At 39.7% G+C, this 136,204-nt stretch overlaps 2 protein-coding genes and 1 long non-coding RNA gene across 6 annotated transcripts; 1 reads left to right on the top strand and 2 right to left on the bottom strand.

Moving 5' to 3' along the window:
* Positions 1-19,838: 19,838 nt before the first annotated feature.
* Positions 19,839-94,893, bottom strand: crebrf (creb3 regulatory factor). 3 transcript variants are annotated; one of them, XM_043703847.2, is made up of 9 exons: positions 94,748-94,892; positions 74,366-74,543; positions 71,155-71,280; positions 65,627-66,695; positions 60,672-60,869; positions 41,009-41,198; positions 32,387-32,460; positions 27,626-27,748; positions 19,839-24,777 (listed from the first exon to the last, which is right to left on the bottom strand). In XM_043703847.2, exons 2-9 carry the CDS (start codon positions 74,372-74,374, stop codon positions 24,662-24,664), a joined length of 1,905 nt encoding a protein of 634 aa, XP_043559782.2. In that variant the 5' UTR covers positions 74,375-74,543; positions 94,748-94,892; the 3' UTR covers positions 19,839-24,661. The 3 variants fall into 3 exon arrangements, 2 of the variants coding, with proteins under 2 accessions (XP_043559782.2, XP_087851568.1); XM_087995442.1 differs by lacking the exon at positions 94,748-94,892 and adding an exon at positions 94,235-94,405; XR_015759798.1 differs by lacking the exon at positions 19,839-24,777 and adding an exon at positions 37,167-37,236 and having other exon boundaries at positions 27,686-27,748; positions 94,748-94,893.
* LOC148147555 (uncharacterized) lies at positions 76,619-90,820 on the top strand. Of its 2 annotated transcripts, none has more exons than XR_015759799.1 (3): positions 76,619-76,705; positions 76,929-77,053; positions 90,447-90,820. It is a non-coding gene; the product is annotated as an uncharacterized LOC148147555 (long non-coding RNA). The 2 variants fall into 2 exon arrangements; XR_015759800.1 differs by having other exon boundaries at positions 76,637-76,759.
* Positions 94,894-107,867: 12,974 nt separating the features above from the next.
* atp6v0e1 (ATPase H+ transporting V0 subunit e1) lies at positions 107,868-126,745 on the bottom strand. Its single transcript, XM_087995443.1, has 4 exons — positions 126,617-126,745; positions 125,444-125,491; positions 110,732-110,851; positions 107,868-108,370 (listed from the first exon to the last, which is right to left on the bottom strand). Exons 1-3 carry the CDS (start codon positions 126,718-126,720, stop codon positions 110,758-110,760), a joined length of 246 nt encoding a protein of 81 aa, XP_087851569.1. The 5' UTR covers positions 126,721-126,745; the 3' UTR covers positions 107,868-108,370; positions 110,732-110,757.
* Between the last annotated feature and the right edge of the window lie 9,459 nt (positions 126,746-136,204).

The raw sequence follows: 136,204 nt of genomic DNA, 5'->3' as shown, positions 1-136,204 counted from the left end.
ACTGTAGGGATTCTATGATTTTACAGTTATTTACAAAAAATCTTCAAAACTTACGGTCAAATACGCAATGCAAAGCTGAAAACGTGGTTCGAGTTATTTGTTCCAACTTTGAGTTTGTTTATGGTGCAGAACTGATCTTTGATTTTGCTGAAAGATCATTTACATGGAGTTGCAGCACTCCTTCCTGAAGGTTGAGCTATTTCTGCCAGAGCTCCTTGAGATTCTTTAAAGCTATCCTTTAAAGCTGCTGGTGGGTGAGAAAGGACTGTACCCAAATACAGTACATGCCAAATACAGTACATCCACTAATTTATTATATGTTGCCAGTTACTTCTTCAAAGACCTTCAATAAATTACACAAACACAATTTCCCTTTCACAAAGTTATAGTGACGCTGTCTGATTTATTTCTAATTGCCCTGTTATAACCTCCTGATTAATAACTTTCAGCATTTTCCCACTGACAGATGTTAGACTAACTGGTCTCTCTCCCTTCTTGAATAAAGGAGTCACATTATTTTTCAATTTGATGGGATCTTTCCAGAGTCTTGAATAGGGAATTATGGAAAACTAAAACCAGTGCATCTACTCAGCAGCCATTTCTTTTAAGACCCTAGGGTGATGCCCACCAGGTTTTATTTTTGATAGTTTTCTTAGTATTTTTTCTCTGAGGATGTTTCAAATTACTTGTGCCTTTCACATCCTGATCCTGAATTGTTTCTGGGATGTTATTTATATCCTCGACAGTGAAGATAGACACAAAATGTTCAACTCATCTGCTATTTCTTTACTTTCTATTGTTATTTTCTCAGGCTGTCTCTCTCTAGAGGACCAACACTCACTTAATCTTTTTCTAAATACTTTTTGAAACTCTTAAGATCTGTTTTCTTTATATTTCTAGCTAGTTTGCTCTCATATTCTAATTACTCCCTCCTTATTAATTGTTTAGTCATTCTTTGCTGATCTTTATATTTAGTACAACCTTTTGATCTGCCAATCATCACTCTAGAATTGTATGTTTTTTCTTTCTGTTTAATCTATCTTTAACTTCCTTAGTTAGCTGCTAAGATTATTGTTTCCCCCTTGTGTCTTTCTCACTATAATGTCTATTTTCTGAAATATTTTGTTAAATGTTTGCCATTCTATTCACATCAATCTGTCCCTTAACCTAGTTTCCCAGTTCACTCTAGCTAGCTCTGTCTTCATGCCCTCATAATTAACCTTATTTAAGTTTAAAACACTAGCATTTAATCAACCTTTCTCTCCCTCAAACTGCAAAATTCAATCATGGTCCCTGTGACCTGGGGGCTCCCTTCCCTATGAGATCATTAATCCTGTCTCATTACATATTATTAGATCTAGAACAGACTCCTCTAAGTAACTGTCCTGAAAACCTATGAGCTCATCGTCTAGGCTACTTTCGCTAATCTGATTCATCCAATCTATATGTGGATTAAAATCATCTCTAAGATTATTTTTATATACATATATATATATATATATATATATATATATATATATATATATCTTATTGTAGAATTTGGATCATGAATGAGCATAAAACTATTAAGAAATAAGTTTCTTTGGTATAAGTTTAACTTGAAAGTTCCAGACCAGAAATGTTCAGTTAGCACCCCAAACGAGTTATTTGAAGCTGAGAAAATTTAAAACCAGTTGAGTGAATATCCAAGGAAGAGGTTATCAAGCTCTCAAAACCAGAAATCGAAAGGAACAGTCAAGTTAAAACTAGATATGGTAGAGAAGGATTTTCTCTGGTGTTTAATACTGTAAAGGGGTGCTGTTAGGATAAATGGGATTGTTTTTACTCGTGCTTTGAAATCTTTAAAATTGTGTCATATGCAAATAGCTTCATTTCTTTTCAATTATAAACTGCTTTTATTGATCAAACCAAACCTACAGCATTGTGATTTCAGTGAAACCTCATTAATATTTTTAACAATATGACGTATTAAGCCAGATTTCAGTCTTGAATTTGACTTGTCCAGTAATAATATCAGCTGAGACCATTGTCAAATGAAAGAAATAATACAGAAAAAATAGCAAATGACAGGACAGCTTAATGTTAATTATCCCGAGCGATTTTTGAGAAGATCTGTAGCTCAGGTTGATAATACGTATGTAAGTTAGCTCACTGAGGTTACCTAGTCATGGTGACAAAATGTCTGAAAACAAACCTTCCAGCTCAGCGAGCTAACTTTCTTAGGTGTTAATTATCCAGATTGTGAGTGTAGTTAATTTTTGCCTGATATTAAGTCACTATTCCTACTTCTGAAATATCTGCATTTGATGCAAACTCTTAAATTTTTTTTACGAGATCCACCACTTTAAACAAATAGCAGAGGCATCCAGGGGTTAAATATCACACATCTTTTGGATTCTCTTCAACTTTCTGAATCAAGAGAAATTCATAAAAGAAAAACCCACTCAATTAGTTATCGTTGGTCAGCTCAAAACTTCCTTTCACGAAATAACTTGTCAAAAGTCCGTGTATTTGAGAGATACTCACCAAGAAATTATTTGAGGAGTTTAATAATCAAAAATATTTTATTTAGGACTGCAAGGCCCAGTCCAGATTTCACAAAATAGCATAAAATTGTCTTCAACAAGGTACAAATCAGAAGAGTTATCCAGACAATTGTCTGAATAAGTGTAGCTCCAACAAGACAAGAAGCTCAATGCCATCCATGACAAAATAGACCTCAATTGTCACCCCATTCACCATCTTCAATATACACACCTTCCATGACCGATACAGTATTTACAGTGTGTTCTAAGAAGATGCACTGCAGCAATTCATTATGCCTCCTCTGACATAACACTCCAGAAGTATGATCACTATCACCTCAAAAGACAAGTGCTGCAGATGCATGGGAACTATTATCTTCAAGAATGCCTCCTGGACACATACCATCATGACTTTGAATTATAATCAGGGTTCCTTCACTGCTGCTGAGTCAAAAACTCGAATTCCCTACTTAATAGTAGTGTCAGTATACCTACACCACATAGTCTACATAGTCTCAAAGACAGTTAGGAATGGGCAATGAATGTTGGTCCATCAACCAAACTCATGTGTGGAATAATAGAAAATAAATAGTTGCTCTGTACCTACTCTACTAAAATCCTTGGTCATTCTAACCAGAAATGAACTTACCTCTCTATCATTCCAGCTCAAGTGAATGCATTGCTAATTTGTCTTTGTGACTTAAGTCTTTAATCCCTGGATCACTCTGGTTAATCTATGCTGCATCCACTTCAAGGCCTATGTATTTTTACTGAAGGATGGTACCCAAACATCAGCTGAATTCAAACCAAAGTTTCAAAACAGGGTTATCATTTGTTTAGTCTTGAATTTCAGATTCTTCAGGATATGGGCAATAAGGGCTTGCTAACTTACCTTTTGTAACCAAATGCCAACTTCTAAAGATATGCACTTGGACAGCAGCTGTTCTTGTGACACATTGGTAACGTGCTTACCTCAGGACCAGAAGGTCCAGGTTAGAGTCCCAAACCAAGATCTGTTTTATTGTTGACCATAGATGATGCATTGGGGAGATGGATAAGTTATTAGTTGGTAAATCCTTCCAATACGTTTGATGACTGCTGTACAAGTAGGAGAGTTTTGTGTTCAGCTGTCCCGTAGAAGGTAATAAAGATGGACAGGTAAGGTCAGGTTAAAGGGTCAGGGTGGAGTGGGAAGGCTGAGTCTGAGATGAGGTGGGGGATGGGGAGATTTGGAAGCTGGTGAATTTCATTTTAATGTTGTATGGTTGTAAGCCATACCTATCATCCTGCACCACTTCTGCCACCGCAGTCTGACCCCACCACCAAAATGATACTTTCTGCCCCACTCCATCTGCTTTTCGCAGGGACTGTTCTCATCACGACTCTCTCATTAGGTCCACACTTCCCACCAACCCCTCCTCCGCACCCAGAATGTTCTCCTGCAGCCACAGGAGGTCCAAAACCTGCGACCACATCTGCCCCCTCACCTCCATCCAAGGCCCCAAAGAATCATTCCAAGTCCAGTACAAGATCATGTGCATTTCTTCTAACATGATTTATTGCATCTGTTGCTCCTGATGTGGTCTCCTCGTGGGGCAGCATTGTGGCTTAGTGATTAGTACTGCTGCCTCACAGCACCAGGGACCTGGGTTCAATTCCTGCCTTGGGTGACTGTCTGTGTGGAGTTTGCATGTTCTCCCTGTGTCTGCGTGGGTTTTTTCTGGGTGCTAAGGTTTCCTCCCACAGTCCAAAGATGTGCAGGTCAGTTGAGTTGGCCATGCTAAATGGCGCATAGTGTCATGTGTAAATATAGGGGTAAATATAGGGTAGGGGAATGGGTCTGGGTGGGTTACTCTTCGGAGGGTTCGTGTGGACTTGTTGGGCCTAAGGGCCTGTTTCCATACTGTAGGGATTCTAATCTCCTTTACATCAGAGACTGAGCGCAAACTTGCGGAGCAGTTCAAGGATCGCTTATAGACAATAGGTGCAGGAGTAGGCCATTCAGCCCTTCGAGCCTGCACCATAATCATGGCTGATCATTCCTAATCAGTATCCTGTTCCTGCCTTATCTCCATAACCCTTAATTCCACTATCTTTGAGAGCTCTATCCAACTCTTTCTTAAATGAATCCAGAGAGTGGGCCTCCACTGCCCTCTGGGGCAGAGCATTCCACACAGCCACCACTCTCTGGGTGAAGAAGTTTCTCCTGAGCTCTGTCCTAAATGGTCTACCCCGTATTTTTAAGCTGTGTCCTCTGGTTCGGCATTCACCCATCAGTGGAAATATGTTTCCTACTGCCAGAGTGTCCAATCCTTTCATAATCTTATACGTCTCAATCAGATCCCCTCTCAATCTTCGAAACTCAAGGGTATACAAGCCCAGTCGCTTCAGTCTTTCAGTGTAAGGTAATCCTGCCATTCCAGGAATTGACCTCGTGAACCTACGCTGCACTCCCTCAATAGCCAGAATGTCTTTTCTCAAATTTGGAGACCAGAACTGCACACAGTACTCCAGGTGTGGTCTCACCAGGGCCCAGTACAGCTGCAGAAGCACCTCTTTGCTTCTATACTCAATTCCTCTTGTTATGAAGGCCAGCATGCTATTAGCCTTCTTCACTACCTGCTGTACCTGCATGCTTGTGTATGGTCCATACGCTCCAATCAATGCCACCTTCCGGTCACCATCCATTTCAATTTCCTGACAACATGTCAATCCTGGTCCTCCTTCACAGTCAACACAAGGCCACATGCAAATGTGAGGAGTACCTCACCTTCTGCCTCGGGAGCCTATGTGGACCTTAACATGGAATTCACCAGCTTCCAAATCTTACCACCTCCCACATCATTCCAGATCCAGCCCTCTGTCTCCAATCCACCTCCTTTAACCTGACCCCATCTGTCCATCTTCCTTCCCACCCATCTATTCCATCCTGCCCAGTGACCAAACACGGCCACCTCCTACTGCATCCACCTATTGCCATCCCACCCACCTTCCCCCAGCCCTTCCCTTCTCTATTTATTTTGCAGCCCCTTTTCCTCCCCTAGTCCTGATGAAAGGTTCTGACCCGAAACGTCGACTCCCCTCCTCATCTGATGCTGTTTGACCAACCAAGCTTTTTCCAGCTCCACTCTTTATCCACTCTGATCTCCAGCATCTGCAGTTCTCACTATCTCTGTACAAGGTTATAGCAAACCTTTGCACTACTTTGACCATAAGCATAGCCTAAATGAGTGAGGACAGAGGACTGACAGACATTAATAGCCAAATCCATTTGCTTCTCCACAGTTTGTAATCTCTTGTCATTAAAACAAAATTGGATGTATCTTCCGCTGATCTCCATTTTCCAGTTTTGCCCAATCTTTCCAGGTAGTTTTATAAAATTCTGCTTCTACGCACACAACTTTGGTATACATCACATTTCATCTTTCGGATTCCTAAAAAATTCCTAAATTATCCAATGAAACAATATGATCACATCTTGTGTCACATCTTGCCAAAACAAAAATGAACAATTTAACCTTACTTCCAAACTCCCAGCCAATTATAGTGCTATCACAGAACATTACCACCATTACCATTACTATTCACTCTCATTTTTGCAATGAATCTCTTGTACAGAATGTCAAGCAAGTCCACTTGGACAATATGCATTTAAAAACAACTATCAAGCTAGAATAATAACACTTTAATAACTAGTCTAGTCAAAATTGACCAAGTTCTCAAATCCATCCTATATGGTCAACTGCTGTCTAACAGTGCTGCTCCTCTGTAAATTGTACAAAAACACATCTAACCATCTGTTTTCACCAATAGTGGAATGCAGTAATTTCATGGATTATAATCATTGTTAGGGGTGGAAACAAATAGGCTTTGTCCATTACAGACTAAGCACCTTTTAATGCTGTAACCTTAACTCCCAGCAACTAAACTGGTGTGAAAATTATATTTTACAAGTCTCATTCCTTCAGATTTCAACTGTTAGAGATTTAAAAATCAATATTTGTTCACATTGTTTTTAACATCTCTTCATCCAATGCTTATTCTCCTATTTTCTCATTTTAATCTGATTTGACATTGAATTCACTATTCTCCCACTCCACAGTTGTAGATCTTTCAAGACTCAGTAAGAATTAGAGTCAGAGAGTCATAGAGCTGTACAGCATAGTAACAGACCCTCTGATCCAAATCGTCCATAGCAATCAAATATCCAAAACTAACCTCGTCCCATTTCCCTCACTTGGCCCATATCCCTCTAATTCCTATTCATGTACCCATCAAGATGTTGTTTAAATGTTGTAATTTTACCAGCCTCTACCACTTCCTCTGGCAGCTCATTCTATACATGCACCACCCTCTGCATGAAAAAGTTGCCCTTTAGGTCCCTTTTAAATTTTTCCCTTCTCACCCTAAACCTATGCCCTCTAGTTCTGGACTCCCCCAATCCAGGGAAAGACCTTATCTATTTAACCTATCCATGACCCTCATGATTTCACAAACCTCTGTAAGGACACCCCTCAGCCTCTGACACTCTAGGGAAAACAGCCCCAGCCTATTCAGCCTCTCCCTATAGCTGAAACACTCCAACCATGGTAATATCCTTGTAAATGTTTTCTGAACCCTTTCAAGTTTCACAACATCCTTCCAATAGGATGGAGACCAGAACTGTACACAAGGCCTAACTAATGTCCTGTAAAGCTGCAACATTGCCTCACAACTCCTATACTTGATGGTGTTATGGACTTGGCCAGACCCCCTCAAACATTCTAAGAAGATAGCCCAGACCCTAACTTTTCAAGTTGTTTTAAGATGGTGTACAGTGGATATTCCAGAAGTGATGCAGCTGGCCTAACCACTCCATTTTAAACAAAACAGAAATTATTTACATGTAAAGAAAAGAAAACTGAATTTAGAATAACATAACTATTTGAAAACCCAACAGACACGAAAACACAACTTAATGATGCTGTTCCAAATACTTGCAACATTCCCCATAAACACCCCCTTGCCAAAAAGGTAAATTCAACTACAAGTTCTTACAGGAGAGAGATTGCAGAGAGAGAGGATCAGCATGTCACTTTGAGTCCAGCACCTTCTCTCGGTTCTCAGCTGAAAACAAAACCAAACCAAACCCTGAACTTGGAGAACTGGCCACTCCCCTTTCACTGTACAAGTATTTTTAATAAAACCTTAGAGCCTTTTCAAGTAGATATTTCCAGACTTATCGGAACCTCTGCTGTTTACAACCCATTTTGAAAAAAACCAAAGGCAACATAACCTTGTTAAAGGAGCAGCATCGTCACAATGCTCTGACCAATAAAGGAATGCATACTAAACGCCTTCTTCATTATCCTATCCACCTGTGACTCTACTTTCAAGGAGCTATGAACCTACATTCCAAGGTCTCTTTGCTTAGCAACACTCCTCAGGACCTTACCATTAAGTTCATAAGTCCTGCCCTGATTTGTCTTTCCAAAATGCAGCAACTCACATTGATCTAAACTAAACTAACTATACCTCCCATGCGCACATCAAAATAATTTATATAAATGACAAAAAGTAGTGGACCCAGCACCGATTCTTGTGGCACACTGCTGGTCACAGGTCTCCAGTCTAAAAGGCAACTTTCCTCTGCCTTCTACCTTCGAGACAGTCCTGCATCCAAATGGCTAGCCCAAACCCCATCAAAATATATTAAGAAGATTGCCTAGACCTTAAAGTTTTCTTATTTTTAAATGCAAGTGTAAGAGTGTGTTCCGGATGCAATTCGATTGGTGAAACTACCAGGCTTGAAGCAAAACACACTTTGTTTTGTACACTATAGTATTTAACTACTAAATAACAATTGTTCCAATATGGTAAAATCCGATAAACACACCCTCGGCAAAGGCAAATTTAGTAAAATACCAAATTACCAAATGACATGAATTTAAACACAATCCATTCAGTGTCATAAAAGCTGAAATTCCAGTTTATCTTTCAGACAAAAGTACTGCCAGTATCATCTGAGTAAGTCCAACCTAGAAATAGCAGTTGCTTCTCCGGCTTTCTCAATACAGTCTTTCAAACTTGGAATAGGATATGAGTCAGATTTTGTAACTAAATTAACTTTGCAATAGTCCACACATAATCATTGGGTACCTTCAGTAAATAAATCATCTCACTTGCAATTCTAGCAGCAGGAAGAGAATCCAAGCTTTCAGCTGTAATAGAGAGAGGACTAATAGCTTCCACATCCAGTTTCAAGAATCCAGCAACTACTGAAAACTGAAATTAAAATCTTGGTTCTGTGGGAGCTTGACCCCACCGCGTCATGGTGGTTTTATTAAAATGAAATCAAAACAAGCTGTGCTCAGAGCAGACAGTCAGCTCTAAGTTTACAACACTTGTTTTCAAAATAAACATGGTTAGAGAAAAAAACCCTGCAGATGCTGGAATCCAAGTAGACAAGCAGGAGGCTGGAAGACCACAGCAAGCCTGGCAGCATCAGGAAGTGGAGAAGTCAAAGTTTTGCGTGTAACCCTTTTTCAGGTCCTGTTGTGGGGGGGAGCGACCTACCAGGAGAAAGCCATAGTGGCCAGGTCTCTGGCACTGAACCTGGCTCGATGGCTTAGAAGGGGAGGGGCGAGAATAGAAAAGTGCTAGTGATAGGAGACTCAATACTATTGTAGAAAGTGAGGACTTCAGATACTGGAGATAAGAGTTGAGAGGGTGGTGCTGGAAAAGCACAGCAGGTCAGGTAGCAAGTGAGAAGCAGGAGAATCACGTTTCGGGCATAAGCCCTTACCAGGAATTGATGTCAATCCTCCTGCTTCTCGGATGCTGCCTGACCTGCTGTGCTCAATAGTTATAGGGACAGGTAAGAGATTCTGTGTTCACAAACAGGATTCCCGGAAGGTATGTTGCTTCCCAGGTGCCAAGGTCTGGGATGTCTCTGAATCTACAAGATTCTGAAGTGGGAGGTTGAGCAGCCAGAAGTCATGGTACACATCAGCACCAATGACAATGCAAGGAAAAGGGATGAGGATCTAAAAAGTGATTTCAGGGAGTTAGGTTGGAAGCTAAAAAGCAGGACGAGCAGAGTAGTAATCTCAGGATTACTACCGGTGCTACATGAGGTGAGGAACAGGGAGCAAGTGCAGCTAAACACATGGTTAGTGGGCTGGTGTAGCAGGGAGGGCTTCAGATATGTAGATCATTGGGGTACCTTCTGGGGAAGGTGGGACCTGTACATGAAGGACGGGTGGCACTTAAAGTGGAGGGGCACCAATATCCTGGATGGAAGACTTGCCAGAGCACTTCAGGAGGGTTTAAACTAGTTTGGTACAGGGAGGGGAACCAGAGCTACAGTTCAGAGGAGAGGATAGTTGTTGAAAGAGCAGAAATAGAATGCAAAGGGTCTGTCAGGAAGGATATGCAACTGAAAGGGCAAAGGGATGGGTTAAAGTGTGTCTCTATCAATGCAAGGAGTGTCGGGAATAAGAGTGATGAACTTAGAGCATGGATCAGGACTTAGAACTATTTTGTTGTGGCTATAACAGAGACATGGATTTCACAGGGGAAGGAATAGTTCCAGGATTTAGTTCTTTTAAAAAAGAAATGGGGGGGGTATAAAAGAGGAAGGGGAGTAGCATTGTTAATTAAAGACTGCATCACAGCTGCAGAAAAGGATGTTGTTAAGGAGCATTTGTCCACTGAGTAAGGATGGATGGAAGTCAGTAACAGGAAAGGAGCAGTCACTTTGTTGGGTGTTTCTATAGACCATCTATATCAGCAGGAAGATGGAAGAACAGATCGGATAGTAGATTTTGGAAAGGTATAGATGTAACAGAGTTGTTGTTATGGGTGACTTCAATTTCCCCAATACTGATTGGAACCTCCTTAGTGCAGATGGTCTGGATGGATCCGATTTTGTCAGGTGTGTACAGGAAAGATTCCTGACTCAATATGTCAATAGGTCGACTAGGGGGGAGGCCATATTGGATTTGGTAGAGGCAACAAGCCAGATCAGATGTCAGATCTCTTGGTGGGAGAGCATTTCAGTGACATTGACCACAACTGCCTCACCTTTACCATAGCCATAGAGATGGATAAGAACAGACTGTATGGGAAGGTATTTAATTGGGGTTGAGGAAATTACACTGCTATTAGACAGGAGCTGTGGAGCATAAATTGGGAAAAATTGTTCTAAGGGAAATGGACAACAGAAATGTGGAGGCTGTTTAAGGAGCATTTGTTGCGAGTGTCGGTTAACTTTGTCCCACTAAGAAGGGCAAGGAATGATAAGGTGAAGGAGCATTGGATGACAAGAGGAGCTTCTCGTCAAGAGGAAGAAAGAAGCTTACTTAAGGTTGAGGAAACAAGGATCTAACACAGCTTTAGAGGATTACAGGGTAGTTAGGAAAGAACTCAAAAATGGACTGAGGACAGCTGGGGAGACACAAAATAGACTTAGCTGGAAGGATTATGGAAAACCCAAAGGAGTTCTACATTTACGTGAGGAATAAGAGAATGATCAGAAAGGGTAGGTCCGGGATAGTGGAGTGAACTTGTGCCTGGAGTCTGAAGAGGTAGGGGAGGCACTAAATGAGTTATTGGCTTCAGTATTGACTCAAGAAAGGGACTTTGTTGATAGTGAGAACACCATGGAGCAGGTTAATTGGCTTGAACAGATTGATATTAAGAAGGTAGATGAGCTGGAAATTCTGGAAAGCATCAAGATAGATAAGTCCCCAGGGCCGGACCAGATATATCCAAGGTTATTATGGGAAGCAAGAAATGAGGTTTCTGTGCCTCTGGCAATGATCTTTGTATCCTCACTATCCACAGGAGTAGTACTGGCTGATTTGTCGGAGGTGAATGTTGTTTCTCTGTTCAAGAAAATAAATATGGAAATCCCTGGGAATTACAGACCAGTCAGTCTTACATCTGTGGAATGCAACATACTGGAAAGGATTCTGAGAGATAGGATTTATGATTATTTGGAAAAACATAGTTTGATTAAAGTTAGTCAGCATGTCTTTGTGAGGGGCAGGTCATGTCTCACAAGCCTTATTGAGTTCTTTGAGGATGTGATGAGACAAGTTGACGAAGGTCGAGCAGTGGATGAGGTGTATCTGGATTTCAGTAAAGCATTTGATAAGGTTCTCCACAGTAGGGTCATTCAGAAAGTTAGGAGGTATGAGATACAGGGAAATTTGGCTGTCTGGATACAGAATTGGCTGGCGGAAAGAAGACAGCGAGTGGTAGTGGATGGAAAATATTCTGTCTGGAGGTTGGTGACCAGTGGCGTCCTGCAGGGATCTGTTCTTGGGCCTCTGCTCTTTGTAGTTCTTATAAATGACTTGGATGAAGAAGTGGAAGGGTGGATTTGCTGATGACATAAAAGGTCAATGGTGTTGTAGAAAGTGTCGAGGGCTGTTGCAAGCTACAGCAAGACATTGACAGGATGCAGAGCTGGGCTGAAAAGTGGCAGATGGAGTTCAACCTGGATAAATTCAAAATAATTCATTTTGGGAAGTCATATTTGAATGTTGAATACAGCGTTAAAGACAGGATTCTTGGCAGTGTAGAGGAACAGTGGGATCTTGGGGTCCACATACATAGATCCCTCAAAGTTGATAGGGTTGTTAAGAAGGCAAATGATGTTTTCACTTTCAATAACAGGGAATTGAGTTTAAGAGCTGCAAGGTTTTGCTGCAGCTGAATAAAACCCTGGTTAGACTACATTTGGAATATTGTGTCCAGTTCTGGTTGCCTCATTATAGGAAGGATGTAAATGCTTTAGAGAGGGTGCAGAGGAGATTTACCAGGATGCTGCTTGGATTGGTGGGCTTGTCTTATGAAGAAAGGTTGAGTGAGCTAGGGATTTTCACACTGGAGAGAAGAAAGAAGAGAGGTGACTTAATAGAGTTGTACGAGGTAATGAGAGGCATAGATAGATAGCCAAAGACCTATTCCCAGGGCAGAAATGGCTGTCAAGAGGGGTCATAATTTTAAGATAATTGTAGAAGGAATAGGGGAGATGTCAGAGGTATGTTCTTTATGCAGAGAGTGGCGGGTGCATGAAAGGTAACACCAGCGTTAGTAGTAGAGTTAGAGACATTAGGGACATTTAAGTGACTGCCGGACAAGCACATGGATGGTAGTAAATTGAGGGGTGTGTAGGTAAGGGTTTTTGCCTGAATCATCGATTCTCCTGCTCCTCGGATGCTTCCTGACCTGCCATGCTTTTCCAGCACCATACCCTTGACTCTAATCTCCAGCATCTGCAGTCCTCACTTTCACCTGGGTGTGTAGGTTAGGTTGATCTTCGATTAAGATAAATGCTTGACCCAGCATTGTGGGCTGGTGGGCCTGTACTGTTCTATGTTCTATAGACTCAAGGTTTTCTTCTCAATTGTGGAATATTTATTTTGTTGAATATTCAGCTTTTTGGAAAATACCCAATAGGTCTTTCTTTCTTCTTGTCATCATGTTGAAGAGCACGGAACCACACCCACATCACTCGCATTGATGGCAACCTTGAACAGCTTTGCATACTTAGGTGTGGTTAAAACCATTGGTGGTGGGTTAACATAGTTTCTAGGTTGTCAAGTGCCTTCTGGCATTCTTCCATCTGATGAAATTTTCTGGACTTCTTCAAGTCATTCGGTAGAGCAATGACACAGCTAAAATTTGTTTCAAATTTTTTTGTATAATCATATATCAAGTAAAGTTAAAGCATCAAGTCTTCATTTCTCAGATAGCAACCTTCTGGGATACACTCAGGTTCTGCTTCTGTGTATGTTGTTGATACAATTGCTTTAGTTTTTCATCTCTCTGCTGTAATTCAGCTATCTTCTCCAAACTAAAATTATCCACTTTGTCCTTCACCTGTTCTTATTTTTCTCCCACCATTTGGTCAAATGTTGTTTTTGATAATTGAACTTTAAATTCCCTTTCTTTATTCTTTAAATTCTCCTTTTTCAACTTGTGGCTTTGTGAACCTGTCACTACACAGTCACACAAAATGTCAGGATTTACTTCCTGTAACACCTTAGTTTCTGACTTTCTACTGGCTTTTCAATCACAGTAGCTATCACTCCCACCTGATCCAGCTATATCATTATCAAGGTCAATGTGTATTTCCAGAACTGAGAATTTCTGTATTACTCCTACCGCCACTTTAACACTTTTCACTAGACTCTCCAAACTCACATTCTATAATGGAACACTGCTCTTCTCATCATGAATTCCACATATTACCATATTCTCTGGCAATACTCCTTCCAAATTATATATATTTCTTCCTCTCTCAGCATCAAAGATTGACTTATTCTCATATATCTTAAATATTTAATTTCTTTACCTGTGTGGCTAAGGTTTATACATATATCAGGAGGACTAGGTAAATTCTTCAAATAGATCTGGTTCTGTCTTATTAAACAACCCTTGATCGGGTTATACATTCTTTTGCAACTTTTTAGTTGCCACTGCAGTTAACAAGTTGAACACTTGTACAGTGTTTAGTAAAGTGGACAGTAAAGTTGTCTTTGTCTTTATTTCTTCATTTTCTCCCCTTATATTCTATGTTTTGGTTTATTTGTCTGTTTTAAGATGGTGCCAGGGTAACAAAATATATTTGACAATAAATAAATCAACTCCTTTACCACTTCAACAAAACTCACTGGCTTATCCTGTTTTCCCACATCAGTCTTCCCAGTGCTTTTTCTAAACATCAACACTGACTTCATGCGGCCTACTTTATTAGAGTGAAAAGAAATGAGCTTTTTCATTTCTCTTTCACCTCACAGGTTTTCTTTTTACCCTATGGTAAATTATCTTTACTATCTTCAATGAGATTTTCTTTTCCCCTACTACCTGAGGATTTCTCTTTTCCCCAATTCTATTCCTCATCGATTGAAATTGACTTATGAACCAACCCAATGCTGTCATCTCTGCTGCTAATCTTAAGTCATAATTCTCTGCTCTTCCACATCAGTCCTCACTGCTTCAGTTATCTATCCACTTCAATATACTACCCAAAATCCCATGTACTTCTATTATAAACGCCAATCCCTTTTGTGGGGCTTTGTCAAAAGACTTCTGAAAGTCTAGATTTCATTATAGCCTTGGTTAAAATATAGACAAAAGAGCTGAACCTCAAAAGCGAGTTGAAAGTGACTGCACTTAACATCAAAGGGAGCTAACGGATGTGGTTTATTTAGGCTTTCTAGTTGACAGACAGGCAATAGAGAGTAGGGATAGACAGATCTGTTTCTCTAAATCATGTTTTAACCAAGGCTGTTATGAAATCAGGAGCCAAGTGACATGGCAGAATCCAAACTAATCATTGGTGAACAGGTTATTCTTTTGCAAGTGCCTTTTATTGACGATATCTTGAATCACTTTGCTCGAGACAGAGACTAGAATGCTCACTGAGGGTTAGTTTTGTCCTGTTTTTTGGTACACAGATCCAACTCGGACAATTTTCTATATTGTTAAGGAAGGCAGGCAATGAGGTGCCTGAAATTAAATTCACAGGGAACATCTAAAACAAATACCTAACTACATTAAGGTATTGGATTAGATGACCAAAAGCTTGATCAAAGAGACAGCTTTTAACGAGTCACTTAAGGATGAAAGTGAGGTAGAAAAGCTGAAACCTCAAGGGATGGTATATCATACGGTTTGCAGTCTAGGTAAATAAAGGCATGGCCACCACTGGTGGAGCAATTATAATTCAGAATGAACAAATTTGCAGAATTAGAGAAGCACAGAGATCTTGAACAAATATGCCTTTCAGGTGAAAAATAACAAAATATGTAAGTAAACTTATTTTTATTATTATAGAATGTATAATGTAGTTTAATCAACTTTTTGAAGTGACAGCATTGTCAAGGTACTATAAGTTATTTTGTCCTTTTTGAAGAGAGATTAGAAAAGGCAGAAGCGCCAAACTGGCTACTGAAGATAGCTTAGGTAAACAGCTTAGGAGGCCTTGGGCTTTTTTAAAAACAACCTGAATGGGGTTGGCCAGCTCTCACAGACCAGGCTTTCTAATATTTATTAGCTTTAGCAGCAGAAACTGTTTGGGAACTCAGAAGATTTGGAAACTTCAGTGAATAATTCCTGGCTGCTACTTGCTCTGGAATTTCTCAATGTTTTTTCCTCCTGAATTAGAGAACTGCATGTAAGAATATGTGTCTGAATTTGGCTTTTTGCTAAGGAGTGTGTTTATGGGATGTTACTATTTTGGAATAGTTAATTAGTAATATGTATGGTATCTATTATTAAGTTTTTCAATAGCTGTTATTTTAAATTCCTCTTTTGTTTGTATTTTAACTACAGTATTTAAATGAATTGTTTTGCTTAACTTTGAGTAGTTTGATCAGTCACATCACATTTGGAACACCCACTTCATATCTACTTTTAAAACAAGAAAAAGTTAGGGTCTGGGCTATCTTCTTAAAATATTTTGAGGTGGTCTGGTCTGGTTCATATCAGTACATGACAATATTCTTCTGGTGGATATGTTTTCCCTGCTTCTCCGGAATCTGGCTGACATGGTTTCACAAATGGAAATCATCAAATTTAGGATTCAAAGCCTTCTGCAGATTTGGTATCCAATGGAGTTCTGTAAAATGACTATGTATACACACATTAACTACAAAACAGCTGTAATCTCATAAGAACATATATTTGCAATAAAATTATAAATGGGGCTGGAAGTAAATCCTGCTCTCTGTAAATTAGATTATGGCACAAGGCTATGTGTTGTTAAGATGGTGAAATCTGTAATGTGATCTAAAGGGATTCCCTCCATTGGAATTTATTATTCACATTTTGTCAAGATAAACAAATTTAATTTTTTTGGTAACTTACAGATAATTTTAGTTATTCAGTTTAAATTCACTTGAGTTGGCCTTATGGAGGTTTGTAAAATCATCAGGGCATTATCATAGGCAAACCCTTGCAGATAAGGATGACTGTATTCCACTCTCCAGGTGAGTCTGTAGGTGATAGTATAAGCTTATGCAGCCACCACAGACTCGGTTACATTTGGGGCAGATGGTTGCAGTAAGACATTGGGATGGCAGTATGCTCCTTTTGATCTTTTCACCTGGCTTACGCTTTTCTCCTCCCCCCACCTTGTCTCAGCCGGATCCTTCCAGCCCGGCACCGCCTTCCTGACCTGCAGTCTTCTTCTTGACCTCTCCGCCTCCACCCTACTCCGACCTATCACCCTCACCTTGACCTCTTTCCACCTATCACATTTCCAACTCCCCTCCTCCAAGTCCCTCCTCCCTACCTTTTATCTTCTCCTGCTGAACACTCTCTGCTCATTCCTGAAGAAGGGCCTGTGCCCGAAACGTCGAATCTCCTGTTCCCTGGATGCTGCCTGACCTGCTGTGCTGTTCCAGCAATAAAGTTTCAACTTTGATCTCCAGCATCTGCAGACCTCACTTTCCCCCATTAGTAAGTCTTAAGGTGCTAGACACCTTCCTGAATGCTCCTCCTCCACTTTGGATGGTTGAGCTATGGTTCATTGGTATCTGTGGGAATGCTGCACTTTACTAGTAAGGCATTGGAAGTATCATTGAAATATTTCTTCTGTCCACCTGCAGCTGGCCTGTCATTTCAGAGCTGGGTAGAGCACCTGTTTAGGGAATTTTTTGTTCAACGTGTGGACTACATGCCTAGCCTATTGCAGTTGATCAAAGGTGGTCAGTTACCTCAAATGCTGCCAATGTTGGCCTGGTAGAAGATGCTGGTATGCCTTTCTTCCCAGCAGATTCACAAGATCTTATGCAGACAGCACTGGTGGTACTGCTCCAACATCTTAAGATATCTGCTATAGACAGTGAGTTAGTGGTGTGAATAGCCAAGATCTTTTTCCCATGGTAGGTGAATCCAAAACTAAAGGGGTTCAGGTTTAGGTGAGGGGGGGGGGGGGGGGAGATTTAAAAAAATGCTTCTGAAGCAACTTTTTAAAATGCTGAGGGTGGTGCGTGTATGGCACCAGCTGCCAGAGGAAATGATGGAGATGGTTAGAGCATTTAAAAGGCATCTCAAATGGGTATACAAATAAGAAAGTTTTAGAGGGATATGGGCCAAATGTTGGCAGTCGGACTAGAGCTGTTTAGGAATCTGGTTCACGTGGATGAGCTGAACCAAAATATCTGTTTGCGTGCTGTATAATTCAACTTTGTAATACTCACATGGTCACTGGCCATTTCATATAGCCACCTTCTGAAATGCAATGTAAAAAGTTTCTATATCCTTCTTGTCAAACCTCGTCAACAGACATATTTAAACAGATCCCCATCAGGCTACAATGAGACTGCTTGACATCATATCTTCATCACTACTCCTACCTTTTTCCTCTGCCTGTGCAATTTTTATTAGGATTTGAGCTTTCAGTTCTAACTCTGGACTTCAAAATCTCTTTTTTTGTCTGTTTTAACAGAAAATCAAACTGTTTCATTTCCTTTTTTTTGTTCTGCCATGGCTTTTTTAAAAAAAATTTCCCTCTGATTCAGACCTCTCCATTTGCAATTGAGATTTAGCCATTTCCAAAGATTCTGATGGCATTGCCGACAATTGTAAATGTTGATCTTCTCCTGCAATTAATTTCCTTTTCACACAGACAACCCCAACTCCATCATGCCTGCCAAAAGCATTGCCTTTCTTGCTTTCTGTAGAACTTCTGAAGTGACTTTTCCACCTCCAGGAAACTCTGAGTAACTGGAAGACCCATTACTACACAGAGCACACCCTATTTAAACTAAGTGAATATTAACAAAAAAAAACGAACACTCATCACTCTCAGTCTTTGAGTTCAATAAAACTAAATCCAAACTGGAATTAGAGATTTGGATCCCGACAAAAGCCCCCAATTTCTTTTACTAGGTCAAACTGCCTCAAAATATATGAAGATAGCTCAGACCTCAATGTTTTCATATTTTTAAAGGCAAGTGTAAAGAATTGTATTCCAGATGTTCTTCAATTGGTCAAATTTCCAGGCTTGAAACAAAACACACTTTACTTATACATTATAGTTAAAAAGCAAACAAAAAAATGAAAATAACTCTATTGAGAAACTTAAAATAATACATGATTTACCTTCTAAACAGCAACTGTTCCAAAATAGTAACATTCCACAAAAACAACACTGACAAAGGCAAATTCAGTAAAATAGATTGTCTCACATGCAATTCTAACAGCAGGAATAGAACTCAAATCTTTTAGCTGTAAGAGAGAGAGGAATAACAGCTTCCACATCCAGCTTTAAGATCCCAACAACTTCTTAAAGCTAAAATTAAAATTCTGGCTCTGTGGGAGCTTGACCCCACTGCATCATGCTGCTTCTACTGTTCCAACTTAAAAAAAAACTAAAGTTAGTTGGGCTGAGAACAGATAGCTCATCTCCAAGTTTACAACACTTGCTTTCAAAAGAAACATGATAGAACAAATCCTTCTTCAAGACACATCTTGCAACACTAGTTCAACATAATCAAATAGAATTAAGTTCAGGACACCCATTCTGGGGTTTAGTTGCTTTATTATAATCTCTGCAAAACAATATGAAATTCAGACTGCGATTACAAGAAGCTGCAGTACCAACACCTGGCTGATACAACGCAATAGGAAAACTGTTAAGGGGCACAATCACAAAAACAACACAACCTTGTTCATTAAACTCTGTTCCATCGTTTTCTGTACAGTCAGCAAATGCATATGAATTAAAACCTTTTCATTAGTGTAAACCTACATAGAGGTTAAATAAAATGTCTCCAGGTTGTCACTGGCAAACATATAGCATCATTGGTAACTAGTTGCTAACTTTAAAAAAAAACTAAGCTTCCCATGTCCTAATCAAAAATATGAGCAGGAAGCCCATTTTTAGGAGTCCGTTTATGTCACCCTTGAGCTAAGTATTCAAAACTCAGGATGATTTGTTTTCCAATTTCCCATTTCTTGTTGACAAGTCCAAACTCTGACTGATTTAAATCCATGTTCCACTACTTAATGGCACAGCACATTTGTATAAACATACTGTCGCTAACAATGTTTTTTAATGAATACAAAATCAATTGTAATACAAGGCTCTGCCATGTATATGCATCAATCCCATTCACACAATGCAAGCTGTAAAACAACAGAATATATTTGTTAGAGAATTTTCCTTGGATACACCAATGCTTCCATGTGACGTTTAACTACAGCCATGAATAATCATTTGAAAGTGATAATCACCAGCAGTAACCAAAAATGATTCACAATAGTTACTGATGATTTGGAGTGATGGTTCAATGATAAGCACAAATTATCTACATTTACCATGATATTTTATTAATATTCAAACAATAAACAGTGAACTCTTAATAGCTCAGCAGAAACTAGCATATACACTGTAAGAGTTGATGTTCATGTGCTAGAAAATATTTTGTGCTACTGTTGACAGTCTAAATAGATACTAGTTAATGCTGAATGAAAAATATGTTGTTTAGAATGACTGTTTCCCTTTAAGAATGAGGAAATCTAAAACACTTACCAATGCTACATTTGTCAAAAAATGATTAACAGGCACACATATTAATTGGGAGATTAGCTAAAAGTAACGTCATATCTATGACTAATGTATTTTTGGTAGGAGAATGACATTGGTACTCCATTAAAGCACATAACATGCACCTTTAATTAAAATATTTTGTATTAGTTTTAGTAATGTATAGTATTCACAGCAACAATTCAAATCAGTCCAGATAAAATGTACTCCCTTCTAAAGTATCAGGAATAAGATAAAAATCACACAACACCAGGTTATAGTCCAACAGGTTTAACTGGAAGCACCAGGTTATAGTCAACAGGTTTAATTGGAAGACCTGATGAAGGAGCGGCGCTCCAAAAACTAGTGCTTCCAATTAAACCTGTTGGACTATAACCTGGTGTTGTGTACTTTTTAACTTTGTACACCACTTTGATCTCCAGCATCTGCAGACCTCACTTACACCCCAATCCAACACTGGCATCTCCAAATCAGGAATAAGATAAATATGCTTGTATTTCAACTTGATGTAAAGTTGCTGGGTAAGATGACTACCTTCATAACTTCCTTGAGCATACTGTTGGTGCCAAACACACTTAAAGCACAAGTAGAAAATGATCTCCAAAATGGAAAAATACTTATCTACATTTTATAGTTTATGACATTATTGAAGTTGATGCAAATTCTAAATAGCAATACAGACACACAAAAGAGTATTACTAGGGGATACAACTGGAGTAAACAGCCAAACATGTCCAAATATCCAATTAAAATTACTTTCTTTAAAAGGTAATAACCACTTTACAAATAATTTTTCACTGAGTCTTGCTTTCTTCATTACACAAAAAGAAGTGATGAAGATTTACCTAATAGATACATTTTTAAGCTAATTGGGTCCCATAAATGACTGCACAAAATGAATAAAGATCCAGGATCATTCAATACATGTAAAATAAATTATACATTCGATAAACTTTCATGAAATGATTCTCTGGGTATTAACAACTATGCTATCTACAACCACCTTTATCCAATCTCTTGGAAAGGTATCAGATAGTTGTGGTGTAGAGATGGAATGACTAAAAGTAGGAATAAAATTAAATGACATTGTTCTAGTGAAATAGCCAACAGTTCATAAGATTTAATCTTAAGTCAGGATTGATTGTAGTACAAATTAAAAAAAGCAGACAGAAGTTCAAAATTTCTTGTAAAGTGAAGACTTATTTCACATAATTACATGAAGGAAGACAACTGCATAGATGGTCAGGATTTCAAATGAATAGCAATACCACTGTTAGTGCCACCATTAAATATATATTGTGTCTCAAACACAATTTTATAAAAAGAGTACAAGTAGATTTATATTGGAAACAACAGACCTGTCAACTTTAAATGTGAGCTTAAGTGTTGAGTTCATGGTAAAGTTTTAATTTACAACTACGTGGAAAACAATGTTTAACCTTTTAATAGCACAATGTGTATTCATAAAAATTAACATATGTACATAACTGGCAAAAATGCAATGAGAATTTAAGTCAGATTTCCCTAAAATGTCAAAAAAGGTGATTTGTGGACAATAAGGACAGCAATACATTTTTCTGAGAGATCTGTTAACAAAGTTTCTTTCAGAATTAAAACTAGAATTTGAACTGAGCTAGTGCGAAGTGGTACAATTAATTACTCAGACACTTGTGAAAATGAAACATTTGCCATTTATTACACTTTTATTTTCATATAAATCAGGCACTCATTCTAAATATTTGCCATTTCCTATGGATGTTTATAGGCTTGTTAAATTTACATTACACAGGAAAGGTGCTAAAATCTGAGTAAGTTGGTTAATAACTGGAATGTTATTCTTCACAACAAAATCTATCATTCAATTATGAAATACTGGAAAGCATCACACACAAATCATCTTGGTTGTAGTCACAATAAATATTATATGTAGAATATACCTCCATTTGGATTATCTGCATCTAACTAAAAAATGCACCAGTCATAAAGCGGAGTGATACTGATAATTATTGTAAAGTTTTAACTTGTCCTGTTTTAATCTGCTGTAGCACCTCACCTATCCATCAGTAGTTCCCAACAATATTGAATTTTCAACAGGTTTGTCTAAAATGGTATGTGGCATCAGTTTATATTTGAAAATCCATCTTATTAAGGCATAAACATTGAGTCACTTCTTGAACTTGCATGCATTTTGTTGCTGGGTTTGTACTTTCTGAATGGATCAATTATACTCAGAATACACAGCATTTTACCATACATTTTAAAATCTGATTTTGAGAGCTATATTTCTTTCAGTATCCAAAACTAAATCTTGATTTTAAAAAGTCATCCCTTTGAATATCCAAACTGGTGGTGGGAAAAATGGCAGGATCCACGTGAGACCTGCATTGTAAAAATTATTGCAATTATGCCAGAAAAAAAACATTATGAATCTGAAAATAGAACTAGACATATTCAAATTTATAAATATAGCTTTTCAGTGCTATATTTCTAACTGGAGAGTTTTACAGATCTGTTGTTTCAGAATGTATGACAAGAATAAATCAATCATTCCAAGAATACTTAACATGCTCAGTCTGTCAAAATTCCAAACAGAACATTATACATCTCTCTTTTTAAAGGTTATTTTATATATTAGCATAGATTAAAATATTTATGAAAAAGGAAGCAAGATATTACTGGCATCAAAGTACGACCATCTCTAGACTATTTAATGCCACAGAGTCCCCTGGTAAAATGTAAAGCTGCACAGCTTGCTTTCATTTTGTTACCCAAGAGTAACTATACATTTTACTAGCAGGTATAAATCAAGTATCACTGTAGCATTCTTACAGGTCAGGAGTAGCAGCAAATGGCAGGAGTACAAATGCAATGGTGACAAAGTGCAATTCTAATATTCATAAAATAAAGTGTTATCAATTAACAAGCATTTTTTTATTTACAAAGAAACACAAAAATAAGATTAACTGCACTTCTACAGCTGCCAGTAGGATGGATGTTAACATTAAGCTCTGACGTCCAACAATACCACTCAGATATCAGCACTTCACGATGACTGAACTCATTAATATGTGAAGTAACTTTTAGATCCATAACCTAACCAAAGTGACACAACTTTTCAATCCAGTTACTACTAATGAATATGAAAATAAAAGCTAAAAACTCATGTTGGTCTATTTATACTGTCCTAATTGAAAAGCTACACCAATTGAACAAATAGGATCAACAGAATTCAGATATTTAGCTTTTACAATAACTATTTTGGTTACTTAATTGAGAATACAAAAATATATAGCTTTAGAAGTACTTTTTACATCCTATCGAGAAACATTTAGAAATTTGACATGCACATTACTGCATTAAATGGAAAAAGTGGCAACTTAGGAATTTCAGAATTGGGAGGCAATATACATTTATACAATTGTACAAATTGTTAAAATCAAATTTTAGTTATTTGCCTTCAAGAGTGTACCACATACATGCATTTATCTTTTTTAATGTAACAATTACAAGCCACTATATTACACTGAAATGTTAACACACAACTACAAATAAATTACATTCTTTTGCTATGCATCTATATCTGCAGAAGACAAGAGTCCATAAACTCTTACTATTTGATTTCCTAGAAGCTTAACAATAGCTTATAGGATAAAAATCAGATAAAGTGTATTTGCATCCTCTTTCTGTGGCTATTTGGACCCACACAACCTATTTCACAGTTCTAGTAAAACCCTAACCCCAACCCTGATTACATTCAATTCTGTATCAGTGTTAGCTGTGCAAAACCTTACTTCACTGGCATTATGCCATATAGTTGCATTTGTCTTTGGTACAAAATAGTGTGCAAATATTTCTGAAAAGTACCGAAACTCATGTTTCAATAACCATCTTTATACAATACAGACTCTGTGGCATATATCTACATTGCTGAAATATTCCTATTTACATTCAAAATGGTTTAAACAGCCAAAGAGTGAAAATAAACAAATACTTTTTTAAATCCATAAAATTTACCCACTGTACATCCATTTCACCTTACATCTTTACTTTCATTTAAATACAAGGCACAGAGAATATTACTCCTTTCTCAAACTTAAATACTCACACAATGTCTGGAAAAGGCCATGTAATTTACTATATGAACTATTTAACTCATACTTAATAATACAAGAATATATAGTATATACAAAAGAAATATATAATGTTACTAATGGAAGAAAATCAGCAACAGCGGTTAACTTTAAAAATAATTACAAACTAATTTTCTTGATTTCTTGATTCAACTACTACATCCACATTTCTATGGAAACTTAACATAAGTTCCTACCAACATTTTAGAACACATCAATCCTTAGTCATTTTATAGGTAAGTGAAATTTACCTCATAGTACCTGAGCCCACATAACCATACTTATCTCATTGTGCATTTCTTTTCTAGAACTCTAACATGAGTTTTCCTTCTCCTTTTCAAGCAAGTTTAACACAACTAACAAAATGTCACTTGCTATAATGAATCAAACATTTATCACAAAAATGGCAAACATGTAACTATAGGTTGAAGTTGTTTCTGACAGAAGATATCGTGTTACACTTTTGATGTGGGTACGCGAAGACCTTCAAGACCACCTGTTGGGTCTCCTTCTCCTGTTTTTTCTAACACTTGATTGACAAAGTCAGATGTTTGTCCAGCTACTGTTGTCCCTATCAGAAAAGGAATAAAAACATAAGACTGGTAATCACTTTTAAAACAAAAATTAGATATTTTATAATCTTAACTATTACCTCTATTACATTTACATTTCAATGAGCCACTCTCGCAATGCTCAGCGCTCTGCTGCCGCCATCTTATGTGTTTTCCGGAGCCTGAGAGCGGGGCCGGGGCAGGAGCTGCCGGCCGGAGAATGCCTGGCGGATAAATGTGGCCCAAACCTGACATCCCTTTGCTGTTGATGTTAATCGTGACTGTGGCGGAGTCGGAACGGCCAGTCCCTCCTCCCTGCCTTTTATCTTAGCCTGCTGGACACACTTTCCTCATTACTGAAGAAGGGCTTATGCCCGAAACGTCGATTCTCCTGTTCCTTGGATGCTGCCTGACCTGCTGCGCTTTTCCATCAACACATTTTCAGCTACATTTCAATGAGGCAGGCTGTGTTGAATTCTCATCAACCTTCTCTGAAATTCTCATTTCAGAGTTCCAAACTGACTTGAGAACCATTTCCATGTGCTGACCCCATATGGTTGATTAAAGACATGCCAACCACTATTTTAAAATGGAGATACAATTCAAAAGTGCAGGCAGACTATCCAAGCCAAGGATCCCAATGGGATGCTCTCCAATGCTACTGGAAAGGCAGCTCTATCAGTTAAGGGGCAAGTCACCAAACTAATGACCATCAGAGAGCATTGGGCAATCTGATAGAGAGCGAGACAGAATGTCAATTATGTTTTCTAAGTTTTCAAATGACCACAGATGCAGGGGCATGCAACTGGAGGTGCAACTCCTTGCATGATGGCCAGTGACTGCAGCTCAGTGGCCATTACAAATGTTGGTGGGTGGGAAGACAGATGCAGAACTCCTTGCAGCAACAACTGCTCCCCATGCACTCCTACCACTTGGCCCATAGACTACCCTGTCTTTACACAGCATCTGAGGCGCAGGAGTATCCTGATGAATGCCTTATGCCTGAAATGTCATCTCTCCTGCTCCTCGGATACTGCTTGACTGGCAGTACTTTTCCAGCACTACATTCTTCGATTCTGATCGTCAGCACCTGAAGTCCTCATTTTATTCTCTGCTTATGTTACCAAAACAATCTGATCAGTTAATAATTTCATATCCGTAAATAAGGAATGAGAAATTCCAGTTAAACCTAACTCTGATTAAATTGGCAATGAGATGTTGCAAGAAAAATATTGACACATGCAGCTATTCTCAATACTTTCTGCCAGCTGACCCATGAGATCAGTGGCTTGGTATCCGGTGATTAAAACCTTGCAGCCAGTATGTGGTCTGGGTAGCACAAGTGAGGCAGAAGATGAGAAAAGAAAATGTAAAAACAAAAAGCAGCCACTTTCTTGCTAAATCGCTGTAATCTATTGAACTTTCTTTTCCTAATAGGTGACCCAGAAAAGTTTATTTTGTCTCAATGTACCAAAATTAGGAGAGCTATGGTCTGAGAAATCTATTATTGTTAGCTGTAGGGACAAAAGTTCACTCAGAAATCTACTGGTTTAAGAATCTTAAATATATTTTACACAAAATAATGAATAACTCAGTCCTCCATTGCCTGATAATACAAGATTAACAAAATAAAATATACTGGGATTACTCCTCATATGTCAACGTTTGCAACATTCCTGTGAAAAGTATAGCAGAAGCTAAAAATCAGGTAGTATATCATAAGAACGAAGAAGAGTGTATAAAAATAAAAAAAAAGTGGCATTCAAAAGATTAGTTTTGATTTCCTCTTTCCAAGTGATGTGATGAATTGGACTGAAGGGTTTGTTTTCATGCTGTACATCTCCATGACTCTAATGATTACGTAGTTTAAAACTTCAGAACAATACTAAAATTTGTTAGTGCGTTTAAGACATAGGGAGTAGAAGTAGGCCAGTCGTCCCATCTAAACTGCTCTGCCATTCAATGAGATCATGACTAATTTGATAATCCTGAACTAAACTTTACGCACAACCACTAATTTGGATTAAAACCATTACAATTAAAAATTCTATCTCAGCCTTGAATACACTTAATAACTAGAATCAACAACTCTCGATGGTAAAACGACCATAAATTCACTACTCTTAAAAAAGAAATTCCTCATCTCTGTTTTAAACGGGTAACTGTTTACTCTGAGATTTTGTCCACTGGTCCTAGACTCTTCCACAAAGGAAACAAGCTCTCCACATCTACCCTGTCATACCCCCTAAGAATTTTATATGTTTCAAAAGGACTCCTCTCATTCTTGTAAATTCTAAAGAGTACAAGGGTTAGCACTGCTGCCTCACAGCGCCAGTGAACCGGGTTCGATTCCTGCCTCAGGCAACAGAATGGAAACTGGGTGCTCCGGTTTCCTCCCACAATCCAAAGATGTGCAGGTCAGGTGAACTGGCTATGCTAAATTGCTCACTGTGTTAGGTGCATTAGTTAGGGGGAAGTATAGAGTAGGGAATGGGTCTGGGTGGGTTACTCTTCGGAGGGTTAGTGTGAACATGTTGGGCGTAATGGCCTGTTTCCACACTGTTGGGAATCTAACCTACTCAACCCTGTCTCCTAAGAAACACCTTCCATACCCAGGATCAACTGAAATGATTCTTCCTTCGATTGCCTTCAATACCACAATATCTTAGGTAAGTTAATTTCCTGTTGATTCCATTTAAGGTTAATATCTAAGAAACACATAGGACATTAAAAACAAATCTGGTGAATTGTTTTAGTTGAAGTAACTTACCAAGATTAATGATTGTTATAGTCTTGAAGTAAATTACTGAGAGAAACGTGGGGATGAGCAAGCAAACAGTAGGAAGTAAAAAGAAAATAATTTCTTACCGAGTGTTTCATTTAAGAGATTTTCAAGTTTTTCTAGGATGCTGCCACTTCCTTTCTCCCCCTGCCTCTGTACTCTATTTACTATTTCTTGTTTTATTGAGTTAATCACATAAAGCAGATGATCTGCAAAGAACAACATGTTATGAAAATTAGAAAATTCCAATGTAGATAAAAGCAAATGTCAGCATGACACAAACATCTGCAGCTCTGGGTAATCTTGTAATAAAATATTTGGAAAAATAGATCTTAGGGTAAAAGAGAAATACTAAATCATATTATACCAGGTAAACAACAAACACGAGGAATGCAGAAATGCAAACAAAGTATTTTTGTACATTTGACAAACTTTAGCAATGTTTGCTCCATGCTGTACACTACTTCCAGTACGTTGAAAATGTTGACAAAAATCTTGTCACTGATTTCAATTACAAATGAAAAATGCATTCAATCTTGTTTGAATTTTGTCATTCAGTTAACTCTTCAATTAGCAATTGGTTATAGCTGAAACAATGCTATAGATACAGTGAAGGTTAACCAAATTTTAAACAACTTATTGCTTTTCAAGGAGACACTTTAGAACAGATATTTATGGAGAGCTGTCACTAAAGCCACTGTAAGGGCAAGCAATCAAAACTTTCTATTCGACAACAAATGTTTTATCTTAGCATTTGCAGATTAGTACAGAGGTATGGGGGGCTGTTTAGGCGGGTAGGGGTTGGAAAGAGTTATAATGGGAGTTGCAAAGGGAATCATTATAATTAACTTGCACTGAATCCTTGGTCTGCAGAAGAATGGATACAATCACATTCATGGATCTTCTGGAACAGTCAGAATAAAACATGATCATTTTATAGGTAGCTGGAATACCTATTTTAACATTTGATTTCATAAGATATATTAGAGAGAGATTTGGTTAAAGGTGTAGCTGTTTCTGAAAACATACATACTTTGAAATGTCTGCTTTGGGAGAGCAGAGGTTATTAAAATAAAGTACACTAAGATAAAAGTCTACTAATTAGTTCAACAAAATTTAAAATTGATTCCAAATTAGGCATTCTCTGCATTTTACAGTAGCTTTCTTTATTAGCCTTTTCTCTCCAGAGGCCTATTTGTCCATTTTGAAGTGGAACTGGTCTATACTCTGCATAATTATTGATAGATACACAAAACGTCAGTCATTAATCATTTTTTTTTAAGAGTTTGAGCAGAGGGTAAAATCTGAAGGAAATGAATATAATAATTTCTTCCATCAAATGCCTCCATACAGATCAATTACTCATATGACAAAGAACAACCCCAAAATCTACAAAACTGCAAACTTTTTAGATCTCTAAAGGAGCAGAAATTGTTAGCTGCTCTATCAATGGACAATTGATTTGGTATGTTGCATCTTAATGCAACTCTGATCTGGAAATGTTATTGCTGTCTTACTGCTGAACCCTCAATGACCTGGTTCACTGTAAGAAACTACAGAGCAGGAATAGGCCATTTAGTAACTTGAATCTGTTCCACCATCTAGTCATGGCTCATTATCTAGTTCAACATATATTATCCCATATTATCGCCATATTGCTTGATGCCTAGAAACCCACCAATCCCCTTCTTGAATGTAATCAGTGAGCTTCCACAGGGTAGAGTATTCCAAAGATTCATCATTGTGTGAGTAAAGAGGTTCTTCCTCATCCCAGTTCCATTTTGATAGTCTTTATTCTGAAATTAAGTCCCCTTGTTCCAGCTCCCAGTTTTCAGGGTAAATATCTTTTTTGTACCACTTTGTACATCTCTTTATAAATTTTGAAAGCTTTACAAGGTAATCTCTCATTCTTCTAAACTCACAAGAATGATGCTTCAGTATCCTTTATCTATTTTCATAGAAGAGACCCACCAACCCAGGAAAGAGTCTGGTGAATCGCTGATCCACTCCCCCTATTGCGACTATATATCCTTGCTTAGACAAGGGGACCAGAACTGCACAAGATACTCAGTCATAGAGTCATACAGAATAGAAACAGTCTAACTTGTCTGTACCGACTAGACATCCCAATCTGACCTATTCCCATTTGCCATCACTTGGCCCATATCCCTCTAAATCCTTCCTATTCATATACACATCCAATTGCCTTTTAAATGTTGTAATTAAACCAGCCTTCACCATTCTTCTGGTACCCTGCTCCATACACATTACTTTTTAAATCTTTCCCCTAATATCTTGAACCTGTCCTCTAGTTTTGGACTCTCCCATTCAAGGAAAAACACCTTGGCTATTCATCCTATCCATGCCCCTCATGATTTTGTAAACCTCTAAGGTCACCCCTCAATCTCCAATGTTCCAGGGAAAATAGCCCCAGCCTATTCACCCTCTCCCTATAACTCAGAGTCTCAGTGGGCAGCACACTGGCTCAGTGATTAGCATTGCTGCTTCACAACACCAGGGACCCAGTTCAATTCCAGCCTCGGGCGACTGTCTGTGTGGAGTTTGCACATTCTCCCTGTGATTGCGTGGGTTTCCTCCAGGTGTCCAGTTTCCTCCCACAAACCAGAAAATGTGCAGGTTAGGTGAATTGGACGTGCTAAACTGCCCATCATGTTCAGGGATGTGTAGCTTAGGTGCATTAGTTAGGGGTAAATGTAGAGTAATAGGGTAGAGGAATGAGTCTGGGTGGGTTACTCTTCGAATAGTCAGTGTGAACTTGTTGGGCCATTCTGGTTTCTCTCCATAGCCCTTGACCTCTTTAGCAGCAAGGACCATGTCCAGCTCACTCTAATGAACTGTCCCCAAAAGCTTCCTGTGGGACAGAATTCCACAGGTTCGTAACTCTTAGTGAAGAAATTCTTTCTCATCTCAGTCCTGAATGGCTTACCTTTTATTCTTAGACTGTGATCCCTGGCTCTGGACTTTCCCAACATCAGGAACATTCTTCCCGCATCTATCCTGTCCAATCCTATCAGGATTTTATATGTTTCTCGGTGATCCCTCCCTCATTCTTCTAAATTCCAGTGAGTAGAAGCCCAGTTGATCCAGTCTTTCCTCATATCAGTCTTGCCATCCTGGGAATCAGTCTGGTGAACCTTCACTGGACTTCCTCAATAGCAAGAATGTCCTTCCTCAGACTAGGAGACCAAAAATGCACACAATACTCAAGGTGTGGCCTCACCAAGACCCTGTATAACTGCAGCTAGTCATCAATACTCTGATACTCAAATCTTCCAATTATGAAAGCCAGCATGTCATTAGCTTTCCTCACATCGGCTGCACTTGCATGCCAATCTTCAGTGACTGCTCCACCATGACATCCAGGTCTCGTAGCACCTCACCTTTTCCTAAATTGCTACCATAGAGATAAAAACCTGGCCTTCCAGTTTTTGCGAATGAAATGGATAACCTCACATTTATCCACATTATATTGCATTTGCCAAGTATTTGCCCACTCAGCTAGTGTGTCCAAGTCAGCTGGCAGCCTCTTAGCAACCTCCTCACAGCACACACTGCCACCCAGCTTAGAGTCATCTGCAAATTTGGAGATATGAAATTCAATTCCTCCGTCCAAATCGACAATGTACATTGTGAACAGCTGGGATCCCAGCACTGAACCTGCAGCATTCCACTGGTCACTGCCTGCCTCTCTGAAAAGGATCCATTTTTTCAAACTTTCTGAATCCTGTGTGCCATACAGTTCTATCCATGTCAACACATTACCTTCAACACCATGAGATTTAATTTTCCTTACTAATCTTGTGTGTGAAAGCTTATCAAAAGCATTTTGATAGTCCAGATACATGACACCTTGTCCACTCTACTGGTCACATCCTCAAACAATTCCAGATTTGTCAAGCATGACTTCCCTTTAGTGAATCCAAGCTGTCTAGGACTTATTCTGCCACCACTTTCCAAATGCTCCAAATAACAATAAGTTATTAAAATAAAAGGTTCCCCATTTAAAACAGAGATGAAGTAACATTTATCTAAGTTGAGTGTCTTTGGAACACTCTCCCTGAACGTAAAGCAGAAGCAGACTCTGAATATTTAAGGCAAAGGTGAATGTTTTTCTGGCAGTCATGGGATAAAAAGTTATTGGGGCAGGTATGAAAGTGGATTTGATCTGATTAAGTGGTGCAGCAAGCTTAAGGGAGTGAATGGCCTGTTCCTTGTTTGTATTTACCTACACACAAAAGTGGTCTCAGTGGTTATAATGCCAGTTTGGGACAAATTAAAAATAATAAGCAATATAATTAATAGCTACAAACAGTAATTGCAACTTTAAACAGTACCAACTTAAGGAAGGTTAACGATTAAAGGAATTATTCAGTCAAACAAATCAGTTTCATCATGCATATTATTTTATAAAAGAATAGTACAGCCTATTGAAGTGAAGAATAGTGGTTCATTTATGTAACTGTAAATGCAAAAGCAAAGTCATGTAAATGCCAGAAATCCTGATTGAAAATAGAAATTGGTGCTATTGCTCCGCAGGTCAGGCAGCATCTGCAGGCAGGCAAAGGGTTAACATTTCACGTTGGTGATCTTTGTCTGTCATGGACTAATGCTTTCATTTTTTTCCTTTCCTTATCCCTTCCAACATCAAAACAATACCACCTCTACTTTCCTGGCTTAAAAACATACACGTCTATATGTCACAACTCTGATGAAGTGCCATAGGCCTAAAACATCATTTCAGTTTTTCTCTCTCTGCAGATACTGCTTAATCTATTACATATTTACAACACTTATTCTGTTTTCATTGCATAAAACAATTATCTTACCATATTCAGTATTCAGACCCCATAGCTTTACTTTATTAGCCTCGTACTGAGCCTTTTTCTTTAAGCGACAAGCCCTGCAAATAAAAATATACAATGAGGAGATATTCTCAAATGAATCTTAATGTAACTTAACTTTGTTATCTGTGAACTTAAAAAGTCAAATTATATCACTACCAGAAAAAAGATGAGATTTCCATTTTGAGCCTTTCATATGTCACCGAGTACTCTTTCATGTCTAGCCAAAGACAGAACTCAAACACAGATTTGTTGTAGGTAGTTCATTTTCAATGAACCCAATCAATTTATTTTTTTGATCAGCAACTGAAGCAGAAGGCAAAATAATGTCTAAAGATAGAGGTCTCATGGACTCCCAGAAGGCAGGTGATGAAGTTTCACATGACAGACTTGAGATAAAATTTAAACACACAGATATTATCACAAATTATTCACTTGGTTAGGTTACAGTAACAGAAAATAGAGATAACGGGCATATACTTTAAGTGGAAGGACCTGACCGTGGCATCTCCACTGTCTTCAACTGTTTTCTATATTTGTCAATAACTTAGATCATGCAATGAAAAGCCATTTATCCAACTTTCCTGGTGACACCAAGATTGGTGGCATTATAAATAGCATCGACTGAATTGTGAAATTACAAAGTGTAACATCACAGAATAAATGAGTCAGGAAATCTAGGTTCGGCTGATATCAATGCAGGCCAATTCTGCAATTATCAATTTTGGACCAAAAATGGACAGATTCAAGTAATTGTTAAATTGTCAAAGGTTAGGAATATTGAACCTCCAAAGTGATTTATGAGGTTTGTACACAGATCACTAAAACATTGTATATAGAATGGTACAGCAGTTTGAATAGAGGAAAGCAGAGTGTGACACGCAGGAACAGAGTGATTCATAGTAGCAGTTAGTGTGATTAAGTCACAGAAAACTATAAAAAATTGAAATCAATGCTGTATTAGCTCATTGCACAAAGCATTCTCAATAAGGCAGACAAATTAGTGACACAATTATAGATAAATGGGTTTAATCTACTAGCCCATGCTGAAATGTGGCTGCATGGTAACCATATTTAGTAATCAAATATCCCACAGTACTTGACATATCTAAAAGAGAGACAAAGTGGAAGAGGGAAGAGGCATTAGTGATGATAAAGGATGATATAATGACTTCTCTGAGAAAGGGGTTGGGACAACATAGAGCAGAAAATAATGATGACATAGCTTGTAGGCCCCGTAACAGTAGATAAAGTACAAGTGTATTTATCAAGAAATGGGAAGCGTGTAACACCACTAATATATTAACTTTTATCCTCCTGTACTCTGGATAAATCAAATTAGCAAAAGTAGTTTTTAAGGTCAAGTTCACAGAATCCATCCAAATAGTTTCTTCTAATAACGTGTCAAAGAAACAACCTGGCGACAGGCTACCTCAGAGACGGGATTAATAAATAGTCACACAGTAAGGAATCACCTAGGGAAGAATGATTACATGTATGAATTCAAAGGTGAAGTGCTTAAGTTCAAAACTAAAGTCTTAAACTTAAAGTCAATTCCAATTGGTATGAGAGGCAAGTTAATTAAGGTAGATTGTAAAGATGACTTAAAATACATGATAGCAGAAAAAACAATGATGATCATTTGAATAAATATTTCATAATTCTTAAATGTACATTTGCTTGAGAAATAGAAACTCCTTGAAAGAATATTAATTCCTAGCCAACTGAAGATGTTATGGATAATACTAGATAAAGAGGCTAATAATAGTTAGGACCAAACATGGATTTTGAGAGAGATTTTACAAAATTTCTTTACATTGTGGAACGCTCTTAGTAGTTTGGAAAAAAGCAAAACAATACCTCTATGGAAAAGAAAGGGAGAAAGAAAACATTACTAACTAAGGTAACTGGCCTAGAGTTATATTTGACAGCAATATTAAGAGTATAGATTATGTAATTTGCAGGATAGATAAAGGGGATTCAGTGGATGCAGTACATTTACATTTTGAAGATATTTTAAAAAAGCACCAAAGCTTTTGTGAAAAATAAGGGTCATGGCATTGATGTCATCTATCAGCATAGAGAAAGAAGGTGGTCAAGACAGAATCAGAATGAAGGTATAACTAACATTTTCAGGTTGTCAAGCTATGTAACGAGTGGGTTGTTATCTGACCAGTGTTGGGACTCAGCACTTTTAAATATTAATGACTTCAATGCAGGGCCTGACAATAAAAAGCAGGCTCAGATATTAAGCTGCAAACTCGTTACATAGGTCATCAAGGAGATATCAAAAGAATGAATGGACAAAAAAGGTAGCAGACTGAGTATAGTGTGAGGAAATGTTGAAATTATTCATGCTGTTAGGAAGGATAGAAAAAAACCTATTTTTAAATGGCAAGTAAATGCTTTTCAGATGATTATGAGTCCTCATGCACAAAACACAAGGTGAGCATGCAGATATAGCAAAAATCAGGAAGGTAAATTGTGTATTGGTCATTATTGCAAGAGAACAGAAGTACAAGATTAAAGAAATCCAGCAAATTGTATAAAGCATTGGTAAGATTATACTTTGCAGTAGGGCACAATTGAGTTATGTCCCAAAGAAGAATATTTTTGCCTCCTGGTCCAAGAAGCATTCACCAAGATAATTTCTAGCATGAGAAGGTTGTCAATGAGGTACAACCAACCAGTCTAATTCAATGCTTTCCTGAGTTTAGAAGAATGGGAGATGCTCACATTGAAGCCTATGATTTTGAGAGGACATGACATGTTTTTCACAGTTGAAAATGATCCTGAACTACCTGACTTAGTCTAAATATTGAGGCATTGACCATTCAGGTCAAAGACAAGAAGATCTTTCAAAGGACTGTCATTTTTAGAATTCTCGACCCAGACTTGAAAGCTCATCATTAATGTATGCAAGGCTGAGATTTGAAGATTTTTAGAACAAAATCAGGGACTATGAGAATCAGAAAGAAAACTGAAGTCAAGGTAAAGATCAGCCAATATCCTCTGAACAGCAAAGCAGGTTCAAGGGGTTGCATGGTCTAATCCTAACCCTTTCACTTTGCCCATTTCTTATCTTATATATCATAGCAGTCAGACTTTAAAAATAATCAATAAAATTAATGGCAGATTAGCCTCTATAAGTAGAGGGCTCAAATATGAAAGGGGCAAAGTTGTGTTATAAATGCACACAACTAATGGTAAAACACTGAACAGGTCGATGAACAGCACCTTAAAAATTATATATTGACCTTGGGTCAAACAAAGTGCAAAAACAGCAGAATGTTACAACACATCTAAGAAGAGATTATGTGGAATGCTTAATTACTAATTTGAAATCCCTGGAAAATAGGAAATTGATGGAGGATTTGATTTGTTTTGATTGAATTTTATTTATAAAAGGAATTAATTTGTTGATGGAGGAAAACGTTCCCATTCATAGGAGTGTCCGGGTCAGGACATAACTTTAAAAGTCAGGAGAGAAGAAACATTTAATATGAACAGCAACAGAAGTGTGGAGTTTACATCCACAAAAAGCAGACATTAATAGCTGTGGACATGAATTTAAATCTTAAACCATTAGATTCTTCCCAGTCAAGGATATTAAGGGATATGGAGTAAAGGCGGTTGGATAAGTGAGGATGTAATTCAACCATATTTTCGCAGGATAATGGGATAGGTTCAAGGGGTTAACTAGCAGGCTAGTTAACTAACTAACAAACATTCTCATTTTCCTTACAATTGCCTTCAATTGTCATCTGTGGTTCAATTAAGTAGCAAACTCACCTCTAAGTCTCATGTTCCCAGATTCAAGCCGTGTCATAGGACTTGATCATAAAAATCAAGGTTGACACTCAATGCAATACTATAGGAGTCTTATACTGTTGGAAGTGCCATCTTTTGGATGAGACGATAAACTAAGGCCCCATCTACGCGGTTGGGTGAATATATAAAAAAACCTACTGCACAATTTTGAAGAACAGGAGGAAATTCGTTCTTGCTGTTTTGGACAATATCTATTTCTCAACTAACAATACAAAGAAACACGATCTTATCATTATTGTATCATTGTTTTGAAGGGTTTGCTGAACATAAAGCAATTACTGTGCTTCCTAAACTACAACAGCAACTGCTTTTCAAAAAAGTACTTCTTGAAAATACTTTGTGATGTCCAGAAGACAAGCAAACTGCCAAAACAGTGCAGGTCTAACATTTTCAATGTTTTCTAATAGGGTGAGGGAAATCACCTTGGTTCACCTTATTCTTTCCTAAGCAGTAATCGGTCTTTAAAATGCTTGCACTTAATAATGTGAACAGAATCAGTGACAGTTGAAATGCTGTATTTCTTCTCTCATTTGCTAAATAACAAGTCAAAGCTCTCTGTCTAGATTCATACAGAAAATATCCACTGAAGAGGATTGACATCTTCAGAAAAAAATTGAGAAAGTTTGAGAAGTTTTAAATGCCTACTTCACACATAATGCACTACAAGATCAAATACTGACTGAAAACAAAAATGAGTCTAATTGAAAACAGCTACAATTTTGCAATGTTGTATGAACTTTTATCCCATTTCATTTGTCTCAGCAAAATCAACTCCCAACAGATTGTTCAACCCAACAAAATGGTTAGCTATTAACATGTTAATAAGCAGAAGTTTTATCACTGAAAGTCAGGTAAAGCATGCAAACATACAATATAAAACAAAAATACTTTTTCAACAAAACTTAATCTCCTTGGAATAAAGATCACTACTCACCTTTAGATAATGTAGTCATCATTTTCTGAAAAGGTACACTCCACATCCCAAGGGTAGGTAGCCTATTCAACTGGGGGGAAAAAAAAATAAAAAAAAAATTACAGGGCTGTGCCTCCGCTACTACTGCGTGAAGTTCACCAACACTCCTGGCAGAGAACAGAGTTAGGAACAAAGTCCTTTTGACAGCAGCTTTAAATCTACAGTAGCCATAGGCTTAAAAGGGGCTGGGGTGTTGCTGTGAGGTTGCATCAGGTGATACAGCACAAAGATCCCATGCTTTGATTAAGCATTTAATTGGGGTCTTAATGTGGGGAGAAAATTCAAGGAATAGCTTTCCAAAGAGTTTCCTTCCACTGGGGAATGACAGGTAGAGATAGCTTAGACTTCCGTGAAGTTGTGCTGAAATCCTTTATGTAGCAATTCCAGGGCGAAACAAACATTTAGGCTATCACTAGAAAGGACCAAATCTAAAGATCAGAGGTAAAAAGTTAATAGCCTAAACAGATTGCAAAATGCCAAAAGTTGAAAGATGTTACAGCACGATTCTGTCACTGGCAATTTAAGTTTCTTGAAAGAAGAGCCGTCGAAAATAAGTTTTAGTTCATTTATCATTGACAAAGAAAAGCTAAACTGCATTTACACGATGGTTGTCACAGCTTAGGTCTTGAAATGCAAGTATTTGAAAGATAAACTGGTGAGCCAAAGATGGCTCTGAAATGTCAAAAAGCTACAGCAGCGTTCTTATGGCCTTCATCAGCACTTTGGGGGAGGGCAATGGGAAAATGCAGGTGGATGAGGAGACGTTGATGAGATGGTGCAGTAAAGAAATAAACTTGAAGGCTTTCTTGACCAAGTCTGATGTCACCTGTAGGGCAGTATGAAGGAACAAACCAGAATTTAACAGTAAACCGATCTGAACTACTAAAATTCCAAGCTTGAGTTCAGCTGCATATGCTGTATCATGTAATAACAGCATATTCACCATCATTGCATTTAATGGCATGCAACTCTAACAAGTAGGTTGATTGTTCGTAATTTCAATCTTGTGTACAAAGTAAGATATTGGTTGTTTTCCTTTGAGAAGTATCAAGGTAGGCCTAGCTACGTGCATTATGAAGTGAAATGACTGTATGGCACGTAGCCTACGATCACATTAACCCATATTGTCTCTTGATGAACATCCATATGCAGTATCAAAAATGAAGCTTAGCCTATGCTTTGAAAGAAGATCATGGGACTTCAAAATCATTTCTATTATTTCACATGTTCAGCAAAACCATTTTTCCTCTTTTTATCTCCACTTGGACTGCTTCAGTAAGATCATAGGAAGACATAACAATCTACACAGTGGATAGATGGGTCTAATCCCAAAGACATTAGATTATCCACAAATAGTCAACTGAATAGGAATAAGTTTCAGGTAATTTTGCCTTTCTATAAAAAGTTTTGGTATGGTGCCAGAAGCTGAAGTTCCAAGTAGAAGACAAACCCAGACTGCTAGAAATGCTGAACACAGCATAGCACTATTGGCATTGTTTTATGAATCAAGGAAAAGCAAAAGGACAATGATTGCAATTCTTCTGTCTGGGCTAAAGAAAAACACAACGCTGAGCTACTATAAAGAGGGGAATCCCGAAGTAGCAAATGTCTTCATCGTCTGTCAGAATGTCTCAGTTTAATTCCAGATGCTTCTTGAATGAACACTGAATAGCCTCTTGCAAAGGCTAAATGTATAGATTATCTTGAAACTTTTAAATATTAATCACCAGCAGCTTAAGTAATAGTTGTGTCTGTAGCAATCCAAAATGATGCCCTGTGGAAGAATATAGAGTTTGATAGCAATCCATGAAGATGCTCTGTGAAAGAATATAATTACCATGTTGCATGGTTGCATGTTAGCATGCTTTTTGAATGATGACAAGTGTAATGACTATCTCAATTTTTGTTTCTAAAGGAACTTTTTTTGGCTGAAGATATCATACATAGGTTCAAATGCCTCTGCCCTTGTGAAAAGTAGGAGAAATAAAGAAATACATTTCTGTCACTCAACTGTCTGTACAGATTTGACTTTGGACATAAATGCATTTTTTCAATTGTTGAGAGCTCAAGTTGCAACACATCTTTTCAACTTTGGTGTCCAATGTAAAATTATTGCTCTTTGAAATGGCACAATGCACCTTATGGTTTTCCAGAAACGTACAAGTGAGCTTGCTTCAGACTAAATCAGATCAAGTCAGGAGATGTGACAACACAACCAAGACCCTGACATCACTGGAGGAGAGAAGCAATGAAAGGGTTTGCGAACTCATTCTTCTTGTGAAGATTATAGATGCCCGAGTGACGTCACTGAAAACAGAAGCCTTCAAATCAGTCATTGTTGCTCAAGTGTTTGTACAGATTTCCCACTGGACCTAAAGCCACAGACTGACATTGATAACTTACCTGCTATGAATTTCTCCTTTCTATTTCCATAAGATTTTAATTGTTTAACAGTGTCAAATTTGGAATGCCTATGAACATTCCTAAAAGCATGCATCAGAAGAAAACAACTTCTTCAGCATTGGAATAGCCCAACATAGGTAATCAAATTCCAAATTAAGTAGTGAAAAATAACATGTCCTATATCCAGCGTTCTGCAATGATGTGGAATAGTATCAGATGAAACTGTTTAAAGGCAACCCTGTGTTGTCAGCATGTCAAGTACACACGTTTCCTTTACTGCTTGGAAACTGTACAGGCTTTCTTCGGTGATCACATGAACCTCAGGGCCAGAACAAGTATCACACATCAATACATTTGTGAACCTATAATCCAGGTCTGAAATTGTCACTGAGGAAACGTCATTTGAGCAGTTATAGAAAAAGCTAGTAAAAGACTCAGGAACACATTCTTCACAGAAACTTGCAGGTTTGAAATGAAGGTCTAGTTTCGCTTTTATCTTCAGAAGAAAATGAGACAGATATGTCAAATGAGTTGATTGAGGAGTACTCTGATGCAGTTAATCTGAATGATATAACTTCTTTGATATTGGTCTGTATTTTAGATGAATGATGACGCTGTAAACTCTTTGGTTTACCCTACTACTGAAACACAAGAGTTCATATATTGTGTCATCAAGACAGCACTGGATGCCACATATATATTGCTTGCTGATGGTGATGCTTCCATTAACTGAGGTGGAATTTTAAACTCAGCAAGATTTTACTGAATTTTCTTTCAAAGGAAAGAAATGTGGGCTATCAGGGCAATAAAAACAACTGTTGATTGAGAAAACTCCCTATGCGATGCAACAAACATAATGCAACAGGTGTCAATGGTGAGAGGAAAATAACTGAAGATGGATGCCTGGAGGTGCCCTTGTATTTTGTAAGTATCACTCGACTATATTAAAATCTAAAGGGACAAATGTCCCTCTTATTTTCCCAGTTGGATAGGCCACCTATGTGTAACGTATGTGGAGTAGTCAATGGAGTCAATACAAAAAAAAAGTGAATTTCATCTTTCAATTCTTTAGAAATCGTTTTATTACAAATGTCCGAAATAAATCTTTTGATCAACATCCAACTTTCAGATAGAGAAAGATGGGTATATATAGCATATGGGTAGAATGAAAAAATGGTGTGCTTTGTTCAAATCACAGCATTTCACCTTTTTGTACAAAAAGTGGTTATGGGTAGATATGGAATAGGATAGATACAATTTAATATTTCAGGGGGTTGAATGGACAGATCCATTTTTTCAAAACTAAAATATATTTCTGGTAATAAGTATTTTAAAATGATTCCAATTAAACAGGACTGACACAATAAACACACACTGCTGTTTAAAATTCTTCGCATTACCTGGATGCAAGTTTGTTCTTCTCTTTTCTCGATCTTGGTCTGGCAGTTAATGGCAGTTCACTTACAGGCGTTAGATCACTAATCACCTTGTTTAGTTTTCTAAGTTCATTCCCAATCTGAAGTAATTTTCTTGGATTTGGAGTTAAGTCTTCTACATCTGTTCTGCGAGATTTCTTCACTAAATATTTCCCTATAATGACAAGAATGCATACCATTAGTTTATCTAGATTTATTAGTTCTAGGAAACTAAATCACAGTTTATGATACTGCATATGAGCAACTGGAATCATGACATTGTTACAAACCCAGTTCTGAGAGTACTGGTTAAGCCAGATATTTAATAGGATCTGCTTCATAGACTATGACCATTTACAAATTATAATATATGGAGAACTAAGGGTAAAAGAAACTGAGAGGATAACACCAAAAAAAAATCTTTACAAGTACACTGAACAAATCTGATAATGATTAAAGACAAAATAAGCTTCAATCTTGAAACTTAAGCTAACATTAAATCTGTGACTTTCATACCACTAGAATTTTAAATATACTTTCCAAAGTGTGAATATACTTCTAGGACTAGTCACAATTCAAGTCTACGGCGTATCCATTCCGAAACAACTTCCTCATTGTTCACAGTCATATGCCACGACACACCAGATGCACGTAGACACTCCTTTGTCGTCTATTCTACATATGGACGCCTCTCATTATAGAACTATCTAACCCTATCCAATTTTCAAGAATTCACTCTCTCTCACTAAACATACACAACTGAATTATTTGGTTACACATAGCAGAGCGGATGCCTGCAAGTGTCCAGCTCAGCTTTCCTTTCACTTACTTATGCACTTAAAACCAAGACCCAACAGTTTCTGTTTTGAACACACCTCCACCCACTCAATTTTTTCCATAGCAACCTCAGGACTTTCTTCCTTCTAAAAGCCTCTCCACTGGGCCAAACATTCAAGCAATGCTATGAACACACACCGAGATAGTTAACCTCTAACCCGTAATGAAACTAAAAGTACATTAAACTGAAACACTCAATATATCCCACAAGAGAGTCAATTCTAACAACGTGACGAAGGGAGGAACAGGTGACTTGGACGTAGGGGTCACAAAGCCCTTCACCACTGGAATTGTGTTCTTCGTTGTGGAGTCTGTTGTGAATTAATAATAGATTGACTGCACCACCAGAGGGCAAACTAAATTGAATATTTTTCTAACAAACTTTTATGTTCTTTAATCAACGGCGCAAAAATACGGTCAACTTAAGCCTTGCATAATAAACAAAGACCTTCAGGGCTATTAAAACAGCACAGTTTGATGATCAAGAATAAAGTCCCAACAAGCAACTTTTGCCTAGGACAGTTTTAAGTCACTGAGGTGTAGTGTGGTTCTCATTAAATCTCACCTTGCAATCTGCCTTCCTATTCTTCTGGCAACTTCTTCCACAAGCTCTTCATAGTACCCACTCCTCTTGTATTTCTTTAAAATGCCTATTCACTATGGCCCACACAGGTACCAGAGTAATTTTCACACAGAGAGCTTCACTACTTTCCTCAGCAACTCTACTATCTGAACTCTCTTCCTTGAAGTTTAGCCTCCAACTCAACATTCAGAGTTCATTGACATCTATTCCTCCTTTAATCTTCCCCATATCTCCTCAAATCACATTCATGGTAACCCTCTTAACACTGCCATCGCAAGTTGCCTCACATATCAATTACAGATTTAGACTATCACTGATCATTTCCTGCATCATGCTCTACCTATATCCCCCTTTTCAACACAACTATACATTCTTCCTAGCCCACCCTGGTAACACTCTCTCCTAACTGCATTTTCAAAATCTGAACTGGTTTGTCTTTGGCTCTCCATTTAATACAACATTCTGTAAATGTCAGTTTGTTCAATTACAATACTCTCCTCCACCTTTGTACCCACGAAATCTACACTCTCTCATTTGGCCCTGATCTCCTAACCCTCAAATCCAAGAGATGCATATATCAATGTTCATGGCTGACAGCGGGAAAACGGATCTGAAGCAATCCCATCACCCAGTTCAGTAGGGTTGCACTTGCCTAGCAGTATCCTTATACGTCCAATCTTAAGCAAAGAATCACCTGCAATGTCTTCTTTACCCCTTCCCTCACAGTTGCCTCTAGCATCTATCAAGAACATAATCCTTGACCCCTTCCTAATGCTTATCTGCATACTGCTCCTCAATGATAACATTCAAAAAATGTCAGGATTCTCCATACATGTTGGCGACATCCACCTATACTTCACCACTACCTTTGACCCCATATGCATACGATCACTATGATGAGTTATTTTCATCTGAAACACCTTACTCCACCTCTGCCTTAGCTCATTTACTGCTGAAATTTACAATTGTTTCCTGATGACCTCAAGATTTGAGTATGTATTCACACTCCTACATGGCCTATTTCATACCTTTTGCAAACATGAGGTCACCCAAGACTCTCCTGTCCCTGTATCAACACCAAGCCAACTTCATCAACCTACTGGCTCCCAAGCCGTGATTCTGAAATTCTCATTTTCAAATTCCTCCATGGTCTTGTGCTTGCTGTAGATGATCTCTTTCATCTCTCACATCTGTACTCTTCCAGTTATAGTTCGATAATGACTCCACAATCAACATGTACCTTCAGCTGTCAAAGCCTGAGACTCCAGAATCCCTTCCCAAAAATCTCCATTTCCTTTCTTTTAAGACATTCCTTAAATTCTACTTCTTTAAAATATATGCTTGCAAAGGAGGAATGCAAAGGTTTGGAATACGGATTCTTGATATGGTGGGGTTGTCCACTAAAGGAGAAATTTAGGAGATAGGGTTAATATTCTCATTGAAAGATACAAAATTCTCCTGGGACTCAATAGGAAGGATAGATGCAGAAAGGGTAGGAGAGATTGGGAAATTTCTATTCTTTTTTAATTCATTCATGGGATGTGGGCATTGCTGACTGGCCAGCATTTGTTGCCCATCCCCCATCCCTAGTTGCCCTTGAGAAGGTGATAAGCTGCCTTCCTGAACTACTGCATACACAAGCTGGGGTTGACCCACAATGCTGTTCTGGAGGGAATTCCACAATTTTGACCAAGCAACAGTGATATATTTTTAAATCAGGTATGAAGGGGGATTTGCAGATCATGGCATACTCATGTATCGGCCACCCTTGTCCTTGTAGGTGGAGTTGGTTACGGGTTTGGATGGTGCTGTCGAAGGATCTTTGGTGAATTTCTGCAGTGCATCGTATAGATAGTACATACTGCTGCTACGGAGTGTAGCAGATTCAGTGGTGGAGAGAATGGATGTTTGTGGATGTGGTGCCAATCAAGTTGGCTTCTTTCGACCTGAATGGTGTGAAGCTTCTTGAGTGTTGTTGGAGCTGCACCCATTCAGGCAAGTGGGTAATATTTCATCACATTCTTGACGTGTGTCTTAGAGATGAGGCAGGTGGTGAGTTGCTCACCACACAATATTACTAGCCTCTGTTTTTGTAAATACTGTGTTTATGTGGCGGGTACGGTTGAGTTTTTGATAAATAGTAACCCCAAGGATGTTCATGATGGGGTGTGGGGTTCAGTAATGGTAACACCACTGAATTCCAAGGAACAGTATTTAGATTGTTTCTAATCAGTGATGGCGACACCTGGCATTATGGCACAAATGTTCCTTGCCAATTGTCAATCCAAGCCTTGAAATTGTCTGGATCCTGATGTTTTGAACATGGATCACTTCAGTATCTGAGAAGTTGCTAATGGTGCTGAACACTGCACAATCAGCGAACATCCTCACCTCTGACCTGATGATGAAGGGAAGGTCACTGATGAAGAACCTAAGACACTATCCTAAGGAACTCCTGCACAGATGTTCTGGAGCAGAGATGACTTCCCTCCAAAACGACACCATCCTCCTTTGTGCCAGGTATGACTCCAAACAGCAGAGAATGTGTCCCTGATATCCACCGATTCCAGTTTGCTAAGGCTCCTTGATGCCGCAATCGGTCAAATTCAGCCTTGATGTCAGCAGCTGTCACACTCACTTCACCTCTGGACTTCAGTGCTTTTGTCCAAGGCTGTAACAAGATCAAGAGTTGCATGCCCCTAATGGAACCCAAACACAGAGTTACTGAGTAAGTGCTGTTTGATAGCACTTATGATGACACCTTCCATCACTTTAGTGATGATCAACATTTGACAGGGTGGTAACCAGCTGGGTTGGATTTGTCCTGTTTCTTATTTAAAGTTCATACCTGGCCAATTTTTCACATTATCGGATAGATGCCAGTGTTGTAACTTGCATCTATCAATATATAATTTCAATATGTAATTTCAGTTGCATCACATTGCAAACTTTTGCTATAAATTCCATGTCTTACAATCTTATACTCCACAACCACCTGATGAAGGAACAGCGCTCTGAAAGCTAGTGCTTCCAAATGAACTTGTCGGACTATAACCTAGTGTTGTGTGATTTTTAAGTGTTGTAACTGGACTCTAAGAGCTTGGTTAGGGAAGCGACAAATTCTGAGTGCAAGTCTTCAATTCTATTGTCAGGGGCACGGCCTTGGCAGTATCCAGCGCTTTAAACTGTTTATTGATATCACATAGAGTGAATCGAATTGACCGAAGACTGGGGATGACTGAAGAAGGCTGCGATGGCTCATCTACTCAGCGCTTCTGGCTGAAGAATAAGGAAAATGCTTCAGCCTTATCTTTTGCATTGTTGTATTGGGCTCTTCCATCACTGAGGACTGGGATATTTGTGGAGCCTTCTCTTCCAGTGAATTGTTTAGTTATCCACTAGCATTCCTGATTGGACCTGATCCATTCGTTGTGGGATTGCTCAGCTCTGCCTATCACAGGCTGCTAATAATGTCTGGCATGCAAGCAGTTCTGTTTGATAGATTCACCAGGTTGAATCTCATTTTAATGTATGCTTGATGCTGCTTGTGACTTGCCTTCTGCACTTCCAATGAACCAGGGCTGATCCCTGGCTAATTGGTAAATGGTTGAGTGCGAGACATGACAGGCCATGAGGTTGCAGATTGTGGATTACAATTCTGCTGCTGTTGATGGCCCATAGCGCCTCATGAGTCTTAAGTTGCTAGATTTGTTCAAAGTCTGTCCCATTTAGCACAATCAACAGATTGGAGAGGATGAGGTCAAGTACATTTTTCCTTATTATTGTTTCCTTGCCACCTGCTGCAGATCCAGTCTAGCAGCTGTGTCATTTAGGACTCCAGCTAATCAGTAGTGCTGTTGCCAAGCCACTCTTGGTGGTGGACATTGAAATCCCCCACCCAGACTACATTTTAATCCTTGCCACCCTAGGTGCTTCCTCCAAATGCTGTTCAAAATGGAGAAGTAACGATTCATCAGTGGAAAGAGGACAGTATGCGGTAACCAACAGGAGGTTTCTTTGTCCGTGGCTAACCTGAAACTATGAGACTTCGTGGGTCTGGAGTCAGAATAATGCTTGTGACATCTAGGACCAAGATGAAGAAGATTCGGTTCACTCAACCTTTCTGAATCTTTGTAATTCTCTATCCCAGAGGACTCTGAAGGCTCAGTCATTGAATATATTCAGGATGCTAACTGATGCATTTCTAGGTATTAAAAATATCAAGGGACATTGCAGAAAAACGGCATTAAGGTGGAAGAAGAGTCATGATGCCATGATGTAACTGAATGGCCCATTCCTACCCCTATTTCCTATGTTCTTTCAACAAGCTTTTGATTGTCTACTTGAATGTATCTGTATGCAGTTCAGTGTCAAAGTTTGTGGGAGAATTCTTCCTTCAAAGTATCTTAGAGCATTTTGTTTCATTAAAGGCACTGCACAAATACAAGCAGTTTCGGTTGACGTAATAAAAAGAAAACTGACCTTTAAACTGCCACAGTAGCAATATATTTAAACTCTTTGAAAATGTTACTTCACTATATTGAGAAAGCTACATAAATGTAGGATCTTCAAAATAATTGATGTCACTATCATCTGAAAATTCAACACTGCATTGCTATCTGAGATTTTTCTGGTTTTATTTGTTTTCCAGCATTGAAATTCCAAAATGTATTTTAGTCTACTGCTGCGCCTATCCCTGATGTTCTTTGGAAAGCAACTGAAGCAAAAGCCTAATTCAAGGAACTCTTCCAACAGTTTCAGGCAAAGCCAGATTCTCTACTGTTAAAATTCAGAAAGTCAAAGGAATGTTGACTACTGAAAGAAAGATGAATTGAAAGCAACTCCTCTCAACAATACGAGTATAGGTATGTTCCAGAATCACCCATAAATCTGATGATAGATTTTACAAATTAAAACAATCCCACAGTGTTACCTCAAAGAACAAAGAAAATTACAGCACAGGAACAGACCCTTCAGCCCTCCAAGCCTGCATTGATCCAGATCCTCTATTTAAACCTGCTGCCTATTTTCTAAGGATCTATATCCCTCTGCTCCTTGCCCATTCATGCATCTGTCTAGATACATCTTAAATGATGCTATCGTGCCCGCCTCTACCACCTCCCCTGGCAACACGTTCCAGACACCCAGCACCCTCTATGTAAAGAACTTTCCACGCGTATCTCCCATAAACTTTTCCCCTCTCATCTTGAACTTGTGATACCCTAGTAATTGAGTCCCCCACTGGGGAAAAAGCTTCTTGGTATCCACCCTGTCTATACCTCTCATGATTTTGTCGACCTCAATTAGGTCCCTCCTCAACCTCTGTCTTTCTAATCAAAATAGTCCCAATCTACTCAACTTCTCTGATGTCCTCCATTCCAAGCAACATCCTGGTGAACCTCCTCTGCACTCTCTCCAAAGCATCCACATCCTTTTATAATGTGGCAACCAGAACTATATGCGGCTGAACTAAAGTGCTGTACATATGTTTAGATTAGAGTGGTGCTGGAAAAGCACAGCAGGTCAGGCAGCATCCGAAGAGCAGGAAAATTGACGTTTCGGGCAAAAGCCTTTCATCAGGAATCTTCCTATCCATATGTAACATGGCCTGCCAACTCTTGTACTCAGTACCCCGTCTGATGAAGGAAAGCACGCCGTATGCTTTCTTGACCACTCTATTGACCTGTGATGCCACCTTCAGGGTACAATGGACCTGAATACTGAGATCTCTATCCATCAATTTTCCCCAAAGCTTTTCCATTTACTGTATAAGTTTGCTCTTGAATCGGATCTTCCAAAATGCATCACCTTGCATTTGCCCAGATTGAACTCCATTTGCCATTTCTCTGCCTAACTCTCCCATCTATCTATATGCTGCTGCATTCTCCGACAGTCTCCTTCACTACCTGCAACTCCACCAATCTTAGGGTCATCTGCAAACCTGCTAATCAGACCACCTCTCCCTTCCTCCAAATCATTTATGTACATCACAAACATCAGTGGTGCCAGCACAGATTCCTGTGGAACAACACTGGTCGCAGTTCTCCATTTTGAGAAACTCCTTCCACTACTACTCTGTCTCCTTCTGCCCAGCCAGTTCTCTATCCATCTAGTTAGTACACCCTGGACCTCATGTGACTTCACTTTCTCCATCAGCCTACCATGGGGAAGCTTATCAAATGCCTTACTGAAGTCCATGTATATGATATCTACAACCCTTCCCTCAATCAACTTTGTCAATTCCCCAAAGAATTCTATTACGTTGGTAAGACATGACCTTCTCTGCAAAAAACCATGTTGCCTATCACTGATAAGCCCATTTTCTTCCAAATGTTAATAGATCCTATCCCTCAGTATCTTCTCCAGCAGCTTCCCTACCACTGATGTCAGGCTCATCAGTCTATAATTACCTGGATCATCCCTGCTCCTTTCTTTAACAAGGGGACAACATTAGCAATTCTCCAGTCCTCCGGGACCTCACCCGTGTTCAAGGATGCTGCAAAGATATCTGTTAAGACCCCCAGCTATTTCGTTTCATTTCGCTCAGTAACCTGGAATAGATCCCATCTGAACCTGGGGACTTCTCCACCTTAATGTCTTTTAGAATACCCAACACTTCCTCCCTTCTTCTGCCAACTTGGCCTCGAGTAATCAAACATCTATCCCTAATCTCAACATCCATCATATCACTCTCCTCAGTGAATACCGATGCAAAGTACTCATTAAGAATCTCACCCATTTTGTCTGACTCCATGCATAATTTTCCTCCTTTGTCCTTGAGTGGGCCAACCCTTTCTCTAGTATATACAAATAAAAGGCTTTGGGATGTTCGTTAACCCTGTTTGTTAAAGATATTTCATGACCCCTTTTAGCCCTCTTAATTCACTTCAGATTGGTACTACTTTCCCGATATTCTTCCAAAGCTCTGTCTGTTTTCAGTCACCTAAACCTTATGTATGCATCCTTTTTCCTCTTAGCTAGTCTCACAATCTCACTGGTTCCCTAATCTTGCCATTTCTATCCTTCATTTTCACAGGGACATGTCTCTCTTGAATTCTAAATCAACCTTTCTTTAAAAGCCTCCCACACATTAAATGTGGATTTATTTTCAAACAACTACTCCCAATCCATATTCCCCAGCTCCTGCCAAATTTTGCTATAGCTGGCCTTCCCCAAATTTAGCACCCTTTAGGACCACTCTCGTCTTTGTCCATGAGTATTTTACAAGTTATAGAATTGTGATCACTATTCCCAAAGTAATCCCCTACTGAAACTTCAAACATCTGGCCGGACTCATTTCCTAACACCAGGTTCAATATGACCCCTTCCCAAGTTGGATTATTTACATATCGCTCTAGAAAACCCGCCTGGATGCTCCTTACAAATTCTGCTCCATCTAGACCTCTAACACTAAGTGATTTCCAGTCAATGTTGGGAAAATTAAAACCTCCTATCATCACCACCACCCTGTTGCTCCTACATCTTTCCATAATCTGTTTACATATTTGTACCTATATCTCATGCTCGCTGTTGGGAGGCCTGTAGTACAGCCCCAACATTGTTACCGTACCCTTCTTATTTCTGAGCTCTTTCCATATTGCCTCACTGCTCAAGTCCTCCATAGTGCCCTCCTTCAGCATAGCTGTGATATTCTCTCTGACCAGTAATGCAAATCTTCCACCCCTTTTACCTCCCATCTATCCTACTTGAAGAACCTATATCCCAGGATATTTAATTGTCAGTCACACCCTTCTGTCAACCAAGTCTCAGTTAATAGCAATATCATACTCCCAGGTACTAGTCCAAGCCTAGTTCATCTGCCTTACCTCCTACATTTCTTGCATTAAAACAAATGCACTTCAGACCACCTGTCCCTTTGTGTTTATCATCTGTACCCTGCCTACTCTCCCCTTTAGTCATGCTGACTTCATGGTCTAGTTCCTTACAGGCATTAGTTACTACCTCCTTACTGTCCACTAATCTCTTCATATGGTTTCCATCCCCCTGCCACATTAGTTTAAACCCTCCCCAACAGCATTAGCAAAAGCACCTCCGAGGTTATTGGTTCTAGTCTGGTCCAGGTGAAGACCGTCCAATTCGTAATAGTTTCACCGCACCCAGAATTGGTCCGAATATCCCAAACATCTGAACCCCTCCCTGCTGAAACATCTCTTAAGCCGCACATTTATTCTACCTATTCTTTCATTTCTACTTTGACTAGCATGTGGAACTGGTCACAATCCTGAGATGATTACCTCTGAGGTCCTACTTTTTAACTTGAGGGCCCTAAATTCCGTTTGTTGGACTTCATCCCATTTTTTACCAATATCATTGGTGCCTACATGCACCATGACAGCTCGCTGTTCACCCTCCCCCTTCAGGACGTTCTGCAGCCGATCTGAGACATCCCTGACCTGTGCACCTGGGAGGCAACATACCATTCAGGAGTCTCTTTTTCAACTACAGAATCACATATCTACTCCTTTCACAATTGAATCCCCTATGACTATAGCCCTTCCACTCTTTTTCCCGCCCTTCTGTACCTCAGTTGGTTTTGTGAAAAATAATGGCAGACAATAGTATTAATGGTGTAAATCTTGGCAAAGAGAGCTCCTTACAGATTACGATAGCAAAGTTGCTCTTCTTATATACTGTTGCAAAGATGATTTACATTTAATACTTCTTGGAGCAATTAAGTTGTGAATTTTTGTGGAAAAATGAACTTATTGAAAAGTCCGTGGAGATACATGTAGGGAGCTAAGCAGCAGACTAAAGGGCAGGGCCTCAAAGATTGTGATGTCTGGATTACTCCTGCTGCCACATGTTAATGAGTATAGATTTATGAGAATAATCAAGATATATGCATGGCTCAAGAGTGGGTGCAGGAAGGAAGGTTTTACATTCCTCAATCATTGGGACAGGTTCTGGGGAAGGTGGGATCTATACAAGTGAGACAATCTGTAACTGACCAAGAATGAGACCAACATCCCTTTCAGTTGGGAGGAAGTTAAACACAGAGTATGGAACAATAGGGACACAGCATACTTCAGTAAAGGAACCAAGGCAGAGGAAATTCAACCATATTGAGCTTCATATAAAGAAGGCGAGACTGGATGGCCTCTACATTAATGCTCAGCATAGATAAGACATAGGGGTTAAGGTTGTAGATTGACATGTGGAATTGTGATATTGTTGCCACCTAGATACTTGCTTGATGGAGAGATAAGACTGGAACCTCAAAATTCCGGGATGTAGGAGCTTCAGGCAGGATGAGAAAGGTGTAAATGAAGGCAGTGTTACATTATTAACTAAGGATTTAGTTACTGCTGGAAGGTGGGGCGACATCCTGAAAGGATCTTCAAATGAGACTTGGTGGGTAGAACTTAGGAATAACAAGGGGGCAATCAATTGCTGAGAGCATATTATGGACTTCCAAATAAAGAGTTAGCAAGCAATAGTGCAAAATAGGGTAACTTCATTAGGGGACTTCAACTTCTCCAATACTGACTGGTATAGTCAGCGTGTAAAGAATTTAGAGGGGACTGATTTCTTCAAATGTATTCAGGACAGCTTTTTATAATCAACATGTAGATAGTCCAACAAGATACATGATAGCAACCACAACAATGAATATTTTAAGTTTGTTATGGAAAAGGAGAAAGGGTTTTGGGTAGGCAAATTTTATTAAAAGGCAGCAGGATCTGACCAAAGCAGACTGACACAGTTACTTCTAGATAAATCTACAGAACAGCGAGGGGATGTTGGAATTGGCGAGAGAATATGCCCAGCATGTTCCCATTAGATGAAATAAAGGAGCAACAAGCCCAGAGAACATTAGATGTTTAGGGCCATTCAGGACTGGACAAAGAGGATGAAAAGGTTTTAAGAGGTACAAAGGGAGCAAATCAACAGAGATCCAAGTGGAGTACAGAAAGTAAAGGGAGAGCAAATGTGGTGGACTCTTAACTACCTGATGGGCAATTGGAATGGACGATAAATGCTGCCTTGCTAAAAACACCCTCATCCCATGAATGAATAAGTAAACTTCCAAAAGCATTCAGGGGAGCTTAGAGAGAATCCGAAGATAGGAACCAAGGGAGCAAATGTGGGTCAGGCGAGAGGTAAGGTGTTAAGTGAGTAATTCACATTGATCCTCTCTTTGAAGAGGATGCAAAGAGGAATTGAGAAGTTTTTGGACAGTTTGATGTATGGAGTGAGGAAATATTAGAAGTTTAGATGGACTTAAATGTGGAGAAATCCTCAGATCCTGAGAAGTATTGCAGGCTGCTGTGGGGACAAGGGAGGAACAATTACAGGTGTTCTCAACCAAATTTTTAATTTCTCTCTGGTCATGGTTGAGGTGCCAGAGGACTGGAGGATAGCTAATGTGGTTCCACTTTTCAAGAAGGGTGGTTCAGATAAACCAGAGAATTGCAGACCAGTGAGTCTGGAATTGGTGGTAGGGAAACTATTGGACAAAATTCTGGAGGAGAGAATTAATCTCCACTTGAAGAGGTAACGTTTGATTAGAAATTATCATCAGCATTGATTTGTCAGAAAGAGGTCCATGCATAATAATTTGGAAATTTGAGAGATGATGACCAGGTGTGTAGATGAGGGTAGTGCAGTTGATGTACTTGACACGGATTTTTGCAAAGCCTTTGACAAGGTCCCACATGAGAGGATGAAAACATATGGAATCCAGGATAATTTAACAACTTAGACCTAAAATTAGTGGTAGGAAATATAGGATGGTGGTGGAAGGCTGTTTGTCCAATAGTATATAGCATACTATAGTCATCAGTGCGGATCTTTATTACTCGTGCAATATAGAAATTATACAAAAGAAAATATGTGTTCATGTTTTTGCGGGGGTGGGAGAGAAATATGTTAGTTTGTGGATAATATGAAGATTGGCTAGACGGGCAGATGGAATACAACCCTGATAAGTGTGACGCAATGCACTTTGGAAGAAGTAAGGCAGGACAATGATAATGAAAGGCAGTGTATGAAAAAGCTCAGAAGGACAGAGGATGTTGGGCGCTTGTTCAAAAATCCTTAAAGGCAGCAGGACAAGATAATAGGGCGAATAAGGCTTTTACCTGGGCCTCATGCCTTTATGAATCATGGCATAGAAAGTAAGAGGCAGGACATTATATTAGAGCTGTACAGGACTTTGTCAGGTCACAGCTGGAGCACTGTGTGCAGTTCTGGTCACTGCACTTTTGGAAGGATGTGCTTGCAATAGAGGAGGTGCATAGGGCATTCTGCAGGGTGCTGCCTGGTGAAGCAGTTTAGCTATGAAGATAAGATCAGATTATTTTCTTTAGAGCAAGGAAAGTTAAAGGAGGAGTATAAGATTACAAGGGTGGATAGAAAGCAGAAATTCCCCCTTAGTTGAACAGTCAATAACTATGACGCATAATTTTAAAATGAAAGGTTTAGAAGAGATTTGAGGAAACATGTTTTAAACCCAGAATTTGGTGGGAATCTGGAATGTACTGTCTGGGAGTACTTGAGGCAGGAAACCTCAACTTTTAAATAGTACTTGGATAAGCGCTTGAAGTGTCATAACATTTAAGGCTATGGACCAAGTGCAGTGAAGTGGGACTAGTGTAGATTTAGAGTAATTTTGATAGGTGCAGACTCAATGGGCCAAAAGGTCTCTTTTGTAAGGGTATGATTCTATATCTGGCGTGCATTTTTTCCAGAAACAAAAGGTTGTTGAAAAGTCACTGTAAACACTAGGTTTCCGAGATCACATAATTGGTGAAAACTTCATATTCTGCTTTGGATTCTTGCTGGGGATATTTAAACAGTGAGTGGTTGAAGAGAACTGATTGGGGACCAAGAGGTCTGAAAGTGGAGGGTGCTGGGGAGCCCTATTTCTGAAGAAATACCTTATTGAGATTATGATAAAACATTCTGAAAAGCTCTTCTGAAAGATTGCTTAAAGGAACTTCTCAATTTTCTGAATATGCTGTGTCAGAAAAAACTCAGAGAGAACCTTGCTTGGCAGTAACAACCACACATGCTAAAACAGCAGAACATTCTAAGACTTGGCCTTTATGTCTTCAATAATAACCATAGAGGCCAGAAAGTTTCACCTTTCTTTTAGAGTGAACATCTGCAAAGACAGAAATCAGTATTTTAAATCTTTTACGTGGAAGGTGAGAGCATGAGTTATTGTAAATACCTCTTGGGGTTATTTAGAAAGATATACATTTATATTTCCACAGCTGTAAATGCTAACCAATATTGTACCTTCACGGAGTAAGTTTAATTTGATAATTAAATTAATAACTGAATTAAGAAACTTGGATTTTTTAATTTAAAAAAGATACAGTTGAGGTATTTAATTGGCCATCTCAATAACTGGGAAATTTATGTTGTGACCCCTGGAGTAGTAAGGCTACAGCAACATTGCATGCTTCCAGCTTCTACCATAATAATACTGCTTTCACTCATGTATACATTATACTTTATAAGTTTAACAGAGAGAGCATTTTTCGGTATTTATCCAGCTTTTAATATTTCCACCTTTGCTCTACAAGTCCTGCTTATTATACAGTAAGTGTGCAGGCCCAAATCTCTATCATCTACTGCGATGCTATTTCAGCAATATTTCTTAACTTAGCCATTTCAATTTTCTGCTTGTGCATTTCTAAACTTTTTGGTGCTCAGACATAAAAGCAAGATAATAATTTTGCATTGTGATATAAATACTGTGAGTTGATTTTTTAAAAGTTTGGGTTTCTGGCTTTTCAGCTGGTATCATGTGGGTTTTGTGCGTGTACAAAGTTTACGATTAACTTCTCAGTATATCTAACCAACCGTGATTTCTTTTAAAATAATTTTTTAAGGCCTGCCTCTAGAATGAATGGTTCTGCACACCACAAATACATTTTTATTTATTTTAGATTATTTTGTGATGCAGCAAACATAAATGTCAGAGCCTCAAGACTCGTAAGAGACTTCTGAAACTTCTGTTTTAAAGCTTGCTTTAAAGTTTTAAAGGCAGAGGTGCTGAAGATTCTAGGAAGGGTCTAATTTAACAATGGAAGGGGAGTGGCCATCTGTCCCAGTTCAGGTTTTTTCAAGTTTATTTTAGCTGTAGAGTCACAAGATGTGGGTCCAGGAGAGTTGCAAGCTTCAGTACAGAACTCCTTTGACCTTCTCCTGAAATTTCTTTGGATGTTGTTCCCCTCTGACTGAAAGAATCTGGGTTTGAATTTACTTTTTGCCAAGGGGCATGTTTGTTAATGTTTCAACTCGTGTTTAAATACATTGTTCTGCTTAAAGCAGAGTGGTTTGATCAGTGCCTTTTAACTAAGAAAAATTTAGGGTCCATGCTACCTTCTTAAAATATTTGTGGGTGTCTGGCCTATTCCACAACACCTTAAGGGAAACACCTATAGCTTAGAGAGGGAGACTTTTGATTTCAGTTTTTATTTTAAATGGGGCAGTCCTATGAAATCCTTGGTACAGGATGGCAATGAAGATGAGTACTTCTGGAAAGGAGATATATAATGAACTATGTTATCTTAGAGTGAAGAGCATGAGTTCCAGACCAGAAATGGGACAAAACCCTGAAGAGGTTACTTCAAGCTGAGTATACTTATGCACACATAACAGCTCCAGGAAGAAGCTATCACGATTCCAATCTAAAAGTTGAAGTCACAAGTGATTCAAACCTATCAAAGGTGTTAGATACAGGGACTGCTGAACTGTAGACACATTGTTTTGGGTCCAATAAAAAAAGGGATGTTTTGTTTATTTTCAATTAAAAAAAAGGAGTATTTTGAGAGTAATGGGACTGTTTAAAATCTTTAACTTTGGGTTAATAATAAATGGATTGGTTTATTCTATTTTACCATGCAGTGATTGGAACCAGGCAGATCTTATTGTTTGAGATCCTTGATAGGGATAGTTACCCTGGGTCGATCAGGGAATCCTAGCTGACAGAGATAAACAGGGAACTAGCTTGTCTCCACTGGTGCAGCCTTGGCCCTACCATAACCTGGGACTGTTGCTGTTGCTCCCTGGGCCTGCCTCCACTGTTGCTTCTTGGTCCCCACAAAAGAATGAATAAATAAACAAACAAACTGGGGATTCAGAGTTTCCTCACCTCAGGGACTGACTCCAAGCTGACTGGCCACAGCCAGTGTACTGTACACATATAGAGTCATAGAGATGTACAGCAGGGAAACAGACCCTTTGGTCCAACCTGTCCATGCCGATCAGATATCCCAACCCAATCTAGTCCCACCTACCAGCACCCGGCCCATATCCCTCCAAACCCTTCCTATTCATATACCCATCCAAATGCCTTTTAAATGTTGCAATTATACCAGCCTCCACCACTTCCTCTGGCAGCTCATTCCATACACGTACCACCCTCTGTGTGAAAAAGCTGCCCCTCAGGTCTCTTTTATATCTTTCCCCACATGGTGAGGTCAGTGCAGAGAAAGAGAAAGAAACCCACATTGCTAACTGACCAGGTTAGCAGTTACTGCCTTTGCTGTTGAATTCATGTATCACTGGACATCGGACTGCGTCTGGGAAAATTAAACCACAGTGAACTTCACATCTGATCTTGAAGGAGTCTGTTTGGGAGAGGTCACAGCACTGAAACAGATAAGTGGATATTTTAAGTGGGGATTAAAGTAAATCTGCATTAGTGAGTAGAGAGGTTTTTTTCTTGATTATATATTTTATTGAGCTATGTCTCTTGATTATTAAGTATTGAGTATTAAGTCATAAGTATTAATTTAACCTGAAGGAGCTTTTTGGAGAGGAATAAGACAGTGCTATTTTCTGGGAAAGAAGCAAAAATGGTCTTTAGTAGAGTAATATGCTATTCTTGTCGGATGTGGGCATTTGGGGAGAGTTTACATGTTACTGAGGATTATATCTGCAATAAATGCCGTTGCTTGCGAATTCTATCAGATCAAATGGATCCGTTGGAGAGACAGTTAGAGGCAAGGAGGAGTTCACAAGAGCAGGGGGATGTGATGGATGGCAGTTATAGAAAGGGGAGAAGGTCTCAGATACAGTCACATAGATAGGTTAACTCCAGGAAAGATAAGAGGTAGGCAGGTAGTGCAGGAGTCTTCTGTGGCTATCCCCATTTCAAACAAGTTACGCTGTCTTGGAAAATGTAGGGGGATAATGGATTCTCAGGGGAACGTAGCACGAACAGCCAAGTTTCTGGTATTGAAACTGGCTCTAACGTAATGAGAGGTACGTTGGGTTCCAAGCATTCGATTTTGTGAGGGGACTCTCGAGTCAGAGGTACAGACAGACCTTTCTGTGGCCAGCAGCGAAAAATCAAATGGTGTGTTACTTCCCTGGTGCCAGGATCAAGGATGTCTCACATATGGTGCAGAATGTTCTCAAGGGGGAGACGGGCCAGCAAGAGGTCATTGCACACAATGGAATCAATGACATAGGAAGGGAAAAGATTGAGATTCTAAACGGAGATTGCAGAGAGTTAGGCAGGAATTTAAAAAGGAGGTCTTCGAGAGTAGTAATATCTGGATTACTCCTGGTGCTACGAGTTAGTGAGGGCAGAAATAGGAGGATAGAGCAGATGAATGCATGGCTAAAGAGCTGGTGTATGGGAGAAGGGCTCACATTTTTTGATTATTGGCATCCCTTCTGGGGTAGATGTGACCTGTACAAGAAGGACGGATTGCACCTGAATTGGAAGGGGACTAGCAGGGAGATTTGCTAGAGCTGCTCAGGAGGTCCTGTTAAGGTGGGAGGCAGGACCCAGGGAGATAGTGAGGAAAGAGATCAATCTGAGACTGGTACAGTTAATAAAAGAAGTGAGTCAAACAGTCATGACAGGCAGGGACAAAGCAGAGAATAAGGTAGGACTGAAAAATTAAACTGCATTTATTTCAATGTAAGAGGCCTATAGGGAAGTCAGATGAACTCGGGGCATGGTTAGGAACATGGGACTGGGATATCATAGCAATTACAGAAACGTGACTTAGGGATGGACAGGACTGGCAGCTTAATGTTCCAGGATCCAAATGCTACAGGAAGGACAGAAAGAGAGGCAAGAGAGGAGGGGGAGTGGTGTTTTTGATAAGGGATAGCATTACAGCTGTACTGAGGGTGGATATTCCCAGTGGAGTGCCACAAGGATAGGTGCTGGGTCCACTACTCTTCATCATCCATACAAATGATCTGGATGTGAGCATGAGGCATACTCAGCAAGCCTGCAGATGACACCAAATATTGGAGAGTGAAGAAGGCTACCTCAGCTTACAACGGGATCTTGACCAGATGGGCCAACAGGCCGAGAAGTGGCAAATGGAGTCTAACCCATGTAAGTATGAGGTGCTGCACCTTGGAAAAGCAAATCCTAGCAGGACCTATACACTCAATGGCAAGGTCCTAGGAAGTGCCGCCGAACAAAGAAACTCCAGAGCGCAGGTCCACAGCACCCCGAACGTGGAGTTGCAGGTCAACAGGATAGCGAAGAAGGCGCCCGGCATGCCTTCTTTGGTCAGGAGTTGGGAGGTCATGCTGCGGCTGTACAGGACACTGGCCAGGCCACTACTGGAACACTGCATGCAACTCTGGTCTCCCTCCCACCGGAAAAATGCTGCAAAACTTGAAAGGGTTCAGAAAAGATCCGCAAAGATGTTGCCAGGGCCAGAGGATCCGAGCCACAGGGAGAGGCCAAATTGGCTAGGACTACTCCCCCCGCATCTCCCCCCACCCCGGAGCGTTGGAGGCCGAGGGATGACTCCACAGAGGTCCACAAAATCACGAGGAGCACGGATAGGATAAACAGACAAAGTCCCTTTCTCGGGGCGGGGAAGTCCAGAACCAGAGGGCCCAGGTTCAGGATGAGAGGGGCAATATATTAAAAAGAGATCCAAGGGGCAACGTTTTCACACAGAGGGTGGTACGAGTAGAATAAACCACCAGAGGAAGTGGCGGACGCTAGCACAATCCCAACATCAAAAAGGAACCTGGACAGGTACATGAACAGGAATGGTTCGGAGGGACACGGGCCAGGTGCTGGCAGGTGAGACCAGACTGGGTCAGGGCATCTGGTCGGCATGGATGAACCAGACTGAAGGGGCCGTTTCCACGCTGCACATTTCTATAGATAAAGGGTAACTAGGTGACGGGATCCTAGCCTATGTGCAGTTATTTCAACCTTCACTTCTTTTTGTCACTTTTATGGTTAAAGCAAAATTTGCTTCATTGAGTGTTTACATTTCAGCTTTAGTTCACTTTATTAAAATCAAAATGAATGAAAATATGATCTCTGACATGCCTGGTAATAACATTAACTGGGATTACACAACAGCCCATTTTCCTGGCTATTAACAATGCCAAAAGAGGCAGTTCGACTTTTCAAATCATCTGAAAGCCTATAACATGCTCTGTTTTGACAGTTTTACACAAACCATTTCCATTTGAAAAGGAACCTTCATTTAGAATTGTGGAGAGAAAGAGACTATGTAATAATCTAGCTTGAGATCACTGCATTAAATGGCAGTACCCCATTGGTGGAAGGGGTTTTTATCTTGCTACCAGGTACTGTCTTAAGGATCATATTTTAGGACACTTCTTTGAAAATATCCAAAATTTATTAAACACTGCTCTCAATCAGAAAAGGCCATTATTGACTCAACACTTTAACCCAACAAAGCAATGAGACTTCAATTGGAGTCAGTACTGAATTTGATGGTGCTGGCGTTGGCAGTGATAATGATGAGAAAAAGAGCAAGTCCCATAAAGTAAAAAGAGATATAGAAACCTTTTGGAAGTTTTCTAAGGTAGCTTCCAGATAATTAATTAAAGATCCCACATTAACGAAAACAAAATTCAAAATTGCTCATTGTGATGATATTAGTACTAGTTATGGAAGAAATTAAGCCAGAAAAGATCATAATGTATATAGCACAGAGGTAAAGAAATCATACAACAATTGCAAGATTGTTGAACAACAATTATTAAAGAGATGGCTGCTCTCCTTCTTCCCTGCTCTAGTAATATAATATACTATTGGGCAAGGGTAAATAATTCAAAGTAAAATGTGTAATCTGGCAACAAAAAGGGATAGAACATTCAAACATGTTCCTAACAAATCACTAAACAGGTTGTACTTGTATTTTGGCAGTAAATACAGGTTACATTTTAGATTTAAAATTTGAAGTAAAGCAAAACCAAAATTAAAATTTACTTCTGTCAGCTTACCATGGTGTAAACCATTTTTCTGATACATATTACTGGGCAAAGTATCTCTATCCCATTCAGAAGGCTTCAACATTCGATCTTGCTTGGGTGGTGGCATCAGCTGTTCACTGTACTCCCAGAAGTATCTTCTTTTGCTCCTTTTTCTGGAGATACCTGTTAATGCATCCTTCATGTCATCTACTGTGTCATTTTCAAATCCTGTATGGAAGAAAAGCAAAACATTATCAACATTCTGAATGCAGCAGCATAGAAAATGAGGAGCAACTTAAAGACATTTTCTTATAAATACATTCTGTATAAAACACGAATTACTTTTGTCACATGATAAACTTAAATTCCTGACAATTACAGTTTTTTTTCTATCTTTACCATCCTGTCTTCCCTTCTTTCAGCTTTTCCCTACCAACTCTTCTGTCATTTAATCTTGCCCATCTTTCAGTCTGTTAAGAATCATTCCCTCTGCTTTTGTCCCTCCCATTCTTGCACTTCCCACTTCTTGAAAACTTCTCTTTCAGTTCTAATGGATAGTCATTGATCTGGAACATTAACGGTTGCTTATTTCACAAAAACTGCTTGACCTGACAGAAAAATTTCCAACATTTTCTGCTTTTATTTCTAATTATTGTTTCATCTTTATGAATAGAGGAATAGAATGTAAAAGTAAGAAACTTATGTTGATCAGTCCATAGATGAAGTAGAATTATAATTAGAATAGTCTTTATTGTCACATATATTCAATGAATATAGTGAACAATTTCTACATCTCCAATTACAGTGCCAACTTAGATACAAAAGGACCTAGGCACAGCTTCTTTAGCTACAAGATCCTAGACAATAGAGAAATTAAATGTCCAGCATTACAGAAATGAAAGTTCAGTACAACAGACCAAACTGGCACCTAGTTTCTAGTCCACATTAGGCCCTGACTCCAAACCAAGCCAGCAACATGCCATGGGGGAACTCGCTGTAGGTGGCTGGAAGGTTACCATTTCACACTAGGAGAGCCATATGGGAGGAGGCAGCTGCACCAAGTCAGGAGGTCGCCACACCAGGAGGCCGCTGCGCCAGGCCATGAATCATCACCGGAGGCCGGGAGTCATGGCTCGAAGAGAAAGAAGGAGAAGAAAAAAGCACAAAAAGGATGAAAAAGAGAATAAAAAGAGGAATGGGCGGATTGGATTAGTTCTGGTTAGAGCATCCTACTCCGCCACCATCTTACAACAAATAGAAGTATTGATTTCAATTCAGGACACCATGCTCCAGGAAGGATACCAAGATCTTAAGAGAGATCACAGAAACTAGGTTGGTATCAGGAAAAAGGAACTTCAGTTATGTGACAGGTGTGAAGAGGTTGGGTGTGTTCACCTGACAGGAGAGATGTTTAAGGTGACATGTGATAGTTTTGAAACTCTTCCAGGCACCATTTCCAAAAGGTTCTACTAGAGAATAAATAATATTGGTAAAACAATCAAATGTGACATCAGAAATTTAAAAAAAAGAACAGCGTTCTTATGATTTGGAATGCACTGTCTGCAATAGAAACAGATTAAAGAGTGAATTGAACACATACTTGAAGGGAAAATATTAACAAGCAAAGGTGGCCAAGTGGCTTCCTCCTATGCAACATCATTCTATCATCATATACAAAAATGACTACTTTTATTTGTACTCTTTGCTAACATAACTTAGTATTTTATTTGCATTTTGAAAACAGCACCTTAAACATTGCAACTGAGCAATTATCTCTCAATCAATACCATATTGTGTCACATAACATTTTCTATTTTGGTTACTGAACCATATATGCTACTTATTAATACTGTTACCTTTAAAGTATGAACAAGACAGGGAGGGAAGTAAAAGAGGGGGTTGAGTTGCATTGCTGGTCAGGGACGATATCACGGCTGTGCTAAAGGAGGACAATATGGCAGTCTTGGGTAGTGAGGCATTATGGGTGGAGCTGAGAAATAAGAAGGGTGCAGTTACATTGTTGGGGCTGTATTACAGACCTCCCAACAGTGAGCGTGAGGTAGAAGAAAAATAGGTAAACAGACTATGAATAGATGTAGAGGCAATAGGGTAGTGGTGATGGGAGATTTTAATTTTCCCAACACTGACTGGCATACACTTAGCATCAGAGGTCTGAATGGAGTAGCATTTGTACAAAGCGTCCAGGAGAGTTTTCTAGAGCAGTATGTCAATAGTCCGACAAGGGAAGGGGCCATATTGGACCTGGTACTGGGGATCGAGCCAGGACAAGTGGTAGAAGTTGCGTGGGGAATTTCTTTGGGAACAGTGACCACAATTCTGTAAGTTTTAGAATACTCGTAGATAAAGAAGAGAATGGTCCTAAGGGAAGAGTACTAAACTGGGCCAAGGCCAATTATATCAAAATTAGGCAGGAGTTGGGAAATGTGGATTGGACACAGCTATTAGAAGGCAAGTCCACATTTGAGATGTGGGAGGCTTTCAAAGAAAGGTTAACGGTAGTGCAGGATAGGCATGTCCTGTTGAGGGCAAAGGATAGGAAAGGCAAGATTCGTGAACCGTGGATGACCACAGAAATTGTACGACTAGCCAAGAGGAAAAGGCAAGCATACATAAGGTCTAGGCAGCTAAGAACAGTACGGGCCCTGGAGGAATAATCGGAAGAATAGGACAATTCTTAAACAAGGAATCAAGCGGGCTAAAAGGGGTCATGAAATAGCTTTAGCAAGCAGAATTAAGGAAAATCCCAAAGCATTTCATTCTTATATAAGCAGCAAGCGGGTAAGTAGAGAAAGGATTGGTCCACTAAAAGATAACGAAGGAAGGCTGTGTGCCGAACCTGAGAGAATGGGTGAGATTCTGAATGATTACTTTGCATCAGTGTTCACTGAGGAGAGGAAAATGATGAATCTTGAGATTAGAGATAGAAGTTTGATTAGTCTGGAGCACATTGGCATACGTAGGAAGATGTGTTGGGTATGCTAGAGGTTATTAAGGTGGACAAATCCCCAGGACCGGATGGGATCTATCCCAGGATGCTGAGGGAGGGGAGAGAGGAAATAGCTGGGGCCCTGACAGATTTCTTTGCGGCATCCTTAAATACAGGTGAGGTGCCGGAGGACTGGAAGGTTGCTCATGTTGTCCCCCTGTACAAGTAGGGTATTAGGGATATTCCGGGTAACTACAGACCAGTGAGCCTGACATCGGTGGTGGGGAAGTTGCTGGAGAACGTACTGAGAGATAGGGTCTATCTATATTTAGAAAAGAATGAGCTTATCAGTGATAGGCAACATGGTTTTGTGCAGGGGAGATCGTGCCTTACCAACTTAACAGAGTTCTTCGAGGAAGTGACCAAGTTGATAGATGAAGAAAGGGCTGTTGATGTCATATACATGGACTTTAGTAAGGCGTTTGACAAGGTTCCCCATTGTAGACTAATGGAGAAAGTGAAGTCACACGGTGTGTAGGGCGTTCTAGCTAGGTGGATAAAGAACTGGTTGAGCAACAGGAGACAGAGAGTAGTAGTTGAAGGGAGAAAGGTGACCAGTGGTGTTCCACAAGGGTCAGTATTGGGGCCACTGTTGTTTGTAATATACATAAATGATCTAGAAGAGGGCACTGTTGGTATGATCAGCAAGTTTGCAGATGACACGAAGATTGGTGGAGTAGCAGAAAGCATAAGGGACTGTCAGAGAGTACAGGAGGATGCAGATAGACTGAAGAGTTGGGCGGAAAAGTGGCAGATTGCTTTCAATACAGACAAATGTGAGGTGATGCATTTAGGCAAGTCTAATTCTAGAGCGAATTATACAATGAATGGAAGAGCCTTGGGAAAAGTTGATGGGCAGAGAGATCTGGGAGTGTAGGTCCATTGTACCCTGAAGGTTGCTGCACAGGTGGATAGAGTGGTCAAGAAGGCATATAGCGTGCTTGCCTTCATTGGACAGGGTATTGAGTATAAGAGCTGGCAAGTCATGTTAAAATTCTACAAGACATTGGTTCGGCCGCATTTAGAATACTGTGTACAGTTCTAGTCGCCACATTACCAAAACGATATGGACGCTTTGGAGAGGGTGCAGAGAGGTTTACGAGAATGTTGCCTGGTATGGAAGGTGCTAGCTATGAAGAGAGGTTGAGTGATTATGTTTATTTTCACTAGAAAAAAGGAAATTGAGGGGGGAACCTAATTGAGGTTTACAAAACCATGAAGGGTATAGACAGAGTGGATAGAGACAAACATTTTCCCAGGGTGAAGGATTCAACAACGAGAGGTCATGCTTTCAAGGTAAGAGGTGGAAAGTTTAAGGGGGCTACACGCGGCAAGTACTTCACACAGAGGGTGGTGGGCGTTTGGAACGCGTTGCCAGCAGAGGTGGTAGAGGTAGGCACGGTAGACTCATTTAAGATGCGTCTGGACAGATGCATGAGTAGGTGGGGAGCAGAAGGATACAAATGCTTAGGAATTGACCAACAGGTTTAGAAAGTACATTTGGATCAACTCAGGCTTGGAAGGCCGAAGAGCCTCATCCTGGGCTGTAAATTTTCTTTGTTCTTTGTTCTAAATATGGTTAGATTTCTTTTTATTCTTTGCATTTCAACAAAATTATTTAAATAACATTCTCCCAGTTATTAAATCATATTGAAATTAGCAACACTATGTCTATGTAAAAATATGCTGAGAGCAAATTATAACAAGTTTTATAACAAGTTACAACTCTTCTGGTTATAACCAAATTATAATTCTTAAAAACAACTCTGTAAATATGGCAACAATCTGAACTCAAAAACTGTAATGCTTCTATAAGCACAAATTCTGATGGAAGATCAAAGGGGAAACTGTTATAAAGTATAAATACCAACACAGAATAACTAAACTAAGTGGCCTCTTTCCCACTCCAGATTCTCGAGTATTTTGTTATTGAACAGTTAAACATTATTTCAGTTTTAATGTAATAAAGCACAAATACCCGGTTCAGAGAAGGTATCACTGACATCATCATCCTTGTCTTCCTCCTCCTCCTCTTCATCATCATCATCGTCATCATCTTCCTCATTATCACTGTATTCATGCTCACTACCAAATCCTTCATCATGGTCCTCATCATCATCATCATCATCATCTTCTGCTTCCTGCTCAATACTTGGAGACTGCTCATTCAAACTATCAGAAATAAACAAAGAATAATTGTGCTCTTCCTTTTTCTGGGTGTGATCAGGGACAGATGGTGATAAAATTTCAATAGTTTCAGTTCGAGTACTCGGGTCATTAGTTTCTTTGAATACAGTGGGTGCTTTATTGGAATAAGTACTTTCTACATTCTTTTTCTCCAGTTTCCTGACATTAGCCCCACTATCACTACAACAGGAATCATCTGGTAAGTCACTGTGCACCTGGGTAGCACCCAATGTTGATTTACCAAGTGGTACTGGATTGATCCAGACTTTAGCTTTTTTAACAAAGTCTTTGTTGTCTAAAAGAACAGGCCCTATTTTGGTATTCAGGGGCTGATTTGTGTTGCCATTGTCCACAGTAGCACTAGAAGAAACAGACTTGGCTAACTTTTGGGTAGTCTCTGGCAAGCAAGCATCTATACAAGGACTTCTGGCAGATGACACTAGTGGCATTGCCCTGTTTGCTGCAAGTTTTTTACCAGCCAGAGAAGAGGTTAATGAATTTTGATTTAAACTCTTGAGTAGATCAGGATGATATAATGAATCCAAAACAGGCTGTGAATCTTCACAGTTTAGCTGGGCCAAAGTTGGGGTCCTGCTTATGACATCTTCGTTTTGATAAGGACTGGAAAAGTCATCCAGCCCAAGGAAATCCACTTCCTTTGTTCCCCAAATATCATAGCTAGTTAACTTGGTGTATTTTGTCAAGTCTTCCCAGCACGTGTCCCATTGCTCCCAGTTTGAAGTATAGGAAGGATCGGAATCCAGTAAGTCATTTAATGGTTCTAAAAGTTCAAGGTCTTTACAATCTCCCAAGGTAAGAGGATCATCTCTCGAGCTGTGAGTATAAGTCATCTCTCTGTCCTGAAAGAAATAAAAATTTCTATTAAAACAAGATATTAATTAGATTGGAGGTAGAATCAAAAAAGGTTTTGTCTCAAAATTAAGTCTTCTCTTTGGGGACCAGAAGTCAAAATATCTTTTTTATAATTTAATTAGGATATAACTACAATTAGATGTTTATAGTACATTTAACTCTGCACAACAAATATAGATTGTGAGCAAACAGAATGTTGCTGCTGGTGGGTAAGTAAATCTTGGCATACAGATAAAGTAAAAAATGCAGACTGAAACAGTTTTCAAAACTGCCTGATAATTTCAGATGAACCACCACAAGGGTCGTGACTTTCTCTCTTCATACACCAGAGAGAAGCACTTAACGGGTGACTCAAGTTCCTGTTCTCATTCATAATTCAATGACTCCTACTAGAAAATGTTATTGTGCAGATGCTGAAGTGGATAGAATCAGATTTCGTGGTGATCTTCCCTCAGGATTAACACCCTGAAAACGCTCCTTGTCTACAATTAAAAAAGAACTCTGATCGGTTGGAGCGACAGAGGCAATAAGGAATTTACAAGAACAAGGAGGTGTGATGGACAACAGTTATAGGAAGGGAGAAAAGCGACAGAGAAAGTCACATAGGTGGGTTAACTCCAGGAAAGATAAGAGAGGTAGGCAGATAGTGCAGGAGTCTTCTGTGGCTATCCCCATTTCAAACAAGTATGCTGCTTTGGAAAATGTATGGGTTGATGCACTCTCCGGGGAATGTAGCATGAACAGCCAAGCTTCAGGCTCAAACGTAATGAGGGGTACATCGGGTTCCAAACGATCGATTGTGATAGGGGACTCTCTTGTCAGAGGTACAGACAGACGTTTCTGTGGCCAGCAGCGAAACATCAGAATGGTGTGTTGCCTCCCTGGTGCCAGGATCAAAGATGTCTCAGAGAGGGTGCAGAATGTTCTCAAAGGGGAGAGGGACCAGCAGGAGGGCACTATACACATTGGAACCAATGACAGAGGAAGGGAAAAGGATGACATTCTGAAGGAAAACTAGAAAGTTAGGCAGGAATTTAAAAAGGAGGTCCTCAAGGGTAGTAATATCTGGATTACTCCCGGTGCTACGAGCTAGTGAGGGTAGGAACAGGAGGATGGAGCAGATGAATGCGTGACTGAGAAGCTGGTGTATGGGAGAAGGATTCACATTTTTAGATCATTGGAATCTCTTATCGGGTAAAAGTGACCTGTACAAGGAGGCCAGATTGCATCTGAATTGGAAGGGGATTATTATACTGACAGGCAGATTTGCTAGAGTTCCTCGGAAGGATTTAAACTAGTAAGGTGGGGGGATGGGACTCAGGGGGATAGTGAGGAAAGAGATCAATCTAAGACTGGTACAGTTGAGAAAAGAAGTGAGTCAAACAGTCAGGGCAGGCAGGGACAAAGCAGAGAACAAGATAGGACAAATAAATTAAACTGCATTTATTTCAATACAAAGGGCCAAACAGGGAAGGCAGATGAACTCAGGGCATGGTTAGGAACATGGAACTGGGATATCATAGCAATTACAGAAACATGGTTCAGGGATAGACAGGACTGGCAGCTTAGTGTTCTGGGATGCAAATGCTACAGGAAGGATAGAAAGGGAGGCAAGAGAGGAGAGGGGAGTGGCAGTTTTGATAAGAGAAAGCATTACAGCCGTACTGGAGGAGGATACTTCCGGAAATACATCCAAGGAAGTTATTTGGGTGAAATAAGAAAGGCATGATCATCTTATTGGGTTTGTATTATACCCCCTAATAGTCAGCGGGAAATTGAGAAACAAATTTGTAAGGAGGTCTCAGTTACCTGTAAAAATAATAAGGTGGTTATGATAGGGAATTTTAACTTTCCAAACATAGACTGGGACTGCCATAGTCTTAAGCGTTTAGATGGAGAGGAATTTGTTAAGTGTGTACAAGAAAATTTTCTGATTCAGTACGTGGATTTACTTCCTAGAGAAGGTGCAAAACTCGACCTACTCTTGAGAAATTAAGCAGGGCAGGTGACTGAGGTGTCAGTGGGGGAACACTTTGGGGCCAGTGTTCCCAGTGACCATAATTCCATTAGTTTTAAAATAGTGATTGGAAAAGGATAGACCAGATCTAAAACTTAAAGCTTAAATTGGAGGAAGGCCAATTTTGATGGTATTAGGCAAGAACTTTCAAAAGCTGATTGGGGGCAGATGTTCATAGGTAAAAGGGATGGCTGGAAAATGGAAAGCCTTCAGAAATGAGATAACGAGAGTCCAGAGAACGCATATTCCTGTTAGGGTGAAAGGAAAGGCTAGTAGGTATAGAGAATGCTGGATGAGTAGACAAATTGAGTGTTTGGTTAAGAAAAAGAAGGAATCATATGTCAGGTATAGACAGGATAAATCGAGTGAACCCTTAGAAAAGTATCCTCCTATTGCCCTTATACTCAAGAGGTAAATCAGGAGGGCAAAAAGGGGACATGAGATAGCTTTGGCAAATAGGGTTAAGGAGAATCCAAATGGTTTTTTACAACAACATTAAGGACAAAAGGGTAACTAGGGAAAGTATAGGTCCCCTCAAAACTCAGTAAAACGGCCTTTGTGTGGAGCCACAGGTGATGGGGAAGATACTAAGTGAGTATTTTGCATCAGTGTTAACTGTGAAGGAGCACATGGAAGATACAGAATGTAGGGAAATAGATGGTGACATCTTGAAAAATGTCAATTTTACAGAGGAGGAAGTGCTGGATGTCTTGAAACGCATAAAGGTGGATAAATCCCTAGGACCTGATCAGGTATAACCTAGAACATTGTGGGAAGATAGGGAAGTGATTGCTGAGCCCATTGCTGAAATATTTGTATCATCGATAGTCACAGGTGAGGTGCTGGAAGGTTGGCAAATGTGGTACCACTATTTAAGAAATGTGGTAAGGACAAGCCAGGGAATTATAAACCGGTGAGTCTGACATGTTGTTGGAAGGGAATACTGAAGGACAGGATTGACATGTAATTGGAAAGGTAAGGACTGATTATGGATAGTCAACATGGCTTTATGTGTGGGAAATCATGTCTCACAAACTTGGTTGAGTTCTTTGAAGAAGTAACAAAGAGGATTGATGAGGGCAGAGCAGTGGATGTGATCTATATGGACTTCAAGGCGTGCGACAAGGTTTCCCATGGGAGACTGATTAGCAAGGTTAGATCTTATGGAATACAGGGAGAACTCGGTGGATACAGAACTGGCTCAAAGGTAGAAGACAGAGGGTGGTGATGGAGGGTTGTTTTTCAGATTGGAGGCCTGTGACCAGTGGAGTGCCACAAGGATCGGCGCTGGGTCCTCTACTTTTTGTCATTTACATAAATGATTTGGATGCAAGCATAAGAGATACAGTTAGTAAATTTGCAGATGACACCAAAATTGGAGGTGTAGTGGACAGCGAAGGAGGTTACCTCAGATTACAACAGGATCTTGATCAGATGGGCCAATGGGCTGAGAAGTGACAGATGGAGTTTAATTCAGATAAATGCAAGGTGCTGCATTTAGGGAAAGCAAATCTTAGCAGGACTTATGCACTTAATGGTAAGGTCCTAGGGAGTGTTGCTGAACAAAGAGACCTTGGAGTGCAGGTTCATAGCTCCTTGAAAGATGAGTCACAGGTAGATAGGACAGTGAAGAAGGCGTTTGGCATGCTTTCCTTTATTGGTCAGAGTAATGTGCATAGGAGTTGGGAGGTCATGTTGCCATTGGTTAGGCCATGATTGGAGTATTGCGTGAAATTGTGGTCTCCTTCCTGCTGCAAGGATATTGTGAAACTTGAAAGTATTCAGACAAGATTTACAAGGATGTTGCTACAGTTGGAGGATTTGAATTATTGGGAGAGGTTGAATAGGCTGGGGCTGTTTCCCCTGGAGCGTGGGAGGCTGAGGGGTGACCTTATAGAAATTTTTAAAATCATGAAGGGCATGGGTAGAATAAATAGACAAAGTCTTTTCCTTTGGATTGGCGAGTCCAGAGCTAAGGGAAGATATAAAAGAGATCTAAAGGGCAACTTTTTCATGCAGTGGTGCATGTATGGAATGAGCTGCCAGAGAAAGTGGAGGAGGCTGGTACAATTGCAACATTTACAAGGCATTTGAATGGGTATATGAATAGGAAGGGTTTGGAGGGATATGCGCCAGGTGCTGGCAAGTGGCATGAGATTAGGTTGGGATAGTTGATTGGCATGGATGAGTTGGACTGAAGGGTCTGTTTCCGAGCTGTATATCTCGACGACTAACTGTTAACTGTGAAATAGATTAAAATGACTTAACTAATTCATATGGAACAAACCCCAAAAAAAGCCAGTGTCTTTAAGACAGAAGAGGAGACAACGGACATAAAGATATAAGTAACCACAAAAAGAAAAAACGCTAGTAAATGAAACATACAGAGTAAACAAGTTGTTGATTTACTTATGTACTATAAATCTTACCAGTTCATACATGAAATCAGGGTCTGAATTATTCCCCAACAAATCGGTACTAGTTAAGACCTGGTCTGGAAATGGACGGTTGCAAAAGGCATCCCCAAATGGAGGATCCATTCCGCTAACACTGGGCTATAAAATAAAAAGGATATACAAGTTATTAGGAGAGCACTCATTAAAAACAAAGTTCCTATAAGCAAATGAGAAATATCTGGAGAAGTTATACTGCAATTGTTATAAAACTGTTTACTGAGTTATGACAGGGCGTTATCCTTTATCTGTGTTCCCCGATAATTCTGATAGAAACAGTTCTGCTCTAACGTGGTAGTTAAGTTCTCATGCAATCCCGTGTTCTAAGAAAATTGCGTACCAGCAGCACCATTTAAACTAATGGAGCAGAAATCATGTTATAATCAATACACACTTTAAAAGTTTGTCCTTTAGAAACAGTGTCCCCAATTCATCAATTGTGTTATTGCGAATTTGCATTAACAAAACGCACGTTATAGCAGAACAATCTATATTTGAAATAACCTCCTATGCTAAAAGCATCATTTTGTATCATTCTAATCTTAATCGTAATTATTAAATTTCATAGATTACAAAATTATAACAAAATTAAAATACATTGTGCATCAAACCCTGAAGTTGCCAGAATTCAATTTACCCATGAACACTTAACAGTTTTCTTTAAGCAAGAGTGAAAGATTTTCAGGTGAAAATCAAGTACATCGGGATGAGTATATTTGTCGATCCACAGAATCCATACGGAAATCTGGTATGAGGAAAAAGATAAAAGATTAAAAAGTAAAAGAAATAGGAGATAAGATAACAGGGCAGACTAAGGTAAAGAAGACAGCAAGATGAATGGCCAGGGAAGAGAGTTTATAAAAATAACATAATAGGACTGTTAAAAATAAAGGAGCAGGAACTATTCATACTCAAATTCAGCTGTTTGTAAAGCAACACGTTTATTCATAATAAAACAGGGGAACTTAAAGAAATATTCCAAAGAGGGACCAGATATAGTAGGAATAACAGGAACATGTCTAAAGAATAGGGCTGCTAATCAAGTTATAACATAATCAGAAAGAACAGGGAAGAAAGATAAGGTAGGAGCTGCACTAATTAAAAATAACTATTGCAGCGGGAAAAAAAGGAATTTAATTAATAGAAGATTAGGAATAAAATTTACATGGATTAAAATACAAGATAAAGAGGAATTGATCACATAAACAGGAGCATACTTCTCTCTATGTTATAAAGTGGACACAGAAGTATTGATGTTGCTGCAAAATTTACTTAAGTGATAATAGGACTGTCAGTTAGAGTCACAGAAATGTACAGCATGAAAACAGATCCTTCGGTCCAACACATCCATGTTGACCGGATATTCTAAATTAATCTAGTCCCATTTGACATCATTTGGCCCTTTTCCCTTTTGATTCATATATCCATTCAGACACCTTTTAAATGTTGTAATTATACTAGCCTCCACCACTTCCTCTGGCAGTTCATTCCGTACACGCAACTTTTTCATGAAGTTGCCTCTCAGACCACTTTCAAATCTTTCCCGTCTTGCTTTAAACATATGCCCTCTAATTTTGGATTCTCCACCCAAGGGAAAAGACCTTGACTATTCATCTTATCCATGCCACTCATGATTTTTTTAACCTTCTATAAAAGGTTACCCCTCAGCCGCCGACACACCAGGGAAAGTAGCCCCAGTATGTTCAGCCTTTCCCAATAGCTCAAACCCTCCAACCCTGGCCACATCCTTGTAAATCTTTTCTGAACCCTTTCACATTTCACAACATCTTTCATATAGGAGGGGAACCAGAACTGATCACAGTAAACCAATGTCTTATAGAGCCACAACAACTACTCTCTCTACCTGTGACTCCAACTTCAAGGAATTATGAACCTGCATTCCAGGGTCTCGTTGCTCTGCAACACTCCCCAGGGCCTTACCACTAAGTGTACAATTCCTGCTCTGACTTGCCCTACCAAAATGTAGCACCTCACATTTACCTAGATTAAACTCAATCTGCCACTCCTTACCCCACCTGATCAAGGTCCCATTGTACTCTGACATAACCTTCTTCAACAGCCAAATCATTTATATAAATAACAAAACGCAGTGGACCTATCATCGATTCTTGCAGCCTACAACTGGTCACAGGCCTCTAGTCTGAAAAGCAACCCTCCCCCACCACCCTCTGTAACCTACCTTAAAGCCAATTTGTACCTAAATAGCTAGTTCTCCCTGTATTCCAAATTATCTAACCTCGTTAACCAGTCTACCATGCGGAAACTTGTCGAACGTCTTATTGAAGTCTTTCAAGATAACGTCGCTCTCATTATGAATTTATAAGATTCATGCTATTTTTTTATCCAGAAATAAAATCTCATGAGACCTGCCACAACAAGAAAGGGTTTAACAAGGACACATAAAACATATTTCAGCTTGTTTTTGTGAAGGGAACAGAATAGAGGCCATAGATATAAATGTAAACACTAATAAAGCCAAATGAAGAATTGAGAAGAAATTTCCTTACTACGCCTGCATAAATGTGGGACACACCACCGTAAGGTGTAACTGGGCTGATTAACACAGACACAAACAAGGGAAAGTCATACACTATTCGACACAGAAAGGAATAAAATAATACTTGAATAGGTTAGAAGAATGGAAGGTGGTTCAGGTGGTGCATAAACAATGGCATGGATCAGTTTGGCTGAATGCCATGTTCCTGTGCTATAAATGCCAATCAAAACTATCACACATAGGATTTCAATATAAAATTTGCCAAATAAAATCATATCACAGCCTTAAGAATGAAGACATATTTCCAATTATAAAGCAAGCAATATTAATTATGAATGGTATTATTTTTAGTTCTATCCTGCAGATTACAAGCTATTTTGCAAATTAATATCTTTTACTAATACTGTGCAGTTAATGTCCCAAGAATAATTATGTCTTTACATCAATAGTATAGATGTGTTCTTGCTAAAGCGGGGGCAAAGTCATTACTTTTCATACTACATCAGAGTGGTTAAAACTTTAGCTCTTGGAAATATTGAGCAAAGTAATTTTTAAAACATATTGCATAGCTTGACTCAAATATTAATTCATTCTGAACGTAAGCAAACTGAAGTGTTCCTGTTATTACTGTAAAGTCAGGAATTTAATGGAAAAAGTTTAAACATCTACCTGCGGCATTGCCAAGCCCACATCTGGCTTATTCAAGCAATTTCTTTTCTGTAGTCTTGGTCGAGCTGTTTCCAGTTTTACTAAATGGTTGAAGTGATTTTAAAAATGTTAACTAGAGGTTCAACTATCACTTCACTGAAGTTTTCTTCTGGTCAGATGTTCCTTCTAATTTGCAAACCTAACAGAAAATAAAATCATTTACATAATTACAATAAACTCCAGCATACTTAAGCATTACTTAAAATCATAATATTTAATTCTGCAGTTTCTTACATTTATTTACATCAATTTGCTTGCCTCTTGAAGTTTATCACTTGAGGCATAGTTCCTGACATTAACTGCTTTTCCAAAACACACACTCACAATTATGTACATTAGAATATCATAGTACAAGAAATAGATGGGCAATTCTAATGCAGATCTTAAGATCAACTTTCGGGAAAAGATGGGATCAAAGAAACTTTCAGGAATGATGGAACAAGGGAATGCCAACTGTTAACAATATTTAACAGTAACATTTAGTGTAGATTTAGACATCATATGTACCTGAACACAGAACAACTGGTTTTCTGTTGGCTATTAAAAGAGACATTTTTGTTTCATTTTTTTTGAGGAACAGGAATCAAACTACTCAGTGAATGCAGAACAACCTATCTACAAGGTGTAGTAGCCACGTCCAACCATTTCAATAGGAACTCGTTCCCACCCCATCAATGTAGCACCATGGAAAGAAACATTTAGTGAAAAATAATTATCTGGCATATCAACTCATCTTGGCATTCGTTTTTGAAAAAAAAAACTAAAAAATATACAAATTAAACTTGCAATTCTCTGACTCATACATGCTAGAAAAAGTTAAAAACTGTAGTTTTTAATACAAGCAAATTCTGAAGCGGTTTTAACCATACATCCTGGACAAGAACAATGCCTGCTTGATTGCCTCAAAGTATATGATGCACTATCTTGAACCAAAAACTAAAAAATATCTCAAATGTCAATAAATGAAATTGTTTGATTCTAAAATGACAGACATTTACATCAAGACAACAATCCTGCCATTGATTCAGTTGATGATATTTGTGTCTCCAAGTCAGAGGTCTGTGGGTTCAAGTCTCATACGGTATTTTGAAAATACAATCTAGACAGACACGTCAGTATGTTATGATCGAATGCACTGTTGTTGATGGGACAGGCTTTCAGGTAGGATTTTAACTACTTGGATATCCCATCGGATCTGGTGGATGGAAAGGTACAGCACTCTTCAAAGGATGCAGAACCAAAATTCTTCCTTTAACAACCCTACCAAAGAAAAAGTATGGCAATATATTAAATTATATCTCTGCTCTTAAATACAGATAACTAAATCCACTGTACTTCAAGTAAAAACTAATTAATTGAATGTGAAATGATCTGGGACATTCTGGGAGACATGATTAGATTTTCTTTAAAAATATTTATTTATGGGGCATGGGTACCACTGGCAACTCTAACATTTAGTTCATCCCTATTTTGATGTTTGTATTCAGATAGATATATGGCTGAGCCAAGTACATGAAGGAATCAGTTGAAAGGTCTAAGGGAAAATTGTAGTTAATGTAATATTTAAAGGCCACCATGTGCCTCTTTGCTAGAGGCAAAATAAGAAAAAGCAATAGGGGGGAAAATGTGGTTTAGGATGATTTGAGGCATAAATAGCCGAGAAAATCAAAAACAGATTCAGGACAAATCTTTAATTTGAAGTTCAAATCAGAGAGCAATGTGATGAAGCATAATGATTACAATTTATAATACTTATTGTAGTCCATATACTAAGGAGAAATACCACGCACACAAATATTCAAACTATTTTTGAATAAAGTTTTAAAACTCACAGGCAAATTACAAGTTACCACAGAATTTATATATTTTGAGATTAATGTATGCTCAGTAATGGGAACAAAAAGCATCAATGGGAAAATCGACGTTTCAGGCAAAAGCCCTTCATCAGGGTAGGCTTTTGCCCGAAACGTCGATTTTCCTGCTCCTCGGATGCTGCCTGATCTGCTGTGCTTTTCCAGCACCACTCTGATCGAAACTCTGGTTTCGAGCATCTTCACTTTTGCCTAACAAAAAGCATCACACTGCCATCTACCAGTAAAGCCTACAACTACACTTTCACAGGAAATATTGTGCAACAATTCTACAAAGTGCTTATATGCAGTTTCCATTATGCAAAGCAGGAAGTAAAGGCTTGTGACAAGAAAGAACCCCCATTAAGATCTCTTATTTTGCCAATGCAACAGGAAGCACATTTTGAAAAGATATTCCAAGCACATCACAACATTTGAGAGCTGTGGAAAGGTACTACTATCCTGTGCAAATAACGCATGTGTGCTTTAGTTTGCAATTTCAGAGGTAATCAATCATTACAATGATTTAAATATGTCCAATACTATGAATACAATCAACTGTAGATTGAACAAGAATCAATCAGAAGCATTATTAGCATTAAAAGCATCTTCTTGCTGTGATATATGGACTCATTTCCATTTAAGTTGTTAAATATGCTTTCTGACTAACACAGAACATAAATTTCAATGGTGGCTCAAGGACTAAGGGAAAGAGAATGCAGTTTCTCACATATGGCACTAAAAGACCTGGTGGAAGAGGAGAAGGAAGAAAAAGAACAGACGTCTTAAAGTAGATAAGGTAAGATAGATCATTGAATAGGATACTCACAGGGAGATGTACTGTTATTGTGGGCAGCAGCCACAATGGATGGAATATAACAGTGCCACCTTCTCTGGGAAATGGGGAGTCCATTATTTATTCTGCTGTAGATATGCCGGAGGACAGCCTCGTAAGGCCAAGTTTCAGAAAGTGGCCGATTGCTCTAAATACCCAAATACCTTATGCAATAAAAAAACCTGCCTGAAAACTTAAGATTGTGGCTTGCAAGATCATGAGACCACCTGTAGTTTGGTCCATTGCTTTATTTACAGTCTGGAACTCATCCCATCTATTTAACAGTTTGGACAACTCCAGCTGACAGTCTAGGTGGTTCAACATCTTGCAGTATCTGATAACAGAGGACTCAGCACCCACTGCAGCTGTTGCAACTTACAAATGCTACGTTCTCCACAGATCAATGAATTGCAGTGCAACCTCAATCATCTGCCATTACTGGCTCAAGTTTCCTTGTTGAAAGAGACTAGCACGTCTGTATCCAGATCACTAAGCTGGTTAAACAGACCCACCCCCACAGTAGGAGCATGGATATAATGGATCGGGAAACAACTGGTCTCTCTGTAGGTGGCTGAATTCCTGCTCCTTCCCCTCCACTTCACCACTGCCATTACAGCTGCCTGTTAGCAAAACATCTTAAGCTCGTGCTGGTTTAGAGCAATATGATGTGTTGTCATCACAATTCAGCCTCTTGTGCCCCATTGGGGGTCTCTAACCAGCCTTCTTTTCATAAGTAGCATTCATTCATCTTGTGGTGTTCCATTCTTGGTGCACTGCTTAGAAGCACAAAGGTGGACAAGAATATTTATATTAAGAATATGCGTGACAGATAGTGAAATGTGAATTCAAATCTGGAATACAAAACGACCCAAATGGTGAGCACACAACCACTGACTGTTGTAAACAAAATAAGTGATTCAGTTATGGTGTTTAGGGAAAGGATTACTTTAGGTTAGATTACTTACAGTGTGGAAACAGGCCCTTCGGCCCAACAAGTCCACACCGACCTGTTGAAGCGCAACTCACCCAGACCCATTCCCCTACATTTACCCCTTCACCTCACAGTATGGGCAATTTATCATGGTCAGTTCATCTAACCTGCACATTTTTGGACTGTGGGAGGAAACCGGAGCACCCGGAGGAAACCCATGCAGACACGGGGAGAATGTGCAAGCTCCACACAGTCAGTCGCCTGAAGCGGGAATTGAACCCAGGTCTCTGGCGCTGCAAGGCAGCAGTGCTAACTGCTGTGCCACCGTGCCACCCATGATCTGACATCCTTACCCGTATGGTCAAAAAGTGTGATGCTGGAAAAACACAGCTGGTCAGGCAGCATCTGAGGAGCAGGAAAGTCAACATTTTAAGCATAAGCTCTTCATCAAGAATATAGAAGGGGTGGGGGGGCAAGGGGGCTGAGAGATAAATGGGAGGGCGAAGGTAGCTGGGATTGCAATAGATAGATGGAGGTGGGGGGTGATGGTGATAGGTTGGAGTGGAGGGTGGAACAGATTGGTGGGAAGATGGACAGGACAGGTAGGACAGTTCACATAGGTGGTGCCATGTTGGAGGGTTGGATCTGAGTTAAGGTGTGGGGAAGGAGAGATCTGGAAACTGGTGAAATCAACATTGAACCAGTGTAGTTGGAGGGTCCCAAGGTAGAAGATGACGTGTTCTTCCTCCAGGCGTCGGGTGGCTAGAACTTGGTGCTGGAGGCGGCCCAGGATCTGATTCTGGACCCACACCAATGTAGCTCACTTTTAACCACTCTCCTCTTGGCAACTAAGGCAATAAAAGTTAGCTCAGCAGCACCACCCATATTCTATGAACCAGTACAAAAATCTTGTACATGAAGATGTCTAAAATCTTCATGTGGCTTCCTGAAATAGAACATAGCAGATGACAACAGCCATCAAAAAGTCAAGGTTGGAAACTAAGAAAAACATTTCCAGAGAAAGTAATATTCTTAGTAACAAAAATGTATAACACAACTGTAAATTGTCAGGGTTATGAACACCTTCTAATGTTCGATTCTGAACGACTTGAGCAGTTAAAAACTGATACAGATGTGTGGACATGGGTTACATCATGATCAAAGCAAAAACAAGGCATGGCCTTTGCAGTGTCACTTCCGAATATAAGTATTTTAAGAGTTGAACACAAGAATTCGGAGTAATTGACCATATGGCTTAATAAGCCTTATTTGCCATTTGATGGGTTTCAATTTCACTTTCCCACCAGCTGCCCTTATCCCTCGATTCCAAGACTTTGATCTGTCTGTTCCAGCCTTAAATATATTTAACAATGGACCATCAATAACCAGCAGAGGTAGAGAATCCTTAAGACTTACAATGCTTTCTGTGAATTAATTTTTCATCTCAATCCTAAAATATCAGCCCCTTATTCTGACAGTCTCTCATGGTTTACATTCCCTGACCAGAAGAAACATTCCAATACAATCTTGTATTGGAGATGCCGGTGTTGGACTGGGGTGTACAAAGTTAAAAATCACACAACACCAGGTTATAGTCCAACAGGTTTAATTGGAAGCACACTAGCTTTCGGAGAGACGCTCCTTCATCAGGTGATCTTGTATGTTTGGATGAGATCAACTCTCATTTTTTGGAACTCTGAAGAATACAAGCCAAACCCTTTCATCCCAGGGGCCAACTTAGTGTTGTATATTGTTTCATGGAACATGATTTTCACTGGCTAAGCCAGCATTCACTACCAACCCCTGCCCTATCATCGCAAACCACCTCTGCCTCCAATGCAAGTCAGGAGGATATTGGAGTATTGGGGTGAAATTTATAAGAAAATGTGATCTGCTAAATACCCACAAGTCTTAGCAGACTTTAGAAAATAAGAAATATATAAAATTGCCTTTGAAGTAACAAAATGTCTCACTATTTCCTCGCAACATGACTTAAAAAACTATCACACTGAGCCACACAAGGAGATATTAGGTAAGAAGGTGAAAAGCTTAATTGAATAAAGGTTTGAAGAGCTGTTTGAAAGGAGGTAATGAAATGGAAAGATGGAGTGATATATACATGAAATTAGATTTGGGACATAGGCAGTGAAGACATGCTAACCAATGCTGAAGCAATTACAACTGGAAAGTATGCTAGTGAGCATTGGAATAGCTGGTTTGATCAATTGAACATGTTGCTCAAGAAATGGTGTAGGAGCAAGACTATAGAAGAGCCCATGGTGTTGGAGACAGTATACTGTTGTGCTGGGACCTCAATGGTTTATAATATATATGAATAACTTGAAGGGCAGAAGCAAACGTACTTCAGCCAAATTTGCAGACAATAATAAGTGAAAAGGCAAATTGAGAGAGGGAGACAAACAGATTACAAAGAGATATTGATAGGCGAAGTAAGTGGACAAAAAGAAGGGAGAAAAAAAAGATTATTATTTGAATGGAGGAAAACAGCAGAAAGCTGCAACACAAAGGGACTTGGGATTACTTGCGCATGGAACATAGGAAGCTAGCACATAGGTAATCAGGAAGATTAATCAGGAATGCTCACCCTTATTTCAAGAGGGGTAGAGTATAAGAGTGGGGAAGTCTTACTGCAGCTGTACAAGGTGCTGGTGAGACAAAATCTGGAGTACTGTGAGCAGCTTTTGTCCCTTCAAGGGACAATATTACTTCATTGGAGGCAGTTCAGAGAAACACATAGGCTTTAAGGGGCTTGACAGGGTAAACGCTGAGAGGATATTTGCTCTTATGGTAGAGTTTAGGACCAGAAGGCATAATCTCAAAATAAGGGGGTGTCCATTTAAGATTGAGATGAGGAGGAATTTCTTCTCTCAGAGGATTTACAGTCTATGGAACTCCTTGCACAGAGAGCTGTAGGGAAAGAGTCCCAGTGAAGGCCAAGTTAGATCCTTGATCAGTCAGGGAATCAAGAGTTACAAGGAAAGGGCAGAAATGTGGATGTGAGGAACACTGGATCAGCCTAATCCTATCGAAGAAGCTGAATGGTCTACTTCTGTTCCTTATGATCTGATTAGATTTCTGAGGCAATGGGACCTGTTCTGAAGCAGGTGGAACCTGTTAACAGCACCGGGACTGAGATCCTCATGAGATGTCTTTGTCCATGCTGTTGAACAGAGTTTCACAACCTGCTTGCCAGGAGAATGGAAGCCTTAGAGGTAGCTCAAATTGAATGAAGTAAAGATGGCAGCAGAACCAGACAAATAGCAAGCAAAATGAGAAAACAGGTAAAACAAAGATGAGCATTAACTCAACTCAATGTGGAGCAATGTGAAAAAGACAAAGTTTAGGGCACTCTCTACCTGAATGTATACAGCATTCGCAAATGGTAGACTATTTAAAGGAACAATTAGAGGTCAAGTCTAGAAAAGGAATATTCAGCATTTAGGAAGAAGCAACACAGACGAAAAGGAGGTGGCATTGCACCGACGATAAGGGATAGACCAATACATTAACAAGGGAAATCTCCAATCAGAATAAAGTGTGGAATCTGTTTGGGAGAATCTAAGAAATAGCAAGGGCAAGTAAACATTAATATTAGTGATTTATAGGCAGAGGTGGGTACTGCAGATGCTGGAGATTAGAGTCAAGATTAGAGTGGTGCTGGAAAAGCACAGCAGGTCAGACAGCATCTGAGGAGCAGGAAAATCGACTGAGCTGAGGCAGGGCTGACTGTAGAGAGATTAGGTGGCCGTGCATGGCTGCAAGTGTGGAGCGGAGGATCAGGAGGGAGAACCGTTTCTCGAGGTTTTGAATTTGTAGCCTGTACTGGGTTGTCCTGTTCAGATCCAAAGTGTGTTGTTCTGAATGTACTCTGGAGTCCATGTGAGATCAGTTGCCTCTGTAGGCAGGCACTGAGGAAGCAGATGTGGCTATGGTAGCTAATCTGTTTCAGGACATGGCTGAAGAGCTGCAGGGCAGAGATGACCTAGGCATTGCAGTAAGAGAGAGACTCACTGAGATCTTTGTAGAGAGAGGAGGAGAACTGCTTCAAGGTAGGCATCCTTGGAAGAGGATTCGCAGTGAGGTTAAAATCAGCTAGGTGAAAATGAGGACCACAGATGCTGGAGATTAGAGTCGAGAGTGTGGTGCTGGAAAAGCACGACAGGTCAGGCAGCATCAGAGGAGCAGGAAAATCAATGTTTTGGGCAAAAGCCCTTTTTCAGATTCCTGATGAAGGACTTTTGCCTGAAATGTCGATTTTCCTGCTCCTTGGATGCTGCCTGACTTGTTGTGCTTTTCCAGCACCATACTCTCAACTCTAACTTCCAGCATCTGCGATCCTCACTTTCGCCTAATAAAGTAACTATGGGTGACGTCAATCTGCATATCTACTGGATAAATCTAATGAGCACAAAAGCTATGGAGGATGAGTTTCTGAAAGATGTTCAGCATTATCTTTTGGAGCAAAACACTGAGGATTAAACAGGCCATTTTAGATCTAGTGACTAACATCTTGTTGTAAGAGAACATTTAGAGATGAGTGACCACAATTTAATAAACTTTACACTTTGTATGAAAGTAAGCTAGTTCAATGTGAAACCAGGGTGTTAAATTTGAACAAAATCTACAAAGGTATTGGGGCAATTTTGTTGAGTTGGATTGGGACAATATATTAAAAGGATATGACTGTGCATAGTCAATGGATAGTCTTTTAAGAATTACTACATAGTTTATAGCAACAAACACCCACCCATACATACAAAAAAGGTTAAACGATAACTAACAGAAGATGTTAGGGATTAGATTAAAACATAAATAGCCAATAAAAAATGCTAGAAAAGGTAATGAACCTGAGTATTGGGAGGATTTTAGAAATCAGCAAAGGAAGACAAAGAAAGAGAGAATATAATACGAATGTAAAATAGCAACAGAAAAAAAGGTTGCAAAAACGTCAGCTCCTCATATTTATTAAACAGGAGCAGAGGTTTAAGCTAGTAGTTTACAGTAGAAGAAAGAAATTGGGGTTATCATACAATCACTAAGGGGCAGAAAGAGGCCACTCAGCCCATCAAGTCTGCACTGATCCTCTGATGAGTTCCCACCCAGACTCAGCCTCCCACCCTATTCCCATAACCCTGCATTTACTATGGCTAATCTATCTAGCCTACATATCCTTGGACACTATGGGGCAATTCAGCATGGCCAATCAACCTAACCTGCATATCTTTAGAATGTGGAATGAAACCAGAGCAGAAACCCCCACAGAAACAGGGAGAACATGCAAACTCCACAGTTACCCAATGCTGGAATCGAAATGGGTCCCTGGCATTGTGAGGCGTGCTAACCACTGAGCCACCATGGAAATCCAAGAATTTTTTTTTGCATTTCAGGATGCTTCCACAATAGTTTGCAGCTTTAACAGATTAGTGGAGATGGAGGTAGAAATCACAGAGCATGATAAGTTCTTCAATGCTTTCCTCAGTTAGCCTCTACAAGAAAGGTACCCAGTGATAATTTTTTTAAAAAAAACTGTATCTGGGAGGGTAGTGCAGAATAATGATTTTAAAACAGGCAACAGGGATGGAACAAGACAAGATGCTGAAAGAAGGACAAAATTACAGGTGAGTAAAGGGTCAGACCAAAGTGTGATCATGTGATAAATGCTACACTTAAACCATGACATTCTTAACAGATGGGTTGTAGTAGTAGACAGCCAGGAGGTTCATCAAGGGATAAGCTCTTGTCACCCCTCAACCCTGTTGCTTTGAAAGTCATAATTATCTATGATTTCACCTATATTAAGTTTATAAATGGCAAAGGGATTGTTAATAAGTGAATAATCATCCTCGAGATCCACACAATCAGCAAAAGACAAGAGTTGACTCACTGATAGAGCCAAATGGATTAGCAAATGATGGAGGGCAAGGTGGATGGAAGCTCACTGGCAAAGTTAATATATCATGGACTTTCAGACACAAAAACTGGAAAAACTCTTTGGAGAGAAAATAAAGTTAACCTTTCGGGTCCAGTGACCCTTCTTCAGAACATTGATATCATGGACTTGTTTAAAAGATTGCCAAAATTCAATTTAGGGTTGCTGTATCAATAGAATTGCTAGATTGTACTAAGGTGTATATGGCTATATTCTGGAAAATTTAAAGACAAGCAGAAGACAAAACAGCTTCAGCAGATCTGGCTGTTACAGGAGATGAAAGCGAGAACCACAATCAAATTTCAGTTGAGGAGAGTCACACCAGCAGAACAGCAGTTCAGGTTTTGACGAGTCTCCGGCCTATTATCAGAGATGGAAAGAGATTTCTGACCAAACAGTTCAAGTAGGCAGACCTTTTCTTAAAGTTGAGTAAGAAAAATGTCACTGATTTGCTAGTATCGGTGCATCTCAGGGAGTTAGTAAACCAAGTTTATAATGGTGAATATGCAGAAAAATGTGAAATGCTGGCCATTAGTTGAGTCATAAATTAAAGAATTAAGAAGGAGTGATACTTCGTTGAGTTGATTGTGATATTGATGGCAAAAGGGTTAATATTTTCTTTTGGCAGTTAGAATCTTGCAAATTGTCTTATTTATATAGTTCTATTTCATTTTTAGTAATAAGCATATGTTCCTCTGCTAAAAGTACATTGTCCACCTCATGTTCAGTACGTTCAGTGACTGACTAAAAAATTGAATATAATAAGACTTATCCATCCAGTCAGGTTTCATTCTGGGATCTGACTTGGCTAGTATTACCATTAGCTGAAATTATAATAATAAAGACTTGTTTATGGGGTTGTAATGTGGAATTTGAGAAGTGTTATTAATAGAAAAGTAGATTTTAACTTGAGAATCAGGCTTATGGGACTTTTAAATATATTGGTTTAGATATCAAGCAAAGGGCTTATGCCCGAAACGTCGATTCTCCTGTTCCTTGGATGCTGCCTGACCTGCTGCGCTTTTCCAGCAACACATTTTCAGCTCTGATCTCCAGCATCTGCAGTGCTCACTTTCTCCATCAAGCAAAATAAGTCTGGAATAACTTGAAATCAACAATCCTATTGAGGGGGAGTTACTCCCATTCTAGATTGCCACAGAAATATGTAACATCTAAAGAACAGAGTAATGCAAAGCTTGATTGATCAGTGGAACTGGTTGGAACTCAGAGCCGACCAGATACTAGTTTAAATACACCAGAATTAATTACCGTACTGAAAACAAAGAATATTTTAAAGGGACATAAAACAGCAGAATCAATACAAAATACACACTTGAATTTCCATTCTAACATCGCCTAAAGGGAATAAAATTAGTCATTGCTAGCAATGTTTCAAATACCAATTTTCCTAACTAATTTCATTAGTACAGCTGGTTTCCATTAGTATATTCTGCATTAATATATTCTATTACATGTGAGCTTGAAGGGCTTAAAGTGAAGGTTTCCAAAAGCACTCTACTTGTTGAAACATTGGTTCTTCTGAGGGTCATGGATACTGCATTTTATTTGTCAAACATTTTGTGTGATTCTGTATGACAAGGGGTATAACAAAAGGCAGTATCCTGATTTTCTGTTATGATTTCAGACTTCAAGCATCTACATTATTTTAAATCAAAGTACTGCAGTTGATGGAAATATGAGAAAAAGACAAAATGTAGTGGAAATATAGGCAGCATCTGTGGAGAGAAATGTTGTAGAGCAAGTCTGGTTCAATTCTTAAGTGTCAAGGCTTTCTTTCTGCAACATGGTCTGCACTGCTAAGTACTTTCAGTTTTTGTGCTGCAATATTTGATTTAATTTTCCCCCCCCCCAATTTGAAATAATTTGGGAATTCTAATTTCTATCACTTTGTCAGTCTTTTACCAAAGAACTATTGAATTTCACTACTCCCTTTTTGGGAGCACGTTATTCAACTTTCTCTTGTCTCTGTGCTCTGAAACTAAAAGCTCTCTTAATTAGTAATATTAGAGTAGATGCACTCTCAGGTCTAATTTGATTTTCAGAGATAGCATTTCTTGCCTGCTATGAGCTCTTACTCAACACTATTTTCTCACACTCTTCCCCATATCCCTTGTCTTTAATATCTAGAATCAATCTATTGAAACACATATTTAAAATGCTGCAGAAAAGTGAGTTAAACTTTGAGCAAAAACAAACAACTCCATTAATGGGAAATATTTGAACAATTGTGGAGAACAGCAGTTCAGGTTCCAAGGATAGTTTGCATAAGAAAAGATTCGAGCAGCAACATAAAAGTCAAAAGAATAATTTTCTGTTCTAGCATCCAGTGTAGTTTAAAAAACCTTCTATTATTCCTCATTGCAGACATGTCTAAGGTCGAAGGCCTAAATTTGAGGTAAGCGGTTTGGAGCAGATCTGAGGATTTCTTTTTCCACCCAGAATCTGGTTCTTTGATGAACGTGCTGCCTGAGAGGGTGGTGGAAGCAAGTACTCTCACAAAATTTATGCAACATCAGGAGAAGTACTTAAAATGTCAAAGCAAAGTAGGCAATGAACCAAATGCAGATTTTAAATGGGCTTAGTATAGTTTGGTGTTTGTTGGTCAGACGAGACACAGTGGGTCAAAATGGCCTGTTTCTGTGCTGTACAATTCTCTCTCTCTAAAAAGAACTGTTTAGATTTACAATACAGTGCATTAGTTGAATTATGGAGGGAGAAAAGCTGAAGGCTTTTTAAAAAGTACATGGGATGCCACAACAGAAATTTAGGTATGGTAGAGCATAAACCATTTTGAATAGCAAATGTCAATTCTTTCTTTTACTTTTATGCTCAAATCTCCTCTTCTGCAAATGATCCTTAGAACCTGAGCCATTGTTCTTCACAATGCAAGCCTATGGAATTTCCAACATTGAAAAAGGACAGATTTTTAATATAGATTGAGCAAATAATGTATAGTTTGCAGCAGCAACATTTTATTGAGTTTCTGACAAGATAATATGTCATTAGAAGATATATGTATATATAAATACGTTTGAAAACTTAAACCGCAGGAAGCAGTATTAAAATTAGTTTATCATTTAAATAGTGAAATTTTCTGGATTCCTGACCGATACCACCATGCTCTTATCCCTACCTTGATGCAGTTTTATTTGAGAATAGTTTGTGCTGCATACTTAAAACACTGAAATCTTGAATCAAAGCTTGTTACCAGAATTATATATTTTAAAAAGTTTTGTATTTGACTGTTTAAAGCACAAGTTACCAACCTATAGCTAATCTTCATGTTAATGTTAATCCTAACCAGCTACATACGAATGAAGAGAAACAAAAAAAAATCAATTTTTGCCCTGCAAGCCTCCCCCACTATATAATACGATCAAGGTTGATCTGGTTGCAACTTCAAATCCACACACTCACTGAACCCTCAATCTTTCACTCCCTTGCTTACCAATGATTATCCACGTTTCTTTCTTTCCAGAAAGAGTTCCAAAGATTCACAGCCCTCAGAGAGAAAAAACAAAATCGTCTTATCTCTGATTTAAAGGTCCGACCACCTGCATTTAAACTACTACCCATTTCTGGATTTGTTCATAAAAAGAAACATCCTTTTCACATTAATCCTATTAACACAAGTCCCTCAGGTTCTTATGCTTCAAACAAATCACCTCTTTCTCCTCTAAACTCCAGTAAATACAAGCCTAGCCTGACCAATCATTCTGCATAAGTCAAGATATTTAAGATATCAAAAAATTAAAAACTTTCCTTGAACTTGCTTCTAGAAATTTATACCCCTCCTTAACTAGGGTGACCAAAACTGTACACAGCACTTCACTTATTATTTATTGTTTTATACAAAATCTATTGTTGCAATTCAAAGCAGAATTACTTTTCCTCAACACGACAGATACACGGTAGTCACAAATATACGATCCCTACTGACTTGATATTCTGTTGCTTAGTTTGGAATTTTTCATAGTTCTGCACTCTCATTTACTTTCCTTTTGTATTTTGACTCATTACGATTAAATTGTACATAACGCAATAGCATGTAATAATATATTTATCACGCACCTTTAATGTAATGAAATATCCAAACGCACTTCACTGGAGCCTTATACAACACAGCATGACATAAAGCCACATAAGGAAACACTGGGTCAGTTGACCAGTAACTTGGTCAATGAGGTAGGCTTTAATAAGCACCTTAAAAGGAAGAAGGCAAGGTGAAGAGACAGAGATGTGTAAGCAAGGAGTTCCAGAGCATGAGGCCCCCATACAACTGAAGACATTTCCACTAATTATAGAATGCACAATAAGCCAGAAATAGAGCAAAAATGTCTTGGAGGGTTATGTGCTGGAAGAACTTGCAGAGACAGGGAATGGCAAGGCCAATTTGAAAAACAGTCTGAGAATATTGAAGCTGAAGCACTGTTTGACAAGGAGCCAATGTAGGTCAGCGAGTACAAAGGTGAGGGGTAACAGTGCAAGCTATACATTGAGATATATAACAGGAATTTTGAATAAACCCAACCCTAGAGGTAAAATGTGGATGGACAGCCAGCTGTGTGTTAGAATGGGAGAGTGTGAGGACTGCAGATGCTGAAGATCAGAGTCAATAAGTGTGGTGCTGGAAAAGCACAGCAGGTCAGGCAGCAGCTGAGAAACAGGAGTCCATGTTTTAGGCATAAGCCCTTCATCATGACTGTTTGGGGAGGTATGGGGAGGGGAGAGGGCAAGGGGGTGGAGCTGAAGGGGGAAGGTAGCTTGGAAGGTGATAGGTCAGAGCAGAGGATGGAGCAGAAAAGGAAGATAAACCAGTAGGATAGTTCAAGAGGGTGCTGTCCAGTTGGAGGGTTGGATCTGGGATAAGGTGGGGAGGGAGGAGATAAGGAAACTATTGAAGTCGATGTTGTGTGGCTGGAGGATCCCAAGGTGGAAGATGAGGCATTCATCCTCCAGGCATCAGGTAGCTTGGATTTGGTGGTGGAGGCAGCCCAGAAATTGCATGTCCTTAGCTGAGTGGGAGTGGGAGGGGGAGTTGAAGTGGTTGGCCACAGGGTGGTGGGGTTGTTGGGTGCGTCTGTCCCAGAGATGTTCTCTCAACCGTTCCAAACGTTGATGCCCTGTCTCCCCAATGTAGAGAAGACCACATCAAGAGCAATGGACACAGCAGATGAGGTGTTTGGACATGCAGAAAAATCTCTGCCCAACGTGGAAGGATCCTTTGGGGCCTTGGGTGGAGGTGAGGGGGGAGGTGTGGGTGCAAGTTTTACACCTCTTCTGCTGGCAAGGAAAGGTGCTGGTAGTGGAAGGTGGGTTAGTGGGGGGCGTGGACCTACTGAGGGAGTCACGGAGAGAATGATCTCTAAGGCCTCCTCCACCGCCAAAGCCAAGCTACCAACACCTAGAGGAAGAACACCTCACCTTCTTCTGTGGGACCATCCAACCACATCAATGTTGATTTCACCAGTTTCCTCATTTCCCCTCCCCCAATCTTATCCAGGCTCCAATCCTCCAATTTGACATCACCCTCTTGAACCTGCCCATCTTCCTTCCCACGTATCTACTCCACTGTCTGCTCTGACCTATCACCATCACGGCCCCCAGATTCATCTTACCCCCCCTCTTATTTATCTCTCAGCTCCCCTCCTCCCCACATTCCTGAAGGGCTTATGGAGTTAGCAGCTCAGGAACAAAATTTGGAACAGGAACCGAAATCAATGATTTGTCTTCCCAACACAATAAAAAGGAATTTTAAAAAAATTAAATTCAAACACAAATATAAAGATAGATGTTTCTGTCCACTATACTATTATGATACTATACATTATAGCACGGATAACGGGGGGGGAGAAAAAGCAAAGTGAGGCCAATCAGTGCACTTTTTAAAAATTCATTCATGGAATGTGGACATCACTGGCATGGTCAGCACTTATTGCCCTAAATGTCAAGAAGGCAGTTGAGAGACAACCACATTGCTATGCATGGAGGCCTTACATAGTAAGGATAGCAGACTTCCTTCCTTGAAGGACATCATTTAACCAACTGGACTTTTCTGACAATCAGCTGCAGTTTCCCTACATCCCTATTCTACCACAAAAAATGTACAGAAAATAATGCAATGAAGGGATAGTTGTAATCTCTGAGACAATGGCAGAAACACTGTTAATGAACATTATAGAGGCAGGTGCGACATAATAAGCCTCTTTTTTCTCCCAAACAGGCTTGATCTATTGCTCACTTTAAATCTTTACACACGTCTTTGGACTAAAAGAAGACATTCTGTTAAAATGTGTTTACTGTAAATGAACTAAAAGATGTGGCAAGCTAAACAAATTGCTGGAGAAATGGAGGATTCTGATGAAAGGTTACTGGACTCAAACTGTGAACTGTTTGTCTCTCCACGGATGCTGCGAGATCTGCTGACTTTCTGTAGCACTTTGTTTTTGTTTCAGATCTCCAGCCTCCACAGTTCTTTGTCTTTTATTTCCATAATGAGCCTATACCCTGGAAGGAGGGGAGAATGAAATCTGGATTCGAGTGTCAATAAAATCCATCACATCGACTGGCACCAGCAATATCAAACACGAGCTTGCACCTTTTTTCATTTAACTCCCAGTTGGTAACATCACGTTTTAGAAGTCATAAGCATTAAATGACATTTTCTTCCCTATCTACTTAAAAGGTTCAAGAGACGCTGTTACACAACCATGACCGATTAATTAAATCATCAACGTGAACCTTTGATATTACTTTATACTCTCCAAAAAGCTTCATGTCATATCATATGTTGTAAATTCACTGACTTAAAAAAGCTAAAAATCCAATATGTGCTAAAGCAGAGAAAATCTTATCTGTTAGTGCTCTTGAAAGAGAAAGTTAAGAAAAGTTAGGATTTTCAGCAGTATTGTGAATTAATTACTTCTGGAACTATATGAACTTTGTGAATGCTAAAGATTACTGAGATTCATACTTGCAAGTATGATCTACAGATTTAATCAGGCAAAATTCAAAATTTCAAAATAAACAATACTGTTGATTACGTTCTACATTCACAAGTCAGGAAAACGTATTTTGAACATGCTACAATCTGATAAATGATAATGTTTTGACACACAAATTCAATTCTCTGGCTCTAACAAATACGTTATCAATACTTTGGTACAGAAACTGTCAAGAATAAGCATTAACTTGAACGAAACTTGTCACATTGAGGTCTTGCTGCATTGAAGTATAATATTGCCTAACAGGGAAGGCAGATGAACTCAGGGCATGGTTAGGAACATGGGACTGGGATATCATAGCAATTACAGAAACATGGCTCAGGGATGAACAGGACTGACAGCTTAATGTTTCAGGATACAAATGCTACAGGAAGGATAGAAAGGAGGCAAGTGAGGAGGGGGAGTGGTATTTTTGATAAGAGATAGCATTACAGCTGTACTGAGGGAGGATATTCCCAGAAATACATCCAGCGAAGTTATTTGGATGGAACTGAGAAGTACGTGAGGGATGATCACCTTATTGGGATTGTAGCATCGATCCCCTAATAGTCAGAGGAAACTTGAGAAACAAATTTGTAAGGAGATCTCAGTTACCTGTAAAAATAATAAGGTAGGGAATTTTAACTTTCCAAACATAGACTGGGACTGCCATAGTGTTAAGGGTTTAGATGGAGAGGAATTTGTGAAGTATGCACAAGAAAACTTTCTGATTCAGTATGTCGATGTACCTACAAGAGGAGCAAAATTTGACCTACTCTTGAGAAATAAGGCAGGGCGGGTGATTGAGGTGTTAGTGGTAGAGCACTTTGGGGCCAGTGGCCATAATTCCATTAATTTTAAAACAATGATGGAAAAGGATAGACCAGATCTAAAAGTTGAAGTTCTAAATTGGAGGAAGGCCAATTTTGACGGTATTAGGCAAGAACTTTCAAAAGCTGATTGGGGGCAGATGTTCGCAGGTAAAGGGACGGCTGGAAAATTGGAAGCCTTCAGAAATGAGATAACGAGAGTCCAGAGCAAGTATATTCCTGTCAGGGTGAAAGGAAAGGCTGGTAGGTATAGGGAATGCTGGATGACTAAAGAAATTGAGGGTTTGGTTAAGAAAAAGAAGGAAGCATAGGTCAAGGATAGACAGGATAGATCGAATGAATCCTTAGAAGAGTATAAAGGCATTAGAAGGATACTTAAGAGGGAAATGAGGAGGGCAAAAAGGGGACATGAGATAGCTTTGGCAAATAGAATTAAAGAGAATCCAAAGGGTTTTTACAAATACATAAAGGACAAACGGGGTAACTAGGTACAGAATTGGGCCTCTCAAAGATCAACAAGGTAACCTTCGTGTGGAGCCATACGAGATGGGGCAGATACTAAACGAGTATTTTGCCTCAGTATTTACTGTGGAAAAGGACATGGAAGATATACAATGTATGGAAATAGATGGTGAGATCTTGAAAAATGTCCATATTACAGAGGAGGAAGTGCTGCATGCCTTGAAATGCATAAAACTGGATAAATCCCCAGGACCTGATCAGGTGTTCCCTAGATCTCTGTGGGAAGCCAGGGAAGTGATTGCTCGGCCTCTTACTGAGATATTTGTATCATCGATAGTCACAGGTGAGGTGCCAGAAGACTGGAGGTTGGCTAACGTGGTACCACTGTTTAAGAAAGGTGGTAAGGACAAGTCAGGGAACTATAGACCAGTGAACCTGACGTTGGTAGTGGGCAAGTTGTTGAAGGGAATCCTGAGGGACAGGATGTACATATATTTGGAAAGGCAAAGACTGATTAGGGATAATCAACATGGCTTTATGCTTGGGAAATCATGCCTCACAAACTTGATTGAGTTTTTTGAAAAAGCAACAAAGATGATTAATGAGGGCAGAGCAGTAGATGTGATCAACATGGATTTCAGTAAGACATTCGACAAGGATCCCCATAGGATACTGGTGAGCAAGGTTAGAACTCATGGAATATAGGGAGAACTCGCCATTTGGATACAGAACTGGCTCAAAGGTAGAAGACAGAGGATGGTGGTGGAGGGTTGTTTTTCAGATTGGAGGCCTGTGACAAGTGGGGTGCCACAAGGATTGGTGTTGGGTCCACTATTTTTCATCATTTCTATAAATGATTTGGATGCAAGCATAAGGGGTATAAGTTAGTAAGTTTGCAGATGACACCAAAATTGTAGGTATAGTGGACAGCGAAGAAGGTTACCTCAGATTACAACGGGATCTTGATCAGATGGGCAAATGGGCTGAAAAGTGGCAGATGGAGTTTAATTTAGATAAATATGAGGTGCTGCATGTTCGGAAAGCAAACCTTAGCAGGACGTATACACTTAATGGTAAGGTCCCAGGGAGCATTGGTGAACAGAGACCTACTCTTCAAACCTTTCTGCAAAAAAAAGATATTCAGACAGATATTGGTGAAAAATGGTACTGGCTAAGTTCTGATGTTACCTACATAAAACAGTTAAATGTATCAAGAATGTCCACAGAAAGTATGAAAAGCAGTATTGTCTTAATGAAATATGTATATGTCATGTTGCTGGGCCGAAGGGCCTGTTTCTACACTGTAAGTAATCTAATCTAATCTAATGATCACATCAAGCTGACATGATGAAACATATGATTTTACCAATTCAATATTTCCAAGCAAGATTGATCAAATTATTCTTCAAATTATTTCTTATAGTAAAATATTTTAAACAGCACTTTTACAGTTTAATTTCAAAACATTTTAATTGTGCTGCTAAGTATTTTGTTCAAAATGAACAAATGTTCAACACACAACAGTATGCTTTCAACATTCCTATAGAAAACAGAAGACAGTAAATAACACGCGGTATTTATCAGGAGAAAGGGGCGTGGTCCCAAGTTAGTCATACAGCAGTCCTTGAAAAACGTTGTTTTTAAAAAAACTAAGATTAATCGCAGCATTCAGAGTCAATTCACATATATTAAATACGGTGAACAGAATGATAACATTCAGTTGTCACTGCTAAATGCACCACTACATACAATCACCAGGCAACCTTCACTTTATGCCTTATCAACTTGTAAACATACACCACGTGTTAATATAAATTCGAAATTTATCCATGATACAAAACAACGAACACGGTAAAGGCTCCGTATTACTTAGTCACACTTTTAAACTACAGAAGTTGAGGGTTTTCATCACTGTTAACCCTTTTACACAACATATTGCAGACAAACAAAATGCTGCCATGTGTTTACATAAAAGGTTGGTGGGCGGGTACGCTGGTCCATCCGACGCCTCGAAAACTACCACAAGATAGTGTTCCTTGCCTCTAACTCCACGCTCTGCCCAGGGTCGTTGTTAATGAGGCTGTGCTCTAGTTCCCCAGTGACAACCCTATTCTCCTTCACATTTTGTTTTCGAGCCCTGTTTCTAACATGGCGACCAACACAAACAAACCCGCCGTGGGCGGGGTCCCAGCAACCTGACAGCCGACGCCGCTCCGCCTACCGACTGCTTCCATTGGTTCAGACCCATCTGTTGACGGGCACCCGTCCCGATGGCTATGTCTCATTGGCTCTCGGCACATCAATCAGATGACAAAACGGAGACAACAGCTTCCTCCGTCTTCATCCTCCATCACTCTCTCGTTTACTCTCTCTCTCTCTCTCTCCCTCGGTTGACTTCTCAATCCGATCGCCATGAAGGTAGAACAAGTACTTGCTTCAACAACAAAGAAATACCTTCGATAAAAGTTTCACCGCACCTACCTCTAGAAAGGCGTGTTGTCAGGTTGATCAGCTTCGGAGGTTGTGATGGGACAGCAAATCGAGACGCGCGTTTGTTTTGTTGATATCTTTCTGACGGGTTCCTGGAAAGCGCGTGACTGCACTGACGGGGCCAGGGGGCGGGGTCACAGAGCAGCCAATAACAGCGCCGCTTGCCCGCCAGTCAACCTATGCTCCCCTCATGCCCCCCCTCCCCCAAAACAGCAGCAGCCACCTCCGCCGCAGGTTCAATAGTGGCGTACCTCCAGAGTGGAGCTCGTACTGGGCGTGCGAAGCAATTGTATGATTGATGCATTTGAAAAACAAAATTCATTACACAGCGTATCGCATGTTCTTTGACGAAACGACTTGTCCCCTCATCAGTTTATATTACATCTCCTTCCACACATAGATGAGAATGTGTCAAATACTTTCGATTTTAAAAAATCAATCGGTTAGTCTATGGGATGTTTCTTGACAGCTGTGAAAATATGGGCCAAAAAGTGTGGTGATGGAAAAGTACAGCAGGTCAGGCAGCTTCCGAGGAGCACGACAGTCGACGATTCGGGCATAAGCCTGTCAGGCATGGGAGAGCGGAGATCAATATGGGGAGGGGGTAGCTGGGAAGGCAATAGGTCAATGCAGGTGAAAGGTGACAGAGGTTGGAGGAGAGGGTGTAACTGATAGATGGGGAGGAAAATGGACTGGAAGAGGATGAATCCCAATCAGACGGGTCTGGGAAGAGGTGGGTGGGCAGAGGGGAGATGTTCCCTGAGTTCCACAAGTTGTCTCCCACGTGTAGTTAAAAATCAGACAATACCGGGTTATAGTCCACAGGTTTATTTGGAAGCATTACTACTTCCGAATAAACCCATTGGACTATAACCTGGTGTTGTGTGATTTTTAACTTTTGTGAAAGTGAGGGCCACAGATGCTGGAGATTAGAGTCGAGAGTGTGGTGCTGGAAAAGCACAGATCAGTCAGCATCCGAGGAGCAGGAGAATAGCTTTTTGATCCACCCCTGTCAAACACTGACACCTCTTCATCATGGTTACGTGAATGGGTTAGGTGTTTGTGAAGTTGGTTTGAAGGTGTAGAGGTGTACTGTACCTTTAAGAGATAGGGGAAGCTGGCGAGGACTTAGAGAGGTATAGAGGGTGCTGAACAATTTAAAAATGTAACATTTGGTTGAAACAAATAGCTGGAATTACCATGGTACAAAAACAAATTCAAATTCAGTTTAAGCTATGCCCCAGATACCAAAATCCAATTGAGTTTGAATTTTACTGTTTGGGATGACATCAAACTAATGAAGTGATCCGATGTTTTGGGGTATAAAATCAGACATTTTGAATAGTTAGGGTGAGAACTACAAAGAGCTACCAAGAAGCAACAACTGCCAGCAGAATAGCTGTCTGAAAGATATCTGAGTATAAGAAATTTGTGCAGCAGAACACCAAAGTCGACCTAGAGGAATCGACAGAGACAGTTCAACATCCAAAGACTATTACTAGGTTTGAAATTGATTTTGCTTTAAATTTGAGAGAGAATTTATTGGACCAGTATTGTAAAGTGGGAGGTAAAAGATAGGCCTAAAAGAAAGCAGTTGTAAAAAGATGTTGTTTAATGTTCTCTGTTGGATTTAAAGAATAAAACTCTTAAATTTTACTTTAAATAGTGACCTCTGGACTAGTTCTTTGCCTCTTGAAATTTAACAGATTACAGCGCAAGGTGTCGGGTTTAAAGTTAGCAGAGGGGTTTACCCAGTGTCGTAACAAACTGTTCAACCTCCTTGTGGAAGCAGCATCTAGCAACTGCAGTCCTCAGTTTCTCTCAGTATCTGTGAAAATATTCCTACCACTTTTTGCACCAGTAAAAATGTTCTTCTGTGTCCCATTGACACTATAAAATCAATATTTGCTTGGAATGCAGCAGCAGAAAGTACTCAGCTTATGTGGAGATGTGTGAGCTTATGTTTCAAGTCAATAGCTCTTGATGCAAAATTTTTCTTTAGGTTTTCCAGCATTGGCAGTATTTTGCCTTTGTAGTGTTTATGCATGTATTAGGAAGAGTTATCACCCTTTTCTAAGTTCAGGAATTTACAAGTCCTACTCTGATCTGACTACGGGAGACGGCTTGGTTTCACTCACCACTCGTTACTCACCACCCTTTTGGCTCCAAGAACACATTTTCGACAAGGTAATCTTATAGAAAACTCCAGAGGATTCCGATACGCAGGGAGTAGAAGAGCCTGCATGCTGGAGAGCACACGCTGTGTCCAAGAGACCATAATCTCTCAGATAGTCTGCTTGAAAATGGAAGTTTGATATCCTTACTACCCTCAGAACCAATATTATATTAATTGTTATGAAACAGAAAATAATTAAGATGTACCTGAGAGTTGTCACTATTTATTGCTCCACTGCAGTCAAGTACCACTAACAACGTATCAATCTAGCAGCCCCATCAGCAAGAATTAGACAAGTGCTGTTTGAGACTAAAGTACAGTATGATTTTTCTAATTTAGGCAGTACCTTGGGATTGAGGATGCCTTCATTCCACTTGAATGGATTCTGAGAGGGCTGGTGAATCCCCCTGCAAACTGCAGAAGCTGCCCCATGTGTAAATGGTGCTTGGAGAGTCAGGGAGTTGAGTTGTTTAATGGTTTGTGAACTTGAGGACCAGGATCTCATTTTAGCAGGGAGAATTGATCAGGGTGACCAACTGTCCCATAGTAGAGGTAGTTGTCTGGTTCATTGCAGCTGAAATGCTGCTTGGCCTAGAATTTTGACCCTTAGGGTTTTGCACAAACATTGCAGGTGCCTGTACTCTGCACCTTCCACCTGTTCTCAGGTTCACCACCAACACCCCTGCTCCTAACACATCTCTCAGACAGTGTAGGATCTACTTCTGCAACTACTCTTTTGCACAGTTGTAGAGTGCTCACTTCACACCTCAGAAGCACCACCAGCAGTACCTTCAAAAGATCCTCCAAATGCAGTAGCAAGAATGTATCATTTCAACAGGAATATCTTCTCCAAAGCCAAGATAATCAGCTTGGGCCACTGAAAACTCAAAACCAGCTCTACAGGCCAGGACTTGTATGCCTGGCACCAGAGTTCCAAAGCAACAACTCTGTACAGAACTTGGGCTTCAGGAGAACAGTGAATTAGGGATACCCTCAAAGCAATCCTGAAAAGATCAAATATTCTCATTAAGTCACAGAAATCTCTGGCTTATGACTCACTCAAATAGTTATGGTAGGCAAAAATTATCAAGACACTTCAAGAACATAGAACCCACACCATATTTACTGATCTCAAAGCAATTTGGGGGATCACCTGATTTTGGGTGAGCTCATTTGGCTAATACTCAGATATACATGAGGTATAAGTTTATGAACCAACGAGCCTTCGGGAGACAGTACTTGCTTGGAAATGGTGCTCCTCATTCATGACAATCACCAGTAAACAACAACCTATGGTCACCCAAAACTGGATGAACTAGAACATATATTGAACGTACTAGAAGATTTTCTGTAGTGTTGTTTACATTGGGTCAAATATCACTATAAATATTAAGTGAAAGTATGTGGAAATGTTGTAATTGATTTTTTTAAAGTAGCTAAATAAAAAATGTTTTTCACATGAAATTTTTAAATTACAAAATGATGTTTACTGAAGATGTGTTAATATTAACTATTATCCAAGAAATAATTAAGTTTGAAAATCTTACAGGAAATTACATATTTTCCATTCAATAGCAACTAATTAGTATTTTCATTCACTGCACCTACAGGTAATAATTTGCAAATAAATGAGAACGTTTAATTCTATTAGCTTGATATTCTTTCTGCAGTTAAATTTTATTTAAAAGATTACTTGAAAATCAAATCAATAATTTAGTCCATATTCAAAAAAAAGTTAAACACTCACTCAATGTATATTTCCCATCAATTTTAGTCCCATTAACCTTCCTAATATATTTTCAGTGGTGTTAGTTGTATTTATTTCCTCTTCCATTTTTGTCCCTTGATTATTTAGTATTTTTGAAATACTCTGTTTTCTAGCATGAAAGATGATGCAAAATATTTATTCGACTCCTCTGTCATTTCCTGGGAACCCATTATTTCCCCAGCCTCATTGTCTGAGGAGCCGATATCCACTTTGGCCCCTCTTAATTGGTAAATACTTCAAGTAGCTTTTACTTTCAAGCTTACCCGGTTTATTTTCTCTTCTGTTTTGGTCATCTTTTGTTGGTTGTTAAGATTTTCCCAGTCCTTGGCTCACTACCAATGTCTGCCATTGTACATTTTACTTTTAATTTGATGCTTTCCTTAAGCCCCTAGTTAATCCCGTTTAGTTTATCCCCTTCCTAGAGTCCTTCTTTCTTTTTGGGATATATCTTTGCTGTGAATCATGAAATATTTAATTAAACATTTCTCATTGTTTCTCAACTGCCTTTATTGGTAAACTCCTTTTCCAGTCAACTCCAGACAACTCTGCCCTCATTTCTTTGTATTTGCCCTTATTTAAGTTTTAGCATAATTGTTTCTGATTCAAGTTTCTCAATCGGAATGCTAAATTCTACCTCATGGTCACTGTTTATGAGTAGATCTTTATTCCCAAGACCTTCCATTTGACTTTTCCAATCTATAAGATTAAAGTCATCCGTGATCAATTAACACCTTTCGCCCCCCACCCCACCCCCACCCATATCTTATGTATTCTCTGCCACACAGTAGCTCAGTGGTTAGCAGTACTGCCTCAACTCCAGGGACCTATGTTCAATTCCACCCTTAGCAAACTGTCTGTGTGGAGTTTACACATTCTCCGTGTCAGCGTTTCCTCTGAGTGCTTTGGTTTCCTCCTGCAGTCCAAGGATGTGCAGGTTAGGTGGATTGGCTATGCTAGATTGCCCACAGCATCCAGGGATATGCAACCTAGGTGGGAAAAGCAGAGTTACAGACTTTGGGGGAGGGGAGGGGTGTCGGTCTGGGTGAATTGCTCTTTGGAGGATATGTGGACTTGATGGGCCAAATAGCCTACTACTCCCAATGTTGTCTTCCCATTGATATTTCTTACCTCCACCAATATGAATTCTATGTCTTCTAATCCAAGATCATTTCTGGCTATTGTACTTACTTTCATCCCAACCCACCACCTTTCCTGCCTGCCTCTCCGTTCAAAAAGTCACACTCACCTGAATATTTAGTTCCCAACTTTGATCGTCTTATAACCATAGCTCTATAATGGTTGTAAGATCAAACCTATTAAACTCCATTCATTTATTTTGTTCAAAGTGCTGTGTACTTTTAAGTAAAGAGCTATTAATTTTGCCTTTCCACTATAATTTCCCCCCGATGAGCCAAGGAATGGCAGGTGGAGTTTAATTTATCTAACTGTGAGGTGCTTTACTTTGGAAAGGCAAATTAGGGCAGGACTTATACACTTAATGGTAAAGTTCTGGGGAGTGTTGCTGAGCAAAAAGACCTTGGAGTGCAGGTTCATAGTTCCTTGAAAATGGAATCTCAGACAGGATAGTGAAGGCAGCATTTAGTACGTTTGCCTTTATTGGTCAGTACACGGAGTACAGGAATTGGGAGGTCATGTTGTGCCTGTAAAGGACATTAGATAGGCCACTTTTGGAATATTGCGTTTAATTCTGGTCTCCCTGCTATAGGAAGGATATGGTTATACTTGAAAGGGTTCAGAAGAGATTTACATGGATGGTGCCAGGGTTGGAGGGCTTGAGCCATTGGGAGCTGCTGAATAGACTGGGGCTAGTTTCTCTGGAATGGTGACGTTAGAGGCTTCTAAAATTATGAGGGGCATGGATAGGGTGAATAGCCAAGGTCTTTTCTCCAGGTAAGGGAGTCCAAAACTAGCAGGCATAGGTTTACGGTGAGAGGGGAAAGAATTAAATGGGATCTAGGGGTAACGTTTTCCATAGAGTAGCAGCACACATATGGATTGAGAAAGTGCTAGAGGCTTTTGACATTTAAAAGGCATCAGGATGGGTATATGAATAGGAAGGGTTTAAAAGGAGCATGGACCAAATGTTGGCAAATAGGACTAGATTAATTTAGGATATCTGGTCAACTTGGACCAGTTACACCAAAGGATCTGTTTCAATTCTGTACAACATTATGAGCTGCTATTTTTCTATGTTTGCATATTGTCATTTCCTGTTGGTCTCTGGTATTGTGATCCAAATAGCTGCCCTGCACTGCACTGCTGCCATTTCATTTTGTTTAAGCTAATTATAAGTTGAAGCTTATAAAACTAAAGTCCTCCCCATAGCCTTAGTCATTCAATTCACCATCACAACAGTCACAGTGTGGTTCAAGTGAAACCCATCACTGGCTGGACCACCATTTATTGCCATTCCAAAATTTCCCAGTGGGCAGTTAGAGTCAACCATATTCATGTAGTCCAGACAAAGTAAGGACAGCAGTTTTCTTCTCCCTAACGGACATTAGTAAACCAGATGGGTTTTTCTGACAATCGACACTGGTTTCAATGGCCATCATTAGAATCTTAATTCCAGATTTTTATTGGATTCAAATTCTACCACTTGCCATGGTGGGATTTGTTCCGGGAACCCAGGTTCGTTACCTGGGTTCCTGGATTAGTAATCTCGTGGTAATACCACTATGCCATCATCTCCCTCTTTTCTTGTATAAATCCATGAGCTAAAACCCCTTCCACCCACATCAATCTTTGAGCAACACATTTAATTCCCCAACTTGATTGACCATCTGCCAGTTTGCTCATATGCCATGAAGGTTCTGATTATAATTTAGCTCCCAACTATTCAATTACATTTAGTACCTCTTTTCTGTTCACTCAATGATGGCAAAAGAATGAATGCGGAGGTAATTTTCAATTAACTTTTGATTATGTAATTAACACTTATGATCCCAGCTGATGTTACAACTAGATAAGTCAGATCTCAGAAATAGCTTGATACATTTTTGTTCAGTTAATTAACATCCTGGATAATCAGATTCACACAAGGCAGCAAGCTTTCTTCAAAAAGTTCGTTACACAAAAAAAAGTGAAAAAGCAAACCAGACTATTTACATATAAAACCTATTAGAATAAATGACAACATGTAGCAAAATAAAGTTCAAACTGTCTCCCATCACTATCCACTTCAGACTCAAAGGGATTCAATTAATTGACTCCTGACAGTTTCTTGGGCTTGGCCCATGGAGACAATTTGATCAGTCTTTTCCAAATATGCAGAGTAGAAAGTAGTTTAGAGCACAAGCCTTTTGAAGTTATAACATTAAGTTAAAACAAAAGAAAATTTTATTTTCTATGCAACATTTTGTGGTATGGTTCTGTGGCTAATTTCTGGCTGATCAGATTTATTCTTTAAACATTAAATGGTACCAACAGGGTCATAACACAATTTGAACTTAAGAAGTTGTGAATTAGTCCAGAAAGTCAACAGGTTGGAGATGAAGAGAGAAGGCAGTGACGTGTACAAGTAATGTCAAAACTCTGCCACATTTTGATGAGAAAGGTGTTGAAGTCTTCTTTATTTCATTTGAAAAATTGGCAAGGCAGATGAAGCGGTCAGAGAACTTGTGGATGCTAGTTCAGACTAAACTGGTAGGCAGAGCTAGTGAGGTATTTGCCATGCTGTCAGATGACAGGTCAAGAGATTATGCAGATGTCAAACAGGCTATTTTGAGTGCTTATGAATTGGTACCAGAAGTGTATAGACAACAGTTCAGAAACAAAGAAGGAACCAGGTCAGACTTATGTTAAGTGTGAAAAAATTAAACGGTCATTTTGATAGATGGGTGCGGGCCTTAAAAATAGTTAAGGCATATGATAAACTTCCATGATAATGCACACGAATTAAGAACTGAGAAGAGTGGCAGAGATTACAGATGAATATACATTGGTGCAAAGGCAAAATTTAGCTTCTGACAGTAATTTCATCCTGTGAGCAACAAAAATTGGGAGAAGGGGAGATCCTACATTACAAAACAAAGATTAGAGCACACTGGTAATAGCTTATCACAGGTGAGAAAAGCCCAAAATGGTGAAAAGGAGGTGAAAGGCCTCAGGTGTTTTCACTGTGCTAAGGTGGGACATGTAAAGTCACAGAGCTGGACGTTAAAGAAAGGCACTGTGGGAAAAGATGTGGTAAAAAGACGCAAAGTCAGTGGCATTAGTGAAAGTAGAAAAGGAAACTCCAAGAGGAGCTGAGAAGCTGCAGCAGAGTGCACAGTCTAGGCAGGGGCCGGGTATGGGGTTAGTGCCTGATCTCTGTAAAGCTTTACCCACAGAGGTGAAGTCTTACTCAAAAGAACAGGGGGAGAAAGGAAAGAAGTTTAACTGACAGATACAAGATCTAATCAGTCAGTCTCTAATGGTAAGAGATGACCTGTTACCCAGGAGAGAGGTAATTTGTGGGATGGATGGATGGATAGAAAGAAATGTAGCATTCCCCTATGGAAGATCAGGTTGGAGAGCCAACTCAAGACTGGGGAAGTAACAGCGGAGTGAAAGAGTGTCAGTTCCAGGAATACAGTTCTCACTACAGGAAATGATGTCACCAACACAACGAAACCTAAACATAAAAATACAGTTTATTCTTGGGAACGATTTAGCAGGATCCAAGATGGAATTCTGGATTAGTGGTGCTGGAAGAGCACAGCAGTTCAGGCAGCATCCAATGCATCTCGTCCACATCACGCACCTCCGCCCTCAGACCCCACTCCTCGAACCGTAACAAGGACAGAACGCCCCTGATGTTCACCTTCCACCCTACCAACCTTCGCATAAACCAAATCATCTGCCGACATTTCCGCCACCTCCAAAAAGACCCTACCACTAGGGATATATTTCCCTCCCCACCCCTTTCCGCCTTCCATAAAGACCATTCCCTCCATGACTACCTGGTCAGGTCCACGCCCCCCCTACAACCCACCCTCCCATCCTGGCACCTTGCCCTGCCAACACAGGAACTGCAAAACCTGCGCCCACACCTCCTCCCTCACCTCCATCCAAGGCCCTAAAGGAGCCTTCCACATCCAAAGTTTTACCTGCACATCCACTAATATCATTTATTGCATCCGTTGCTCCCGATGCGGTCTCCTCTACATTGGGGAGACTGGACGCCTCCTAGTTGAGCGCTTTAGGGAACATCAACCACACCGCTCTGTGGCCCAACATTTCAACTCCCCCTGCCACTCTGCCGAGGACATGGAGGTCCTGGGCCTCCTTCACCACTGCTCCCTCACCACCAGATGCCTGGAGGAAGAACGCCTCATCTTCCGCCTCGGAACACTTCGACCCCAAGGCATCAGTGTGGACTCAGTTTCCTCATTTCCCCTTCCCCCACCTTACCCTAGTTCCAAACTTCCAGCTCAGCACTGTCCCCATGACTTGTCCTACCTGCCTATCTTCTTTTCCACCTATCCACTCCACCCTCCCCCCCGCCCTCGACCTATCACCTTCATCCCCTCCACTCACCTATTGTCCTCTATGCTACTTTTTCCCCACCCCCACCCTCTAGCTTATCTCTCCACGGCTTCAGGCTCTCTGCCTTTATTCCTGAAGGGCTTTTGCCCAAAACATCGATTTTACTGCTCCTCTGATGCTGCTGTGCTCTTCCAGCACCACTAATCCAGAATCTGGTTTCCAGCATCTGCTGTCATTGTTTTTACCTCCAAGATGGAATTGACACCCCTTGTTGTGAAGAAGCCAAAGGAAGACAAGGAACTGAGGAGTTAAAAGAAAAATACCCTGGAATTTTCCCAGACTGTGCAACAATAAGGTCCCACTATCATAAGTCACAGCACAAAGCAAAAACTCAAGAGAAAGATGAAGGAGTTGAGATTCAGTTAGCAGATACCCTGTTTGATGTAATGGTGCAAGAAAAACCTGAACAGGCAGGGGGTCAGGCACAAGTGTTTAGCCTTGAAAGCCTAATGGACTTACAACAGAAAGATGACACATGCATAATCAGTAGAGGAGGCAGAATGTATTCCTGAGAGTTGTTATCTGAAAGATAGAATCCTAAGACAAAAATGGAAACGACAACAGGTTAGTGCAGAAGAGAAACGGGGCAGAAGTGCTCCAGATTGTGTTGCCGGTAGCATACAGACAGGAAGTGTTATGGGTAGCACAATAGGTGGTCACATAGATGTACGGAAGACTCAGGCTAAGGTACAAAAGCATTTTTTTTGGCTTGGACTGCACAAGGATGTGCTTAACTTTTGCCATACGGGTCATGTGCCAAATGGTAGGTAATCCACAGGCAGTAATAAAACCAGCATCTTTGTTGCTAATTCCCACATTCGAAGAACCTTTTGCGCAGGTTAGGATTGATTGTATAGGTCCCCTTCCTGAAGCTAAAAGTGGGAACCAGTACTTGCTAACCATAATAGATGTATCTACCAGATTTCCAGAGGCAATTCCATTACAGAGTATTAAGGCAAAAAGGGTTATAGAGGAGTTAGTAGCTTTCTTCGCGCAGTATGGGCTACCCAGAGACATTCAAATCAGACCAAAAGTCTAATTTTACTGCTAGGCTGTTTAGGAAGTCATGGATAGCTTAGGCATGCAGCACTTTAAATCAAGGGCATATCATCCTGAATCCCAGGGAGCTTTGGAAAGGTTGCATCAGACCCTGAAGACCATGTTAAGCGTCCTGTTAGGATTATCTAAATGATTAGGATAAAAGGTATACCAATGATATTGATTGTCATTAGAGCTGTCCCAAACAAATCTACTCAGTTTACTCCCTTTGAGTTAATATTTGTACATGAAGCGGGAGGGCCATTGAAATTAATCAAAGAGAAATTGACAGGACTGAAGTCGGAGATGTCACATTTAGATTATGTATCGTAGGTGAGGGAGAGATTATATCAGGTAGGTGAGTTAGTTAAACAGCATTTGAAGATGGCACAGCATAGAATGAGCTGAAAATGTGTTGCTGGAAAAGCGCAGCAGGTCAGGCAGCATCCAAGGAACAGGAGAATCGACGTTTCGGGCATAAGCCCTTCTTCAGGAATGAGGAAAGTGTGTCCAGCAGGCTAAGATAAAAGGTAGGGAGGAGGGACTTGGGAGAGGGGCTTTGGAAATGCGATAGGTGGAGGGAGGTCAAGGTGAGGGTGATAGGCCGGAGTGGGGTGGGGGCGGAGAGGTCAGGAAGATGATTGCAGGTTAGGAAGGCGGTGCTGAGTTCGAGGGATTTGACTGAGACAAGGTGGGGGGAGGGGAAATGAGGAAACTGAATTGAACTCAGACTTCTCCAGTTTCCTCATTTCCCCTCCCCCCACCTTGTCTCAGTCAAATCCCTCGAACTCAGCACCGCCTTCCTAACCTGCAATCATCTTCCTGACCTCTCCGCCCCCACCCCACTCCGGCCTATCACCCTCACCTTGACCTCCCTCCACCTATCGCATTTCCAAAGCCCCTCCCCCAAGTCGGTCACCCCTCAGCCTCCAATGCTCCAGGGAAAACAGCCTCAGCCTGTTCAGCCTCCCCCTACAGCTCAAATCCTCCAACCGTGGCAACATCCTTGTGAATCTTTTCTGAACCCTTTCAAGTTTCACAACATCTTTCCGATAGGAAGGAGACCAAAATTGCACGCAATATTCCAACAGTGGCCTAACCAATGTCCTGTACAGCTGCAACATGACCTCCCAACTCCTGTACTCAATACTCTGACCAATAAAGGAAAGCATACCAAACGCCTTCTTCACTATCCTTTCTACCTGCGACTCCACTTTCAAGGAGCTATGAACCTGCACTTCAAGGTCTTTGTTCAGCAACACTCCATAGGACCTTATCATAAACTGTATAAGTCCTGCTAAGATTTGTTTTCCCAAAATGCAGCACCTCACATTTATCTGAATTAAACTACATCTGCCACTTCTCTGCCCATTGGCCCATCTGGTCAAGATCCTGTTGTAATCGGAGTAACCTTCTTCACTGTCCACTACACCTCCAATTTTGGTGTCATCTGCAAACTTACTAACTGTACCTCTTATGCTCGCATCCAAATCATTTATGTAAATGACAAAAAGTAGAGGACTCAACACTCCACTCGTCACAGGCCTCCAGTCTGTAAAACAACCCTCCACCATCACCCTCTGTCTTCTACCTTTGAGCCAGTTCTGTATCAAAATGGCTAGTTCTCCCCGTATCCTGTGAGATCTAACCTTGCTAATCAGTCTCCCATGGGGAATCTTGTCGAACGCCTCACTGAAGTTCATATAAATCACATTTACCGCTCTGCCCTCGTCAATCCTCTTTGTTACTTCCTCAAAAAACTTAAGTTTGAGAGACAGGATTTCCCACACACAAAGCCATGTTTATCCCTAATCAGTCCTTGCCTTTCCAAATACATGTACATCCTGTCCCTCAGGATTCCATCCAACAACTTTCCCACCACTGACATCAGGTCCACTGGCCTATAGTTCCCTGTCTTGTCCTTACCACCCTTCTTAAACAGTGGCACCACGTTAGCCAATCTCCAGGCTTCCGATACCTCACCAGTGACTATCGGTGATACAAATATCTCAGCAAGAGGCCCGGAGACAGGGAATTAGAGAAACAGATGTTAGTTACTGCCCCACAGAGTGAGTAATCAAATCTACATGTTGTGGTGGCACAGACTTGATGGGTTGAATGGCCTACTTCTGCTCGTGTCTTATGGTCTTAACCGCTTTGTTTTCATAAGCACAATAACACCCATGTTCTTATTCCAGTCACAAAATGTACTCTTAGCAACAGTAATCAAGAGTGCTATTCATGTCAGAAGCACATGGCCATCCTTCCTAAATTTATTTCTATTTAATTTTAATTCCACAATACTTAACGTTCATCTACAGACAAGCACAATACTGTTGCAATAGTTCAGCTGTGGCATGAGGTTTCAGTTTCCTTTTACATACCTGAAACAAACTGTCAGAGAGAACCACAAATCTTAATCTGATGTCATGTCCATACTGCTTAACAGCAAAATCACAAATACATTTTTAGATTACTATCGTTCCTTAATTAAATCAAATTGGTCTATAATCCAAAAACTGGACCCTTGCTAAATTTAATGTATAAATGCTTTAGAGAAAAAAAGGTATAGCCATAACTAGAGCTTTTCATCAATTATTTATTGTCATAATCAGATTTTGATTCAATTTTGATTTTAGTAAAAGAACAGAAGGCAAGAAACACAAAAGCAGTGTATAAATGCTCCAACTAGATCTGCATACTCACATTGCAGTAGACAGATCAGTATAAAAATAAGACCCCAGAAAATAAACACTTGTTTGACAAAATATATTATTTTCTCAGTGCTACATTCTGACAATTTCTCTTTACATATTAGTATAAATGTCATAAAAAATGTCCAATTCTTCAGCTGTATAACATATAAGCAGAGTGAAGCTTCCAATATATTGCAAAATATTTACATTTTTGTTAGTTTTATTACTTCAAACTCTAAGCATCAATACCAATTGCTGAATTATAAATCAGAATGCAAAACATCCACCACTGTTGAATGCCATTTGCAAAGGTTGCATTTACGAAAGCCGCCTTCTATGCAAAGGAAATGAATCAATTGCAGCGATTTTAAAGGTATCTTCTTTCTCTATAAAGAGAGAGATTATATAAAACATAAAAGATCCACAGTGCAGATACAAATACTTTCATAGGTAAAAATACAATTGTTGGCTACTAATTCCAATGATTATTTTTGAAAAAAAAAATGCTGACTGGCAAAATGAGACCCACAATTATTCCTTCTGCTTCCAAAACAGCAATGACTAAAGGCTTCAAATACTTGCCCCATAAACTTACTCGAATTGATAGATTCTCCTGCTGTTTGAAAAATAATGCCATTTCTATTCCAGAAGTGCCAGTGGAATATTGAATTATATTAAAGGTCAATGCTTCATAAAAGCATTAAGTTAAGCACTTGGCTTTTACTCTAATGGACTCAGCCATGGAAGACAATTGGCAACTATAGGACATACTGTACTCCCATGAATTACATATTTATACAAAATTCGAAAAAATGGTTCTGCTCATTACTTTCGGTTAATAAGTTACATTACTTTGCATAATTCCCCAGATATCTTGCATAGTCACATGTTGCATGGAAAATGCCACACCTAATAACTTTAAAACTTGAAGATTGGCCAGAAAAGGTTGGATAATCAACTCTGCCTCTAAAGAAGCTTTTCATGCTCAACTTTTCTCTTGGCATGGAATGTCTGAATTACACAAAATGGTTCAACTGTCTCTCACGTATTTGTGGAGGTCATTGTTGCTAAGTGAGCACACAAACCATTTTAAGTGTATGTTCTGACAGAACATGCATTATGGTCACGTCCTGATATTTCTGGGAAAGTTTAAACGGAAATGAAATACTGTGGTCCAAAGCACTGCTATTTTTGCTTTGAAGTCACATGGTACAGTTTGTATTTCCTTTACTCCACCACATATCCTCACCTTAAAAGCAAAATTACCGGTCTAGATATCCAGACAAAAAAATAAAATAAAATATCAAGATATTACATAATGGTGGCCATAAAGGTGTTATGAAGTAAATGATACATGGTCAGTTGAGCAAAAGCTTGATCAAAGATATGGGTTCTAAAAGATACTGCCTCAAACATTTCCCCCACAATGACCCCATTGCAAGGTTTGAAAATGCTTGAGAACCTCAGTGAGCAGAGAGATAATAAAGGCCTGTTAAAGCAAACGCAGCTGTTGAAACTTGCTCAAACCCGTGGCAGTCATTACTGCCTTGGATCTTGTGACCCAACTTGGGGTCCTAACCACTCTTTTCAACAGGGTTTTCCAAAGTAATGTGGTATAGGAGAAAAGAATTGTGGAGAGGTTTAGAAAGAAAAAAGCATTAGGATCTAGATAGCTTAAGGCACGCTCTTCAAATCAAAAATCCTTAAAAACAGGGAATTTGCAAGAGACCAGGGATAGACAAGCACAAATATTTGGAAGAGATGATGTGGAAGGACATAGGAGGGCGAGAATGAAACTTCCAAATGGTGATGTTCCCACTGCTATCCTGGTTCTTGCAGTTGGCAATTAAGGATATGAAAGATGCCATCTAAAGGAGCTTTGATGAATTTTTGCAGTGTGCCTTGTACATGGTACTCTCAGCTGCTACTGAGTATCAGTGGTGCAGTGTGGATGATCATTGATACTTAGGTATTTTCTTACCAATGGAGATGTTATTACACACCTCTAGAGCAGAAATGATTGGCTCCCGGCTCCAAAATAGAGAGGGATACCATCTATGCATAACAAAAACCATTTATGGATCTTGCATCCAGGTGCAAATGCACATCCCACCAACTCCACTCCATTTTGAAGTTCAAATAGTAGTTTAATAGTATAACCATTTACAAAACCTGACATTACATCCCAGTATAAAACTTTGGGATTAATTGTCCATCCACAGTCAAATATGCTCTTGCAATTGGCTACTGGTGTGATCATCTTGCACCTTCTCCACAGTAAAACAACTGGGGATCTCCTTTAAGCAAGCTATCAAGACTTGTTATTCATCATTATTCAAAGTTTTTCAATTTAAATATCTAAAATCTTAGGCTAGTTTCATCCAAATACAAAAAAATCGAAACTAGCCCAAACAAATGCCAAGGTCACTCAGCTCAGATACTGAAAATGTGTTGCTGGAAAAGCGCAGCAGGTCAGGCAGCATCCAAGGAACAGGAGAATCGACGTTTCGGGCATAAGCCCTTCTTCAGGCTTATGCCCGAAACGTCGATTCTCCTGTTCCTTGGATGCTGCCTGACCTGCTGCGCTTTTCCAGCAACACATTTTCAGCTCTGATCTTCAGTCCTCACTTTCTCCACTCAGCTCAGATAAACTGGTACTATACATGCTTAAAAATCTACATCATCTAAAAGCATAGAACTGTGAAATAAAGTTGCATTCTGTATAAAGCAGTTCCTCAAGAGCTCACCTTATCAAAGACATTCACTGTTGAATTCAAGGCCATTGGTAACGCAAGTACCAGATTGTTTCATTTTTCAACTGTGGACCAAACAGGGGGTTTAATTGGGACAGGATTGCAATCAGCCAGCTGCAAAATCAAAAATGAAAACAACAATTTATCAGCCACATTTTAAAAGGAATATTTTCAAGCTATATGAAAAAGATCATCTACTTTAACAATGCAAATGACAGAATTGTTTATAATAAAGGTCATTCCAGGTTAGCTTCAGATGCATACTGAAGGTTCTTATTGCGCAGTAGTGTTTATACCTTTGATGAAATGACCTGGGATTCAAGTCCTCCCTGCTCCAGGTTGTGTGTAATAACATCGAAATAAGTTGATTAGAAAATATCCACCAGCAACACAAAAGTATCAGTTAAACAATATTAAAATGTTAAAGTAAAGATTTGAGATGGCCCAGGGAATCCCTTGTGGACTCAGACCAGTAAAGCCTCTCTCAGTTCGTCCCAGAGATCGCACTCTTTGGAAGTCTGGAATAAAAACCTCTTACAGACAGTTTAGTTTAATTTTAGGCATCCCCTTTATTCACTAATAGCATCACGGTTACAACATAACACTGATACCTATAAGCTAAACTAACTAGGTTCAAGTGCCCCAGCAGGCTACTCCAATTTACTGATACAACATGGCTTCCTTTATACAAAAGTTTGAAAAAAAATTGCATGTTCTTAATTATACAGATAACAGTGAAAGACAATTCATAAAGAAGAAAAGTTAATTGACAGATCTGTGCGCACTTGACTGATCACTTCTACAGGCCTTGAGCTATCTATCAGGTGGGAAAAACAAATCCAGCCGAGTTCGACGTCTGTTGTCAAGATAAGTTCCTGTAAAGAAGTACCAGTCTAAATTAAGTGGGAGATGTCATAAGGTAACCTTGCACAGCTCGCATGTCTGATATCATTGTTTTATGAAATGGCTTCTTCGCAAGGAGGGCAAACTTTTGACCATAAAATGGCTTCCCGACAGATTGTGTCAGAATCTCTTCAATGTTAGGTTTAGAATAATTTAAATTCAAATAAGACATAAGGTCTGATTAGTTAGAATTGACAGTGGGGCAGTCTAAGGTCTGTAGAGTGGTCTGTAAGAACAGCAAGTAAGTTAAGGCTTCATCAATATTACCTTTTATAGAGTTTCTATTTAACAACCAGTAATGGCTACTCAATATCATAAAGTCTTAAAATGCAATTAAATTCAATCCATAGGAGGTAAGCACTAAGAGTTAATTTTCTACTAGCTCCAACAGCCATCGGCACTAAAATGGTCTCTCTCTCGTGTCCTTTTGAACTCTCAATTCAGGGTTTTGTAACAGCAAAGCTTTTTTTCCCTCTGTATCTACCCCACTTGCAAGGGGTAATAAGAATCCATTATAATTAACAGCACCTGACCGTTAATTACAAAGCTTTTGATAGTACAGAGTTCCATTTCAGGGTCAGAATCAAACACTGTCACATTAATTTCACAAGGGAACAGCTGTGAATGTATCACTTGGTGTCCTGTCTACAGTACAAAACTCATGTAACCAAAAGATAGTATAACTACAAGATTCCAAATAATTAAAAGATACCAGACAACGTACATTTCTATTATTCAGTACTGCAAAACAATGAAATGAAATGAAATCAAAACACTTTGACATATTGCTGGTAACAAATTCTGAAAAACCAGATGTTACAAGTGGTAAAGGTTAAGGTGAAGTGTAATGCTTAGAACCTTAGGGTACTCCAGAGTCAGAGTCACAGTCTGACAGCACAGCCCAAACTGATCCATGCCAAGCAAAATGTCCATCCACACTAACCCCATTTCCCTGCATTTGGCCCATATCCTTCTAATCATTTCCTATCCATGTATTTGTCCCAGTGCCTTTTAAATGGTTGTTCATGTATCCGCCTCATCCACTTCCACCTGCAGGTCTTTCCATGTGTACCGACCTCTGCATAAAAAAATGTTGCCCCTCTGGTTCCCTTTTATTAGATTAGATTACATACAGTGTGGAAACAGGCCTTTTGGCCCAACAAGTCCACACCGACCCGCCGAAGCGCACCCACCCAGACCCATTCCCCTACATTTACCCCTGAACCTAACACTACGGGCAATTTAGCGTGGCCAATTCACCTAACCTGCACATTTTTGGACTGTGGGAGGAAACCAGAGAACCCGGAGGAAACCCACGCAGACACGGGGAGAATGTGCAAACTTCTTTCCCCTCTGACCTTAAACTAATGCCCTCTTATCGTTAGTTCCCCAACCATGGGAAAAAGACTGAGGGCTTTCATCCTATCCATGTCTCTTATGATCTTATACACCTCCAGAAGGTCCCCCCTCAGTCTCCTATGCTCTAAAGAAACAAGTCCTAGCTTGTCTAACCTATCGCTGTAACTCAGACCATTGAATCCTAGCAACATCCTTGTAAATTTCTTCTGCACTCTTTGCAGTTTAATGACATGCTTCCTGTAGCAAGGTGACCAAAACTGAACATGATATTCCAAGTGCAATCTCACCAACATCTTGTACAACTGCAACATAACTTCCCAACTTCCATACTCAATGCCCGGACTGGTGAAAGCCAGTGTGCCAAAAGCCGCCTTCAGTGCCCTGTCTACCTGTAACTCCACTTTCAGAGAATTGTGCACCTTAACTCCAGGATGCTTCTACTCCATGACACTCCTTAAGGCCCTAGCATTAACCATGAAACTCCTATCTTGATATGGCTTTCCAAAATGCAAGACCTCACATTTATCTATATTGAACTCCATTTACCATTTCCCGGCCCACTTCGCCAAAGACATCTCTGAAATGACTTCGAGTACTCAGACCGCTTGGTACCATGGTAACCCACAAACCTACCAACACAGTTCAACAGTGGCTGATGAACCTAAAAAGGACCCTAAACAACCAACCAGCAAAACGAATGTCATTTACAAAATACACTGCAAGGACTGTAACAAACACTACGGCAGACAAACAAGCAGAAAACTAGCCACCAGGATACACGAACACCAACACGCCACCAAAAGATATGACCCACTATCACTAGCATCCTTACGTACAGATGGAGGAGGACACCACGTCGATGGGGACAACACATCCATCCTAGGACAAGCTAAACAGAGACACACATGGGAATTCCTGGAGGCCTGGCATTCAAACCAGAACTTCATCAATAAACACATCAATCTGGACCCCAGAGAAGAACCGGAAATATTATCACCCACCTGAAGAGACCAAGAGACACAAATAGAAAGCAGGACATAACATCAGCGCTTCACCGGAGACTCTCTGATGATGTTACCTAGCATTATGATGAAACGTCTGAAAACAAGCCTTCCAGCTCAGCGAGTAAACTTACAACCTGAACCTTAAACAGAACTACAAATCTTCTCAAACTGGTTATTGTCTTTCCAACTTGGTAATCTTCTCATCATCATGGTATAAAATTATCAAGTACAATTTAATAAAGCAAATGCAATTCTAGTGCAGTGACACAATTGGCTGGTATAAAATTCTTAAACAAAAGCACTAAAATTACCATTTTACTTTATTCCATATTATTACATAGTATATATTATTCCACTTATTCTTCGACTTGCCTCAGTGATCATGATCAGTACTTAACTTTTAAAAACTTTCACTGCATGAAAGGCCCCAGGTGTAAAAGAGTTAGATGAAAGTCAAATTTGATAGACCATGTTTACCACTTAAAAATACTAAGACACGTATTCAGTCATTTGACCCTTCCTCTGATTCGTAGTGCAACAATACATTATAGTTTGTTACATACAGCAAAGCTGGAATCCAAATGAGTTTAACAAAACATGAATTCATTGACAAAACAGGAGGAAGACTGCCCAGAATCTAGGAGGTTTCTTAAATAATTGACAACCAGACTAATCCTAACCCTATCACAGGAATATTTATTGTTCAAATTTTATAACAGCCACAGTCCATCTCAAGTAATCAATTGCTGTTTCTTTGCCACTTCCCATTTCACCATAAATTGTTCTACTGCACAGGTCACCAACTTTTCCAAAAATACCTATGAAAAGATTTCACAATTAACCACACCACACAAAGTAAATCACAGAGCTTACAATACTTAGAATAGAACAACACTGAGCAGCCCTTATCTTTTCCATCTCCACTTAGCCCAGCCCATGAACCAACTGTCGCAACTTCAACAGCATACAATTTCAGGTATTGTGTACAAAGTGTGCTTTAGTAACTTTCAGAATAACTACAATACAACATTTTGTAGTGATGTCTTGCTCACTAAATAGGCACAGATATTTTCTGTCATATTATTTGTAATTATAAAATAATTCTTCAGAAATCCTCCTGTGTAGTAACACAATGTTTTATTATGCCAAAAGCTTGATAAGTGCAAGCATAGGTTATGATAGCATAAAATAATGAACAATACTTTATTTTAATCCATAACACCTTTTGGCTGCTGGTTCTTAATCGATTGGTCTACGCCAGTAAAGTGTTAAGGGGTTATTTGCTCTCCTGACCTTCAAGAAAGTGGGTGTCCCAGGGGTAGGGTAGTATGTTTCTCTGTCTTGCAGGTAGAATGTAAAAAATTTACATCGTCACCTCCTGCTATTTGGAGTAAATTTACATTCTGAGTAAGAGATAATAATTAGGAAGAACATTGCCGTTAAAATTCTGAACACACCCTGCAGTTAAAAAAGCGATTTACACCAGATCTTGCCATTAAGGAATGATCTACATCACATTTTTTGAAATAATCAAATCACTACATTGTTTCTTGAGTGGCATGTGACTATGGGGAAGTGGCTGGGAGTTGTCCTGTGGGCATTACTGACTGTGATGTGAAATCTTGTAGAAAGGAACTACTGGTCCCTTTGTTGAGATAGCTTTGCTTGACACGCTTCACAAGCATTGCAAAGATTGTTAAGTGATCCTCCGAAAGCCTATAGTTGCTTAATAAATTTTGGCTGTTCACAGAAGTTGGCGTATTGTAGTTGCATCAAGTGTGTAAGAATCTCAAGAAAAAGAACCTAATATAAGGAGAGAGGGTCTGATGGTGGATGATACCTGGCAATCGGTAACTAGTACTGTCGATAGGGCTTTTAAGATAATGGGGTGGGATATGTGCGGGATGAGACACAGAATTTCAGTTGGAAGGAAGCTCTTAAAAGGAAATCAAAAAGAAACAGAGGTGCAAAGAAGAAAATGATATTCAAAGTGTCAAAGAGTGGACAAAAACCTGACAGATGGAATTAAAGTAGCCAAGTGAGAGGTCATGTACCTCGGAAGAATCAAAAGACAGGCTATTATTTGAATAGTGATACTCCCAAATCATGTAGCACTGAACGATCAGGGTGCTGTCAGGCATGAAGCATCTGCTAACATGCAAGTGCTGAAGGCAACAAATGAAAAAGCATTTTTTTTTGCGGGACTGGGTGGGGGAGAAGCGTGGTCTTCTATTGGACTTTAAGAGTAGGGAAGTTTTGTTACAACTGCCACACCCTAGAGAAGAGCACGGTTTTGGTTCCCGTACTGAAAAAAGATATGCTAGCATTGAAAGCAGTTAAAAAGACATTCACTTGGCTGATTCTTGGGATGAAGTGTTTCACTTATCAAGAACTATTAAACAAGTCTTTATTCGTTAGAAATTTAGAAAGAAAAGAAGGAAGATCTTAATTTGAAACATACAGTTCTGAGGAGGACTTATAGAGTAGGTGACGACAAAGCCACTCGGGAGGCTCATCTCAAACTAGAGGACATTATTGCAGAATAAGGATTACTCAAGTAAAACTGAGGTGTGAAGGCCTTTCTTCTCTCTCAAGATAGCAAAGGCCTGGAATTCACTCTCTCAAGTGTAGCAGCTAGGTCACTGGAAGTATTTAAAGAGGTGTACAGATTTTTGAAATCCAGGAGTTGAGGCCAATGAGAAGAACTGAGGACTGGGATTGGGATTGGTCACAATGTTGTAGAAGAGTAAGACAAGCTTGAGTGCTGAAAGGAGAATCAGGCCAATTTCTCATGTTCATCTGGAGGCACAAGGAAAGGGATAGAGCAAGTGATGCACTTATAATGGCCAGTTAGAAGAACTGCTAACAATGCAGGTGAGACTGGTGAGAACAAAAACACAAGTGGGGCCAAAGTTACTGCTGAAGATATTGTTTCCATCTGCATAGGAAGGATGCAGATGGCATGAGAGAAGGGGTCATTAAATAATGCAATTGATAATACTGGGACAATGACTTGATATACTTATTGTATGCTACAAAATACAATGGATTTTAAATAAAAGCTTTTAGAAAGATTATCAGGTGAATTAAACTAGTAGATGGTAATAGATGACAGCATCTATTATCTATTAATTGTAAGAGATGATACCAGTGCATTACCACGAGAGTCCATGTCAGAGAAATTTGCCCAATGGGTTAGAGATCACAAAACGCAGCTCGTGAAATTGACAAACAGTTTATTGCAAGCGATATCGCTGGAAGAGAAACTGACTAGGCTGACACAGAACTGACAGTCTGTACAGGTAGATCAGAATTTCTCTTCCCAGAACTGAGAATGAAACTAGTTTTTATTAGAATGCTGCACAGTGAGGCTGATTAAGAAATGGGGAAAATACAATGCATCTGGAAATGGAGTAATTTAGTTAAAAGGATGCTAATTGGAAAACAGTTATCAGGTGAATGATCTGTTCCTTCACAAAATGCAACATCCTGACAGTATCGATGGTTCCATTCCTTGTCTCAAGTAGGTGTTAATGTCTCCTCTGAAGTGGTGAGGTGCTTCCACTGTCTTGTTCTGGGAGCATGTCCTTGCTGTTGCCTCTCTGTCTGACCTGCTCTTTGCGTGGCTTTAGTATTGCTGGGTTGTGAAAATGCCTTTGGGGCTTTGAGATATCTGTAGTGCTCTGTCAGTGTTAGTGTCAGCATAAAGTGTATTCCCCTGTCTGCGTGGGCTGTCTGGTTTGGCTTGTGTGCCTGCATAGGCGTTCTGGGTGTTTTTTGGTACCGTTTTCCAATTTTGCTTTTGTGGGCCTATTCTCAGTTGGCAGATCTTTTCCCACAGTCTCCATGACTCCAATGAATACACTACCACACAGACTCAAGACTGGAATTCTAAACAAGGACTGTATAATAGAACAAAATTAGTCGTTAGGAATATGCCTTTGATGATATATGCTAAATTAATAACAAGATCTGAGAAATGTCATAATTGTCCCTCAATTAGCATTGAGCCTCAAATACAAACACTTAACTAAGACAACAGTCCTCAATTAGATTCAGATCCCAATAAAACCACAGATGTTTGTTTTTATTAAATACTCGAGTCCATTTGATGCACACTGATTCCGTTAAAGTTGTTGGTGAAAGAATTAGAAACCCTATATTTACTATGGTCCTGCTGTAATACAAGCTAACTTAACTACAGATATTTTGCTGTCTGTTGATGTTCTTGTTAACAAAGGTATACATGAAACCAAAGGCGTGAATACACCTTCTGGAGAAAAAGGGGAGTGCTATTTGATCTGCAGGATGAGTCCAAGCAAGAAAACAGAAAAGAAGTTGGTAAGATCAGCTTTTAGTCATGTGCTGAGTGGGAAGGTCAGAAGAATGGAGCAGTTGGTATCTCAGTCTTGAGATAAGCCTTTAAAAAAGGCACCAAATGGGACAAAAGATAACTGTGGGCTTATGCAAGGAAGGCTTATGCTTTGAACAGGCAGAGTACCAAAAGGAGAACAGATTAGAGTTAGAAGAGTTTATATAACAACAAAAAAAATGCACAATTGGCTCATCATAGATGGTAAAAAGGTGGAGAAAGTAAAGGCCATGGCGGTCTGGATCTAGAGCAGAGGCAAAACATTCACATAAATGAGAGAGAGAAAATTCAGGTTACACAGGCATGTCAACTAGATGACACATTCACACTAAATTGTGAATAAAAACGATAATACTATGAGAAAGGGTGCTAATGCTGCACTCCTTCAGTCCTAAACTAAATGTGTGAACATTGGTCATGGTTCACAGTCAATTCAATTATTATATTAGACCTTAAACTAATTAGCTGCCGTGCGACCAAAATCACTCAGCTATATTTTACAACCATTAACTCTCCATCATAATTTGCTTATTAACATTTGTTCAAATACCCGCATGAGGAAAAAGTATCTATCCTTTCAAATAATCTTTTGATAGCCACACTTCATCCATGATTGCAGTCACAATCCAGACACTAGTTTTACATCTATTTTTGAAATCTATTGCAGATTTATCAATCATACTGACAAATACAGTATACTGTTTAGAAAAAGGGGCACAGAAAATTCAATGCTACAAATGTGACCTGTGGCACCCGAGGAATAAACAGTTAACACATTCATTATATTTGAATTCTAGCACATCTTGATAAATTTGATTGACAGATTATGGTCACAACCAAAAAAATAAATTCAGGACCATTGACCACTTCATATCTGTAGAGCTTCACGTCACAATGGTAAACAGGAAGTTTGATGCTTAAATCCCATTAACATCCTACAAGTGTGATTTAAAGTACTTTGAAATGGGCTAAGAATCTCAAAGTAATTTCTGCAGAACCAATGAAAACAGCATACCAGTGAAAGTAATGTTTATGCATCATAGACCATTGATTTATATTTTCATAAAACTTGAATAATTTGTTTTTGATATAAGCAATAGTGTCAACCATTGTAGCAGTTACTGTCCAACAAATCAACTGTTTCCAACCAGAAGAAATGCATACATATCAATTGTTTAGGAATTTATTTTTAGCCTTTTAGAAAGAGACTTCAGTAGTACAAACAGAACAGCGAAAAAAAAAGGCCAGAAAGAGAAACAATTGGAGAAAAAAAACAAAAAGTCAAGAGAATAGTAAAGATAGAGATTTCATATCCTTATTAAAAGAAAAATTCAAGTCTTTCACAACCAAAGAATTCTAAAATGAAGTGATCAGATACACATGACACACAAACTACAGACATTTGGTTATCTATAAACACCAGAATGCTTCAGTAATCAAGAGGAATGAGATTGCAAATTTTGTTAAACCTGCACTGTTCATTTTGTTAAGCTAAGAACAAAGTGCAAGTGTTGACTCGCTGAATAAAACAAATCAATGACAAGAACATATAGTTAACTGAACTTTTCAGTGGAGATTACCAGGGCACAATACATTAAGAGCGCCATAGCCATAGCACAAGACACTTTACTCAGGAAACAAATCTTGTAGTCAATGCTGAAAAGTAGTTAATCAGCCTAAGGCACTAAAAGAAATTTAACATAGACCAAGTAGCTACAAACATTGACAGCAAATCAGCTGTTCAGCCTGAGCATCTTATGACTCCACAGAAGGGAAGAAAGTTCAAGTAATTAATCTCTATTACCACTTGTAGACACAGTCTCTCTTTATATAACCGGAGTCCACAGGCCTATTACAGACCTCAAGAACATTCAAAAAGGACACATGGGTTAGTTGAACCAATGAATTTGACTTCACATTCAAATAGTCAAAACTCCCAGAAATAAGAACATTAGAAAGAGTAGGCCATGCAGCCTCTCACGCCTGCCCTGCCATTCAATATCATAGCTGATCCGCCCCTCGCCTCAATTTTCATGCCATCTCAATGTAAGCATCAACTCTGATATTTCAAAAATCTGATCACTTTTTAAAGACTCCCAGGGATCTAGCCTCCACAACCCCAGAATTCCAGACATTCACAAACCTCTTGAAGAATAAATTCCTTGCTATCCATTATAAATGAAAGTTTCTTTATTCTGTAACTATATCCCCCAGTTCAAGATTCTTCCACTAGTGGAAGTATCTTCTCAACATCTTCCAAGTTTCAAATATTGAGATACGTTGCATTTCCAGGCTGAGTTAGACTGGGCATTTTGACCACTCAAAAATGTACACATGCTGGCAATATCACATATGCAAGGATATTTTCTCTGCAAAAAAAAAAAGAGCCTACAGTTCATCAGAAAATGTCTTTGACAGAGTTGATTTGTCAGCCAATCAGCATTTCTTTCCTCCTGCAGTATAAACTGCCATAGTTTGAAACTTGGCATTCTTGAGAGTGTCCTGATTAGTGCAAGACAAATTTCAACAAATCTCTTTTCAGTTTGCTGATATTGTTGATAAATTTTATTTTAATACTACAATCAGCAAATTTCAAGCAACAAAGCAGAACTCTATTGACCAATTCAAATTAATTAGTTGGGTTGCATGAAAGTGCCACAGCAAAGTCACTTTGTGCAGTGCAACAACACAAGCAGTAGCTAATATAAAATAACGTGACAAAAGGGAGACTCCTCCTCCTGACAATTATTTTAAGTCCAATTGATTTTATCATTGTCCATACAGTCAAATCTGAGAGACTACTAAATCTACTTCCCTTATTCTTAACCTTGATTCAGATAGATTAATAAACATGTGATGAGAATATGGAATCAGCTACCTGAGGTAAGCACATATAACATAGGTGTATTTAAGTGGAAGCTAGACAAGCACGAAGAAGGGGATGGAGGAAAAGAGATGGCGATGAGGAAACATGAAACAGGTTTGAATGCAGCATAAACATCAGCCTTGAATGGTTGAGCTAAATGGCTGGTCACCATGTTAATGCAATACTGAATAAGGTTCATAGGAGTGTTCTCAGATAACGTTATGGTTCCGGTCCTCCTGGACGGAGGTAATCATAATGGAAACAAACTAAAATTTAATCAATAAAAGATAAAGAATCTTAATCTTTGCATCATGTGATAAATAATTCAAACTTTGTCATCTTTGATACAATAACCTCAAATAAACCACTGGCATTCTTTTATTCAAAACCTATTTAATCTTCTTGATCTATGTTAACAATTATCTTCAGTCCGCTTAGTATTACTACTTATAAGAAACTGAACCAGAGGGTCTGCAAAGTTGAAAATGTAACAGTTACAACATGGGATTCAAGTCAGGCAACTAACTGATCCAATATTTTTAGGAATAGAGATAAACAATATTTGAACACAATGACAAAGCAAAGCTTCAGGAAACTTAAATAATACAATACAAATACTACCCATGAAAACAAGACACTACAAAGTGGTAAATGCAAAGACTTAGATAGTAGATTCTAAAGAATTGTTCTAGCTTGAGACCAGAGAAAAAAAACATTTGCTACCCAGCCTCAGGCAACATTTTGCAAACTAATATGATTCCTGCTGGTGGATAAGTCAAATCTCAGAAGGAAACATAGCTTAATAGATCATATTATTGCAGTTGATTACCATGGTGGTTAGTTCACAGAAACATGCAACATAGAATGAAGATATTTTTTAATTGAAGAGTGAGTTTATTGCACTAGAACAAGCTGTATCTATGATAGATAAAAAGTTCTTAAACAGCAAGACAAATTTTCAAATGATCTTTTTACAGATAGTCAACTCAAGAAAATTTCACTCCCACCTCAACTCAGTATTTAGATAACCCAAGTCCTCCAATTCCTTTTCCTTTTAAAAAAGTGCCCATAAACATTTTCAGTTCGAAGAAAATTTCTGTCGAAACTAACTTGGAAGTTCACATGAAGACACTTTGGCTAGGGTGACTGGCTCCCTTGAACAAACACACGATGTTCCTGCTCGGAGAAGCTTTTCTCCCTCCTGAACAAAAACCTTGAATCTACTTTTCTGAAGTCAAAACTAAACTGTGGCTTTACAGCCTTTTGTAAACTCAGCAACAAACACTCAATCCATTAATGCCAGAAGGGTTCGCCAAAGAATTTGACAGCAGTCACATGTCTTCTTGAATTGGTGCACTTTGGACACTTTTCAACTGACTTTTTAACCTGTTTAAAACAATGACCTTCGCAAATCTGACCCACATCCTTCTGCTTCTATTTTGAAATTCAGAATTGAAATTATTGACATATAATACATCTTTTTGGAGCTTGGGGTGGAGGAAAAGAAAACAGATTCTGTAGTTACTATTGTTGCTTCCATTTCATTCTTTGCTAGTCCATTGGTTTACTTGGATTTACTGTCTCTATCAAAAAAGGCTTTCCTGTTTTAACTACAATTTAGTTAACTACTTGTATACAAGGTAAATACTTTCAGGAACAGAAAATATGCGAACGTGGGACTTTTATACACTTTCATTTTCAAAGTACATCACATTGACCATTTTGTATTTCATAGTGCCATCTGTTGGTCTTTTTCCCAATGCTGTAAATTGCAGATCTAAAAATAATTAATCAAGTTAGTCAAATCTACAAATATAGATGCTCAAATAACTAAATTTTGAGCAAAGTGACAATTGTGGAGTTACATTTGACTATGGCGGATTACCAGATAGATTATTGAAAGACTAAAGTAATTGAGAAATAATCCAAGCTCTTATCTTCATCTGATTTGATACACATTGCTCAATTTACATGACCACAGTAGTTTTTAGGAATGACCAAACATCAAGCAGGCAATAGAGGGTTACACTTGAAATTGATTCCAAGGATCTGGACCAGGCTACAGTTGGATTTGCATTCTGTAATAAAGCATTTATGCATTTTTTTCATATGTGAATGTAGTCTGGTAACAATTTGTACATTATATCAGTGTTAGCTCCAATAATTTTTACATAATTAACCTCTCCAATAGAAAACCACCCACAAGGAACTTCTCGAGTGAAAAAAATTTCATTGCATTCACCCCTTTCACTAATTCAAATAAACCAAATAACCAATGCCTGAAAACAAAAAAAAAATTGCTGGAAAAACTCAGCAGACCTGGCAGCATTTCAGCATCAGAGTCTTACAGCAGGGAAACAGGCCCTTCGGCCCAAACTGGCCCATGCCGACCAAAACATCCCTTCATGTAAACCCCATTTCCCTGCACTTGGCCCATATCCTACTAACCCTTTCATGTCCAAATGCCTTTTATATGGACCCACCACAACCATTTCCATATGTATATCACTAAAAAAAAAAAATTGCCCCTCAGGTTTCCTTTTATTCTTTCCCCTCTAACCTTAAACTGATGCCTTCTTTTCCATGATTCCCCAAACCTGGGAAAAAGACTGTCTGCATTCACCCTGTCCATGTCTCATGATCTGACACACCTCTAGAAGGTCCCCGCTCAGTCTCCTACCCTCTAAGGAAAAGAGTACTAGTTTGTCCAACATCTCCCTGTAACTCAGTTTGCTGAATCCTGGCAACATCCTTGTAAATTTCTTCTGTACTCTGTCCAGTTTAATAACATCCTTCCTTTAGCAAGGTGACCAAAACTGAACACAATACTTCAAGTGTGGCCTCATCAACATCCTGCACAACTGCAACATAACTTCTCAACTTCTATATTCAATGCCCAGACTGATAAAGGACAGTGTGCCAAAAGTCTTCTTCACTGTCTTGTCTATCTGTGATTCCATTTGTAGAGAACTGTGAACCTGAACTCCGAGATCCCTCTGTTCCACTATACTCCATTCACCATAAAACTCCCACCTTGATTTGACTTTCCAAAATGCAAGACCTCACACTTATTGATATTAAACTCCATTTGCCATTTCTTGGCCCACTTCCCCAGCTGATCAGCACCAACCCCTGTGGCACTGTACTAATTACAGGCCTCCCGTCTGACAAACATCCACTATTATCCTCTGCTTCCTACCATCGGCTCACCCTGAATTCCATGTGATTCCAAAGGAGCTTACCACATGGAACTTTATCAAAGGCTTTACCAAAATCCTTACATACTACGTCTACCGTCCTGTCCTTATCAACCTTCCTGTTCTGAAGGAGGATCACTGGACCCAAAACGTAACTGCTTTCTCTCCACAGATACTGCCAGACCTGCCAAGCGTTTCCAGCAGTGTGTGTTTTTGGCACTAATTCAATTGTTTCCACTGACAACATATCCTGTCTTAATAACTGTACAGACAGGATCAGAACCACCTTTTACGATTCAGTTCAGTTACATTCTAGAACAGCAAATTCTAAGGTCAGCATTATTTTCTGGAGTAAGAGAAAATATGCATAATCAATGTGGCATAAAAAAGTGCTTACAGCAGCTATCCTTTTTAGTTTGTAGCTTTTTAAAGTTTGTCACTTGTAATGTAAACCTCCAGAAGCAGCAAGTATCTTGACAGTCACATTATGAGACATTCCTCTGTAAAAATATCAGCATCAATATTCAAAACATTTTACCTTTCAAATTGCAAGAGGATATACATGGGAAGTAATAGTGTGACCAATATAAGATTTAGGAAATGTGGTTTTAATTATATGTTTTATCTGAAGAATATACTGCCGTTGTCTTTCTTAGATAATGTGCTTTTGGTCTAACAAGAGCATGGGTTTCATTTTGTGATCGCCAAGCACCACTTTCAGAAGAATCATGACAGTCTTCTATTCAGATTTCTACCATTATGCTAATATTCGTAATTTGCTTTCAAGGTCAAACAAAAATAACTAATTTTGAAACAAGATTAAATATATAAAAATTATTCAAACTGATGGTCCATAAATTTAAATTCAACATAGATCACAGTTTGGATAATGAAGAATTTCTAAACAGGGATTGATATCTTTAACACATTTAATTGGAAAGTAAATTATCAGTCCATATTGTACTTGAAATAACCTTCAACAGGAAGTGATTTGTTTATACTCACAAAAGATAGCAGCAAACAGCACTTGTCACCAGCATAGTGTTAATAACGCTGGAAAAAATAGAACATTGAAGTACATGGTTCAGATTATTTGTTAAAATTAGTATTTCTTCCTCAAAACATTGACCAGTTTTCTCCAAAATTATGAAACTGATTGAAAGTAATTAAACATTTCCATTCAGTACCTTTTACTCATAAAACCACAATCGGTTTAAAGGCAATGTTATTGTGTACACAAAGGTCAGATAACACCCCTGTACCCTGAATTAATGCCATTTTCCAAGATTAAATGATCACCAGTAGAAAATGTGGTGCACTTATTTCTATGCCAGAACTAATGCTCAGCTGTTCCATACGATTAAGTTTTTTTTACTAAATATGAAAATTAGGGTGCACTTAGTTCAGCATTACAATATTGCATTACACAAATTGCAATATTTCCTCCAAAATGTGCAGTCAATTTTGTTTTTATCTTTGACCCCAGTAAACCACTAACCACATGTATATTGCAGCAATGCTATTGTAACTTGGAACAGTAATATTTAACACCAAGAGTATCACACGTTGTTTAACACATAGACAAAAACAATTAACATTTTAAAACAAAGTTACAGATTGTTTCAAACTCAATGAATGAAAACAAAACTATCAGAACACACCCCTGAATCATTCTTCTAGAATTAAATAAACAAGTTAGCATTTGTTTGTCATCCGTCAAAACGATTCCTGCCCTCTCTTGCACACCCACCTCCCTGTTTCCCATTTCTCTCCAAAACTTAACATTTACTATGGCCAAGGCAAACTACCTTCATCACCTACTTTTCTCATACCGCACCAATGAGAGAATACAACAACTGACTCGCTACGCATGGCACTTTCTTAAATTAAACCCATTCTCAAAAGTACAATGTTACTAGCTACTTATCTCTTTTGCTCTCTCTTGCGTCAAAGGGGTCGCATTGTTGCCAGAAATGTCTCTTTGCCCCAGTACTGGGCCATTCTCTTAATCCCCTTTAATGGAGAAGCTTCTCTCCCACATCCACACTTCGACAGGACGGCGCCTCTCTCCTACACCCCCAGCCCTTTAACAAAGTAGGCTTTACCTTCCTCACTTCCTCAGCTTCGCAAAGAGTAATCTACCGCCTGAGTCGGTGCCCCACCCCCAACCAACCTCACCCTCTATTCGGTCCTTTAGGGATGAACCAGGGCACAACGCCGCCCACAACACCCCAGAAAACAGTGAGAACGATGATGGGCACCGTCAAACCACTGTAACCCATGGCGAAAATTCCAACCCGTCTCCCGGAAACCAGCCACAGGAAATGACGTACACAACACCGCCCCCTTCGGTCATGTGCCCGGTCCGTACCGGACATCACACTGACTGCAGGCGACATCCAATCAGAAGCGTGAAAGGAGCCGGAAGCCCCGCCCCAATCTGACTGCTGGGGTGATGTGCTGTGACGGTTTGGGATCAGCCCTGACATTGGGATTGAGAATGTGTTGCTGGAAAATCACAGCAGGTCAGGCAGCATCCGAGGAGCAGGAGAGTCGACGTTTTGGGTAAAAGCCCTTCATCAGGGATGAGGTTAAGAGCCTTGAGGGGTGGAGAGATAAAGGGAGGGGAAGGTAGCTGAGAGTTCAGTAGGCAGATGGAGGTGGGGGTAAAGGAGCGTGGACAGGAGTGTGGAATGGAGTGGATAGGTAGGTAGGAAGGTGGACAAATAGGACAGATCATGAGCGTGGTGCTGAGCTGGAAGTTTGGAACTGAGGTTAAGTGGGGAGAGGGGAAATGAGGAAACTGGTGAAATCCACATTGATGCCATGGGGTTGGAGGGTCCTGAGGCAGAAGATGAGGTGTTCTTCCTCCAGGCATCAGGTGATAAGGGATTGGCAATGGAGGAGGCCCAGGACCTGCATGTCATTGGTGGAATGGGAGCGAGAGTTGAAGTGTTCGGCCAAGGGGCGGTGGGGTTAGTTGGTGTGAGTGTCCTGCAGATATTATCTGAAGCGCACTGCAAGTATGCGTCCTGTCTCCCCAATATCGGGAGCAATGGATACAGTACATGACGTGTGGAAATGCAGGTGAAAATTTGGATGTGGAAGGCTTCTTTGGATGGAGGTGAGGGGGAGGTATGGATGCAGGATTTGCAATTCCTGCAGTGGCAGGGGAAAGTGCTGGGAGGGGAGGGTGGGTTATTGGAGGGTATGGACCTGACGAGGCAGTCGAAGAGGGAACGGTTTTTATGGAAAGTGGATAGGGGTAGGCAGGAATATATCTCTGGTGGTGGGGTCTGTTTGTAGGTGGAGGAAATGGCGGAGGATGATGTGATATCTACGGAGGTTGGTGGGGTGAAAAGTGAGGACCAGGGGGTGGTTCTGTCCTTGTTGTGTTTGGAGGGGTGGCGTTCGAGGGCGGAGGTGCAGGAAGTCGCTGAGATGCGCTGGAGGGCATCATCAAACACATGGGAGGGGAAATTGTGGTCCTTAAATAAGGAGGCCATCTGGTGTGTTCTCTGGTGGGGCAAGTGCCACACTGGTTTAACTTGGACAGTCGCAGAAATGTTCTGATGCAGATTAGTCCATTCGCCCTTGGAAGTCCAGAATGGCATCATGATTTAGTACCAAACCAGAAAGTGCTGGAGGAAATCAGCAGATCTCACAGCACCTGCGGACAGAAAGACCCAGTTGACGTTTTGGGTCCAGTAACCCTTCAGAAGTGTTACTAGTAGGAAGGAAAAGGTGGTACATGCTGAGATGGAGGGGACAGGTATTCAGGCACTTGGATTATTGAATTTGACACTCAGTCCTGAAGGCTGCAGGGGTTTTCTGCAGAAATGTTCTGCATAGGGTCTATGCAACCTTCAGCACTCAGTACCGACTATCACATTTTATAGCCTGGATATCTAACATGTCCTTTTACGCACTCCAATATCCCTGGTCCTGACATGACATGGGTTGCTTTGCTCACAGCCAACCCAATTTCACCTAATATTCCCATTACCGGCTTTCCTGTCTGCTTAGCTCACCATTAACTATCCCTTTGTCTGCCTAACTACTGTTTTCTCTCTCGGTGGACTCCACGTCCACCTATCGCATACTACGTTTCCACCTCCTGCCTTTAACATATATACATTTTCCTTGCTACTATCGGTTCTGAAGAAGGATCCGAAATATTAACTTTTACTCTCCACAGATGCAGATCTTGTTTCAAATTTCATGCATCTGCAGTTTTTTTTATTTCGTGCTGTTCTCCGTAGCCTTGCCATATGGTAATTATTAAAATAAAAACAAACATTTGTTAGAATACCTTGGACCCCTGTCCATATTTCCAGGCAGTGCAATCCAGAACAGAAACATTTTTGTTTGAAAAAACTTTTTTCACATCACACATTTTTTACAGGTCATTTAAAATCAGATTTTTGATCCTTTTACAAATGCTCATGATTTCGAAAACTTCTTATAGATTCCCTCTTGGTCGTCTCTCCAAGGAGGCTAGCTCCAACTTCTCCAATCTAGCCTTATAACTTGAAATTTCTCAGCCTTGGAACAAATCTTGTAAATCTCTTCTGCATTCTCTTCAATCTGTTCATATTCCTCCTATAGACTGTGGCCCAGAACTGTCCAGCTAAGTCTAACAAGTGTCATAATTTCAGAATCACGTTTCTGCTCTTGCATTCTGTGCCCTATTAATAAAGCCCTGTATAAAGTATTAGTTAACTTAGTTAACTCTCTGCCTGTCATGTCTCCTTTAGTAATACATGCACGTATATGTCCAGGTCTCTCTGCTGCTTGACCCCCTGAAGTATTGTACCTTGTACTTTATATTGACTCGCCATGCTTTTGCTAGAAAAATATGTCACCTCATACTTCACTTCACCTGCCACCTACCTGCCCATTCTTGCAACTTGTCTATGTCTGTTTTTAAGTTCTATAGTCCTTTTCGTGGTTTACAATGCTTCGAAATTTTGAATACAAACTGTGAAATTGTCCTCTGCATACCAATACGTAAATCTGAATATGTATATATCAGGAAAAGTATAGATCTCAACACTGACTCCTGGATAACTCCACGACAAACTACTGATATTTCTCTAGTCTGAATTGCATCCATTGACCATTACACTCTGCTATCACTCAGCCAATTTTGTATCCACCTGGTTACTATCCGTTTTATTCTATGAACCATAAAATCTCTCTCGAATCGACTCTGCTGCAATGTATCTGGAAGACCATGTACACAACATCAACAGCATTACCCTCATCAATTCTTTCGTTACTACTTCAAAAAACTCAAAGGTAATCAAACATGATTTCCCCTTCAGATATCCATGCTGACCCTTCCTAATCACCCTACCTTTTTGCAAGAAACTAATTCTATTTTCATTTTTTTCTGGAAGCTTCCCAACACTGAGTTAAACTAATTGGTCTCTAATTTCTGAGCTTATCCTTATAACAGTCTGAGAAAAATGGTGCAATGTTTGCAATTCTCCAGTTTTCTGGCACTTCCCGAGTGTAGGGAAGACTGAAAGATTGCTGCCAGAGCCTCTGTCATATCCATTCTCACTTCCTTCAATATCTTGGATGCATTTCATCCAGTCCCAGTGCCTTGTCAATTTTAACACTTCCTCGTTATCAATCTTGACCCCTTCTAATGATAGCAACCCACTCTGTCGCTGTGGTATGGGCAGCATCTGCTTCTTTAGTAAAGACAAATGCAAAGTACTTAGTGTGCTTTTTCTTCATGTTATCAATCCTGTTTCTTGCTCTAATTAACTCTATTCCTTTTGCCACTCCTTAACTATGAATATACACACTTTGGATGCTCCTTTGTTTGGCTGAAAATCTTTCCTTATAATGTCTCTTTGCTTCTTTAATTTGCTTTTTAAACTCACCTTGGTTCTCATCTGTTTTTCAACTACCTGAAACCTGTCATAATCACATTTTTTTCTTCTAAAATTCTAACCCCTCTGCCAGTATGCATTGCATTTGTTTTTTCTCCCTTTCCCCTTTGAGGGAATATACTTTAACTGTGCCAAATCATCTCCTCTATTAAGGTAGCCCAATGTTCATTTCCAGTTTTCTCACAAATCCTTTGCTTCAGCATATCTTGCCCAGCTCCATTCTTGACCTATTCTTGGCCAATTGATTTTTTTTAACTCTTGACTGACCATTGCCATTGGACGAAAGTGAGGACTGCAGATGCTGGAGATCAGAGTCAAGATTAGAGTGGTGCTGGAAAAGCACAGCAGGTCAGACAGCATCCGAGGAGCAGGAAAATCGACATTTCGGGCAAAAGCCCTTCATCACCGTGATGAAGGGCTTTTGCCCGAAACATCGATTGACCATTGCTATTCTCCACTGTCATCCTAAACCTTATGATACCTAAATGTTCCCCTACTGACACATCATCTACCTGCCCCAGCTCTTTTCCAGCAAGATATAGCAGTGTTTCCTTTCTTATTGGACTGGATGCACATCATTGTAGGAAATTCTCCTGAGCACAATCCAGGAAAGATTGCCCCACATTGCCTCTTACATGACAGGAATATAAATTTGGATCCCTCTTTCCAGCCATTTATTCATCTGCCTTATCATATTTCTGTACTCACTTGTACATGGGGTACTGGAAATAATCTGAAAATTGCTACCCTTGAAGTCCTGCATGCTAATTTTTGTTTGTAAGACCGCATCACCCTTCCAACTTAAGTCTATGAGCCCAAAGAACTCCACGACCTTTAGCTATTCGCCATCTCCCAGAAAAATATTCTGCAGCTGCTCAGTAACATCCTTGACCATGGAATCAGGGAAGCAATACACTATCCTATACTCATATCTATTGCTACAGAAAACCTGTCTAATTAATCTCCTCTCAGTATTGATGCCACAAATGTGACTCTGACTACACTCTCTTAAGGAACTAGTGCCTTCATCAGCTTCCAAAACAGAAAAATGATTTGTGAGCGAAACCCACTCCTGCACTACCTGCCTGTTTGTTTTGGACCACCTGGCAATAAACCATTCTTTTTCCGCCATTCAGCCTTACATTGTCATGTCCAATCTATTTTCATAAGTTTCATCCTGACAGACATTCCACAATATCTGTTCTGAAACCCACTGCTCAAGTGTCTGCAGCTGCCAGCTGCACTTATTTGTGTAATGAAAACAGACATTCAAGCAGTTTGGATAGCAAATAGTATTTTGGCCTTAATTGCAAGAGGGTTTGAGTAAAGGAGCAAGGAAGTCTTACTGCAGCCATAGAGAGCCTTGGTAAGACCACACCTAGAGTATTATAGTCTCCTTACCTAAAAATATGTATTTGCCAGAGAGGAAGTGCAGCAAAAAAATAACAGACTGATTTCTGGATAAGCAATTTTTTCATATGAGGAGAGATTGGGTCAATTAGGGCTGTAATCACTGTCATTTGGAAGAATAAGAGAGGATCTCATTAAAACATAAAGTTCTGACAGGGCTGGCCAGCCTGGCTTTAGGGATAATGTTTCCCTTGTGTGTCTCGAAAGAGGAGTCATGATCTCAGGATAATGGGTTAGGCCATTTCAGACTGAGATTAAGAGAAATTTCTTCACTTGACAGGTGAACCATCTGTAAGTTCTCTACCATAGAAGGCTGTGCAGGCCAAGCCACTGAATGCATTTAAGAATGAAATAAATTTCAGGAGGCTAAAGAGATCAATGGGTTTGGGTTAAGATTAGTTGTATGGTGTTGAGTTGAAGTATAGTTTATAATTATGCTGAATGGCCAAGCAGACTCATTGGGTTAGAGACAAAGAAACTGCAGATGCTGGAATCCAATGTAAACAAACCTGAGGGTGGTCCTCACCCTCAACAACTTTTCCATTTCCTCCCAAATCCGGAGGTGGCCATAGGCACCCGGATTGCCCCAGCTACGCCTGCCTCTTTGTCGGCTATGTTGAACAGTCCCTCTTCAGTACCTACACAGGCACTGTGCCCCAACTTTTCTGCCGTTACACCAATGACTGCATTGGTGCAGCGTGCTGCACCCAAGCTGAACAGGACTAGTTCATTGACTTCGCTCACAACTTCCATCCCAGCCTCAAATTCACTTGGTCCATCTTGGACACCTCCCTCCCCTTTCTTGACCTGTCCGTTTCCACCTCTGGTCACAGTCTCCAGGCTGACATTTACTACAAATCCACAGACTCCCATAACTACTTGGACTACACCTCCTCCTACCCAGTATCCTACAAGGACTCTATCCTGTTCTCCCAACTCCTCTGCCACCGCCACATCTGCCCAGACGAGGAAACATTCCACCCAAGCATCCTAGATCTTCTGTATTCCTGATGAAGGGCTTTTGCCCGAAATGTTGATTTTACTGCTCCTCGGATGATGCCTGAACTGCTGTGCTTTTCCAGCACCACTCTAACCTCAATCCTAGATCTTCACCTATTTCGAATAACACACTTCTCCTCCTTCTATCATCCAGACAGCCCTCACTGCACCACCTCCATTCCCTATTCCACTGCTCTAAAACCCCGCCCTTCAAATGCAATAAAGACAGAGTCCACCTTGCCCTCACCTACCATCCCACCAGTCTCCGCATACAATGCATCATCATTAAACACTTCCGCCAATTCCAACTGGACCCCACCACCAAGAACATTTTCCCTTCCCCACTCCTCTCTGCCTTCCACAAGACGTTTCCCTTTGACAGTCCTTCGTTAGAGCCACTCTTCCCACCAAACCCCCCGAACCCCCAGCAACTGGAAAAGATTCAAAACCTGCTGGTATACTACCCCCCCCTCTCACCTCCATCCAGGGCCTCAAACAGTCCTTTCAGGTGAGACAAAGGTTCACCTGCCTCTCTTCCAACCCAGTTTACGGTTTGCTGAGTATCTCAGCCGGGCCAACGAGGCAGACCAGACCTCGCAGTCACCGCCCATTTTAATTCCCCTTCCCACCTCCTTTCCAATGTGACCATACTTGGCTGCCACCAGTGCCACATTGAACCATACTGCAAATTGAAGGAACAACACCTCATCTGCCTAGACAGCCTACAGCCTAGAGGACTCAACATTGAGTTCTCCAATTTCAAATAACCGCCCTTCTCATCCCCCAACTCCCTTCCCAGCCCCTCCTCCTCCCTTCCACTCTTCCCTGCCACCAACTGGATTCATTCCTCCTATTGACCAACCAGGTTGTACTCTGTACCTGTCTTCACCTATCCCCACTTCACTACCGTACCCCGCCACCCCCTTTATCTGCAGCTCCCACACACCCACCCCTCGCCCTGAAGAAGAGTGACACCCGAAATGTCGACTTCGCCATCTCCTGTTGCTGCCTGGCCTGCTGGGTTTTTCCAGTCTCCTGCCTGTATACAAGCAGACTCATTGGCTGGGTGGTCTACGCCTGTTCCTATTTTCTGTGTGTCACTTAAAATAATTTCACATAAATCTGTGATATTCATGTTTCTGAGAGGACTTCCTGTATTAGACAAATGCTGTAATTGGCTTTGACCTGAACTTCACTGAAACTAGGACAATGAAATTTGCCCAAAATGGTTAGATCCCAGTTAAAGTACAATCTAATGAGTATATTTGTAAGCTGAAAAACATCTACTTCTCTTCTTATAGCTGGCAGCTCATGAGGCAGTTAAATAGGACGGGTCAGCATGGAATTAAGTTTCATAGGACCTCATCAGAAAAAAAATGATTATAGCCTGTGAGGTGAACCACTTTCTACTGCAAATTCTCTGTGTTAGGAAATGGAATAACATTTAAAGTAAAACAAATATAAAAATTCTGCTTCCTGTTCCCTAATCTACAGATCCTTCTCTTCCGACTTGCAACCTCTTCCCTTTCTCTAATTCTCCAGCTTGTAGTTGCTCCCTCTCCCTGACTTTTCACCTTGTGTTCATTGACATCATAGCTGATCTCTTAGCTCCATCCATTTGCCTTGGTTTATTATCCATCTCTACTGTTGTCCAGCAGAAAAGTCTCAGATTTACAGTTATGAACTGATGTAGAAATTGTTTGCTTTTTATGGGAAACAGCTCAATTCTTAAACCACTCTTTACTTGCAGAAGTGCTTTCTAACTTTTCTACTGAATTGGCTGGCTCTGATTTTAAAATCCTACTCTTCCCTCCCAGTGGAATTATTCTATCAACTTCCACATTTCTCAAAATATTTAAAACCTCAATCACATTATCCTTGAAACATTTAGATTCCAGAGAATTCAAACCTAGTTTGATCATTTTTCATGTTTAAACCCCTGGAAACATGGGAACTATGCTACATTACTTCCAAGGTCAGTGCCACTGAATCATAAAATAGTACAGCACAGAAGAAGGCCTTTCAAACAGAGTCCTTGATCACGCTTTAGTAATTTAGCTAGTCCCAAACAATCATTCTTTTCCAGTAGCCTTGCAATTTCTCTTCCTGCTAATCAAATTCCCCTTTTAAAGGAGCAGTTGAATCTGCCTCTACTATCATCCGCATCCTTTTATTCCCAGTTACCTTAAATCTATGTCCTCTCATTCTTGATCCTTTCAGCAATGGGAACAATTTCTATCTATTTTTCCATGTGCCATAACATCTTTTTAACTTTTCTTTGTGGAGGAAGGGAACTCACATTGGTGCAAGTTAGTCACTGACACTGGCTGATAATGCAATTTGTCTTCCAGAGGGGTTAATGAATGTGAAATTGGAAGTACACATGGAGGTTATAAACATGTCCAATTATATAAGTGACTTAGTAAAGGGAGAAAGTGTAGTTGACATAATGCAACAAATATTTATAGAAAGAATTGATTTTATCATGAGAAATGTCCAGCTGATTCCAAAATATTGACCTCAGAGAGGAACAAACTGTAGGTTAGAAAATCTAAGACAATACAGAAAGAACATTTGAGATTGTTTCCTGACGGTATTGTAACTGGATTTAAGGCTCATAGTGTTTGACAGTAGAGGAGTACTCTACCAAAAAAGAACATAATTTTGACATTTATAATTATCAGGCAAAATTGTTAAAAATTTAGATAAAGAGAATATAGACAATGAGGTGGTTATGTTTAGTCTATATTGCTTAACAGAAATGCAACAAATGGATCCTGAATTGAGAGAGTTTTATGAAACAGCCTACTCGGATATTGAGTCAGAATCAATATCAGAGTCTGGATATTTGAGAGACAAAGCATTAATGAAAAAGTAATTCCTCAAAAACCCTAGCAAATGAGAATAGGCAATAGTCCATCAGGTGGTTGTCCTATCTGAATTTTTACCGTTAGCTCACAAAATACCAATGGCATGTCACTTGGGTATTAGGAAAACACAGATTAAAACATTAAAATATTTTGATTGTCCAGGATTATGTGAAGATTTTGGCTTTTTTTTTCCAGATGTGCTTTACATGTTAAATATTGGTGAAACCCCAACTATGTGTGCCTTTAATTTCGATACCAGCTTTCAAAGAACCATTTAGCAGGGTCTTCAATCTAAAACCAAAAGTGAGAAGCGGTAACTCAACGATATGCAATATGCAGTAACTACTCCAAACAGGAAGAAAAATCAGTGATGCTATGTTAATTCATTAAGGCTATGTCTGAAGTAGTTGCAAATTATAGTGTTAAAAACTTAAACATAAAAATGTTAAAATAATAAACATTTTTATTATTTATAAAAAAAATTATTTATTAATGTTTATTTATTGTTTATTTATTAATAAACATTTTGCTCTTCAAAGTTTGGAAGAGCAAAAGTTTTAAACAAAGTACTTTTTCTTCAA

This window comes from Chiloscyllium plagiosum, unplaced genomic scaffold (assembly GCF_037043375.1).
Source record: "Chiloscyllium plagiosum isolate Xiang-an unplaced genomic scaffold, Cpla_swu_hap1 HiC_scaffold_16, whole genome shotgun sequence".
NCBI classification, from domain to species: domain Eukaryota; kingdom Metazoa; phylum Chordata; class Chondrichthyes; order Orectolobiformes; family Hemiscylliidae; genus Chiloscyllium; species Chiloscyllium plagiosum.
This window is presented reverse-complemented; position numbering and strand designations above follow the sequence as displayed.

What these genes read in the sequence shown, in the direction of transcription:
- crebrf (XM_043703847.2), bottom strand. An exon ending in GAAAAATGGTTTACACCATG is followed by an intron (nt 41,199 to 60,671) that starts GTAAGCTGACAG and finishes TTGTCATTATAG; the next exon opens with GGAAATATTTAGTGAAGAAA. An exon ending in AAGAACAAACTTGCATCCAG is followed by an intron (nt 32,461 to 41,008) that starts GTAATGCGAAGA and finishes TTTTATTTGCAG; the next exon opens with GGCTTGTCGCTTAAAGAAAA.
- atp6v0e1 (XM_087995443.1), bottom strand. Translation starts at nt 126,720, where the DNA reads ATGGGTTACAGTGGTTTGACGGTGCCCATCATCGTTCTCACTGTTTTC. An exon ending in CCTAAAGGACCGAATAGAGG is followed by an intron (nt 125,492 to 126,616) that starts GTGAGGTTGGTT and finishes TATTTTTTCCAG; the next exon opens with CGTTATTAACACTATGCTGG. An exon ending in GCTGTTTGCTGCTATCTTTT is followed by an intron (nt 110,852 to 125,443) that starts GTGAGTATAAAC and finishes TTGATTTTGCAG; the next exon opens with CTGGCTGATTGCAATCCTGT.